The sequence below is a fragment of the Ochotona princeps genome, chromosome 19, assembly GCF_030435755.1.
Source record: "Ochotona princeps isolate mOchPri1 chromosome 19, mOchPri1.hap1, whole genome shotgun sequence".
Classification (NCBI taxonomy): Eukaryota; Metazoa; Chordata; class Mammalia; order Lagomorpha; family Ochotonidae; genus Ochotona; species Ochotona princeps.
The window spans coordinates 43,237,877-43,342,883 of NC_080850.1; the positions used below are offsets into that span (position 1 = coordinate 43,237,877).

Genomic DNA, 105,007 nt, shown 5'->3' on the forward strand with positions numbered 1-105,007 from the left:
GAACAGACCAAATACACCTCTCTTTACCTTCCAAGTAAAGTGAGACTACATAAAAACGTGAAACCATTGTTCAAGATGATAATGGGTAGCTGACAATTCACGTCCCTCAAATTGAGGCCTCAGCCTATGGTGTAGCAGAACTAATGGGGCAGGCCCCAGCCCAGTTACCAAACTCCTGGGAGACTGTGACATTCATCCTGGTTTAGAACTTGAGACTACCAGGGAGATGAGATTCACAACTGCTCTGTGTCCCAATTTCTAGGCTCACCATGGATGGCAACGGGACATGAAGGCGATTAGCCAGCCCTTCTTGCTGCATGCAGAACTCTTACATGCCATTGGGCAACCATCACTGTCTCCCTGCCAGGTCTAGAACGCACTGAGCACCAGCTTCCCTCTGTCCCGGTGCCTGGCAGCTGCAGTGCTCCGTTCTGCCTCTGCCTTCTCTACGTGGCTCATATAGATGGAACCATGCGGTGTTTGCCCCTTAGCAGCGGCTTCTCTCACTGAACGTGACACCTTTGGAGCCCATCCAGGGAGTCACAAATGTCAGGGTTTCTTTCCTTTCATTCCTTCATCCACTGATAAACATGTGGGTTGCTTCTGCTTCTGACTGCTGCCTTCAAGCCTGGAAGTGGAGCTGCACATCACACGATGGGTGCTTGGCTTTTGGAAGACCCCTCACACCATCTCCCTGGTTTTCTGGTATGTTCCAGGTATGACTTAGGGAGTGGCATTCACACTGTGATCCGTGCAATCATTGTGGCTCAGGCCTTGCATGGGACACAGTGCACAAACCTGGACCGGCATGCCCAAACCCAAGGATCAAATCCATAACATAATGCAAGCATCTCTAAATCAAAGTTTTTGCTGTTCTGACTTAACAATTGTTCTATGCAAATTATTGACAAAATAACAGAAAAGTATAAATATATGTATATGCAGGTACTGTCTGTGCCATTTTTTATGATAAAAAAAGATTGCTAAGATACATCATGAAATGCAAACAGGTAGACTCCAATGGGTGTTTACACGCTGCCACTTTGCTACAAGCGGGAGACGCGATGCCTGCACGCCAAGGCACCTACTGTGTTTGCTTGTGTGGGATGAAATCTCCAAGTCACACAAACCAAGCACAGTGCTTGCTTGTGGCAGTGAGCAGGAGCAGAGGATATCAACGGGAGAGGTCACTTACTTGTGTCTCTCTTCCTACTGACGTCCAACCACAGGAATACATCCACTGTCTTTTTGCAGAGACCAGAAGGTAGCAGCTCCACCCTGAATCCCATACGCTGCAGCTGCAGAGAAGGCTCTGCAGATGGGTTGTGTCGTGCCAACAGAGTGCCAGGCCCGTGCGAGGAGACGGCATCTTCCCATCACTATGGGCTGCCGCTGGCAGCCCCCAAGGTCATGGGTGTGGGGGGCAATATGGTGCAGCTGGTGGCAGCTACACTCCTTGTGAATCTGCCGAGTCCCCAGCCTCCCGGGTGCTGCCATGAGCAGTGACTGTCCCAACAAGGACCTTCCCCATCCTAAGGGCTGACCTCTGAGTGGCAGCTCTGCAAACAGCCTCTGACTGCTGGCATTCCTCCTCCAAGCATGGGCGCTGGGCGGGCTGCGGTGGCCTCAGGCCAGTCCTGGACTCAGCAGGAGCCACTCCTCTCGTCTTCCAGGAGACCTGGCTGCTGCTACTATTGTGCTGTCTCCTCACAGACCTACAGTGGCATCTAGTTTCTATCCTGACCTTGATGGACAGAATGACATATTAGAAATTTGAATAAATGTACAAGTGAAGTATGTTAAAAAAAAAACCCTAATTCTGAAAATACTTAAGTAGAATACTACTATGGATTTCTGGTCTTTATTTTTAAAATTACTACTGTCTTGGTAAATCATCCACCGTAACGAGCGACCAGTGGGTTAACAGATGAGGTCATGGAACACTTACCCTTATTCAACAGAAATGATTGTGCCTGAAGAGCTGCGTGAGTATGTATGTGTGTAGAGAGAGAGATGATGTGTTCAACAAAATTCTGAGAAGGCAAATTCACGTATTTCTTGATCCTTTTTTATTGAAGACAGCTAGTAACATAAAACCATTTAGAAACATCTCCAGTGTTGGACTATTCAGTTATTTTTGGTTGATGCACTAAATCGCTCAGGCCTTGTTCCTGACACATAGTAACAGAATGTTGCACAAGACATGGTTAACAGTTTGCAGCAGCCTTTATTCAAATCCTAGTAAAAATACATGATGTGGTTATTAGTTTTGATTTAAATATTAGCCTCCCACACATTTATTAAAACTGATAAGCATCAATAGGCTAGCCATTAATGAGTTGTCAATGAAATGCCCCCCCAGCACACGCTGACAGACTGCGGATCCTCTGTCCTTCAGCTGCACCCAGCGCAGATGTCAGCATCTTGGACAGGTGAGTTGTAGCATCCACACCGTCAGCCCATGTCCACTCCAGCAGGAGATTGGTCAAAGCAGACGAGCGAATGACACCAAGTCCCACAGTGACACTATCCCTTCAATGGCCTGCCACTCTTCCTGGCACAGGTGGCTCCTGAGCACACACCAGCCACCTCACGTTGTCTTCAAACATGGGATCGCTCACTTCTTTCCAGACTGGAGGAGACTCCAGCTGGCGTGGCTGCACCAAATTCCAGTACAGGATCTTTCCAACGGGCAATCCAGGAGCATGCTCATGTCACGTGCCCCCGGAGCACTGACCACTGGGCAGGAGGAAGTCCACCACACGGTGACCTGCAGTGTGGGGACTTTAATCTTCAGCTGGGTTCTGTCCTGGCTTTTCTGAATGCTGCTTTCACATGCTCCTGGGGCTGTACTTCCAAATGGACTTCATGGGCGGACAGAGTCACACGGCGCCAAGAGGCATCACAGGGTCACGGGGTCAGGACAGACTGGGGAGCAGGGCTACCGAGCCTTAGGAAGGTCCACGCTGATGTTCCACGTGTGGCTGCAGCCCAGGTCCACGCTGCGCTGTGAGCCCCACGCCCCCTTTCCCAGGCGTCCACATCGGCCGCTCCAACCCACTTCTCAAACACTTGGCCCGACGCTGACCACAGCCCTGCTTCCACGGCTGGTTTTTCAAAGCACCATTCTAAAGGAAACGGCCCTGCCCTGACTTAAGCTATGACTGGAATCTTACCCCCGACTAACGCTGTCCTGTTGCCGTGCGCAGGTTAGTGTGGTAGGAATCAATTCCTTGACGATAGTGGGAACTCGCTTCAGCTTCTTGTGGTTGCGCGGGATTTCTACCTGGGCTGCAGGTGAGGGTAGAATATCCCATGGAGAACTCCTTCAATGACCACGTTTGGGAAATCTGGAAGACAAAAGGAAACCTGCTTTTCTCTGTGCACCAGGAAGTCATACCTAAGGTCCCCCACCCCTGGAACCTGGGAAGTGACAACAGTCCTTAGGGTGGCCCTGCGTGTTTGGGATGGGCCCCCCAGCAGCCTGCTAAAACCACTGGTACATGCCGCGAGTGGTGGTGGCAGACCAAGCAGCCAGATTTGTAGCGTATTGATCAAAGCAATGTTCTACCGGCCACAGCGGCCCGGCCCCAGCGCCTTATCTGCATGTGTCCTCACAAGGAAGATGGATGGCAGCAGCAATTCAATTTCTAGCAAAATCTCAATACGCTACAAGGAATCCCAAGATTTCTACTGGGAATACGCGGCTGCAGTTTTTCCACCATGGCCCGGGCTCACGGAGGGCGTTGGGCTCTTAGCACCTGGCTCCACGGAGCAGCAGCACACGGCCTGCCTGCATGTGGGGTGTCCAAGGGCTGTTTTCTGATGACAGCTATTCTGCCAAGCTCAGAAAGATCAGATGCATTTCCACAGGAAGCAATCCACACAACCCACAGAGCAGGTGTGTACACAGGGTAAGCCGTGGGGATGGGAACCAGCCAGCTCACGGGTCAGAAGTCTCATTTGGAAATGTCCATCTGTCCATCATTATATTGTGAACTACGCTAACACCGAGCACTCCAAAACGCTAGCTTTATTATTTCAGGAAATTTAAAAAAAAAAAAAAAAAGCGATCCGGGATGTCAAAACGAAAGTCATGGCCTTTTGTGACCCAGTGCTGCCTAGGCGACGCGGCTACGAGGGGATGGAGGTCATGAGCAGGGACGATGGCGCAGACCAGGTAGAGGGAGTGCTTGGTGCCAAGGCCAGGGTCGGGGATGCCTGGCGGAGGGGTGGGAGGTCAGGGGCCCTCACAGGACTGGGAGGGGGCTTACAGGCTGGAGGGCAGGAAGAGTAGAAAGAGCCCTGGCCCTGTGTGAAAAGTGACAAGCAGCAGGTGACAGCAAGCGCGAGGGTGCTGGAAAGCTGGCCTGGCTGCCACAGGGGGTGGAATGACACAAGGACTTGGCCGTTCAAGGGGAATGGCGGCAGCGTGGGTGACCCTGGTGTGAGATGAGCTGGGTGGCCGCTGGAGGAAGGGGTGCCGTGTGATGGAGAGAAGGCAGAAGTCAACGACAGTGCCGTGGACTGCACAGGACTTGGCTCCCCAAACTCAGGCACACACTTCAACCCTGAGGTCTCTCGGGTTAACGGGTGACGGGCCCAGCTGGGGACTTGGCTGACCTGACAGTGCCCGGACAATGTCCAGCTCGTACAGGCCCCTGTTCACAACACTGTCCTGGGTCACATTAGTGGTGAACTGTAACAAGGTAACTTTACCCCAAAACATTAACAGGCCACTCACATCTCTAAACCTGGGAAGGGAATCTTCAGCCTTTGTTCCCCGTCCCCTGGGGAGGAATTTTCTAAGGGAAACTTGTTTTCACAGGGCAGTACTGGGCCCTAGGTCCCCTTCTTAAAGGGCCCACGACCTGAGCTGATGCATCCTTGCTGGAGGGCAGGCCCCCTTCTCCAACTGGTGACAGGCTTTTATTGTCACACAGGGAGACCAGGCTGTCGCAATCTCCCATGGGCGGCTGTGCGGTCTCGTGTGAGCAAAGGCTCCAGTGCCACTGTGTCAGGGCACGGGAAGATGGGGGCATCTGGAACTCCCTCGGTGCCACGGGGACTGAGGCGAGCCAGGGGCCTGCCAGGGCCATGCCAGTGACATTCCCCGCTCTGTGATTATAGCATGATTGCTAAGACAATGCAATAAACCACGTATGGGGGTGTATGTGGGTGCCCGGGGAGCGGCTCCCAGCGGCCTGTATGTCCACGCACGGAGAAGGGCCCCAGGCGACAGCAATGATCCCTGCTGTACCCCTAAAAGCTCACTGCCCTGAACACAGGCAGCTCCTTCAGAAATGCACCCTGGAATGTCAGGACCCCCACCAGCCGGGTAGGGATGGACGTGGCCCTGCAGTGGCTGTGCTGGGCTGTGGGGCAGCAGAATCTATGAAGAGGCCTGGGACCTTGCCTTCAAACCCCAGCGGCCGGATCAAAGCCAGCAGAGGCCCAGACACCACCTCCCAGAAATCACAGACAATGGAAACCCTCCCCTTGCTGTCTCCCCCGTTCCCTCCTTATTCCAAAGAACCTGGTAAGAGAGACAGAAAAAATTACATGTCCTTCTGGAAGGCCGGCCCCAATTAAAATTCTAAATGTCCCTTACACCGAGAGCAGTGGTTTATTGGCAGATTATTAAGCCTGGGACCAATGTCACTCTGTTAGGCCCGTATTAAAAACGTGGTTTGCGTGGCGCGGGGTCAGAGCTGTGAAGAGCAGTGAGCGGATGACAGCTTTGATTACCGCTGGCTGCAGGCAAGACGTATGGGTCCCTGAGGAACAGCAGCACCGGCTGGTGGGACAGTTTGCTGCAAAGGTCAAGAACAGGCATGTCAGCATCAGGGGACGATGGTAAACAGAAAACACTACAAACTAGCTTTGAGGGGATCAGACTGCTGCGCGGGGCCTCTTCCGGGCTCGCTGCGGGACGGCCTGGGTGGCCAACACAGGCAGAGCCAGCGAGGCCCCAGCAGCACGGCCGCATCTCCTTCACGGGAGGCGAAGCACGTGTCGGCCTACACCGTCCACCGACAGACGCCGCAGGACAGAGCATTCGACCCAGCGGCATTGTCCGGCATGCAATCATGCGGGGCTCGCCCTCCTCCTAACCACAGCTGGTTGTCCTGTGAGCCCCCGGCAAACATCTGGGCCACGCACATGCATGGCCTACACAGGTCCCTTTCTCCCCCAGCCCAGCGCGGGGTCCCGGGCCTCTAACAAAGCCCCAGTGGGCCTGGTTCTTACCTCGACTCCTCAGATTCTGTCTCATCGAAGGATCTAAAAGCACAAAAGGCAACAAGAGAAAGACCACGTGAGCTGGGGCCAGCTTCCCGTCACCGAGGCAGAGTGCAGCTGGCATTCTCAGAGCACTGGAGCGGGAGACCCTAACATGAAAAGGCCTACTGGTTCCCACCGCGTCAAGGCAAGGCTGAGAACTCAGCGAGCAACAGTTAAAGACTCGTCCACTCTTGGATTCTGGTTTTCTTGAGGAACACTTACATATCCTAAGGTTATGTTGCCACTCTGGGGTTTGGATGGTGAAGAGACTTCACTCAATGTCACAGCCCACCAGAAACCTAACCCTGCAGTTAACACGTGGAGCCGGCACGCAGCGCAGTGCGACGCTCGATGCGGGTTCTGGGGAAAAGGTGAACCCAGAGGGGCAGGCAGCTTTCATTCGGCAGGAGGGCCCCAACCATCCTGCTGTGAGTGTGCCTCCTGCGGGCAGCTCTGCAAAGAGCGAGAAAATGATGTGCCCTCTCCCCTGGCAGCTGTATAGGACTTGGAGGTGGATTTGTTCTACCAGAGATACTACGGGCAGGGGGCTGCCATGTGCTGGCCCAGTGGCTGGCTCCAGTCACTTCTTCAGGAGAGCTTCCCAGGGAATGGGCACAGCAGAACCCTGCTTCAGGGGGGCACAGCTGGTTAAGCAGTTGCTCCCAACACCCTCTTCATGTATCTGAGTGCAGGTTTGAGTCTGGGCTGTGCAGTTTCCTGCTAACTCGCCCCAGGAGGAAGCAGAGGACAGCTCGAGAGCTGGGGACTCGGCTACCCACAAGGGAGACCCAGCTGGGCTCCCTACCTCCCGGCTTCTACCCGACCCATTGCCGGCTGCTCTGGGCATCTGGAAGAGGGAGCCAGGAGACAGAGATGGATCTATCTACCTATCGTTCAAATAGGTGAAAAGTCAAACAAACTGTAAAAATGTCCTGGTTGCCTAGCAGTTAAGGAGTAGGGTGTGCAGCCGTTAGAGGCTGAAGCAGAGAGGGAGGGCCCACACTGGGAGGTCTGAGTTCCATCAGGCACAAGGCGTGAGGTCCTAGGCGGGGCACTTAACTCCTGCACCTCTGTCTCCTCGACCACAAAGTGAACTGGGCGGCACCGAATCATCCCCAAGGTCTTTTACAGCTTACAAATCTACAAATGGGTATACGTGCCAAGGGGCTAGGGACTTGGTTCAAGAATAGACGGTTAGGGCCTGGCACAGTAGCCTAGTGGCTAAAGTCCTTGCTCTATGTGCCCTGAATTCCCTTATAGCCAACTCATGTCCTGACTGCTCCACTTCCCATCCAGCTCCCTGCTTGTGGTCTGGAAAAGCAGTTGAGGACGACCCAAAGCCTTGGGACCCTGCACCTGCGTGGGAGACCCAGAAGAAGTTCCTGGCTTCTGTTTTCGGATCAGCTCAGTTTCAGCTGTTATAGCCACACTTTGGGAGTGAACCAGTGGATGGGAGATCTTTCTGTTGCTCCTTCTCTCTGTAAAATCTGCCTTTCCAATAAAATGAATAAATGTTTTTAAAAAAAGAATTCATGGGTAAACAAATTGGTCCCTAACAGCCTGTCTCCACATAACTCAGGCCAGGTAACAAATGCAGACCTAAGTAACTGAGGCTGGGCCACTGGGCCATGAGATAGTAGATGGATCTGGGGTAATTCCTTGGACCACAAGCAGGGGGCGATCGAGGGCTGTCCCAAAACAAAAGACTGGGGCGTGGCCAGGCTGCCCTTCCAGGTACCACTCCCAGGTGTGTCAGGCCACCCAGTGACCCAAGAGCAACTTGAAATGACAGCCACTGGGGAAACCAGCTCTTACCCACAACTTTCTGCCTTTGGTAGGGAGGGCAAGTGTCGCACGTTCAGGAAGTCGAGAAACAGTTTGGGGAGCTCTTCATTTTCTAGGATGACAGCCTGCGGAAGCAGAAGTGAGAGTCAGAAACCGAGACGAAGTTGGCTAAGCAGTGAAAGAAGCCATCTCAAGACGCCACGAGCATCCATCAAAGTTCATCCAGCAACAGCATCAGCCCCGGCACGGCCCTCACTTCAGCCACCAGGAACCAAGGGTGTCACGGACGCTGATACTTTCTATGCTGACGGAACCTGCGGGGACCTCGGGCGTCAAGCGGGGCAGGCAGGGGGCCTTTGAGGGCACTTGACGAAGGAAGGAGCTGGCCCCTCAGCACGCGAGGCCTCCGTTTGTGGTGCTGCCATCCCATATGGGTGCCGTCTCAGGTCCTCTGGTTCCTCTTCCAGTCCAGCTCCTTGCTAACAGCTCAGGAAAGCAGAGAGCAACAGCCCATGTCCTTGGCCCCTGCACCCAGGTGGTTGACCAGAAGCCCAGAGTGCTGGCTTCAGGCTGGCCCAGCTCCGTGGTTGTGGACATTTGGGGAGTGAGCCAGTGGATAGAAGATGCCTTTCTCTCCATCTTTCCTTCTTTTTCTCCTTTTGTGTGAATCTGCCTTCCTAGCCAAAATAAGTAAATCTTTTTTAAAAAAAGCTCATCGGGGCCCAGCATAATGGCCTGGTGGCTAAATCCTCCTCTTGCACTTGCCAGTTTGTGTCCAGGCTTCTCACTTCCCATCCAGCTCCCTGCTTGTGGCCTGGGAAAGCAGCAGAGGACGGCCCAAAGCCTTAGGACCCTGCACCCACATGGAAGACCAGGAGGAGGCTCCTGGCTCCTGGCTGTGGACTGGTTCAGCTCCATCCATTGCAGTCACTTGGGAAGATTTCTGTGTCTCCTTCTCTCTAAATCTGCCTTTCCAATAAAAATAAACAAATCTTTTTTAAATTTTCAGAATTTTTCTTGGGAAACTGAGTTCAAAGACAAGCTTATGCTGGAGCAGAAGAAAACCTACTAAAATATGTGTAGCTTTTTGTAATATGAATTCTAATGAACATTTTGAAATCTATGCATCTATGCATTAATTTCAAAATTTTTCACACTAACATAAACTGATGTTCAATTCCATTTTCCATGAGCCTTTTAACATACCTGCATATACACATCATTACAGGAGACACTATAAATGGTTGTGCTACCTGGAAAATTTAGTTGCAATTCCTCAGCTAGCATCTTTTGGCATCAGGCTCAATTGACATTCATTCCCATGTGAACTGGCCCACTTAAAGTGTCCCTGAGAATTTTATTGCTAAATGCAAATTGGTCCACTTACCGAGAAAAAAAAAAAATCTACGAAGCTCTTTCATTTCAAATATTCCTCTTAAAACTATGTTTATTTTCATTTTTTTAATGTGCAAAAAGCAAAAACGGGGAGACAGAGGGAAACCTTCTATCTGTGGGTTCATTCCCCAATGTCCACCAGGGTCAGGGCTGGGCCAGGCTGCAGGCTGCAGGCTGGCTTCCTTAGGCGGGCACAGAGCCACTGCCCGCAGGCTCCCGGGGCATGCAGCAGTGGGAAGCTGGATGAGTCGGTAGCTGAGACCAGAACCCGGCACAGAGGGCTTGGACTTAAAGTCAGATGCTTAACAGCCAACTGGCTACCAGGCATAACTGTGTCCATACTCGGACAGCCAGAGTATGTGATCCCAGGAGAAATTCATGAGCTACGGAGGCACTTCTGTGTCCATGCTTGCGGCCAAAGGGACAGGGAACTGGACAGAGACCGTCCATTCACTGGTTCACTCCCCAGCGCTTGCACTGGCCAGGGCTGGGTCAGGCTGCAAGTAGGAGGCTGGAACTCCTATGTCTCGCATGTGGGTGACAGGGCCCAAGTACTCGGCCTTCCCTGGCACAGGAGCAGGGAGCTGGACCAGAGGCAGAGCAGCCCAGCCAGGACTTGCAATGGCATTCTGATACGAGATGCCAGCACTGCCGAGAGTGGCTTCATCTGCTGCACCAAGACTCCAGCCCCTATAACTTTAAAATTTTATTTATTTATTTGAGAAGCAAAACAATAGAAAAAAGACACAGATGACAAACATATCGAGTTCTCCTTCAGTGATGTGTTGCACCAGTCGGCGACCTGGTCCAAAGCTGGGAATTAGCAGCTGAATCCAGTCTCCCACACGGACAGCTAAAAGCTAATTACAGAGCCATCACCAGCATCCTTAGGGTCTGCAGTAGTGGGCGGCTGGATCCCAAGCCCGGGACGCCACTGAAGGATGGAGACATCCTATCCAGCCGGCCGCACACCCGGCCCTCCGTCCTTGTAAAGAGCCTGCAGGGTGTGTGAGCTGGCTGCACCTTTGCTGCCTGCCATCTCGCTATGTTCTCCAAAGACAGTGGGATAAATGCATCAAAGCCTATACATACAAAAAAATCTGTCTATATCATGTATATATGTATAATGACCCCTAAAACTAATGCACATATGGTAAAGGGTCATTCTAAATCAAGCTAACGTGGATGAGTTTCTTCAATAAGCCTGTGTTTATTTGAAACCGCTCAGAGAGGTGGGTATTTCATTTAAAGTTAAGTTACTGCTTGGGAAGCCAAAAAATTTCACATGTGGGTGCCTGGATTTGATTTCCGACTCAACTCCAACTCCAGCTTCCTGCTGATGCACAGCCTGGAAGCTGGCAGATGATGGCACGGGCAGCTGGGACCCTGCCACTCATGCTGGCCACCTGCTTGAGTTCGCAGTTTCTAGGTGCCACAATCCAGCTATGTGGTCACTCGAGAAACGTGGCAGCACCGGGTGGGAGATCGATTCATCCAGCTAGCTAGTTATCATCTTTTCCTACCTTTCAAATAAATAAAAAAGTACAAGAGAAAATACAAACCTCATAATAAGGACTGATGGTAAAAATAGCACCCACAGCTGACCAGGAGCAGCCACCCGAGCTGATGCGCGAGACACAGAAGAAATGAGCAGAGGAAGGTGGAGTCGCATGTATACGACGTCACCTGACTCTACAGCACATCTTGTTGGAGTCATGATGTACATCTGGAGTTGTCCTACTTTTGCCCACATTTTGAAATACTATTGCTTAGGCCAGGATACGGGTGAGAGACAACACCATCAGCTGGTCTCAGCAGGTCTACACCAGGGCCCTAGCTCTCCCATTGTCAAGTACCCGGGCAGAGGCCAGCTCTGTCTGGGGCTGTGGCTACTCCTCACGCAGCCATTGTACCCACCAAGGCTTAACGAGCCAAGGGGAGGCAGAGACCAGCATCTCCTACATGAGGCACTGGGATTCAGCGGTGGCCACTGTGTGGCCAGTGGAGTGCAGCCGCAAACCCACAGGTGCACAGAACAGCAGCTTCACCTTGAACCTCCCAGGTCCCACGCCTCCAGCCATATCCACGTCTGCCTCTACACATGGTTCCTCGGGGATTATTGACATGGAAACATGAGGAGTTCCAAAAACAAAGAGAAGCCCTCTGCCTGCAGCGTAATTTCACTGGCTGGCTGCCTTCAAGTCATGCGGTCTTCATCTAAATTTTTACCTATGCAAGGGGCTTGTGGGGATGCCCCACACTCTCAAGTTGTAGGATTCAATGCGGATAGGACACACCGAGGGGGTTCTGCCACAGCGAGGGGGTTCTGCCACAGCGTAAGGTGTTACTGTTTCTGGAAATCCATGGAGCTGGGTGGTAGTGGCACCATTCTAACACCAAGACCCACTGGCACACACACTGAGGCGAGCTTTAATCAACTACGTGAGTGGTAGCACTCAGAATGGGGTGGGGGGAAGAAAATGTGGGAGGGAACAGCGTTCTTATCTCTACCCCCACCTTTTAAAAACAAATTAAATCAATAACAAGTGTGGGACACTTTTAATGACCTGAACTACTTAATTTCCAAGACCTGGAGACAAGCCATCCATCACCACACTATGGAGGCAGGCATCTCGTGTTCTTGGGGTTCCTTTAGTTTTATTCATGCAAGATTTAGGGAATTCTAACAAGGTGAATTGTTTGTTTGCCTTGACAGATTGGCTTACAATGCACTGGCCACATCCGAGGATGATCATTAACAACAAAAGACAGGCCAAAGCTGTTGACGCTGCAGCACGGGCCGCATTAATCCTCCTCAGACACCCTCCCAACATGCAGCCATGCCGTCCTACCAGAGGCACTGAGGCAGAAAGGCGCAGAGAAAATTCTAGAAATCTCTGAACATGTATTTTGTTAAATGTTCACTAAGACAGATTTAAGTAGCGCTTTCTGTAAACTGATGACCAATGTGTGTCTCAGGATTGATTACAGAGGGAGGAGTGTGGGGAGGGATTAGCCAAGCACCCTCTGACGTGAGCAGGAAGGTTCCCTGAACTCTGCTGCCACAGCCGGCAGGGACGGAATGAACACTCAAGTCCCAGGCAGCGGACTCCACTGTTTTAGGCAGCTGGATGGGAAACCACCTGTCGCTAATGCGTGCGGAGGTGTAGGGGAGGGGCCATGTGCCTTCAGCCTCGTGTCCGGTTCCCAAAGGCACAAGCTCACGCAGTAGGCTGTGCAGCCACCCACGCGCTGATGGCTCCTTGAGAAGCCTGAGCTCAGGGAATCCTGGCCTGGCCTGAGTTTTAGAAATAACACATTTTCAAATTTCAACCCATGTTTCCCCATTGTTTCAGCTTGTTTATTCTCATTTTTTAAATGAGTTTTCAGTGGAGAGTCATTTCATTATTTTTGTTCAGAAGATTTACTTTTATTGAAAAGGCAGATTTATAGAGAAGGGAGACAGAGAGCGGTCTTCCATCTGTTGGTTCACTCCCCAAACGGCCTCAACAGCCAGAGCTGAGCTGACCCAAAGTCAGGAGCCAAGAGCTTCTTCTGGGTCTCCTCCATGGGGTGAAAGGGTCCATTTCTCACTGCTGTCCCAGGCTAGGAGATGGATAAGGAAGCGGAACAGCCAGCACATGACCCAGTGCTCGTAAAGGATGCCAGTGCTGCACGCGGAGGATTAGTGTGCGAAGCTACTGTGCCAGCCCGTCATTTCAGGGGCCGGAGCTCTGGGGGTTTCCCAGCAAGACCTGGGGTCCAGGTTTTGCCCATCTACCTCCCAGTACTGACAGGAGGGTTCAACGAGCCGTCTCCAAGAGACTTTGACACACACATGGCCTTCAACAGATGTTTCTCCTCTGAGTGTTACATGCATGCAGGTGGATATATATCTACATGCATGGGAACTCACATGTATGTATATATGCAGGTTTGTGCTTTGAGTGGTAGAGCATGAACAATCCCTGACTACTCACCCAACGACACCTTGGGGTACGCCAGCTCTGAGCACCCTCTCATGTGGCCGGGAGCCTGGAGCATCACTCAGCTCTCTGTCAACAAGCGCCTTCCTGGAGTGGCTGCTCGTTGCTTCCAGCAGAATTCGTCACTACTGACAGTGCTGGGTTGTGGCCAGAGATATCTGTCTGGCAATAAGGCTCCCACATGAAGGATCCCTTTCAAACCCCTGCAGCCCCGCTCTAGAAAGTAGTTCATGGCCGTGGCTGCCATGCCTCTGGAACACGCAACAGTTCAGGCACAGAGAGTTCCTGTGTTTGATTCTGAACTATCAGTGTGGGGTCCGCTGCACCTGTTAGGAGAGTAGCATTTTGAACTGCTAGGCCCAGGGCCAGCCACCTGGTCACCCAGGGACTCCTGGGGTACAGCTGTAATACTGTGCACCTCAATCCTGCATGTACGCTGGCATGCATTAGTCAGTAATGAGTTTCACGATAACTGTCACAAGTTGGAGCAAAAGCTAGAAACACACAAGGCTAGGCAGTGAGTGGGACACAGGAGTAACTACCCTTAAGCCAGACACAGAGGGGCTGTTCACGGCAACTGCTGAGAGCCCGAGGCGCAGGTGAGCAGGAATTGTGGCTCCCTCAAGGTGTCGAGGGGCTCACCGCCCACACGCCTCTCCCAGGATAATGCCAGCCAGCCTCCCAAGAAGGCTAGGGGTGAGCCATGCGAAGAGCTGAAAACCCCAGTCTCCCTAACGAGGCCATCCCATGGTGTGGATGTGGCAGTGCAGGAACAGGGGGACAATGACCAGCAGGTGAACTGACCCCTGGGGTGAGGAGGGTGGTCACCTGGGACCCAGGACTTTGGGGGTTGCAGGTACAGGAGGAATTCCCTGAGGCATAGGGAAGAGGTTCAAGCCTAGTCGGGGCCTGTGCTATAAAATGAGCAAAGTGGCACAGCTCTGGGAGGGGGTCTGGCACGGGCAGCATGTGGAGCCACAGGCGCCTCTTTGTGCCCAGGCAGACCAGCAGGAACACTCGCCAAAGAAGCCACTGCCCTGGCCAGCCCCTGGAATACACATGGACTGAAAGGGAGGCGCCCATCTGCACAGACACATGGGCGATGGGGCTCAGGGCCAACCCAGGGGCCAGGTGCGAGCCCCCATGACCAGCTCTGGTGTCCTTGCAGGCATCTTAAATAAACCCCACAAAAAGGCAATCTGGGGCACAGGATAAGAAGCAAAGACACAACTGGTCTTCCTTATGTGATGTTACTCACTCGCAGAACAAACAACTCTTCACAAAACGCACCTAAGATTCCTTCATATCATTCTAAGAGATGAACGGAAAAAAATAAAAAAGCTCACATTCTCCAAAAACACGTACAATGAATCACCTGGATGAGGTCGGAAAACACCAACATTGCGGCCAGCAGCCCCTACTTGTCCACCTTTTCATTGAAAAGGTGCAATTATCATCATGTAACACAAATCACAAAATCCCGGTGTTCCTCCCTTATCAGCTTTCTAAAACCACCTTCCCAAAGGGCGCCAGTGATCAGCGGCACGTGTTCCCTCTGTGACATCCCAAAACACTTAATTGTCAGTTACCGTCTCTTCTTCAGCAAGTAAAATGCAGTCACAAAAATTACAGAGGGGCTTGTTCCGCCGTAACCTGCACAAGATGCCATCATGCGGCGGAAAACACGGGTAAAATATCACAGGACAACACGCCCGGCAAGGGACACGCAGAAACACGGTAATGATTTCCCACGAGTTTCCATTTTAGAAAATTGTCACTGAGGCGCACAGGAACGGTGACACGTCTCCGCCGAGGACACGGTGAAATCGAACGCTGGCATTCTAGTGAGACTGCAGCCAATTAAAACGGGAAGAGAGCATCTTGCTGAAAACTTGGACAAGACCACTTGGCTAACCTTCCAGGATCACGGCCCAAAGCTGCCTTGCTTCTGCTGATTGGACCCCTCCATTCCCCTTTCCAAACGTGACACCCACAAGCCCCTTCCCGCTGTGAGGGAATCCAGGGTGCTGGGCCACATCAGGGGGTTTGCTGGAGCAAACACGGGGCCCTCCCCCTCCACCCAGCATGGTCTGCAATGGCAGACTGCCGGGTGGCAAAGTTCATCAGGATGGTGTTTTCTCTCCATGCCAGGAAGGACACGTCACACCATGCCTCCTTCGGAGGTGCAGCTAAGTGAGGCAGGGGGAAGAGGGTGGAGAAAAAAAAATCAATGCTTTCTCGCTGCAGTAAGTGGGCCGTAGTGCCACTGTCCTCTGGGACCTACGGCTATGAGCCCGTGGAGTCTGTGCTGTCCCCCGTCTCCTGCTGACCCACTTCCCCGCACCTGCTCACCATTTCACAAAATGAGCCGCAGGACGGTTAACGAAGGCTTATGCTTAAAAAAGCCTCTGGTAAGGAATTTCCAGGCACACTTCTGAAGAACCTGCTGTACTGGCAGCCTTCCTTTTGTCAAGTGACAGCAACCTCAGGATGTTCAACCCCGTGCCGTGGCACTCGCACAGTCAGCCAGGGCTGCACAGCGCCCAAAACAGGATGACCTGCACCATAGCCAGATGCTGAAAGGGACCCACTCCAAAAGAAGAGAATCCGTGCCAAGCAGTCATGTGCCGCGGCCAAAGAAGAGTCAACAGTACAGGGATAAAAGAACAAAACCAACCACAGAGCAGTGTGAAACTTCCAGCGCTGTCTACAGAAAGATCTATGTGTGGCAATGCTGGAGGGGGCTACACCGGCTCAAACCCTCCTGGGGCTGGCGACCTGGTGGGGGACTCAGAAGAGCTTACACCACAGTGGTGAGGCCGAGAGTCTTCTGGGTTTTGTAGTTTTGGTCCATGTGCGCACCTGCAGCGGGGCTGCACCTGCGGGAACCCACCGTGGACCGAGGTCCAGCCACGTCCCCCGGGGAGCCCTGTTTCTGCTCCCAGAAAGCCGACCCCTCATTGCAATCCTGAGAACATGGGATCACTTCCAAGCTGAGAGTGTGCAGTTACCCAACACACCTACTCCAAACCCCCAGGAAACAATGGTTGGGAGGCTCAGGGAAGATCTCTGGCCACACATGATGGAGTTTTTCCCCCACAGACCAGTGCTCTTCAAAGTGTATTAGAAACGTGGAGAGCTAATGAACGTCACTAACTGTGACCGAGAACAAAAACATCAGAACCGCTATGCATTTTTAACTAAGAAACGAGTCTCCCAGTCACCCCCCACTGCCATGATGGATTTGCGGGCAAAGCTTCCCAAGGAGATGGACACCTGGCCTGAGACCTGGCGGGTGTATCAGGGTCCACCTGGGGACACGGGGTGGGGCTTGGGGGGTGTCCAGGGGTGATGCTACTGGCTGCAGAGGCCCTGCTCACTGTGGCCATCTCCCTACTGCACTGCGCTGAGCAGCAGAGCCTGCGGGCCTCCACTCACAGTGCCTGCTCATCAGTAAAGAAACGTGAACTTGATGCTTCCGTGTGATGGGTGCCCGGCAAAGACTACAGAGCAACACAACAGAGCTTTTCCAGGGTACTGAACTCAGCTGCTGGGAACAGGCATTGAAGATAAGCTTATTTGAGCACAAAAATTGAATTTTTTTAAAAAAATTATTTATTTTTATTGCAAAGTCAGGTATACAGCAAGAAGGAGAGACAAAGACAAAGATCTTCCATCTGTTGATTCCTCAAATGACTGCAACGGCCGGACCTGTGGCAATCCGAAGCCGGGAGCCTGGAGCCTCTTCCGGGTCTCCCATGCAGGTGCAGGGTCCCCAAAGCCTTGGGCCGTCCTCGATTGCTTTCCTAGGCCACAAGCAGGGAGCTGGATGGGAAGCAGGACTGCCAGGACATGTACCAGCACATATATGGGACTCTGGCACAGGCAAGGTGAGGACTTCAGCTGCTAGGCCACTGCTCCAGGCCCTTAAATTATTTTTATAAGGGGGCCTGCAAAAAGTTCATGGAAACATTTCTGGAAAACTAAGTGAACTGAAAAATAGAACTTTAATTTATTTCAGGGAGTGTTGGGGCGGGGCAGGTAGAGAGAGAGAGGAGGAGGTGGGGCGGTAGGGAGAAGGCACAGGCAAGTATATTCCCACAGCAGCCTGAGCCGAGGCCTAAAGCTGCAGCCAGCAGTACAGTGCTAGCCTCTCAGCTGGCTGTCAGGTACTCGGTTACTGGAGCCGTCCTCACTGCCTCCCAGGAGCTGAGTCAGTAGCAGAGGCTGCTATCAAACTGGGGCACTCCAAGACGGGAGGTGAGCCATAGCCTGCCCTGACACCTGTAATTCCACCTCGGTGTGAAACTTTCAGCTACCCTTACATATTAATTAGGAGAAGGTGGGCTGGGGAGTGGGGAGGGGAAGACTTGTTTCTTGATAAAAGAATAAATAGTGGTTCTAATGCTTTTATTCTCAGTCACAGTTAATGATCCTGCTTAGCTCGGGCAGGGGTTGCCCTTTCTCGGGATGTGAATCATCTTATCTGACATGGTAATGGTAGGTTACCTCTCCCTAACCATCAGTCATCCCGCCTGTTGGAGATGCGACCGTCGCGCAGTCAGAAGCGACAGTCTTGAGTCCTGCACGCTCAGTCTGTGCCAGGCCCTTTTCTCACCGGATTCTCATGAGGCCGGGAGACGCGGTCATCACCCAGAACCCCTGGATGCCCAGTGCGGGCTCAGAGAGGCTGGGGCACCTGTACCACATTGCTAAGACTCTGGTGCAGGTGTCTCGGGGTCAGACCACAGCTCCATCCCTTGTCTGTGGAAGGGGGCACTGAAATCAGCTGTCCTCGAATGCATTCCTCGTTTTTTTCCTTGGATGTTAAATTTATCTTAATATCAACTAACTCTTACAAGTATACAAACACTCCTTCAGGAAAGATGATAAGTAGCACGAATAAACGGAAATAACGCAAACAGAGTCAGGATGATGTGGGGGTCTCCTGACACTTCTCTGGCCCTGCTGGACAACATCTCACCAATGAGCTTTTCACCACATGATTGGATAAAATTACATTAAAGTTCCACATTAAGTACATTTGACCCATTTCAATCACTGGCTTGCTGAATAAAACATACGCCTCAATCACACACGACAGCTGACACCACAGTTTATGGAACATTTTCTTGATGGTCCACGAGAAGAAAAAAAAAGTCCAAGTAAGTTCCAAAAGCAGTTATAAACTCGCCTCTCACCTCTAAGCCAAAGCCGAGACGGGGGACCTCGGTATGTGACTAGAGCGGCCAGCACAAAGCAAGCCCAGGCGGATTCAGTGAGTCCAGCCGTGGAGTGGGGTCCTAATTTAAATACAAATACTGGAATATGCTATGGAAGCTGTAAGATGCAGGGAGGCAGCCTGGGGAGACTGTGTTAATGAAAGATTTATAATTAGCACAGCGACGCCTGCTGAGGAATCAATGTTTTTCAAAGTGCCTGAAAACAAGCGGCTCTCGCCAGTTCGGCCACCGGCCACCAGCCACCGGCCACCAGCCACCAGCCACCAGCTACCAACCACCAGCTACCAGCCACCGGCCACCAGCCACCAGCCACCAGCCATCTCCTTCAGTGCCCTGGCTGAGCCAGCCTCCTCCCCCCTCCTGCTCTCCCCATTCTGTCCAGCACTGTCTGGGGCAACGGGCTTCCAGAGGTGAGCTTTAGATGTAGTGGGTACACACATGCTACTGTGCTCTCACTAAGATACCACGTCCTGGCTGAACTTGATCGCTGGCCAGGGAGGGACAGAGGCATCAAGTTAGAAACAGCTCCAATTGCAAAATGGAAGGCCTTGGAAAGCACATTTCGTATGGGATTGTCCGCATCTCAGAACGAACCACAGGGAAGCATTCAGCTTCGGCTGGTAGAAGAAAAACCTAGTGCTACCTTAAAAGAGCTTTTTAATCACAAATCATATGACCTTTTAACAGCTTTCACTTAAAGGGAGCTAGCAAGGAATTACACCAATATCCTAGCCGATTAAAATGACTGAATGTTCAGGTTGATGTTTTCTGTCTTGATGATTTTAGCAATGTTTTAGGGAAAAATACCAAACTATTAATTTTTACAAAAGTGGCCAGAAGGTCAGTGTGTGGTTGGCTCGGGAGTGACACTGCCACCGCCTATAACTCTGACATCCCAGGTGAGGCCTGGTTGTGTGCCAGTTGCTCTGCTTCCAATCCAGCTCCTGGCTAACTTGCCTGGGAAGGCTGAGGCAGACACCCATGTCAGCTGCCACAGATCTTAAAGCAAGTGAACCAGAGGATGGAAGACATTTCATTCTATCTCTCCCTCTTTGTAGCTCTCTTCTCCTCACCCAAGCTGTCCCTGGGTGCAGAGCCCAGCCAGGAGCCATGCCACCAAGGTGGATGGACACTCAGCAGGCACAGGAGGGGCCAGTGTGCCAGGCACACACCTTAACTGTGCCAGAAGGGCCGACTAACTGTGCCAGGCAGGATCTTCCCAACCACTCATGCCCTGGGCATGTCCCACACACAACTTCACAGAGGTCTGGGAGCTCTGGGGGAGCTCTTCCTCCCTATCAGCTGGCACATTCCTCTCCAGACTCCGGCAGGCTCCAGCAGGGTGAGGTGATGGCCGGGCCGGGGGTGGTCAGCCAAGAGGTCACCTATCAGTCTCTGTCCTGGGGAAGTCAAAGGGAGGGCGCTGAGGCCGCAGGAACCGGGCTTGCTTGGAAGCAAGTGTTCATGGAGGCTGCAGACTCTAAGCTCGGACTGTTCTGCTCCGTCTCCAGCTTCAAGCTGCTCTTCTGTTAGCAGCGTCAGCAAGGGCCCCGGCCTTGGAGGCCGAGCTGTCGGAGAAACGCGACTCCGCATCCATGAAACCATCATGGGGCTTGGACCCTAACCTAGTAAATACGGACCACTGGTAAACTAGCTTAAAAGTGAAAAATACGTTCCGGGCACATCTCATAAACAAATGTGTCCTCAGTAGAACAAAATCTAAAGCACAAGCTGAACGATTCAAACAGCTGGTTTAAAGAAAGGGAACATTCTCTTCCACGGCTCTACACTGAGACCCCAACTATCTCTTGTTTTAAAAGCCTGCAGTGCAGCGTGTTAAACCACTGTTGGTGTGCCCACATCTCCTATCACAGGGCCGAGGATGGAGCTCCGTCCTGTTCATGTGCAACCGGGAGTCAGCAGGTGACGGCCCACGGACTCGGGCTCCTGCCACCCACGTGTTAAGGCAACTGCTTAAGACAAAGGGTGACTAAATAACAGTGCAAGAAAGTTACACCCCCTTTGGCTAATTTACTGAATTTTAAATTCATTTTTATATTTATCTGAGAGAAGAGAGAGAGAGAGAGAATAAGAGATCTCTCACCCACTGGTTCCTTCCTCCAACACCAAGAGAGCAGGAGCTGGGCATGCGAGGCAGGGACTCAGCTATCTGTGCACCCAGGTCGCACGCGAGGAGGGGACCCACGCGAGCAGGGAACCCACGCGAGCAGCGGGCTAGCCTCTGAGCGCAGCCCGGACCTGAACCCAGAATCCCTGGTGCAGGAGGCGAGCTCCCCCCACATCTCCACCTCTTGGCTGCTGCGCCCAACAGTGCCCCTTCTTCAATGTAAGTCCCCGCCTGCAGAAGGAGCTCCCAAACTGAAGAGCCCACCCTGCCCTGGCACTCACACTATAAGGGTGCCAGGGGTACAGTTAACACAGAAAAGGAATCCGTTACCAAACACGCACGCCAAAGCAAGTGACTCGGGGCGAACAGGATCAGACGTAAAAGGTTTCTCCCTTCCTCTCCGCTTCTTGCCTTCCGTGCTTCTCTGGCCTGAGTGTACACTTATATACCTCTGAATCCTAGATTATACCTCAGTAAAGCTGGCCCCCAAAATCCCTCTCAGTTTTTTCATCTTTGTACTGTTTTATACCTGCCATTCAAACGCCTGTCAAGACGATTCTGAACCACACTGACCAAATTTTCCCTGGTTTAGGGAAAACAATTGTTGCAGGCAGCTGACACACAGTGCTAGGCACATCTAAGAGAACGGGGAGGGGTTCTCTATCTCCCTCCAGTAAAACATGAATTAAGCAAACCACTTTCTTCGTTATCTGACAGCATGTCAAGATGGAGAGATGACTTATCTACTAGCAACACACTAACGTGGCACTAAACACACATGAGAGCACTTGAGAAAGCTAATGGAAGTACAATTAAAAAATAAATTTAGTTTGGATATGAGAAATTTTGAAATCTATGCAGATGAGGCAAAGTGTCTTTAAAAAGTTCAAGCAAAATTCATATCTACAAAAACTAGGATTTTTAAATTTCTCATCAAAATGAAATCACCTTCTAAATCTGCTGCGTTTGAATGAAGACAAGTGTGGAGGGTTTGGAGTAGATTACAGTAACATAACCTCCAGCTGCCTGTGGGAACCCTAGGAACCACTCACAATTTTGCTTTGATTTGTTAAAAATCAACACACTGGTATGCACAGAGTGGCTTGGTCCTGTGGTCTGTGCCTTCTGCCCTCCTAGGCACAGCTTCTCGTCGTTGACGGGGCACGGGCACTGCCGCTCTCACGGGCCCTGTCCTCACTCCGTCCTCCCCTCACCCTTCCAGCCCAAGCACAGCGCCCAGGAGAGACTACTGCTCTCTTCTGAGTTTCCCTGGAGTCTGCCAAACCAGATGCCAGCACATCTCATCTTCGAGTCTTGGCAGTGACAGCTTGTCTTTCGTGGAGAACACATCCCATCCGGGCAACATGCTACACCAAGTGGACGCACAGGAAGTAAGTGGAGCCACCCAAACACACCACTCAGGGCTCCCTCACACATGCCAGAGAGGCCACCTCCACCCCGGGAATTTAAACATGCCCCCTGCACCTGCACCCCTTGGATCTCTCTGAGATTGCCCTTGGGGTAAGGTCTGCAAAATAATTTGAGCTTTATAGTGACAGAAGCGAAATAAACATAATGTGCAACTATTTTTGGTACAGAAACAACAAAGCAATTTAATTTACCTCCCTGCCCTAACCTTTCTGTGCTAGGGCAGATGTGGGGGTACAGAAGACAAAGTTAATCTTCACTTAACAACTTCACTCTGCCCCCCCCAGCAACAAGGAAAATGCCACTCCATGGGACACCTCCCTCAGCAGCAGTAACAGCTATAGAAGCGCTACCCTTCGGTACTGCACCTGCTGTCAGGATGCATACAAACCGCTGGCTATCACAGCGCCCTATGAGAAGGAACCCAAAATCCTGCTCCTCCGGGCAAGTGGCTTCACTGCCAACTCTTTGTTAAAAATACTTTCTATTTCAAATCAGAAATTGCAAAAAAGAAACCACTTGAGTCCATTAGCTAAGCATGACTCAGACACATTTCATCATGGGAATACATTGACTATTCATTCCTATTGGTCTTGACAAGGCTTAGTTTTAATGAGTCTGGAAGATAAAGAAGGAAACGTATGCAGGCTAGACTGGCCTGGCTCCCTAACTCTCAAGTCACTGCCCCACACAGCTTCAAGGCAAATGTTTATAACTCCAACATCTCTAAGTGCGTTTCCCAGCCCGACGTGACTCCTGACCTGGGACCCGGGTGCGCGGTCAGCACAGCTTTCAGGCTTGTTACGGTGGAGGGCCAGAGGCTTGGTGGCGGTTCTGACCTGGTGTCTGGCAGCATCACCTCCATTTCACCCCACAGCCAAGGGGGAAGGTTGCCTTTCGTTTCATTTACATCCCACACCCTGAAAATGAGTATTCTAGGATCACGACTCTATTTGTTACCTGCTGGGGCCATCTGTGTAAGTGACCACCACAAAGGTGCTCCTACAAGCACCGGTGCACAGAGCAGCCCCGACACGCGGGATTACAGTCTTTCTGGCTTTAAGCAGACACACATATACCGTTTCCAAATAACATCTCTGTACCCTAGGATTTGTCGGGGAAGACCGGCCAGTCCTGCCTGCCTTCCACCCTGGTCCGACACCCCTTCACAGGACAGTGGGCATGCCGGGCTTCAGGCTGCTCCTTAACTATGGACACCAATCGATAGCAGCTGAATGCCATCTGCTGCGGGCCGCAGAACAGAACCGGAGTGGAAGCCATGCATCTTCCCTTATTGAAAGGTTATTTTATGCAAGTAAACAATTCATCGTCTTCTTGCACGCTTGATGCTCATTTACCACTCTGATCAATAAAATATGCAAAACAACAAAAAAATTGAATCCTAAGAGTAGTTCTGATGCCAGCGTGATGGCTAATCGATACCGGCCTCTGTTCACCAGGGCAGGGGCAGGGGGACCCCTATAGTCACCTGCAGGGTTCAGAGTGTGAGCTGGGGACATCTTTCCAGAATCGGCTGCTTCAGAAGGGAGACACTTGACATTGCGCTGTGTGTTCTGCGGCACGCGCAGACTTCAACCCGCGTGAAAACAGCCACAGACGTGGCCCCCCACAGCTCCCGAAAAGTCATTTTGGTTCAAATGCCCTTTAGGACCCCGCAGATGAACACCGGATGGAATCACTGGGGTGGACCCTGGGCCAGCAGCGCTTTCAGTGCTTTCCAAGCTCGGCCTTATTAAATCTTGCTTTTCAATGTATTCATGTTTCAGGTGAACCCAGTTTTTCTTCTGAAAACAAACTGCTGTGGGAATTTCTGGTGCATGCTGTTTTTTTTAGTCATACCGCAAGCTGCCTTATTATATTAACCCTCCTGACAATTGATTCCAGCAGAATACTTTTCTCCCTGCAAAGAAAACTCTATCATCTCACACAGGCCGCTGCGAGGGAGCCCTGACTCCAGACACCAACGAAACAGGAAACGCTGGAAGCAGTTGGAGATTTCTCCATTTTAACCAGAGCTCTCCCGCTGAACGGTGAATTTCAGAGAAGCGCGGGAATGAAAAATGAGATAAACTAGATGTCTTTCTGGAAATTCTAACAAGCACTTTGAGAAAAAGGAAACTACTGCCCTGTGAATACGAATCGCCCCCCCAGGGAAGGAGGCTCTTCCTCCAGGATCCTCTCATATTCCCCCCCATGCTAGCTCAGAGGCTGCAGTGACCATGAATGTTCCAGCCCACCACCACAGAACAGCCTGAAAGCCCCATCTTCCCAGCCTCCTCTGCTTGGGCCACTGGGCTCATCCTACGTGGAACCACAGACACCGCTCGTGGAATTCAATGAAAGTGCTGTGTGCCTTTTCTCACGTGTATATCAGAGGATCTGAGTGATACTGGGGAACCGAGAGAGATGACTTTTTATGCAGGAAGGAAAGTGAAGGAATGTTTAAATAGCACTCCTTTAACACGCAGGAAAATAAATGGAAATCCTATCATATTCCTTTGAATATATTCTTGTTATTCACGTCAAAGATGATTACAAATATCCTTCTTGACAAAGCATTTAGCCGAGAGTCAAAGGTCCAGCAAAGTTCTCCATGATGACATGAGCTGAGCTTCACCACACTGACTGCAGGAGGTCCTTTCCTTGTAGTACTCCCAGCTTCCCAAGCATTCAAGCAACCGCACTCGGTCCAGCTATCATTTAAAACAACAACAACAATAACAACAAAAAATCTTTCTAAAGAACTGCACCTAAGTCAGATTTCTAAAATACTATGTAGAAGTAACAACTTAAATGTTTACCGAGGTCAAATCATTGTGATGAAATTCACAACAGCCGCATGACACTCCAAGTACAGTGGCTTTGAGTCGATGACCCGGCCAGCAGCAAGGGTGTAATTTAAAAGCAGAAATTTCCAGTGCATGCACCGTTAGCCACAGTGAACCTGTTACTGCTCTAAAGGGAATTGTTTGGCTCTTATTAGATTTTCTACAGCACAGCCATAAGTGATAAATGTACTGCTGTACTCACTGTCAAGTTAATCAATGCTGCCAAAGTTTTGTTGACCTAACAGTAATCCATAAAGGGAGCAGCAGCCTTTTCTCTCTCCCTGTGACACCTCAGCCTGCAGGAGGGCTTCGCATCTGCAAGGAGCTTTGTAAGAGGAATGGCGCGTGCCTGTGTGTGCGTGTGTGCGTGCAATGTGTGTGCGCAGGGTTGACCAGATAGCCACGCTGGGTGATTTCTAGGTTTAGCAGGTGTTATGGGGCTCCTGTCTGATGAAAAAACCTTTGAGACCCCCTGTCACCAAAAATTCACATGTACTATTTAAAACCCTAACCAGTAAATGAATCCCCGAACAAAAGATGCTTCTGTCCACAACCCCGCTTCCTCCCTTCAAAGGAAGACAAGAACCCTGCCCCAAAGCATCAGGAGTCTTGGAGCCAAACTCCATGATGTGCATTTGTTTGTAAGTTCAATGTGCTGACCAAATCCTGTCCAGGGCACCAGGAATTAGAGAGGTGACGTGGACCAGGAAAGAAGCCCAAATTGTGCTTCACTGTACGTTAGAGCATACACATAACATGACTACAACGGCCAAGGGAGCGCTGCCCTGCAAACCACCACAAGCTGACCGGCAATTAGACGTACAAAATACGGGTTGTGATTGGGTTTTTTCTTCTGGGGGTCACATGCCCCACACTTTACACACTCCAGGCACCTATCTGGGAGCACACTGACAGGATTTTGTATCACGACCTGAAGAGTGGACTCTTTGCTCCATCCCAGACACTTCATGGCTGCTTCTCTTCCTTGACACTTGCTCCTGCCCCAAAGCTTCCTCTATAAAGACAGGGAGCAAGGCAATTACAGATGGAAAGGCAGCAGCACCCGGCCAGCATCGGATGCTCAGCAGCCAGCCCTTCATCAGCCAATGAAAGAAACAAACCAAGTGGCATTTCCTGGCCATAGTGACACCCACCCTGGCACTTCTACTACGACTCTCAACTTGGCTGCTGAGGGTGTAGCTGTGGCACTGAACTCACGGGAGAGGTGGTTGCGAGGTGAGCATACAACTTACAGGTCTCTGAGACTAAACGAGGCTTTTATCACTCCAACCACCAAAAACCTGTGGTTGGGGCAGCCACCTGTCCTCTGATTAAGACCCCTGCGTCCCTTACCGGAATGTCTGGCCTTGACACCTGGCTCTGCTCCTGTCGCCAACTTCCTGTTAATACCAAACCTGGGAGACATCAGACATGGCTCAAGTGACGGGGCTCCTGCCAGCCACGTGGCAGACCTGCTCTGAGCTCCAGGCTCCAGCTTCAGCCCCAGCCAGGGACCAGGACAGGAATTTGAGGAGCGGCCTGGAAACAGATCTCTGCCTTTCACATTTTCCCTCTCAGCCTTTCAAATAAATAAATTCAAAAAAATGTAATCAAAAGGTGGAGCCAGAGTTATAGTACAGTGAGTAAACTGCCACCAGTGAGCCCAGCATCCCACAGGGAGCCAGTTCACACCCCAGCATCCCACAGGGAGCCAGTTCACACCCCAGCATCCCACGGGGAGCCAGTTCACATCCCAGCATCCCACGGGGAGCCAGTTCACACCCCAGCATCCCACGGGGAGCCAGTTCACACCCCAGCATCCCACGGGGAGCCAGTTCACACCCCAGCATCCCACGGGGAGCCAGTTCACATCCCAGCATCCCACGGGGAGCCACTTCACACCCCAGCATCCCACGGGGAGCCAGTTCACACCCCAGCATCCCACAGGGGCGCCAGTTCACACCCCAGCATCCCATGGGGCACCAGTTCACATCCCAGCCACTCCACTTCCAGTCCAGCTTCCTGCTCATGCTACAGCAAAGGACAGTCTGAGTGCTTGGGCCCCACACCCATGTAGGGGGATCCAGAACGACCTCCTTGCTACTGGCTCAGGGCTGCCCCAGCCAGAACTATCACATCTATTTGAGGTGTGAACCCCTATGTTTCTTTCTCTATTAACTCCTGAAATAAATAAATAAATATGCAAATAACTAAGGGAGATATTGAGTGAAACACCAGTACCATTTCTTAGAAAACGTGAAGTTTTATGTAGCCAAATTTTAAAAGCTGCATATCCCAAGTCACACAGAAATATCTGTATTAACTCAGAGACTGATTCAATGAATGATCAAATAAGAAAAGCAAGGCGACAGACTCACTTGTATCTAAAATCATACTCTAAGTTACTAGAAATATAAAGACATTTATTTTTGATGGATAAAGCAAAGGGTTAATACCAGATACCACTGCAAACAAATTTGCTATTTGGCAGCCTTGTGACAGCCATCCAGGAGGACTGGATCAGTGGCCTGGGAGCTCTAACTGGAGGGGACACTGACTAACGGCCTAGTGAAGTGCGCGAGGGCATGGGACTATGTCACAGGGGTGTGGGGACCTAGGAATGGTCCTGGGGAAATGGGGTATGGGACCAAGGGGCAAACGGAGATGGGGAATGGTGCGTCCGAGGGGCAGAGAACACAGGGTCCCAGGCAAGGGGATAGATGCAGCTGGTGTGGTGCCAGGACAAGGACAAGGCGGGGACACTGTCCAGCTATCCTAGCAACACCAGGCATGGGGGAGCTCACTGGGAGTCAGAGTGTTTCTGCAGTAGGGATGATGGCCAGATGCGGCACCCTACTGAAGCATCCTACTCCCTTCCCCAAACTTGCTCTTTTCTCAGAGTGGGGAGGGGACAGCAGCTGGGCAGCAGACCCTTGAGCTCAGCACAAGGGCTGTGGGACAGCCATGGTCCACTCCGAGCAGAAAAACATACAGATGGGTCCAGATTTCCAAAAGCAGTACTGGGGGGAGGTCTGAGGAAGTAGAGTGCAGAGGACACAACAGGGAAGGAGCAGGCACAGGTGCAGCATGGGACATGGGCAGTGAAGTGGACCAGGAGCCCAGGCTCGGGTGGGAGGTGGTGGTGGTGAAAGGCCCAGGGACAGCGCCTCTGGGGACCGGTCTCCTACAGGCAGAGACAGACCTCCAGAGTGCCCGTATCACAGCCACTTCCCACCTGGGGCAGTGAGGGACAAGCTGGTGAATCTGTGCACCTGCTAGGCAGATGGCTGTGGGACAGGAGCCAAGGGCACACCATGCGCTGGCCACTGGGGGCAGGGCTGAAAGAAAGAAAACACAGTTCCCTCTGAGGGACCAAGCAGCCTCTGCAACAGAGGGAGTGTAATTCAGAACCGATGCCACTGAGTCAACGGGGCCAAGGTCAGGCAGAGGAGCAGACTCGGGGCCTGTCTCTAAAGCTCCCAGGCTTTCTGGGACCTAGTACCCACTGCCAGAGCTAGAATTCTGTCTTCCTGCACTCAGGCATCTGGAAGTGAGAGTAACTCACCACTCACACCCACAGCACACATGTGCCAAATTCTCACTAGCAAAGGATCCTGAAAAGAAGGAGTTAGAGGGGCAGCCATTTAGCTTGGTGAGGTATATCCAACATCACAGTTCCCAGGTTTGAGCCCAGGGCTCCGCCTCCAGCCTTCAGTTTCTTGCTAACACAGACCCGAAGAGGCAACAGTCAAGGCTTAAGGAACTGGGTTCCTGCCAGCCTCGGGGAAGACTTGGGCAGCATTCCGGCTCCCCTCTGGCCCTGGCCCAACCCCAGCCCAGTGACTGAGGGTACCTGGAGAGCCAATTAGCTGATCAGCACATGCTTTTTCAACCTCATACGTAACTCAAAATTTTTAAAAATTAAAGAAGTAGAGGTTTATGTGAAAACAGCATATTATTTGATAAAATATAAATAAGAACCACAGCAAGAACACATTTTCTAGAATATTCCAACTGCACTTAGAATCACAAGCTCCCATTTGCTCATGGCCCACAGGCCTGGAGGTTCTCCCCAGGACATTGTAGCCTCAGCTCAGAGCGTCACACATTCCTCATCATACACCTCTCCAAGAAAAGAGGGTTGAGCGGCCACTCTCACAGAAGTATATCTCACACAAATGCATGACCATGTGCTATGCCATCTGAAATGCATAAAGAAGAAAATCTAATTTAAAAAATTATTTGAAAGGAACTGACATAGAGAGATAAGAAACATTTCTACCTGCTGCTCCATTCCCCATAGGCCCACAACAGTCAAAGCCAGGAGCCGTGAATGTCATCAGAGTCTCCCCGTGGGGGCAGGAACCCAAGCTCCTCCCTGTGCATCAACAGGAAGCTGGACTGGAAGCCGAGAAGCCAGAACTGGAACCAGGCACACTGAGCCGGGATGTAAGTGCCCAGAGATGTGGCTTAAGTTGCAGTGCCACAAGGTTCAAATGAGAAAATATGCTCAATACTATAAAAAGGAACTCTTAAGACAGGTTTCATTTTATTATACTTAACAATGTTACAAATGATCTTGCTCTTCCTGGTTTAAAATGAAGAGGGTATTTTAGCAGGTGACTCCTGCAGGCTGGAATACGAACCGTCCTTCCCTGTGCTCAAGAGCGACTGAGCGGCTAAGCTGCTGCCTGGGACTTCCAAGCGGGTGTCAGTTCACGTCCTGGCTGCCCCACTGCCAACCCAGCCCTCTGCTAATGACCTGGAAAAGCAGCAGGAGATGGCCCAGGTGCTTGGGGCCCTGACATATCACATGGGTGACACAGATGAAGTTCCTGGTGCCTGGTTTGGACCTGGTCCAGTCTGGGCCACTGTGGCCACCTAAAGAGAGAACCAGCAGATGGAAGGTGCTTTCTCTCTCTAATTTGCATTTCAAATAAATAAGTAAAACTTAAAAGGCACAGTTATACAGGTTACATGCATTCACATTGGCAATAAGATCCTCCATCAGCTTCTCTAATAAACTTCTCTAAACATTCATCTTCAAGGTGTTCACTCCAGGGCTCACACAAGCCCACAGGGGTCCAGGGCCGAGCAGGCACTCACAGGTTCTCCCTCCTGGGTCCTACTGCATTTTGGGACCTGGATGATGCTTCGGGAGGCACAGCTTGTCAGGCATCACTGACGACTCCGGCAGGCACACCTCTCATCCCTCCTCCGCAGAGGGGTGGGCGAGCGCTTAGGGAGGATAAGTAACTGCCAGCTTGCACAGCGGGGCTCAGGCACAGATCTCAAGGCCACCCCGTTCCAGGCCACACTCTTCCTTTCTGGACACATTTTCACCCCATCTGCGAGCAGCATTGAGTCTGAGGCTGGACCACAGAGCACGGGCCACATCAGGCCTGCTGCTGCCTCAGAACAAAGTTTCCGGCACCACACCTCCTCTCCTTCCGGTGCTCTCCTTGGCAGCAGGTTTCACAGGGGGCAGAGGCACAGCCACCTGCTCCGAGAAAGGCTGCAGGACAGCCTACATTTGCATTTCAGAATGGCAAAGGGGGGGACGGAATACATTTATTTAATGTCATATTCCATGAACTTTTTCAAGTACTCTCCCACAGCCCCACCTACTGAGTGACGTTTTACAAACAGCGCTGACCGCTGCTCACACAGGCGCTTCTGTGACAACGTGACTGCCCCACGTGCTCAGAGGACACTACCCGCTGCTCTTCCAACGTCGCCACTTTCTTCCTTCCAAACCCAAGGGTCAACTCTGAGTTAGGAAACGTCCAGTGTCCTGGGGCTCTTGGACAGCAAACGGTGTGGGCACTAACTAATCAGCCAGGGCACAGGTGGCTCGGCTGCCATGCCCAAATCTGCCCGAGTCACTAACAGTGTTGGTTCACGTTCCCTATTATAAGAAATCTGGAACTAATTGCTCTCAATTGATCCGCTCAACTCTTTGATAGCTTATTTATCAGATTGGGAAAGATAGATTTAATAGTGCTTGCTTGAAACAGGTTCTTTAATTGGAAACATCACGCCATTTAGCTCACTTTCTGGTCCAGCAATTAAGAACAATTTGGAAAAGTGTTGTTGATTTTTTGTACACCATTGTCTCCCTGATTAGATTTCCGAAGATCGAGACAAAACAAATGACAACAGCAGCTGGTACAATTGGTACAGAGGCCCGGGTGCAGATTACGTACTGTGAGGGATGGGAGCCGTCCCCATCCACAGCGCTGCCTCCTCTCGTTTGTTTTCCCGTAAGCAGGTCTTTTGCGTGGGGAAGTGGCAATACCTTTCAGAAAAGGCATCCCTGTACTCCCACCTTCACACAATTATCTTTTCTCCAAATAAGCCAAATCAACGCAAGAAATTATTTTTCTTGATTAAGCACCCACATTTCTCTTGGGAGGGAACAAAACAAACAATTAATCTTTCCTGATTTGTGCTCTGAAGTCCCGGCCTCTCTCTGCACAGGCTAGCCAGCTACCTGTGGCAGCCAATCGGCAGCAATTAGGCCTGAGCGGAAAATGAATGGACCCGGGCCGAGGGCCTAATCTGCTGAGAGTGTGGGCGGGAGGGCAAGGTTAGCCCGGGAAAATTCCCCTGCTGTCGGAGCCCTGGGCAGAATTACCACCTGACTTCAGCATAATTAACCAGGCTTGGGAATTTATATGAACTAAGTAATTGGAAAGAATTAGCAAGAGATATGTACATTAATCTTCACCAGTTACACAGTGTTTAATGCAATTAAGGGTCCAGGGCTCCTGCCTGCCTCACTCAGCTTGCCAGCTTTCAGTTCACCTGTAGACCAAGAAGAAGGTGCCACATCAAGATTAAAACAAAAGAAAACAGCAACCCTCCCCCAAAGCAAGACTCCAGGAACTAAAAGCATTCAGCAGTAGGCGCTCAGCCACACAGAAGTGCACTGTACCCCAGGCGGGGATCCGTGGGAGTCCCAGCAGCATCTTCACCTGTTAGAGATGGACACTGAAGGGGTGAGTGTGGGAACAGCTGGGTTTGCAACCGCTCGAGGTGGATTTTGCCATATTAATTTGAAGCACTTTATAGATAAAGAAATTTCATCAGCAGCAAGAAGCTTTTGGCTACGTTGAAGGAATAATTCACCCATGGTAAACATTTGTGATGCACTTCTAAATTGAAAGAGAAATGTGTAACGCATTACAGAAGCATCTAAGAGTGGAACACTGTGAGCCCAAAGGCAAAGACGACACACCCCAGCGAGCAACGCCTAGGCCGCAGCCCTGAACCCCGCCACTCCTGCCACTCCTACCTGGCCACTGCTCCCTGGGGGCATCCTGTGTCCTGCAGGGTCCTGAACAGCCCAACTCCAGCCACATGAGGCCAGCAACAACCCCATCTCCCCATCACAGGCAAGGGTACCTGCAGACATCAGCAATGCAGAACCACTGGCCAGTCTCAATCTCTGAGAAACTGTTTTTGTTATTTTGTTGCTTGAAGCAATGGAATATGCATATATGTACATAGAAGGTCGGAATAAGAACAAAAAAAAAATGTTGTGATTAAAAACATACCCACCTACCAGAAGAGAACCAGGGATGGCTGAGACCCAAGAGCCCACAGCTATCAGAAAATAATTGCCATGAAATGGCTACAATGTCATCAAACTGGAGTCACCAAGCTCAGCAGCAACTCCCCACAGAACTCCTGATCCCATCACATGCAAGCCTGATACAACCCAGGCCTTGAGCACCTCACCAATCCTGTCTGCCCTCATAAACTCTCCAGAGGGAAACTCCAGTGCTGGAGCAGTGCAGGTCCATGACAGACCCTCTAAGGGCGCAGAACACTAGCCAAGGGCAACAAGTGTCGATGGGCCCAAACCACGACTTCGTGAAGTAAGTCGGTCAAGAAAAGGCATGTGTGCTTTCTGTCTCTGTGAACTTAAGGACTGACGTCACCACCCACCTGCCTCGAGAAGGGGCCCTGTGCTGACTCCCCAGGAATGCAGACAGGTGTGCATGTGCACTACGTGTGCCCCCACCCGTCAGCATGACTGGCGCTGTGGGAGCACCAAGCCCGGAACATTCATCTTTTTAACACGGAGCTCTGGGTCGTGACATGAAACGTTAATGAATGACTGCTGAGACTCATTCTTTTCAATCAGCACACGCTGCCAAGCCCTGTGGTTAGTACCTGACAGCTCCTAGATTTAAAACTCCCAGACTCCTTGGCTTCAAGCTCATGCAAACCTCTGGGGTGACAAGGCGCCGAGGTTGGTATTTCCGTTCTGCTGCACTCTCACAGGCCCACTTCTCTCCATGCCACCCCAGAGGCCTCCCCAGAGGGGCTCTAACAGATGCTGGTACTGCTGCACCTGCACTGAGCCACACTGCTGCTGGCGCTCCCGATCCGGGGCGCTGCAGGTCGGCCGGCGCCTGCACATCCACCCGAGGTGAGCGGGGAGGCGGCTTCTGCACTTTGTGTGTGCTGGCTGACTTTGCTTGAAGGGGGTCTTCCTTTACAGAAATGCTGCATAGGACTGATTTCACACATTCAAAAAACCCTCTGCGTTGGGAGCTGTTTTTATTGGAGCATGTGTCTTGTTCGGAAATCAATGGGAAACGCGCAAACGGCTGGGCAAAGCCCGTGATGCGGTCCCCCACAGATCCACCGCAAGTCTGGCGAGCGGGAGCCGAGCAGCAGCATCACGCCTGGTCCAAGAAGCTGTCTGCAGCTTCAGAAAGTGCTCTCAGCTCAGCACAGAATCCCACGGAACTAGCCCGAGACCGTTGCCGGCGCCCATAACACCTGAATTCAGAAAAGAAAGCTTCGGGAAGTTTCGTTTTTCATATTCTGCTGTTTCACATACGAGGTGAAAAAGTTGCTTGGCAAATTCAGGAGCAGTGTTACGGTTTGTTTTTTGGTTTTTTTGCTTCTGTTTTTTGGTTTTGTGTGAGAACCCAGTCCCTGAAAAACAAGGTTGGCGGGTTTCTGCGCATCCACACAACGGAATCTGCAACGCTGGATAGCAATGATGGATTTAAGTTATTAACAGATCAAAAGGAGATGGATGGCGGTTTGCTTTTCTTAATCTACATCATCATCTAGATCTATTTAAAGATACGTGGCGCACTAACAAACTTGGCTACAGTTTCGATAAAATCAGTAAAAATAATCTGGCCCCGTTACATAGAGTCGGTACAGATCAATAAAATCACTTGGACGAGGAAGGCACGGTTAGGTCCTGACAAACCCAGCCATTAATATTATTTAACACACTGTTCACAATCCTTAACAAGAACAAAGAGCAGTTTGGTGCTACAAGCAGGACCTTCGCACATACTGTGACTTCTCAGGCTTCTTCGGCGATGATTTCACCAAGTTCAAGCCCCACAGTCCCTCCTTGCCAACGCCCCGCCCTCATCCCCAATACCCAAGGGTCTTGAAAGGTAAGAACTGGAGCTGCAGTTACAAATGACTGCTTAATCCACGGATTCAATGCCTCGGAATGTGAGTCACGAGGCTCAGGGTGGTGAGCGTGACAACCTGGGGCCTCCCTGCCGCACATGCCGGCATCACACAGCTCCATCAGTCCCGTCACTGCATCGGGGTTGCCCAGAGGGGGAACGGCTAAGGACATGACTGCACGTGTCCGACTTCAAGATGACAGAAAACGGAAGCAGAGAAAAACAGGGAAAGGACAAAAATTTTTCACATAAAAACTTTTGGCATATGGGCCTAGCAGCTAAAGTCCTCAACTAGCATGTGCCAGGATCCCATATGGGCGCTGGTTCTAATCCCAGCGGCCCCGCTTCCCACCCAGCTCCCTGCTTGTAGCCTGGAAAAGCAGTCGGGGACAGCCAAAGGGCTTGGGACCCTGCACCTTTGTGGGAGACCCAGAAGAAGCTCCTGGCTCCTAGCTTCTGATTGGCTCAGCTCTGGCTGTTGCGGCCACTTGGGGAGTGAACCATCAGATGGCAGATCTCACTCTCTGTCTCTCCTCCTCTATATATATCTTTCCAATAAAAATAAAAAAATTGATACACACATATTCACAATTATACTACCAATAGTGAGATATCTGTTGTTAGTAAATCTAACTTGAAAATAATAATTCCAAGACGTTAATGAGAATGCATTTGTGCCTTTGAAAACATTGACGAGTGGAAGCCCAATCTAATTTTGTCATTTTCAGCTTAGTTACACCTTCATAGTAATCCGTACAAAGCAATTCAAGCAAACATGTTGGGGATCTAAGAGAGAGGGACTGAGAGGTGAGAGAGAGGCATCTTGGAGGAACACTTACTGCTGCTACTGAGGAGGCAAACAGGCAGGTATGTATCTTAAACAAAAAGCCATAGCTGTTGGCCATAAAACTAACATTTTAAGTAATCTGCAAAGAGAATGTTTAGTTCCTAAGTGGTTTACAGTTACAAAAAATAAAATAAGAATACGTGAGTGTGGAAACAAAGGAGATTTACCAAACAGCTGAAGATGTGGGACCCTGGCCCCCAGGGGAGGGCTCACACCTCCCAAAGTGGGACCGCGGGGCGCTGACACCTGCGTGACCAAACAGGGCCCTGAGCAGGCACTTTCCTGAAGCAACGGACAGGCAAAGCACCAGAGTGCCTATGGATGCAATAATGTCTTCTTTAAAATGATTTGTTAATTAATTTATTTGAAAGGCAGTGTAACACAGAGGTGGGGAGAAGGAGAGGGAGGGAGGGAGGGAGGAAGAGAAAGAGAAAGAGAGAGAGAGAGAGAGAGAGAGAGAGAAATTTCCAATCATGTGTCTTCTCCCAGCAGGGAGCAGGTATGCCATACGAATGCCTCACGTGGATGACAGGGGACCAAGTAATTAGACCATCTTCCAGACGCTTCTCCAGATGCATTAGCAAAGGACTGGAACAGAAATGGAGCAGCTGGGATCAAAACAGGTGCCAATATGGGATGCCATTATCAGAGGCAGCAGCTTAATCCACTATGCCACAATGCCGACCATAATTCAGCTGAGAGGTGGACACTCACACAGACAGGCAGAGCTCCCCCTACCAGCTCACCTCAGCAGTCAGGTCTGGACCAGGGCCACTACTGGAACCCTGGAACTCATCCTGGGTCCCTGATTGGGTGGCAGGAATCCAATCACCGGAGGCTGCCTTCCTGGGTCTGCACGGACAGAAAGCTGGAGCCTGGAGCCCGGGCTGGTGCTAGAACCCAGGCACTCTGACACGTAATTTGCGTGGCCCACCCGTTGGGCTGAGCATCTGCCACAGTTCAGCAATTCTCCAAATCACACATGAATTCCATCACTTTAGAAGTGTTGCTGCAGAGTGAGGAGGGGACCATGCTACTGCAGCCTCTTTAGGACAACAAAGCAGCATGTGGCAGAGAGACAGCAGGGGGACAGGACCACTCTTTGTAAGCACTGCAGCACTTGGCGTTACCTTGTGACCATTTACAACCTAACAAATGTGGTATCTACCTTGGAAGGCTGAAGGGCTACTCGACACCATGTTACATCTGCCCCACCCACCGCCCTGGGGCTTAAGGAGAATGACACACAACCTCACCCCACAGAGGCAAGCCCTGCCCTCCGACCCAGGCCAGCCCCCGACACCATGCTGGGGATCTTCTGAGAACTGGCAACTACTGAGCAGGAAAACTGAAAGCAAAACCCAAATAACAGGTGCAAGTGAACGCTGACAAGCTGCGAGAGAGCATATCTCTCACGAGAGCTTCTCCATTTGCACTGAAATCTCCACTTCCCCATGCAAATAACCTATTGGAAACAGAATCTAATTAAAGCAGAAACAACTGACCCACAGCAGACTGACCAGTTTAAACTTCCTGATTTTAGTTCAGAATATTTTCCTGTGTTTAAGGCCACAACTACACATACAGGGAAGAAAAGAGCAAGCAAGCCAACAAAAAGCCCAGCACCTATGCAATTACTCAGGCCGTGTTACATCAACCGAGCACCTGACCATCTTACCTGTAAATAGGTTTCCAGACCTTGCCGCCGCTGTTCTAAAACTTTTGGGACCCAGTTCCGGACATGTTTAGAAGGAATTTCTGGAGTTTTGATACATTTCTTTAACTAGAAAAGAAAAAAAGAGAGACAGAGGAAAAAAAAAAGGTCAAATATGAAAGAAAGATGGAAGCTGGGAGAACCCAAGAAATGAATGAAAACCACTGTAGGAGAAAAAGAATTAGACTGAAATCTTATCCCCCACAAATCTTCACTTAGGCGTCCTGAGAATACAGGTTTCAGAATCAGGGTTTTCTATTTTCTGCAGTTATTTCTACTGCTTTTTCAGACTAAAAGTATTTTCCCTGAAATATCTAAGGCTGGTACACCAGTTAAAAAGTTAAAGAGTTGTTAATACAAGATTTAGCTTCAATTCCTTTCTGATAAAAGAAAAGCCTTCCTTGGGGCCAGTGGCTTCACAGCCTACTCCTCCACTGCAGTGCCAGCATCCCATGTGGGCGGTGGTTCTAATCCCGGCTGCTCCACTTTCCATCCAGCTCCCTGCTTGTGGCCTGGGAAAGCAGTCGAAGACAGCCCAAAGCCTTGGGACCCTGCATCCGTGTGAGAGACCTGGAAGAGCTCTGGGATCCTGGCTTCGCATCGGCACAGCACCGGCCGTTGCGGCTCACTTGGGGAGTGAATCATCGGACGGAAGATCTTCCTCTCTGTCTCTCCTCCTCTGTGTATATCTGACTTTCCAATAAAAATAAATAAATCTTTTGAAAAACAGTCATTAAATTGTGCATCAAAAGAAACAGTATGGGGTACAACGAGATAAACCTGTGTCCGTGGTGCAGTCAACATGCCCTCAGGGCTCTGTGTCCTGGCTGCAACACTTCGCATTCAGCTCCCTGCCCGTGGCCTGGAAAAACAGCAGCAGATGGCCAAGGCCTTGTGCCCCTCCACCCATGTGGGGGACCCAGAAGAAACTCCTGGCTCCCAACTTTGAACTGGCCCAGCTCTGGCTGTAGTGGCCATCTGGGGAATGACTTAGAGAGTTTACCATCTCTGTGTATGTGTGTGTGTCTCTGCTTTTCCAATAAACTAAATAGATCTTTTTAAAAAGAAACAATGTAACAAAATATAAAAGCCCTTAGTGAAAAATAATTTCAGCAAGTGACTAATATTGTAACAGCAGGTCCCACAAGCTGACAAATAAATACAGCCAAGTAGCAGATAAATGGGCAGGCGCACCAACAGGCAATTCAGCAAGGACTACAGCTCCTCAGCGGAATGCAGCAAGGCTCATTAAAACAGCCAGGCAATGCATACACTTGCCAAAACAACGTGGCCTTTTAGAGGGGTAATATTCAAAGCTGAAGAGAGCTTTGATCCTTACACACGCACACACGCCGGCTGCGTTACAACTCCGCTCTCACCACTGTGGAAAGTACGTTAGTGATACATGCAAGGCGCTATAAAAACACCCACAAGCTTTGACAGAGCAAGGCCGCATTTCTGCAATCTCACTCAAAGAGAGAGACTTGAATGTGGGGAAAACATTACAGCCCAGGAACACTGTCTGTTACGAAGAGCCCACCACGCAGTGCAGCGTGATGCCAGCTAGTTCGTGACAGTGACACCGTGTGACTCGCCTGTTCTCAGACGCCAAGTGAGGAGCGTGGGGCCAGGGAGAACGCAGACCCGTCTCCCAGGACTGCAAGGGAGGGACAGGGGCAAGCAGTCCGGGGAACAGCCTCTCCCCAACCCTGAGCTCAGAGGCCACTCAACTTCTGGCCTGCAGTGACCGCCACCTCGGGACGTGGTTCACACAGCAGCATTCTTTTTATTCTTTTAAAACGCAAGACAACAGATGAAAGAGAAAGAGCAACAGAGTTGGGGTCATGGGCACAGGGGTGGGTGGCACTGGTGGGTGTAGGGGTGAGGGGCAGTGGTGGGCGGCAAGGGTGGACAGCAGGGGTGCACGTAGGGGTGGGGGGTAGCGGTGGGCACAGCGGTGGGAGCAGGGGTGGGTGCAGGGGTGGGCAGCAGCGGTGGGAGCAGGGGTGGGCACGGGTGAGCAGCAGCGGGCTATTTCTGCTGCCCTCCAACGTTCTACAAGATGAGGCTCTCTCAGGTAAGAGTCACATGCAGAACAAAGCTCCAAGAGCTCCAAGCACCAGAAGGAGGCCCACACACGTGTCGTCACACCTCCACGTCACTCACTGCAGACACTCGGGGAAGTACACAGCCAGGAGAACTGTCACACGGGTAACGCCTCGTTTATGGTGTCCAAACTGTCACGACACCCAGCACCGTGTGTGTACATGTGTACTTGCTAATGGCTCGTTATCTTATTTTGGAGTCAACCTGGGGACACTGCTGAACGTTTCTAATAAATGAGAAATCAATAAACATAAGCAAAAAACCCACCAGAGTGGGCAGGAAAACAAATCACACACCGAACAGAAAGAACTGGATATTTCAAGAAAGTCAAATGACAAGCAATTTAAAGGAAACATTTTATATAAAAATGCAACATTCACAGCACATCACAAAACTCAAATATGGAAACTGAGGAACTCAAACTGTCATCGTAAAATCAGGCTGCAAGGTGGGTGGCAGCCATTAGGGATGACCTAGAACCCCACTTCCTCTCTTTGCCCAGTGCTGTCCCTCTCAGCAGCACCGACAGCCCCAACTCCAGCTGTCCGTGCTGCCACAGCTCACCACCACCCAGGCAGGACGCCTGACCGCTGCCTGGCTGCCACAGGTCGCACATCGGCCGTGGGTCACGCAAGGCAAGAGCACTTCCAGCAGCTTCTCTCTGCTGAGTTAGAGCTAAGACGAGGCTGTGTGCCCCAGCTCAAACTCCACTCTGCAGGCCGAGCTAATCTCTCCAGCCCCGTAAGGGGGTCTCAAATATTTGACCAAGGTGGCTAACAACATGCAAAACTTAGAGATCAGACAATTTCTACTCTAGAATACCACTCTAATATGTCAACTGTATAATTACAGAAATAATACATATACATGCACCTGCATGTATGTATACAGATACATACCAAGTCTCGAACACCAAGACTTTCTCAGACCTGCAGGCACCCCTGGGGAAGCGTGCCCGGGACAACCTAATTGGCAGTGCCCTAGCTGTGCCTGGCAAGAAGTCAGGCCCTGGGTAGCGGGCAGAGGCCAGGGGGACAGGGTGCTGACCTGGGAGGAGACAGAAAGGCTGTGTGCAAGCCAGGTGCCTGGTGCGACTGTGTCACCAGCAGAGCCTGCGCTGTGGGGAGAAAGCTGTGGCTTTACTCTCTGCAGAAACAAATCCATCCCATTGGGTCCCCTGCAGAAGCTGCGCAGTTTGTGTCCTCCAGGAACAAGCAAACAGAGCTGGGATCCCAGAAGGCACGGCCAGGCAGGGCCTAGGTTTCTCTTAGATGACTCTAAGCTGGTGTCGGCACTGCCCGCAATGCCCCCTTTAAATCTGCAGCCACATGTCCTGTTTCTTTTGGAAGTGAACCTGGACCCGACAAAACCCCAGCTCCAGCGTTCATACAAGCTAGCCCTTGCCATGGAACAGGCAAGTACTGGGACAAGGAGAGCTCTCCATCTGAAAGGAAACAGTGCCCCAACAGCTTACTAATATTCTTGTAAGTTGACCCTTTACCTCTCTGAGGAAGGCAGGGCCCATGTCTACACCTGTGCCCCTCTCCTGTCACACGCCTACACAAGAACTTGCCTTTTTCAGGTCCATGGAAGTGTTAGCTGAGGTTAGTAAAATTCTTGCTACAAAATGATCATTTGCTCTCTTTTACATTTTACAAAGAATATTAACTATATTTCAAAGGCAACACAGGATTTTGGCTTTAATCTTTCTGAACCTATGCCAACCAACGGGACATATTGCAAGCTGCTTGCAGTCTCAAATTTTTCCACATAAGTGTTCTTAACCTAAACCCATTTACTCAGAAAACATTCTTTTAGGAGACAGAATCATTTCCTTTCAAGGAAATTAGCTTCATGATAACATATCCCACACACACACACACACAGCCTAGAAATACTAACACTAAGACCCATAGAAGATGCAACTTCATAATACAGAAAGGGAAAAGCTAGAAAACTTTTAGAAGATTACCTTTTTGTGCAAGGCATGAAATTCACTGTATCTTTTCTCAACAAAGTGTTTTCTTCCATTCATTAGAACCTCTATCTTAAACACCTAAGGAAAAAAAAAATGTAAAAGATTAATTCTACTAGTTCCAAGCTCCCAACTGTCGGACACGGTAAGTTTGTGACCATGATGTATTTCATCCCTTTAATTACGGGAGCTGATCCCCCAAAACCAGAAGGCTCAAGAGACCCCGGTCCAACACGCTGATTAATGAGCCCTTGAATCAGAAGCTCTTGACCAGACGACATCAGCCTCCAAAAACGTGCTTAAAAACAAGGAGAATGCCAATGCCTTTAAAAGGCTACCTATTCTTTTTTATTAGAGTACAATCATAGCTTTATTTGACTTCACCACATGAGCACAAGGCTACTCCAACAGCAGCGTCACGGCAGAGCCAGGCTCCAGGCCTGAGTCTGGACAGGCAGCAGCCCGTCCCACGGACGTCGCGGACGGCAGCAGGGTGCCATCTGGAAGCCGATCAAGCAAACAGCAGTGCGTTTCAGGTTAATTTCTGCCTAACCTGCATATTCATCTCTAGTCTCAGCTGGGCTTATTTCTGCTGTTTGCAAAACAGGGGAAATGTTGTTCAAGGCTCATTTTCCCCGCGTGATGCAAGTGACAGCTTGTGCTGCTGCCTCGGGAAGGTTGAAAGGCCAGATGAGAAGGCTCGGGGAGAGCACTAATTAGTAGGCACTAACATGACATTTGCTTGATTCTTGGGTCAGTGGGTCAAGACTGGGAGCAAGAGATGAGAGAGATTGGGAAACGTTCATGGAAATAACAATGTTAAGGTCAGGCGGGGAGGGCTGCTTGGCAGGCGCTAAGAGAAGGGGCTCCCTTAGCTACACTTGGTCTCTGGCCCTCATTTTGCTCCGGCTTAGTAAATAGCAGGACGAAAGACTATTGTTCAAGTGCTTGGTAAATCCAGTTTCCAGTTTTAACTGCCCTTTTCAAAACACAAAACAACACTGCAATCGTGGTCACGTGGTACTAATGGATGCAGAAAGTACACTTAATTCCAGGCTAAAATTAAGAACTGCTTGAACTGAGCCTGTGAGATGGGAGTGCTCCACCTCCACACACAGATCCTCCTGGTCCAGACCTGCACCTTATCCAGGAAGTCAAACCTGCTTGCATGTTCGCGATTCTTTGAATCAGAAACGAAAGTCTTCTGTTGCATGACTCAGTGTAACAAATCTGTTTTTGCTAAGTGGCATTTTTTGATCAACTTCATCAACATTTTATAGTAACATTACACTGTTTCAAGAAGTCCCTTGTTAGAAATACTTGTGCTGAATTAGGAAAAAGCATTTTCTTCTGAGTACCTTTGCATATGTTCCCAACCTTTAGAGGTACACCCATTGTTTAAGAAGAAAACCAAGCCAGTGGTTACTAATCCACCAAAGAAAACGCTGCTGCTTTCAAAGAACCAGCCAGACATACAGGGAATCATGGGAGAAGGCCAAGCCAGCTCCACGCAGCTCTCGCTGGGGGCTTGTTAACAGGCGGCGGAACCCCCTTTCGGGGGTCAGGGCCCAGATTTAAATCACGACAATGCAGCGGCAGTGAAAATAGTTTCCATTTGCTGAGCTGTAGGAAATAAATGAAGTTATGTTCGGTCTAGTTACTCGCAGCGTTATCACCAAAGCTGCCACCTTAACTGGCAACGTCTGCCGGGGAACACAGGACCCGAGAAGGTGAGAATGTGAGGGCGCGGTTAAGGCTGGACAGGCTGGTGGCTCCTGGGCGGGAGGCCCTGGAAAGCCGGGAAACGACACACGGCCGGCACATGGTGCCTGCTGGAACGCCAGCCTCTCCGCTGTCCTGGTGGCTCCAAGTCCCCCACTCACTGTCCCCAAGCGCTCAGTTCACGCAGCGGCCTGGGGAGTGCAGACGTACACACACAAAGGAAAGCTTGCGACAGATCCCACTTGGAAAATTAAATTACGTTGTCCTTGAGAAAACAAACAACATGCCTAATACTGCTAAGACTTTTTTTTCTTCACAAGGCTGGGAAACATTCTGCAAAAAAAGTTGGTTAGACAGAATTTTCTTGACAAAGTGAAGCAGGAAATAGAGCCGATTTAAATATTCCTATTTTTCCGGAATGTGGTACCTGACCTGCTTGGGTCCCCTGTCATTCCACTCGCTCTGACACAAGCTGTCCCTGTGTCGGGAACGGCTGTGCCTTGCCTGCAAAGTCCGCACTGTGTGCCTCACGAGACAGCTGCAGCGTGGCACGGGCCTGGAAGGTGCCCAGCAGTCTCGACAAGGCAGGCGGGCACCTTGCGAGGCTCTGGGGCTCCACCGCAAGCACAGCCATCAGGAGCACAGCTGGTGGAGCCAGCACCCCGGCTGGAAGGAGCCTGCAGGGCGACCCCCAAGGGCTTCTCTGAGCAGAGCTACCTGGGGAGTGGGAGCAGGGAGCTACTGGCCGGGTGCTCCTGAGGGGGCCACAGGCTCCTTTCACTTCTATGGGAACTGTAAGATTTTAAAAATTGTAGCCTAGTCCACATGAATTACTCTTGTGCTCAAGACAGAACAACGGACGACAGATTCACCTGCCGCCCCACGTGCTTGAAAATAACTGGACAAACATCACAGAATGAATCACACGGGGGAAGAGCTCTCAGGACATTGGGCACTGGGGCAAAGTGAAGGACAAAGAGACCCGCTGAGCTCAGTCACCCCAGCTATCTGCAAGGAGGCCTCCACGCAGGGGAACGGTCTGTGGTCTCCACCCAGGGCGAGCCCTGAAGCCTCTCACATTCCAGAAAGGAAGCTGGCAACAGAGAAACCCTGGCTCCTGGCATTCCCAGGGCAGGTGCTGGACAACAGGGGGCTGTATGCAGGGAGATCCCCAGAACTGCAGGAGGTCACCCTCAAGTGCCCAGGGAACTGACCACAAGTCAAATAGGGGAGACCATCCAAGGGTGCTGGGCAGGAAACCATCTCCACCCACAACTACCCTGAGCCCACTCTCCTCCCAGTCCCTGGAGAAGGGCAAGAACCAGGACACCAGTCGGCCTTCCCACAACAGGCATGCGCACTCCAGGACATGCCAGCATGTCTTTCAACATTCCCTTCTCCCGGAGAGTTTGTATCCACTCATCCTGGATCTCAGTTTCAGTCCATAGAGCTCTCACCCTAAAAATATGCCTTCAAACCCAAACTGCACCAAGGGTCTACACTGAAAAGGCGTGTGGCTCTTACCCAGGAGCCTGTGCAGCACCTGCCCACCGGGAGAGTCACACACACCTGCTCCGCCACCAGACACACACAGGGATGCGGCTCCACACGCACACACATCAGCTGCTTTCCTGACACACTAGAGCCACAATACAAGGTGCACCACTTCCTGTTTCCACTCAGCCCTTAGACGCACCAGGATATGCTGTCACCGAGAGGATGGCAAGTACCCGGCGCACTAAGATCCTCACTGACCATTTGCCACCTTGGCTAATCTGACGAGTGAAGTGAGGACTGGGACAGCGCTGACAAGTAAAGGTCACCCCTCAAACGGCAGGGGCTCATCTACCTGTGTCCCTTCACGAGAAAGGTCCATCCCACAGAGACTTCCAGAACCATCACTGTACAAAGCAAGCAGAGCTGCACGCCACTAAACAAACATGATGGAATTTGCATTTTTGTTTGTTTACACAACACAGTCTGTTTTGTTCCCCTGACTCAACTTCAGCCATGGTTGTAGAAACATTAAGTCAACAGAACTCAAGCTGGACGGAAACACCATTACTGCAGAGAGGACTCCAGGTCCCCAGTGTGGTCTCTATGGCATGTCCGAGTCAACTTTTCTTCCTTTCTGATAGCATCTTTGGGATAATGCTGGAAGTCACTGATCAAATACTTCAAAATGTGAGTTTATACGTAATTTGTCAGAAACATATCTAAGAAACAACCTTGAGTGAAGGAAAGGACAGCCATCCCATGTGAAATGTCTTAAAGCAGCTGACACCTGGGCAGTTACTCACTCCCAATCACAGGGAAAAAAAACCGAGAGAGTTTATCCTGTAATTCACTAACAGCATCTAATAAATAAACTCAAGTGTCTCCCAAACACATACGCTGAAGCAACAAAACAAAAGAGCAAAGAAAACCCCTTCCAGTGCTTGCTGGCGAAGAAGGGATATCTTGACACACAGGAAGTCACAGGCCCGGGGAGCCTCATGGGAGACAGAACTTACAAAACGAGGCGATTTCGATACAAAAACAATTCCAAAATCTATGTACAGGTTACTTATAATACACACTTTGCATATTTTATGAAAACTATTTTGGCATCAAAATCAACTCAGATCTTTTCATTTTTCTATGAACTTTCAGAAGTATCCTCACATACGTCAACTAGAACAAAATGCACTAAACATGAACTCTGGCCTGAAATCCACACGCTTTCTTGGGTTGGAATAAGCAAAAGATTATAACAAAAGGTTATTATTCCATTAAAAAGGCTGACCAAGGGAAACGGTCCTGCCCAGTGTGCCTGTTGTGGGACGGGTTCCACAAGGCTAGCAACTCACAATCACACAGTTGTTAAGAGAGAATGAAAGCAAGAAATCCTCCAACTTGAAGGAAATGCCACATTGTCTGATGACTGGGGTCCACGCTGTGGTGTACTGTAAGGGACTGCCTGTGACACGGACAACCACACAGCAGTGCCAGTTCAAGCCCTGGCTTCCGAGCCAGCCACTTGCCGATGCACCCGGGAAGACAGCAGGGGCCAGCCCAAGTGCTTGGGCCCCTGCCGGCCACGGGACAGACCTTGGAAGTTCCTGGATCACACCTTGACCAGATCCTGTCCTGCCTGTTGGAGTGAACCAGCAGATGGAAAATCTCTCTCTCTCTCTCACTAGCTCTCTCAGCTTTTCAAATAAATACCTAAATCTTCAGTCACATAATTCTGAAGTAAATTTATAGTTTAAAAAAACCACTGTAAACAGCTGGAATTTTCCTCTAAGATGCCACATTGATAAAGTGAGACATGTTATTTATAAGTTACACCAGTTGGGTGACAGGGAAGCAGCTATCTTCTTTCATAGTTGCAAAAATATCAAAATTTCATAAAAGATTTTAAAAATACACACTGCAGGGTCTGGCACAATGGCCTAGCAGCTGAAGTCCTCGCCTTGAACGCTCCAGGATCCCATGTGGGCTGCTGGTTCTAATCCCGGCGGCCCTGCTTCCCATCCAGCTCCCTGCTTGTGGCCTGGGAAAGCAGTCGAGGACGGTCCAAGGCCTGGGGACCCTGCACCTGTGTAGGAGTCCCAGAAAAAGGCTCCGGGCTCCTGGCTTAGGATTGGCTCCAGCTCCAGCTGTTGTGGCCACTTGGGGAGTGAACCATCAGATGGCAGATCTTCCTGTCTCTCTCCTCCTCTAGATATCTGTCTTTCCAATAAAAATAGATAAATCTTTTTTAAAAAATGCACACTGCAAAACAGGTGCTGTGGCACAGCAAGTTAAGTCCCTGCCTTACACACCCATGCCCCCTAACACGCCCTGGGGCAGAGGCTGGAGCTATGTCACCCTAACACTGCCTGGGGCTGAGGTCAGGGCGATGGCCCTGCCACTCCTGTGTGTAGACAACACAAGGTAATCTTGGTTTGGGGAAAACCTAGGAAATACAGAACCTACATCCTTTTTTTAAAAATCAGTGGGAAGAATCAATGGAAATCCCAAGGTTGCCAACCACGAAAGGGCAGAGAAGCTGCAGCAGGAGGCACTTGACACCATGGTGAACTGGAGACGCCTTCCCCAAACTGTCCTGCTGTCCTCTTCGCTGCCAAGCAGGGCGCTGTATTTCTGGTTAGATCAACAAGAAGCGAGAAATTCACAGAAAATCTGGCTTAACATGTTAGCTTCAGGGGCTGGTGCGGTGGCTCAGCAGGTTTATTCTCAGCCCTGCAATGCCAGCATCCCATCTAAGCGCTGGTTCAAGTCCCAGGTGCTCCCTTCCAATCCAGATCCCTACAGACAGAACAAGTGCTTGGGCTTCTGCCACCCACGCTGCAGAACCAGATGAAGCTCCTCACTCTGCCGGCCCCACCCTGGCCACGTGGCTTTTCACTGAATCAAGTGTGGAAGCAGCCTTCGCCCTCCTCCAGGCTCTCCTCTCTACGTAATCCTCTTTTCAATAAACAATTTTGTTTTCTAAAAAAAAAATAGAGTATAGACCTAATCCAGAACAACAATAGGTAAAAGCATGATGACTGCGCATCCTGAATTACATTCAAACTGCAAAAAGAAGCCAGCAAGCCCCAAGAGGACAGGTGATGACGCAGCACCTATGATAACTCCTGACTGCACTAAACGCTTGACTTTCCAGCAGGAAAAAACCAAGTGCTTAAAATCCACAAGAGAAATGAGACAACCATAAACAACGTAAACATCTGAACACAAAACAAAACTTAAAATACTTTGGTGTGATTTACTGAACAATAATAAAGAATGCTGATTTGACATCAGGCTTGCAATGATGTTTGCGGAGAAGTACCAATTTGGTAATTTTTAAGGTAACATTTCCTTCACTGCAGTTCTTAGCACACTTCTGGATTACAGGGCAAAAATACAAAAACGTACACACACCCATACAATTCCGACAAGAAAAGCAGTCACTGCTGGGCCTAGCTTTTAGAACCAACTTTTACTGCAGGGGAGACAACCTGGGGTGGAGAACCCATGGCCTGACGCTTGTGTAGGGCCCACAAAGTCATCCGGTCTGGCCCTGCCAAGGTGCGACCACTGGTGGAACCCAAAATTTAAACATCTGTAACAGGTTGATTTTTATGTTGACCAATTTTGTATGGCGCAGAAATGACGTCATAAACTACAAACGGCCCTTGGCAGAAAAAGGTTCACCACCCCTTACACAGGAGCCTGGGTGTGCTTTAGACAGGGCAGCACAGGGCTGGCAATGTGGCTTAGCCGGTTCAGCGGCAGCTGTGACGGCATCCTATGTTGGAGTGCCAGCTCAAGTCCCAACTCCTCCCCTTTTCCAGCTTTCTGCTAATGGCTTGATCACCGCACCTCTTCTGCCAATGTGGGAGCCCCGACGGAGTTCCTGGCTCCAGGCCGCTGTGGACAGTTAGGGAGAGAACAAAGATATGCAAGACACTGTCTCGCCTTTTCCCTGCCACTCTGCATAAATACACCTTCAAAAAGAAAGAAAGAAATTGGCTAACATAAAAATAATGGTACCTGAAGCAGAAGCCAGGAAATGAACAGAGCAGTAACTGATGACAGGGGGGTGACTGGGGTGCAAATATTTCACCTTTCAAAAACCTGAGGACACAGGCTCCTGCCAAAAGTTGACAGGCCAGGTGAAGAAAGAGGTCCAACTTGCAAAGCAGCATACACAAAAAAATACAATGTTAACTTTTACTTAGTGACACTGAGATAATAAACAGTGGAGCTGAGTATGAATGGAGCTGGAAAGACAGGGATGGGGGAGCCAAACCCATCTTTCAAAGAAGACGGATGGTGGACATCTTGGAAGACCCCAGCATTGAGACCCAGAAATACAAATGAGTCATTTAGAGCATCGTGCCTTCAGTAAACCAGAGGCTGTCTAACTTAGGGTTCTGGAGAGTTCTAGACACATCTAATTTTTCTTGTGACATGTTTATATAACGTTGGAAGTTTTCCACCAACCCATTACTTACAAATATCTTGATAATGCTAAATGTTGATGCCAAATGTTTTAAACCTGCCTGGTTATAAAAAGAAGCTTTTCCTCAGTTTGTTAACATAATGTCACAGATACTTGTAGAATTTTAGGCTCTCAGCCTAAATCCTGGTTAATTTCAGCTGCCGATCCCTGAGTCATACTTGGTTATGAAAACTTCTCATTTTTTTTTGTCACTTCTTGAACTGCGTCAATATGACAGCAGAAACAGTCAATCCAGTGTGAGGGGGCAACGCACCCCAGCGCATCCTGTCACACCTGCTGACTGGCTGCACGGCTTTTCCTTACTTTCAATACTGCATCACTCCGGCTTAGATTTTCTATAAGTGTGATTATCACCGGTTCTTTGCCAAGTAATTGTGATAATACATCACATTTATTTGAGCTTTTAAAAAAGATTTATTTATTTTATTTGGAAAGGCAGAGTTATGAGAGCAGGAGACACAGACAGAGTCCACCCACTGGTTCACTCCCCCCAGTGGCCACAATGGCCAGGGCTGGGCCAGTTCGAAGCCAGGAGCTTCTTTCAGGTTGCCCACGTGGGTACAGGGCCCCAAGGCCTTTGCTATCCTCTGCTGCTTCCCCAGGCCATTAGCAAGGAGTTGGATGAAGAAGGGGAACTTAATTTTTTTTAATTATATATGTATACACACACAAAGTGCAACAGTGGAGACAGGAATCAGTGCCCACATGAGATGCAGGCAACAGAAAGAGGATTGGCCTGTTATGCCACCGTGCTGGTCCCAAATAAATCATATTTTGAACACCAGCAGATAATGGTTACATGAGCTTCCTTAGTCCCTTTATAGCCTGCTTTGACAAAATGCACATAGACAAATTTTATCTCTGCTCATCACCAACTTGGGGAACTATCTAAAGAAGCCTGAGTCGCAGCATTGCAGTAATAAAGTAACAGCATAATGCCTTCTGTGTCGGTTGCTGGATGACACGTCTGGGTGGCCGGTGACACCTCTGGAAGGGCACGAAGCCCCACTGCGGGTGAGGAAGAGGCGGGAAGGCGCCAGCAGGGAGCAGGGAGGGGGGCCGGCCCCTGAGGACAGCCCTCCTCAGGGCGGCTTCTGGAGGTCTGTGGTTGGCACTGCCTGGCAGATGGAGGGACCAGAGGACCCACACTTCCTCCTGTCCAGCCACTTAGAGTTTACAATGCTTACCAACAGCCACCTACCTCCCTGGTCCCCCTCTGCCCCCGGCCTTGTCTATAGAACAGGCCAGATCTTCTACCTGCTTCTAGAACCCTCCAGGATGGCCGAGGACCTCACCGGGCCTTCCAGCACCCTCCCCACCCCGCACAGCCCGCACACAGAGTTGTATGCCCCAAGCCCATCCTCCCTCCAGCCTCCAAGTGTGACCATGGTGCCACCCTGCAGCCATGCCCAGCCCCCAGCATCACTGTCCTGCCCTGCCCACCCCCTCAGCTGAGGGCCTCAATAGCACAGCCTGCTCGGGGAGTGCACCCATAGTCTCTCATTTTTGGCATGACCCAATGTCTCCCTGGTAATTAACTCACAGAGATATCACAGCCCCAAATGCACTGTAATTTGCAGAAGAATTTTCTTAGGTAAAAATAGTCATCAAGTGGATTCTGAAATTATGCCTGGAGGAAGTATTTGTGACAGAAAAAAGCAAGCAAGGCCCCTTCTACTCTGCAGACAGACCACAGACAGATGTCAGGGGCCCTGTGGGGTTTTTAAACGCCCACTTAGCACAAGAAGGTAAGTCTGAAAGACCAAGAACACTGAATTGTTCTCTCAAATCTGCGAATTCTAATTCTTGCTGGGAGAAGCGTATTTAGTAGGTTTTTTAACTCTCGTAGGATATGCGTGGTACAAAGGCACTGTAAAACAGTGATGCTCTAGCGTTAATCCCAATGGTGTCTGGAGCTAGGTCTGCATACAGGGGTGAAGTCGAGCCCTGAGGTCAAACACCAAGAGCTCTGCCCTGAGGAGTTGCTACACAAGCAGAGGGGGGCAGAATACAACCAACAAATACAGAAAATAAGTAAAATACAGAGGTGGCCCAAGTTGGGATATGGGGAGGCCAGGCGTGCCGTTATCAGTGGACTGGTCAGAGTGGGCAGGGAGTACACAGCCCACATTCACTGCTCCAGGTCTAGTTAACCTACTTCTTATAAGTTACTATTTAGTTAAAAGACAGCTCATACTCCGGAATGGCCCCAGTGCCCGGGGCTTGGCCAGGATGAAGCTGGTAGAGTTTCCCAGATGGGTGCCACTGGGGGCTACTTTCCCAGGTGCATCCGCAGGGAGCTTGTCCCAAGTTGAGTCGCAGGAACTGAACCCGCCACCAGGAGGGAATACTGGCATTTCAGGAGGCAGCTGTGCCACAACACTGAGCCAAGTTCACTACACTGACACGTGACTTTCAGTACTAAGCTGATCAAATGAAAAGTTACATCTAGATTTTGATATTAAACCAATTACTGGATCTGTGCCTCCAACTTCTCCAGGCGTGCTCAGGACCCCGGAGGCCAGGCTGGGTGGGAACCACCGGCCAGGGCACAGAATCAGGGTCTCCACACCGCCCAGGGCGGATCTGCTGGGCCCGGGAAAGGCCGCTCTGGAGTGGCTGGTATAGATTTCTCATCCCTCAGACAAAGAGATTTTCCCATTACATTACACCACCATCACTTCATCTGTCTGCCAGCTTCCAGGGGAGAACAGTGGAGGTGAGGACAGTTTGACTTGCAGAAACACAATCAGGGGCTGGTGCAGGCCCACCCTTACACCCCACGTGTGGTCTCTGCCAGGAAAGGGAGGCCCACAGCTGGAATCCTGGCCTCTCCTAGCAGGCTGTGGGCCAAGGGTGAAAACACCCCTCCCCCCACCCCTAGCGGCCAGGGAGCAGTGACTCCCACCCCTTCCCCCCACCCCTAGCGGCCAGGGAGCAGTGACTCCCACCCCTCCCCACGTCACCACAGCAGAGCCACTAGTGTTTCCAGCTCGGGTCTGCACCAAGGGACTGCGCACACGCAGAGAAAGGACCCTCGGCGAGCAGTCTTCCCAGGCACGCTGGGAGTCGGGGGAGCTCCTCCGCTAGCCGGAACACAGCTGGCAGCAGGATGGCGGGGCCCATCTGCTCCACTACGCAGCTCTGCCCAGGACCCACCATGAGGACCAGTCAACCTGGAAAGGCACAAATGAGGGACAGAACTGGAACAAAAATAATACGGAAATAGCTTGAAAAAAAGGACACAACAAAACTACAAGAGATCACTTGTCATTAACGAGTGTACAGATGCCTGATGTACTGAAATGGTTTTTTAATTTTATTATTTTACTTATTATTTATTATTATTATATTATTTTATGATACAGTTCCACAGGCCCTGGGATTTGCCTTACCCCCTCCCCGAGTCTCCTCCCCCTCTCACTGAGTTCCCCTATATTATTACTATAGTATAGTTCTTCATAAACAGTCATATGTCCATCATTGTGGGCACAGACAATGGCAGAGTCCAGCATCCAGTTGAAATATGACTGCTAAAATTATTTTTTATTTATTTGAAAGGCAGAGTTTTAAAGACAAAGATATCTACCCCGGGTTCCTGCCCCCAAATGGTCAGAGCGTCCAGGGCTGGACCAGGCTGAAGACAGGAAGCTGACACTACATCCGGGCATTCCACGAGGGTGGCAAATGCTCTAGCACTAAGGCCATCTACTGCTTCTTTCCCAGGTGTATGAGCAGAGTTGCACTGGAAATGGAGCAGCCTGGATTTGAACCAGCATTTATACGGGACGCCAGTGTTACAGGCGGGAGCTTAAGCTACTGCACTATCGTGCTAATCCCCAAAATGACCTGTAAGAATAAACAAAGTAAAAAAAAAAAGTGTATTTATAATCATAAAAAACTATAAAAAGTATATTTAAAAACATAAACGTATTAACAACCTACTATTTTAACGAAAGATTAACAAAAGACAGCATAGTCGTGCCTCAAAAGATGTCACTGTAAATGATGTTAATCTTGTTAAAATGAGAGAAAAATCATGCTGCAGAGAGGGTCATCACCTTTTATTTAGCAAATACGTGTGCAGAAGTGTGCTATTCATGAGTATGCGTGTCTGTGTATACACGTATGCCTTGCACACGTGTGTCTGCATGGGTGGACTGTCACTACACTGCATTGCACATGCCTGTACGTGTGTACTTACGTGCGCGGTGTGCACCTACATTTGCATATGCAGATGCATGCATATACATACTTGGTGTATTGTGACATGCTATGTATATGCATGTGTGTGGCATATATGTGTATGTTGCACATATGTGTTTATATGAGAAGAAAATATGAAGTAAAAATGGTTTGTAGGTATTATGGTTCACTTAATTTCTGTCTTTGTACTTTTCAGGTTTTTCTTCACTCAATATATATATGCCTTACACTGTTCTTGGAAATTTTGAGAGGAAATATTTTATAATGCAAAAAACAAAAAGGGCTGCGTCAGAAATGCTGAGTCTCCCTCTGCAATACTCACTAGCTAGACGACAGACGAACCACTGTCAGTTCTACAGCCCGCAGTCTCAGCACCAAGAGCAGCTAACTGGAAGCCTTCAGCCGTCTGGGTGTTGGACTGCAGCCTAACATTTGTGTTCCTGTGCCCCAGGCAGGCATGTCCGAGTCTGCTCTGAGGCAGAGACTGTGCCATGCCCTACACACCACACAAAGCCAACCACAGCTACCCTGCTCGTGGCCAACCGTGTGGCCTTGCCTTCGGGACCGGCATTTCTGCACGTGCCATCCTAACCTGCATCTTTCCTGGCCCACAGGACAACCCACACACCTGACCTCTTCCTCTGCTGGGCCCACTCTGAAGCCTCCTCAAACAGAAGCCCCAGCCGAACTGGGCCAGATGGCAGCCGCCAAAAAGGGTCCATCACCTCTCCGCCGATGTCCACACCTACAATGTCAGGACACACTTAGATAACAGAATGAACACTTAGGACTGTCTGTGAAGGACTGTACTATAATGACATCGGGGAAGTCAGTGGGAGCGGAGGGAACTTGGGGATGGGAAATCCCAGAGCCTATGTTACTGAATCAAAATAATAATAATAATAATACTTCAAAAAATAGTCCATCACACGCCCTGTGTTCACCTCTCGTCCCAGTGGCCCCCATTTCTCTCCCAAAACCCCATCCCCCTTCTCCTGCTCAGCCTGAAAGGGAAGGCTAGGAGGTGTGCAGGCGGCTTCCCCAGTCCTCTGGATTCCAGATCTTTCTTCTTCCTTCTACCAGCAACATTACCAAACACCTGCAGCCCATCTCAGGCCAACAAGGCACTACAGAGCTCCAGCTCAGAGAATCATGGCATGGGACCTAAGAAACCCAGTTTCCAGAAGGGCATCTTTCTGGGGCTGTCATCACTTTGTAGCATCTGACCACATCTAAGGGTGGGGCCCTGACACTTAGAGTCCCTTTTGCGAAAAGAGCTGATGTGGCCGCGGACACCTGGCCTGGCCCTAGACTGCTGAGCAGGTGCAGGAAGAGCCCCCTGCTCTCTCCACCTTTTGTTTTTCTTAATACCTGAACCACCCTAAGTTAATCTACTACTGGGGATCTCTTTGGTGCACTGTCTGAAATACCCTAAAAACAAAAACCAACACAGCCCCGCATGTTTCTGGCCACAAAGTCACTGCGTTCCTACGGAGGTTCTCTCTCTGCTGGCAGGAGAGGTGCTCCGATGAGATGTGCGCCTTTTTTTTTTTTTTTTTAATTCAAAGATATTCCCACTTCATTAACACAATTCTGTATTTTCTACTCCTTTGTTAGCACCCGAGGAGAAATTCCAGGCCTTAAGAGATTCAAATGACTTGTCTCTGAATCAGAGCTGGCCTCTCTCCTCCCTGGCTGCCGAGGGCTCGCAGGGAACGCCACCGCCCATCAGTCCGCGCTGGGCGCCCTGCACAAACAGTCCAAAGCGGTTTTCCTGATCGGTTGCAACTTGAAGGGTTGTCAATACATGGATTCTCTCGCTTTCTAATTCAGTGAAAAATCTAGTTTTCCATTAGTCTCTGCCTTTCTAATTTTCGATACAGCTTTACTAAATGTAATTATTAAAGGCAGATTCAAGAAAGCAATTACTGAGCTACTGGTTTGTATCTCTGAAGTCTTAATAAGCGGCAAAAAAGTGGCAATTGCACTGGGAGCATAAAATAAATTCTTTTCTATAGATCCCAGAAGTCCTCTGAAGCCGACATCTCTAGGACACTACAGAGGTGTCCCCGCCTAAGTCTCTACCCTCGTGTACACTCCGCTCTGGGGCAGTGCAGTGGGCTGTGGCGGGCAGCGGCCACAGTTCAGGAAGGCCGTGTTGGGGGGTAAAGGCCGCCCCGAGGGCATCTTCCCTTCTTCTGTGATGTCACATGTCATGGGCCACCAGGCCCACCTTCAGACTCCAAAGTCCACAAAACCCTTGGAGATTCCTAACCTGTGCCCGACTCTGCCCACAGCTTCCCAAGCTCATGGAGAAGCAGAAGTGCTGCCTCACCCTGTGGAACAAACCGGAAGAGCAAGTCCTCCACTGCAGGCTGCACCTGCAAAGGGGGTGTGGCTTCCTGGGCACTCACTCAAGCGGGGACACTCTACTTTCCCCGCTGCAGGCAAACATATCAAGAGTGACTGCCCCTGGGCAAACAGCAGCGACAGTGGGGCTCCTGTCCCTTGACCTGCCTTGATGTGCGCATGTACAAACGGAACAAACGCTCAGTGAGGCGGACACACTGAGGCCCCAGCCCAACAGACAGACCCGAAGAGGAAGCCGCCACCCAGATTCTTTTTCCCTCACTCCTTCCTCTCTTGCTCTCCCTGCTTGCACACAGCGAAAGGCCAAGTGAGGACACAGAGGAGCCATCATGTGTAAGTCACAACAGGCCTTCCCAGAAAACAACCTTGAAGGCAACTGTGATCTTGGACTTTCAATTTAAGGTCCTGGTCTGTGGTTTTCTATTACGGTAACCTGGGTTAGTGTGAGGCTAACTCGCAGAAAAATGTAACTAAAAGTTAAGTTGGAGGGACTGGTGCAGTAGCTCAGTAGGACTGTCCTCTGTATGGTGCTGGCATGCTATATGGGTGCTGGTTCGTGTCCGAGCTGCTCCACTTCCGACCCAACGCTCTGCTTATGACCTGGGAAAGCAGCAGAGAACGATTCAAGTTCCTGGGACTCTGCACCCTCGTGGAGACCCAGAAAAGGCTTCTGGCTCCTGGCTCCAGATCAGATCAGCTCTGGCCATTGCAGCCACTTGGGGAGTGAACCAGGGGATAGAAAACCTTCTCTCTTTGTTTCTCCTTCTCTCTGTAAACCTGCTTTTAAATAAAAATAAATAAATCTTAAAAAAAAAGTCGAGTCCCAAACAATCAAAATCCATGCCTACTTCTGTCCTAATACACATGCTGTGAACTTGGTAAAGCCCCTTGCCCAGGCTCCTAACCAACATGCCTGTGGAACACAGCTTTGCGGTCATCACTGAACCAGCCATAAATTAGTTACCTGGCCAGTGCTGCTTCATTATCAGGCTTTCACAGCAGGGAAAACAAAGGGAACGGTGGGAAAGCAAGGAGCCCTCAGGGCAAATCAGTGGCCAGGAGCACAAGCCAGGGCTGGGAGCTGCCTTTTCCAGCCCCTCCTCCTGGGAAAGTGCCCTGACCACGCCCCCACCCCTGCATCTGCAGCTAAAACCCTCCCACGGGTCTGCTCCTTACGGCTCCGATGCTGCATTTTAGGGTGGGCAGCTGGCAGCTGCCCACTGTGAGAACACAGAGTTTTGTTTTGTTTTGTTTCAAATTGGAAAGGCAGATCGGATATACAGAGGAAGGAGAGACAGAAAGATCATCCATCCACTGGTTTCCTCCCCAAGTGGCCACAATGGCCAGAGCTGAGCCAATCTGAAGCCAGGAGCCAGGAAGCTCTTCTGGGTCTCCCATGTAGGCGCAGGGTTCCAAGGTTTGGGCCTCCACTGCTTTTCCAGGCTACAAACAGGGAACTTGATGGAAAGTGGAGTAGCCAGGACACAAACAGGGACCAATATAGGATCCCAGTGCTTGCCAAGTAAGGATTTAGCCACTGAGCCATTGTGCCGGGTCCAGGCAACAGAGATTAAAGACTGTTTTTTTTTTAAAGATGGAGCATGGGGGGCCCAGCGCGGTAGCTTAGTGGCTCAAATCTGCACCTTGCACTAGCCCAGATCCAATGTGGGCACCAGTTCTAATCCCAGCGACTCCGCTTTCCATCCAGTTCCCACCCAGCTCCCTCCTTGTGACCTGGGAAAGGAAACCTCACCTGCTCCCTTAGTCCCAGCCTGGGCCCTGAAGGAGCACCATGGATGGCCCCATCCTCCCTGAATGAGGCCAGCACCAGTGGGCATGGCTGCGTGCAGAGCAGCAGGGAGGGGTCCCCAGCGGCCCACGGTCATGGCAAGGAGAAGCGGAGAGACGGCCGCTCAGAGGACACGTCCCGCTCCCACATTCTCTGGACTCGCCTTCTGGGGCTCTCGGTGGTGATTTTCCCAACTTTCCAATCTCTTTGAACAGCTGTTATCGGGAACAGGAAGGTGCCTTCCCGCTGTTTATAGGACAAAGTGCTATCTTTCTGCCTCAAGACCACACGCTCACAGGCCACATGGGCCTCACAACTGCGTTCCTCGTGGGTGAAAAGTGAGTAGCCGAGAGAGGCTCCATTCAGTCCCAGGGAAGGTGACCCACACACAACCTTGTCCTCCCCTAGGGCCAGCGCAGGCCCAGAGCCACGCCTTTAGGTCACACGCTGAGCATGGCACAGGCAGCAGAAGCTGCACAGCTCTCCCCCAGGAAACGGAACTGGAGGCAACCCAAGGAGCTCAGGATTATGACTGAAATAGGAGCTGGGCACCCCAGAGTGTGGCCAGGCTAAGGCGTCCGTCCTGGGGGTACAGGCTCATTCGGATGCCAGAGGATCCCCGCTCTCCCCACTCTGATGGGCACATCCTGAACCTACCTCTGGGGTCTAGTGCATTCTGTGTGCAACTGGGACAACCCTCCAGGAAGTTACTGGAACTCTGGGCACTTGGTCTGCTCGACAGCGATACTATTACTTTCTTTCAAGTAAGTTACACCCATAAAAAACATAGTGAGATTTGGGTATGGTTGGCAGCAGATACTCCAGGCACTATGCACCTGTGGGCACAGCGTGGCTTCGGAACCCTCCACACGGGCAGCCCACTCACACTGGCCCTCCAAGCCCTCCGCATGGGCAGCCCATTGACGCCGGCCCTCCGAGCCCTCCGCATGGGCAGCCCATTGACGCCGGCCCTCTGAGCCCTCCGCATGGGCAGCCCATTGACGCCGGCCCTCTGAGCCCTCCGCATGGGCAGCCCACTCATCTGGTCTTCAGCGTCTGCACTCCACACACACAGACTCTCCTCTCCTCCTCACTGTCTGAATTCTGCTCTGATGCCTCTAGGCTCACCTCTTTCCAGACTGACACACTTTCCTCATTACAGTTCTTGATAATGGGTGATGTAGACAAAATGGGCAAAAGCAAAATATTCTCATTTGCCTCCATTATGCTTCAACAAAGGATTAACGGGCAGCCGGTTACTCGGGGGTATATATCACTGGGCTGAATTAACTTTTCTTTCCTTCAGATTATCCTGAAACATCTGCTCTGTGGGACGGACGCACCTGCTATAGCATCCAATCCGTGACCCCGAGATGCCAGCTGTCAGCCATGCCGACCACGGCGATTTCCCTCCTCCGTCCCATCCCACTCCAGGGGAGCCGCCAGGTTTCTAGTTTCTGACGTGCATTTACATCACTCAATGACATCTGACAGCAGTGAAAGGCCACAGAAAACTGCTTATTGATCAGAGCGAACCCGGCTGACGGCACAGATGAGGTTGTATCGCACCACGGGGCCCTGTGCAGGTGATGACATTTGGCGCCCGCACACACAGCCTAATGGGATACAACTTCATTACATCACGCCACTTCTGCTCACAGCACCACCCGCCTGCTGACTGGCCTGTGTGGGGAGGGGGACAGGCCTGGCCCATGGCCATCACTGTACCGTGAACCTGATTTGCACACCAACTCTGGCAAACTACCTGGCAATCAAGAGACGCTCAGGTCTCGATCTCACCAACATCTAATCGTGCTGTCCTTTGGGGGAAAAAAAACTGACCACTTAGTGAGCCAACTGCTCTGTGTCAAACTTGAATACCAGCATGCAGAGGCTTAAAGGGGCCTGCCTCGATCCTTGTCAAGAAAACACACAGAGAAACTATCTAACTCGAGATCAGGTCAAAATTCAGTTGTTTCTAAAAACTAAGACAGCAGATGAAGGGCCCCCATATGCAAACTGTGCCTTTCGGTTTCAGAGGGAAGAAGCTCAACCCCTCGCCACTGCCACGGAGGACAAGTGGCCGGCCACTCAGCTAGTGACCAGGGATCCCGAACAGACTCTTCATGTTTTTGCCACACTCGCCTGACACAGAAGGAAAAGGCTGCACACACACACACACACACACACACACACACGAGTTACTGCACCCCCTTTCCTTGCCCCCCTGCCCGAGAGCTGAAGGACTGAGAAGAACCTCCGTGAGGCTTCCACGTCTGTTTCACTGCCATCCTCACCCCACCTGCACACCACGCCACAGCTACATCCTGTGGGACTCACGCTCCAGGTTCAGGAGACTTCTTACTTCCCCAAGACCTAAAGACGGCTTGGTTGCACTTGCTTAGGCAAAGCCTGGCCATTCGCCAGAAGCAGCGGGGGAGCTTACACAGAGACGCTGGTTTTCCACTCTGCTTCCTGCTGAGGCTGAGCTCGCTCCGGCCCTGGCTTCCGCAGACACAGACTCGGGAGGCAGGAACCAGCGAGAACTGCTGGGGAAGTGCTCGGCGTGGGAAGTGATGAAAGTGAAGTGAGGAGGCGTGGCTTTCACGCCTGCTGTGGCCAGGCACCCCGTCAGCTGGCACCTGCAGCAGTGTCTGTGGGCTGTGCCTACATTCAGGGGATGCCTGGGGCTGCATACCACCAGAACTGGGAGGCGGGTGTGCTGCTGGGGTTTGAATCCTGCCCCTGCCACTGACTGCATGACCCCCTCACCCCCGCAAGCTGCTGAACCTCTCTGTGCCTCACTTTTCTCTCATCTGCAGGAGATGACAACAGTGAGGACTGCTCTGAGAGGTAGAGACCCTTTTCAAGTGTCCGGCCTGGTACTGCCTGCTGAGAACACACTGAGCCGATGGGAGCCACCATTACCCAACATTATCATCTTCATTCCTCATTATCTTCCCATCTCCCTTCACACATCCTCTGTCCAAAGAATCAAACAAGAAGGGACAGAAGTAGCTGAGCCCCACTTTGGCAGCCCTGGTTCACACAGCCAAGTTCTGGTCCTCTCGTGCCTCCTCCAGCAACACTTGATTCTAGAACGTTCCTGGATTCCGCATGCACGTTCCCCTTGGATGTGATCCCCCTCACAGACATAGGCCAACTTTGTCTCAGGCACACTCAGGACCCAGCAAGCAAGCAGGGGAGTTAGCTCAGAGAACACAGGGCCCTAGGACCGGAGCACGGGCTGTCCCCAGGGAACCCAGGCCTGACACTGTGGTCTGGGCACCAAGCCGTGTTTCCTTTCAGTGTGGATGGTGATGTGGATAGCCACCCTGAGGATGCAAGCGGACTTGCCGCCGCGTGCACCTCTAGTCTTCACACTGCACTGCCCTGCACCGTCTGTGTAAGCTCACCCTCCCCTTGACTCGGCCACCACTCCAGGCCTGCTGCCGGGGCCTAACCAACCGCTGATCACACAGAAGGCCTCAGGTTAGGGTTGGTTGACCAACCCAAAGACATCCATGGCTCAAAAGACTCCAGTCCTCCGACAGGACAGACCCTCCTGAAAATTACTGAGTAACTTCCCCAAGTGTGGAAAGTCATTCCCAGTAGCCTCCCAGAAACAGTAACCTGAGGATTCCACAGCAGACAGGCAGCCCTCCAGCAAGGCCATCCTGGGACAAGAGTGTGGCTGAGTCACAGACATGCTTGGGTGCAGACAGGCAGCACTGCCCATAGTTCCTGTTCTGATAGAGTGTCACCCCGGGAAGACCCAGAGTTACAGGGTCCTTCTCATGGGTGGGTGGGAACCTCTCAGTGGGCACTGGCTAAACATGCCCGACAGCCAGAAACAGCATGCCATAGACCCCTGCCTTCACTCTCCATTCTTGCTGATAACCTTAGGACATCAGAATCCCAGGGCAGATGTCTGGGTGAGCAGCTGGTTTCCATATCCCACACAGGAGCCCCTGAGTTAGGTGCCCGGCTCCACCTGCTGATTCCAGCTGCATGCCTGTGCAGACCCTGAGAGGCGATGCAGATGGCCCCTGTCTCCCACTTGGGGGACCTGCATAGAGTTCTGGCAATGGCCTTCGGACACAGCAGGTTGTACTGGGGGACTGAACCAGGGAACGGAAGTTCTTTCTGTGTATTCAGTCATTCCCACTATCCCCAAAATAAATAAATTTAAAAACTATTTTACAGAGAGGATCCTTACTATGAACAGAAATACCAGGAGTCCTGAGTCAAATACGCCAGCTAGCCATGCGGACACAGCTGCAGTCAGACTGTAGCCATTCTCTCTCCCGTGGCTTCGCTTCCTGTTGGATTCCACACAGCTTTGTCAAAGCCCAGAACCAAACCAATTTGGCACGCATTATGTCAGACATGATCCTTACGCCACAGAGGTACATTGTATCTGTTCCTTAAAGAACTATTTATTTAAAAGCTTGAATGACAGAGCTCTTCCCTCTGCTGATTCATTCCCTCAATGACTGACATGGCTGGGGCTGGGCCAGGCTGAAGCTAGGAGTCAGAGCCAGGATCCAGGAACTAAACCCAGATCTCCAGCAGAGGCACAGGGACCCAACTTGACCATCAGGGACTGCCTTCCAGGGACAGAGCAGAAAGCTGGGACTCCACTGCAGGCACTCCAGCGTGGGATGTGGGCATCCCAAGTAGCAGCTGAACCTGTTGCACCATGACGCTCTCCCCCACAGAGGTAATTCAAAAAAGCATGTTGGGGCATCCACCTGCAGTGCTGGAATTGCGCATGGACACCAGTTCAAGTCCCAGCTGCTCCACTTCGATCCAGCTCCCTGCTAATGTACGTGGGAAAGCAGTGGAAGGCAGTCCAAGTGCTTGGGCCTCTGCACCCACGTGAGAGACCCAGAAGAAGCTCCTGGCTCCTGCTTTCAGACCAGCCCAGCCCCAGGCTTTGCAGCCAACTGGGGGAGTAACCCAGCAAACAGAAATTCTCTCTCTGCTTCTACCTCTCTCTCTGTAAATCTACTTTCCAGTCTAAGTATATCAATTTCTTCAAACCCATTAACAATTCACTGCTAAAACGAAAGGACAAAAACATCACCAATTCATATTAACCCTGAATGTAAATGGCTTAAACTCATCAGTCAAATGTCATAGATTAAGTAAAGTGGACTAAAAAAAAAAAAAACCTATCTATTTGTTGCCTACAGGCGATATATTTCACCAACAAAGATCAGCAGAAACTATATCTCATGGATTTTGATTTTTTTTAAGTTTCATCTCTTCAAAACACTTTCTTTCTCGTTAAATTCTTCACAGACTCATAGATCAAACAGCAGCATCATTTTCATTTCTTCAGCGATATATTAGTCATTCAGTAGCATGCTATTTAACTTCACAGTGTTTTTAATTTCTTTTTTCTTCCTGTTGTTGATTTTGTTCTGTGGCTTAAATTTAAGGGGATGCACAGTAACTGTGTAATGGAGACTATCATGTCCAGATGTGAGGATACAATGCAGTACGCATTTCTACTTCCAGATCAAAGATGGACTTCCATGAAACTGTTCACTATATCTTGACAATAGGATGCTGGACTCTCTGTCATTGTCCGTGCCCCCAATGATGGACATATGACTGTTTATGAAGAACTATACTATAGTAATAATATAGGGGAACTCAGTGGGGAGGGGGAGAGGACTTGGGGAGGGGGTAAGGCAAATCCCAGGGCCTATGGAACTGTATCATAAAATGATAATAGTAACTTCAAAAAAGAAGAAGAAAAAAGTTAAATTCAATTAAAAAAAAAAGCCATATTGACCAGGATTAAATACATGAGCCAGATAATGCCTCCCACATACCAGCCCGCGGATCAGGCTGGCCGCCCCACGTCCCCACGTGCCAGCCCACGGACCAGGCTGGCAGCCCCACGTCCCCACGTGCCAGCCCGCGGACCAGGCTGGCTGCCACATGTCCCCACATCAGGCTGGCCGCCCCACGTCCCCGCGTGCCAGCCCGTGGACCAGGCTGGCAGCCCCACGTCCCCACGTGCCAGTCCACGGACCAGGCTGGCTGCCACATGTCCCCGCATCAGGCTGGCTGCCCCACGTCCCCGCGTGCCAGCCTGTGGACCAGGCTGGCCGCCCCACGTCCCCACGTGCCAGTCCGCAGACCAGGCTGGCTGCCACATGTCCCCACGTGCTTACTGTCCCTCTGCTTTGTGCTCCTCACTGCAGCCTGTTCGCACAGCCCCTTAATGGTAACTTCATCAAACAACCTGACAGAACATCTTATCATTCTACATCCTTCTTACTGTCCCCCACAGTTCACAGCATAAGGCAGGAGCACTATAAATACTTGCTAAATGAAAAGAAGTGACTTTTTAAAAGCTTATTTATTTATTTATTGGAACCGCAGATTCATAGAGAGAAGCAGAGAGAAGACCTTCCATCTGCTAGTTCACTCTCCAAGTGGCTGAAATGGCTGGAGCTGAGCTGATCCAAAGCCAGGATCCAGGAGCTTCTTCTGGATCTCCCATGTGGGTACAGGGTCCTAAGGCTTTGGACCATCCTCTGATGCCTTCCCAGGTCATAAGCAGGGAGCTGGATGGGAAGTGGGGCAGTCGGGTCACAAAACGGTGCCCATTTGGGATCCCGACACTGGCAAAGGGAGGATCAGCCAATTTAGCCATCACACAGAGCCCACCAAGTAACATTTTAAAAATAACTTTTTTCACTCTGTTTGAAACACAGTGTGGGAAACACAGCACACAAAGAAGTGAGCAAGCACACTTCCATCTTCTGGCTGCCTCCCCAGTCGGCTGCAACAGCCAGCACTGGGCCGGGGCAAAGCCAGAAACCTGGAGCTCAACTCCCTGTGGATAACAGGCAAGCAGGGGCTGGAGCCTTCTTTGGCTGCCTCCCAAGGCACACCTTCGCGGGAAGCTGGAGTGGGAACCCAGGCACAGAGGCTGCACCTGCTCTCCTGAGACACAAGCATCCCAACCACTGCGCTAGCGTCGGCACCAGAAAACACTGCATCTTCAAAGAGCCCACACCCAGGTAGGACGCAATCACTGTTCATACAAAGACAAGCAATGTTCTGTCTTGTCTAAAATACATGAACAATTTTTTTTTCCTCTCACAGAGGGAACATCACTTCCACTGGCAAAGGAATAAAAGCCTGGCGTTGGAGTTCCTCACAAGATTTTGTCCTTCCCAGCAATGTGGCCCACACTGCCAACGCGCATTTTGCCAGTCGCCAGGGCTGACATATGGATATGCAGGCTGTGTACTGCCTGCTCCCTATGCTTCCCCCCACACACACACTGGTGACTGCACCACATGACAGTGGGGTTCACAAGCAAGTACCAAATCATCACACTGCAGAGTCTAGTTTTTTTTATTTACAAATAAATCATCTTTTATTTACAAACTACACCTCAGTGAACTTGGAGATCAAGTTATTGGAGTCAAGAAAAGCACAGCTTCTCCTCAGACCCTGGTCTTGCCCATAAGTCAAGCTGGTTGGACATGGACAGCAACCAGAACTCAGCCAGCTCAGCGTGGCTGCGCCATCCCCTGCACGACCAAACGGAACAGAGCGTCCAGCCCTGCTGCTGGTCCCGACAGCAAAGCCTTGCAAATGAGACCCCCACCCTGCCTTCCAACTTCAAACACCTGCACTTTTCCCGAACGGGTGAACATGACAGGCAGCCCTTAGAGCAGTCCTGGACAGTGACCTGCCAGCAGGCTGTGTCAGGAAGTTCTGCAAGACCGTTTGGGTCTGGCCCTGCCAAGCCAACCACAGGCATGATTTGAAACTCTGCAGGTCTAGAGCAGGCTAATTTTTCCAGTGGGTAATTCTGCATGGTATGTGAATACTGTTATAAGTACCCAAAATGGCCTTTGACTTAAAAAAACAGAAAAAAGACACAGATATTTCAAAAAGTAAGTTCCCCTGCTGGAGGAAGCAGGTCTGGTCCAGGTGACGACTCAGAGCATGGCAGGGGGCACTTGGCGTGGTGTCCCTGGAACAGAAAACCTGAAGAGCAGGGGCCAGCGCCATGGCAAACCGGTGGCACTGCACCCTACATGTCCCAGGTGCTCCACTTGGGATCCTGCTCCTGCTAACGTGCCTGCGGAGAGCAGTGGAGGATGGAACTGCCTAGAAGCACTCCCTGGCTCTTGGCTTCCGGTCCATTTGGGAGTGAACCAGTGGATGCAAGATTCTTCTCTCTCTGGAACTTTGCCTTTCAAATAAAAATTAATCTTTTTTAAAAATATCTGAACAGCACCCCGACTCACCAGCACAGCACCTAAAAGCATCTGTTACCAAATCCTAAGTGGCAAACATGCACGTGCTCACACATGCGCGCTCACTGCGCTCTAAGAAGATACTTGCCAGGTCACCAAACATGCACAGAGGGAACACACCTTCCCCATGTCTGCCTAGAAGGTTCCCTGCAGACAAGTTCTACACTGCAGGGAGATGGCCCACCCTGTTTTCTGAGCCATGGGAGAGCACCCAAACAAATGAGCTCACGCAGTGGACGAAGGTGACAGGGTCAGGCAAGAAAGGAGTATGGTTTGCAAAAGCTGTACTGAAACTGGAATTTGGACGTAGCTTAAGTGACAGCTTCCGTCTCCACTTCATGCACACAGTGACACCTACTGGCACACTGCTGAGGCCACGAGAGTGTGGCCTAAAAATCCCTGAGACACACGTGCTGCTGGTGTCTCCTGCTATGGCACCACACGAGGCACAGATGTGACACGGGACGGGAAGCCTGCACGGCGGCTTCTTGCTGTTGGGTCCCCAGCATGGCACGACCGACTTCGCTTCAGGCCAGCTCACAGCCTCCCAACACCACGGCAGCTGTGCTGGGTGCTGCCCTAAAGCCCAGGGCAGCTGTGTCCTGGGAACAGTTTTTAATAAATTGGAGCTGGTGTTGTGGCACAGTGGGTTACTACACCACTGTAATGCCGACATCCTATATGAGTACCGGTTCAGTCCCAGCTGCTCCACTTCTGATGCAGCTCCCTGCTAACGCACATGGGAAAGCCTTGGAGGACAGCCCAAGTGCTTGGGCTTCTGCCATGCATGTGGGAGACCTCAATGGGGTCCTCTTGGCTTCAGCCTGGCGCAGCCCTGGCCAGGTGAACGTAGTAGCATCCATGGGAAACAGCGGGTACAGTGGTCACATGCCAGCTCAGAGACCCAGCAGAACAGGGTAAGCACACTTCACCCACCTAGTAGCGGGTATAGTCATTAGAAAGATGAACCAACGGAAAAGCAGCAAAGCCACAGCAAGTCAGATGAGCCACACCGAGGCACACAGGACCAGGAGCTGAGCACAAACCCTACAGGAGGACACAGGCATGCCGAGCAGTGCCATGACACCAGAGAGTAGACAAAGCTGAAGACAAGACACGGGGCTGAAGTGGAAGCGCCATGAAACTCGCCCAACCATCGTGCAAGAAACACAAGGTTCCCTTTTCCCCGCAACCTCGCCAACAAGTGTTGTTGGTGCTTTTATTCATGTGGGCCAGTCTTACTGGCGTTAGGTGGTACCTCATTGATGTTTTAATTTGGATTTCCCTTATTGCCAGGGAACTTGAGCATTTTTTCATATGTTTATTTGCCATTTGGGTTTGTTCCTTTGTGAAGTGTTTGCCCATTTCCCGTGCCCATTTCTTGAGTGGCTTGTTTGTGGGGCTGCAGGCTGGTACAGCCTCTATGGAAATCAGTATGGAGAATATTCAAACAACTCAAATTCAACATACCGTATGATCCAGCAATAGCACTCCTAGGAATATATCCAGAACACTTGTTTTATAAGAAACCAACATGCACTCCTATGCTCATAGCAGCACAATCAGTAATTGCAAAAACATGGAAGCAACCAAAATGCCCATCAACAGAGGATTGGATAAGAAAGCTATGGTTCATCTACTCCATGGAATACTATTCAGCTATTAAAAAAAACAAAATGCAGTTCTTTGTGGCCAAATGGGCCAAACTGGAAACCATAATGCTAAGGGAAATGAGCCAATCCCAAAAGGTTAAATACCACATGTTTGCCTTAATTTAAGATGATATGATGTTATGTATAACATGTTATGTTTTGAATGTTATATGTTGTGTATAAACTAAAATTGAAGTGTAGGTGAGGTGGTCACAGAAGGTGGCTGGGAACTTGCATTTACTTTTAACATATTGGTTACTCATTACTATGTCAATTAATTCCATATTGATGTAAATTTTTGCTGATGGTATGTTGGAGCTTTCAATTGACTGGGATGATACTCTGCTAGCTCTGTCTTCAGACCTGAGGAACCGGCACAGAGGCCTGTGTCTACATCTAAAAGCCAACTCGAGAGCCTGCACTGCCCAGGGTCTAACACAGACAGGAGTCTTCACACCCGGAGGGATAGGAAGGATGAATGGGAGCAAATCCCCTCCCGCACATCCCGTAGCAGAAACGCAGGAAACGACAGAAGTCTTGGAAGCTATCAGAGGAAACCACATTTCTGCAAGATTAATGGCACATGCATACTTATGAGGTTATCAGACACCAAACGATGATCAAGATGACAGAACAACTCAGTGGAGGTTAACTATGAACCCGGGGAACAAAATTAAGATGGATCACTTGGAAGGATGGCTCATTTCTTCATTCGTTCATTTTGTCATCTTCTCAATGTTCATCACTCACAGATCCTTGCTTTACCCACAAAATGCAGCAGCTTGCCTGTGAGCCCAGGAGCCCAGCACAGACCCCAGGTCAGGCACTGTCAGGGTCTGGGTTCCATGGCCAGTTCTCAACTCCAGCCTCCTGCTTCTTCCCAGAGCTGGGTTCCTGCTACCTTCCCTGGAGACCCCAACAGAGCCTGCAGGTCCAGGCTCTGGCCCTCTCTGCCTGCCGTGGACATCAGTGGAGTGGACCAGCAGATAGCAGCCCTCTCTGTGTCTGCCTCTCGTCTCACCAAACCGGAAGAGAGAGAGGGAGGGAGGGAAAAAGCAAAGGAGAAATCAGCGGCATTCATTTTTAAAAAGAAATGTGAGTCCAGGGAGCAGCACCACGACACAGCGGTTGAGCCTGTATGTGCGGCCAGCAGCCCATATAAGCACTGTTTAAGTCTCCGGCTGTTCCACTGTCCATCCAGCTCCCTGCTTGTGGCCTGGGAAAGCAGAAGAGGATGGCCCAAAGCCTTGAGACCCTGTACCTACATGGGAGGCCTAGAAGAGCCTCCTGGCTCCTCACTTCTGATCAGCTCAGCTCTGGCCATAGCAGCCATTTGGGGAGTGAACCAGTGGATGGAAGATCTTTCTGTCTCTCCTTCTCTCTATATATCTGCCTTTCCAATAAAAATAAATAAATCTTTTAACAAATGAATAAATGAACAAATTGCTCTGGACCCTCTAGACCAATTCAGGAAAACAGGACGAGGGACTGCAGCTGTTAGGATCTACAAGCATATTTTTAAATGCAATTAGAAATAACCAAAGGATAAGGGCTGACATTGTAATACTAACTCACATGCAATCCAGCAGCTTCCAAGAGGGCTGGTGAGAAGAGAGAGGAGAAAGAAAACCATCACCTGACAAAAGGCAAGAAAGAAGACAAAGACTAAAAATGACAACCAGAAATCACAAATTAAGGTGACAGAAACATATTAAGAATCAAAGTAAAACAATTTCACATTTTCTTTTACAAAGTATTAGCAGTTATCTGCAAAGTCACTACTAAGCTTTCCTACCACCAAAAAGCAACTAAGTATCTTAGTTCTTCATTCTTTTTCTTTAAAAAAAAAGTTTGTTCTTTTTTTATTGCAAAGACAGATTTACAGAAAGAAGAGAGAGTGAAAGATCTTCCATCTGCTGGTTTACTCCCCAAATGGCTGCAATGGCCAGGGCAGAGCTAATTCAAAGCCAGGAGTCAGGAGCCTCTTCCGGGTCTCCCATAAGGGTGCAGAGTGCCAAGGACTCAGACCATCCTCCTTTGTTTCGCAAGAGCATTGCAAGGAGCTGGATGGGAAGTCAAGCAGCTGGGACACAAACCAGTGCCCATCCAGGATGCCAGCGCTTGGTCAGCTGAGTCATCATGCCAGCCCCTGCTCTGACTTTAAATCAAGTCTAAGCTCTCACCGCAAAGCTCAGCCTCCCCGCCCAGCAGGATGCTGCTCAGATGTCGCCAACCCCCGCCTGACCCTCCTCGCAGTGTCCAGTCCACACAACATCTCAGTCTTCAAGTGTTTCAGCATTTTCGCTCAAATTTCCCCCAAACTCATGCTCCTCTAAACCTCCGCTCTTTTCTAAACCTGCTGAGTCCTCAACTTCCTGGCCCTGTCACGCCCTGGGAGTGGGGAGAGGCGGGGATGGGGGAGGCTCAGGGAGAAGCAAGCAGTTTGGGCAGAACTGTAGGTCCCTCCTCCTGCCCTTAGTCCTAGAAATGACACCACACAGCCCGTGTCACCCAGCAGGAAAGGGCTCTCAGTGTCCCAGGAACTGTCAGAGATTCTAAGCCAGGACTGTGGGGAAGTAGCGCAGGATGGGGCCACAGGTCTCAGAGCCACACGGGCAGGGGTGTGAGGGGCCACGGTTCTCAGAGCCACATGGACAGGGGTGCACTGGGGAACAGATCTCAGAGCCACACAGGCAGGGATGCGGCGGGCCACAGGTCTCAGAGCCACACGGGCAGCGGTGTGGGGAACAGGTCTCAGAGCCACACAGGCAGGGGTGAGGGGGATTCTAAATCCAGAGGCAGAAGGCCCAGGAACAGGAGGGGCTGGGGGCTGCGGATGGGGCTTCCCGGCCACTGAGGGCCAGGCTCCCAGCGACAGGTGTCAGAACATCCCGTGGGAGCTGAAGGAGGAAAGGCCGGCAGGTGGCCAGCATGGTGCTCATTGGCCTGTTGACCTCTTTTATTTCAGACGTGTCCCTGGCAAGGAAACCAGGATTTCAGGGCCAACACAGAGGCTGGGCTGGGACTACAAGGACAGCAGCGCTGCCACAAAGGCTGGGTACTCTTAGGATGGATACATTTTTCTGAGAAGCTGTGCCTGAACTTCCAGCTCTCCATACATCTTCAACCAGGAGGGGGACCTGCCTGCACAGACATGCTCACCCTCGGCAAGTGTGTGGTCCAGCAGCTCCTGGACAGCGGCCATAACTGCGGTATGCCCACCCCTCTGTGATAACCATACTCCACCTGCTCGCCAGAAGTGGCACACTCTGCCCTGCTCCTTCTACCATGAGAGTGGACCCGGAGCCTGCGGGCAGCCTGTAACTGCCTAACACCGAGCGGTATGTCCTACAGCTTGTCAGATGCAGAAACCACTATGGGTCTAGAACGGGGGCATGGAGAAGAGGGCAGATGCCCCCCCACAGGAGACCCAGGAGAGCACAGAACCAGCACGCAGCCCAGGCCAAGAGTGCACCAAGTCCACATTCCAACACGCAGCAGGTGCATCCTGCACAGCTCTCCGGAGGGCCAGCAGGGCCCAGGGCTTTGAACCACAGCAGGAGGCTGCTGATAGCCCAGGTTAACAGGACATGGCTGGCCCACGGTCAGCCTGGGTTGGCTAAAACTCCTCTGGGTTGGCCAAACTCATAATCCCAGCCTCCCGGAGATCATTGGAAACTGACTTAGCTCACAACTAGATCAATTTCACAGTCAGTAAGGCAAAGTGCCGGGAGTTTCCAGTATGCAAATCTCTCTATGACCCAGGCTTTCTCTAGGTCAGGCACCAGATCCACAGAGAGAGGTACAGAGGTCCAGAGAAATGGGTACACGTCTGTCTCTATGCACACACAGTCTTACACAATTAGAACAGTCACCCAATTAGAACTCCCCACCCTGTGGAGCGTGAATGTCAAGTTCGATCCAAATGGCCTCAAGGCAAAGTCCATCTCCACAGCCTGTGCTCCCACCACACATTCCTCACTGTCTCCCACTCCGACCTACACAGCCATCTCCGGGGATACAGGCTGCAGCTGGGAGCAGGGCCTGAGTGTGCCCAGGACGGCCACCGCTGCAGGGGCCAGTCCGTGAGGCCCCCGAGGGGCTCAGCAGCCCCTCCTGGCTCCAAGCTCACAGCAGTGGCTTCTCCACGCTGACTCTGAGGTCAGGACTGCATTTCTACGCTTGCAATTCCTTTCAAAATTAAAATACACTTAATTCAAATTAGAGAGTGCAATATATTGATTAAGGAAAAAAAAAGTACAGAAAACTACAGCTTTATGATCTAGCAGGAATACTGGAAGCAAAGCACGGGCAGTCTTCCCGCATGCTCCGTGGCCGTCTGACCAGCAGTCTTGCCCGTGCCCTACGCTCCTGCCAGACGCCTCCCGTGTTCCTGCAGGAAACCGTCAGAATCTATTAAAGCAACCGCACGCGGAGAGCAGCAGGGACATGACAAATCGCAGGCCAAGAGTCAGATACCACAGAATGTGTTTCAGGGCGTCCGGGCCAGGCCCATTTGCAACCAAATGATACTGTGTGAGGCTGGCATGCTCGGTGCATGACAAACTGATGCAATTTCGGCGCTGTCTGTGGCCCAGGGAGATTGCCCTGATGCAGGTGCTGGCCGGTGTGCAGAGCTGCGCGGAGTCCCCAGATTTGGATCGCTTGGGGTCTCAGAGGGCTGCAAGTGACAAGCCACAAATAATCACCCTCCACTCTCTCCATTGAACTCTATTATTCTGCCCCCCATATCTCACGGATCTGAGCTTTGGTGAACGAGCAAGGTCGGCTTCTATTTTGACCGCAACACAACAAAACATTGTTCTTCCCCAAGATGATAAATAAAACGAGGCTTTGCAGACTAAACATTTTTAGCAGGCCCATTTTCCCAGCTTTTTATAAGGCAAAAATCAGCCAAGCTCGGGCTCTGGGTGGGTTGCAGCTGTACCAGGCAGCCAGGCAGGGCCCTGCATCCTCCTTTGAGAATGGCTGCAGCCAGCTGGGTGCTGTAAAAGCCCATGTGAAAACAAGGGCACTCACCACCAGGGGTTGGTGGGCAGCAGCTCTGCCACCCCCTCTAGTGCCCCTGCGCTCCACCTCCAGCTCCTCTCTAACAACCCCTTCAGGTAGACATTCTTCATGAAAAAGTTTCCCCAGCTTGGGATGTGAGCAGGGCAGGGCACACTTGGCAGCGACCCTCGCACTCACCTGCAGAGCTCATCGCCCGCCCAGGGGCCGCGCCCACCAGGCCCACATCGAGTGCCACCCCACATCCTTCATGTAACAACCACACCCGGTGTAACTTGCAGTTTTCCAAGGAAACCCCCAGACCAAAGGGGGAAGATTTTGTTTACACTGATTCTAACGGTTGATATAATACTCATCTCCCATGATTAACCCTGATTCCAATAAAGCAGTCTAAATATTTTCTGTGAAAATTTAATTTAGGGAACTGCTGAAGCACAGCCTCCAGGCAGCGCACCTCCACACGCCTCTGCCAGCGTCCAGGGCGTCCTAAGTCCCCTGGGCTCGGCCGTGTCCATTTCTCCATTCTGTGACCCCGGCCTACTAACCATCTTCGGTGCTATTTCAGGAACAGCCTGTACCGGACCCTGCCTGCCCAGCGCCACCGTGACAGCTAAAGAACCTGCAAGAGACCGTGTTCCCTCATCCCCCATCCCCCCGGCCCTCATCTTCCCCATGCATAGAACAGCTGCTGGGCTCTAGAACCCCACACAGCTGCAACTAAACCATCGTCTGCTGGCCTGCCTGCTGCCTGCCAGGGAAGAAGCTTCCCATTCTGCCGACGAGAAAGGAAGTGGAGCAGACTCCACACCCCGATGTCCCGGGGCCTGCTCCCAGGACCATGCTGTCCCACCACCCAGGGGAACAACCTGCAGCGGAGCAGCTCATGGACCCCAAGGTGCCCCTGCCTGCCCTCCCCTGCTTCCTGGTAAAGCCAGCATTAAGTGGAGTCTCAGGTGAGCTCTGTAAAGGGAAAACGGACAGCCATGTGCACTAACCACTTCCCAGGACAGCGGGGAATCACTTCCTGCGGGTTTCCCGGGAAGAGGGAGTGAACTAAGGAAGTGCTCTGGAGAGGGAACACGGAAGTCAATCAGCAGGGGAAGGGACCCCAAGGTGGCAGGAACGCCTGACCCTCCAGCCACTGGCACGGGGCAGGGAACACAGCTCAGGAAAGCAGTGGGGAGCAGTGAGGAGCAGTGAGGAGGGACGGGAACCCGCTCACTGGACTCCTTCCTTTTCTGCTTCCTGTACTTGCCAAGTCCAGACAGTTCCACGGCCGTCCCAGTCACGGCAGTGAGGCCGCCCAAGACGCCACTGGACCCCGCTGGGCACATCCTACACACCAGGGTGCACTGAACAGCTTTCTCATCACCGGGTGCGGCGTGAGTCGGGAGCTTTCCATGCAGCCTCGCTCACTGCTGCACAAAAGAGCTGCTGGTCCCAGCCAGCCCCGAGGCCCAGCTCCCACAGACCCCCGCGCTGGCCCCACAGGTACTGCTCAAACATGACGAGCTCTGGCAACGCGCCACAGTCCCAGAACACACACAAGCCCAGACCGTTCCCCATTCAATGAGGGACCCTGACACCTGGTGATCCCATGTCACAGCAAGACACGAACTCTGTGAGTCAGGAGTCCAAAGTCCAACTTGCTCTGAGCAGAGCATGAAGAACAGGTCTGAGTAGACACCGGCTCCACCCCACCGCCAGGCTGTGACCACCACACTAAGATCCACGTGCACCGAGCACCGGTTGGCCGTGCGCTTCTAGAAAGACCTTGAGAAAAAGTAAGAAAGCAACCACAAAATACTGTTAGGAGCCTAAGGCTGAGAAAGGCACTGGAATTTCACCTAAGTACGCTGGGATCACTGGACAGCCGCTATCAACTGGCTGTTAAGTCAGAGTCGCTGTTCTTGGTCTGTCCTCACGTGGGAAGTGACCAGAAGGCCTGCGACGCCACTCTCCAGCCCGGAAGCATGACAACAAGCTTGCTGTGCCACTGTTTTCCTCCATTTTCTTTTGAGCAGTGAACTAAGTATGGGATTACCCAAAGGCAAGAAACCAGAGAATTCTATCAGATGGCAGATAACATCTATGACAACCCGGTAACTCCAACTGGCAGACATTGCACCACAAGTTCTGGAAACAACAGCAGGTGCTCACAGTTCTTAGGAGGTGCCTAGTACTCAAGCCTTGGGGGAAAGCAGACACGAGGGACTTAGGGAGATGAGGCTCACTGAAGTTCATGGCTTGCACAGTCCTCACTAGACACAAGGCGATGAGAGAAGCTGCCGAGTTCACCTGCTTCCCAGGCTCACTCATGCCCTCTTCAGAAGCTTCATGAGCTGGCTGAGGTCAGAAAAGGGAAGTTTGGGTCCAGTGCCATAGCCTAGTGGCTGAAGTCCTCACCTTGAACGCACTGGGTTCTGGTTGGGTGCTGGTTCTATTCCTGGCAACCCCACTTCCCATCCAGCTTCCTGCCTGTAGCCTGGGAAAGCAGTTGAGGACAGCCCAAAGCCACGGGACCTTGCACCCATGTGGAAGACCTGGAAGAGGCTCCTGGCTCCTGGCTTCGGCTCAGCTCCAGCCGTTGCAGTCACTTAAGGAATCAATGGACGGAAGATCTTCCTCTCTGTCTCTCCTCCTCTTTCCAATAAAAATAAATAAATCTTAAAAAAAAAAAAAGTGGCCCAACGCAACCTCTCTGTGTAGTGAGTGCAGCTCAGCTGGATGTGCAAGCTGTCTGTGAGCTGTCTGAGTGTGTGCCCTGAGTTAGCCAGTCACAGCAGCTGATACTGGACGCCTGTGAAATCCAGTTATGCCCAAATAAGGCAACCCCTGGAACTGTACCACTGAGACCATCTGTACACCATCTCCTAGTTATAAACTGCAGATCGGGGCCTGGCACAATGACTCAGTGGCTAAATCCTTGCCTCAGGTATGCTGGGATCCTCTATGGGCACTGTTTTGTGTCCCAGCTGCCCCACTTCCCATCCAGCTCCCTGCTTGTGGCCTGGGAAAGCAGTCGAAGACAGCCCAAGCTTTAGGACCCTGCACCCGCGTGGGAGACCTGGAAGAAGCTCCTGGCTCCTGGCTTTGGATCGGCTCAGCTCCAGCCGCTGCTGCCAGCTTGAGGAATGCACCAGTAAATGGCTATTTCTCCCTGTATCTCCTTCTCGCTAAAGATCTGCCCCTCCAGCAGCAACACGATGACCTAGATTTTGTTTATTTACTTGGGCCACTTTTTCAAAAGATGTAGTTATTTGCTTGATTTTAAAAAGCAGAGTTAAGCAAGACAGAGACAGCTCTGATCCCCTGGCTCACTCTCCAGATGGCTGCAATGGCCAGGACAGAGCCCTGCTGGTGGGGGCCCAAGCATGCACCATCCTTCACTGTTTTTCTCTGACCACCTGCAGGGAGCTGGATTAGAGAAGGAGCAGCCAGGACACCAATTGGTGTCTGTATGGGATACTAGCATCACAGGGGGTGGCTTTACCCACAACGCCAGCCCCTTGGTCCAAATTTTATCACTCAATTACTGATACCCACTTTGATCAAAGTCAAGTCTTTCCCCGTACCAGCCATTTGCTCCAGCTCCTGCGCCTAAGCAAGTCCACTGCCGAGAAAGGCCGTGGGAGCCTCACTGCCGCCCAGTGACTCACCCCTGTGCAGGCCCGTCTACCACGTGTCATCCTCTCTCCACTTTCAGCCTTACTCTCTCCACTTCCTTTCTCCGATAACAGCATTCTCAACACTGCCACTTCCTGTGTTCTTGTGGATTCATTCAACCTAGGCACTAAGCTACAAGTGAGCGAACAATGGTGTGGTTGCCACTGAATGGGCAGCATAGGACCCCTGCTGTGTGCTGGGGCAGGCCGAGTGTTCCTCCATCTTGGCCTAGCCTGAGCTGCTGACTGTTGCGGCCCAGCCTGCCCTACACACAGTTTTAGGATGCACATGTGGCTGTTGCAGCCTGGACCTGCCCAGATTACTCCTGGTCCCTGTACCCAACAGTGGTGGCAGGTTCCACGGTCACACCTAGCTCAGCCCATCACCAGCAAGACTCGTATTTCCACAGGGTTTGGCAAACATATCCCCACAGAATCTACCCCCACACCTGGTTTTCTCATGTGCTCGCTCGTGTCCTGGCCCTGCCAAATGTGACCCGTCTCCTGTTCCAATATTCAGTCAGGTACTGGGATCCAGCCCTGCTAGACTGGCCCCCAGCCTTGGCTTTCACGTGGACTGGCGTGTGGCAGTCAGCAATGCTCCATGCTAACAAGCCCAACTCCGGATTCCCACATGGGCTGGTGCATAAGTCTGACCCATACAGATCTTCCAGTCTCTCCCCTCCAAACCACCAGGTCTCAGTCCCTTCATTTACCTGCAAGTACAGTGGGTGGGTGATTGAGTGTCCCTCCGGATTCATTCCTCACCTACAGGTACTGTGGTCTTATCCATGCACGTCCTTAGGAAGTAATTCCAGACCCCCAAGACCCCAGGGCTCGCCGATGAGCAGCCAGCGGGAGAAGCTCAAGTCCGTTGTTGCTCTGGCCGCCCACACGCTCAGGATTCGCCCACTGCTTGGCAGTGATGGCCAGGGAGCTAGGAGCCCCAGCAGGAAGCCTGGCCACAGACACATGGCTGGGAGATCCAACACCCGCAGCCCTGAGCAGACTTCCTTGGACTCCGCCCATGAACATGGCGTGTTCCTTTGTTTTTGGAGAAACTCCTTTGAAGCGAAGTTTTAAAAGACACCACCTCGGGCCCGGCGGCGTGGCCTAGCAGCTAAAGTCCTCGACTTGAACACGCCGGGTTCCCATATGGATGCCGGTTCTAATCCCAGCAGCTCCACTTCCCATCCAGCTCCCTGCTTGTGGCCTGGGAAAGCAGTCGAGGACGGCCCAAAGATTTGGGACCCTGCACCCGCATGCGAGACCCGGAAGAGATTCCTGGTTCCCGGCTTCAGATCGGCGTGCACCGGCTCATTGCGGCTCACTTGGGGAGTGAAACATCGGATGGAAGATCTTCCTCTCTGTCTCTCCTCCTCTCTGTATATCCGGCTTTCCAATAATAATAAATCTTAAAAAAAAAAAAAAAAAAAAAGACACCATCTCCACCATTAACTCAGTGGAGGGCTTTTTTTTCCCTGGAGTTTTCTCCTCTGGACACAAGGAATCCCCTCCTGCCTCCATGGCAGGCGCCCTTTTCCTAAATAAATCCTGCTTTGCACACTAGGTTTTGTCCATATGAAAACTGGTCTTCGTGTGAGACAAGTAACAAGGTTGCTGCCATGTTTTGCGTCAAAACATCCTACAGCACTACTGTGCTGACTGCTAACGAGGGGCTGCCAGAGATGAGGCCACCCGGCTGCACCCTGCAAACACCCTTGCTCCCACCCTCGCAACGCCAGCATCCAGAAGCTCCCAGCACATCTGCCTGGGAAAGAACCTCCTGCAGCCGCTCAGGTTTTCATCCACTCTTTGGCTTTTTTCAGAGCTATCTCAGCCTTTTTTGGAGGGGGCTGTGAAATTATCAATGGAAAAACTACAGACAATGAGTGCAAAGCCTAGGATGGGGAAAAAAACATCTGATTTCCATACGAATGATGAGGTGAAATGTAGCAATAATATACTCCAATAATTTTTATGGGAAAGATCAAGACTATTGACTTTTAAATAAGGTCTCCACTAGTGCCCTAAGTTCATTCCAACCCTGCTCCTAATAATTAGAACCTGAGAAGGATTTTCAGGACAATATTTAAAAGTTAATGAAAGCCAGCGTAAGCATTCATGTCATTCAAACGTGACCTCTGCTCCACGACACATTGAAATGCACATCACCTTGACCTGAAACACGGCAAGGTAAAAAAATTTTGGTCAATATAAATCAAACGTACACTAATTTATTCAGCAGGTTTCCTGGTATCTGAATCAACATCAGAAATCTAACCAGTATTTGTTATTCTGTTATTGACAAAAGGAAGCATATTTAAATGATAACAAGTACTCAAGGGTGTCATTTGGAAGTTAAATTGTTCCCCAAGGACAGCCTTGGTAAACAGCTACATTTAAAGGTCATTTACCACCGAATTATGAACAACTGTTGCATTTATTAGCACAGGCTCAATAGTTTGAAAGCTGCAGTCATCAATTTTTACTGACAACGAGGTCTAATTGTTCAATGAGAGTAAGCAACAAAAACAGAGCTTTTCCACATCAACTTCCCTCCCCTGCGCCACGATCATGTGTTAAAAACTGTGATATGCCAACTTTGTGTAGACATGCATCTGAGAAGGCTTCCACCGACAGGGCGATGAAACAGTCTCAAATATCCCACAACGAAACATGAAGGCCCTTTCCCATGCCACGGCCACCTGAACTTAAACAGGAGACAGGTACCACCAGCTGTGTTCCACTTTTAGCATGGGGGGTAAAGGTTAGCTTCACATGTCAACTTGACAGGAGCCACAGGGTGCCCAGACATCCAGGCACCCATGATTCCGGGCGTTTCTGGAAGGCGTGTCTGGATGAGACATCTGTGGCACCACAGAGAGTGCAAGGCAGACGGCCTTGCACAGCGCTAACAGACTCCAGGGCAACACACTCCTCATCCCATGAAGTGCCCAAGGCTGCTGGTTCAGAGGGGAGTCCAGAGGAAGGGAGGGCTCTGCCACAGGGCAGCACGTCCAGGTGAGCCAACAGCACCTGCAGTGCCAGGGCCAGGCCGGGAGCTGTTCACACTCCTGCAGGTTGCTTTGACAAAGCGCAGTGTGGTCCCTTAGGCTCTGGGCTCTGCCATCATGGGACAGTCTTCTTTAGAGAAGTGATTCGGAGCCCACCATCGGGTCTTAGCAGACACCGACCCATCAAGCCAAGAGCAGAGGACGCACCCCACTCCACCTTCAAATGCAGCTGCAGTGCCTAAGATCGAGCCCCAACAACACCCCATCTGGGTGCCACCTGTAAGGCCCTGTCAGGGGCTCAGTCCGGAGCCAGGAACTCAAGGCTCCTTCCCCATCACACCCCCACACTCCACAGCCCCTATTGTTTGTCTCCAACGCACTTACACTGTCCGTCCACTACAGATAATTCAACTTTCATTGCCCTCTTTCCTGTTCCACCCTCAGCTGGCTCACAAGCTCCCAGAAGTCACAGACTGTGGAAAACACCATCATGTGTCCCCTAAAGACACACTGTCAGCTTCAGCAAGTGCGGGGAAGATCAGCATTTATTACCAGTCTTGCAAAATCAGGTGCTTGACGTGCAGGCACACACAGCAATCTGAGTCTTATCCCAGCTCGCAGGTCCCTCCCCTGGTTCCTCACTGGCTGAGTACCACGGGGTGTACACTCTCCCCAGGACTTCATCGAAGTTACAACTTTACCTTCCTTCTCTCTTCTAGAACTGGTCACCGGAACAGTTTTGCTGTATCTCCCATCCCAGTTGGCTACCAACACTTTTCCAATCTGTGTTCCACACAGGCCACCAGACATTTCCTCCCACAGACTTTCAACGGCAATGTCCCCAGAAGGCTCACTACGGAGAGTCCAGACAAACTGAACTGATTTGTTTCCACTTTGTGCGCAATGCTCAGTGCTGTCAGAACCAGCTGTAGGTTTATGTAGGTGGGCCATGGAGTGGGTGACCCTGTTTACTAAGCACTGCCAAATGACCATAACACGTCTTCCTCCTAGACTTACACACCCGATCCCCACATCCCACATCCTCCTGTAGCGCTGGCTCTCACCTCCTTTTTGCCTATTGCACCTGCTGAATCTACACACACACACACACACACACACACACACTGCATTTTCCTTTGCCTTTCGCTAATTCCCAGTGACATCTGCTATCTTCACAGAAGCTTGCCTATGTTGTGTGTTTCCTTTTTTTAGCCATTTCTTCCTGTGGCTGTCTCTCACCTCTGAGAACTAAAACAAGTAAATACTGCCTCTTTGTAAAGGACAAAGACAGAACAAACAGCACAGAAAAACGATCAACACAATGATTAAACTACATCCAGCATGTTATATCCACAACTGACCGCATGGATTTATATAAACATGGATTATATGTATATATATATATATATATATATATTATATATATATATATATATATTTTTTACAGTGGCTCTTTTTCTATTAATTATTTTGCATTATGTGACAGTTTCATAGGCTCTGGGAATCCCCCCACCCCTCCCCACACCCCTCCCCCCTAGTGGATTCCTCCACCTTGGTGCAGTATTACAGTTCAAATTCAATCAAGATTCTTTCCTTGCAAACGTATACCAAGCATAGAGTCCAGCTACTTATTGTCCAGATGGGTTGAACAGTTTCTTGGGGAGACCATTTCTGGTCCGAAGTTAGAGCTGGTAGAATATCATCCCAGTCAATTAAGAGTCCCAATATAACATCAACAGCAATTTGCAACATTATGGAATTGACATGGTTTTGAGTAACCAGCATGTTAAAAAAAAAAAAAAGCAAGTTCTTAATCACAACCTATGATTAGCTCATTGACATTTCAATTTTAGTTTATATACAGGACCGGCTGCTATATACCTTAAAATGGCTACAAGGTACCATTCAGCTGTCTCGTGTCTATTTCATTTTAGTATTTAGCCATTTGTTGTGTTGAAGTATCATTTTGCTGATCTTGGCAGATTTTAGGGTTTTCTAGACTGGCTTGTAACTCTAACAAGACATTTGTCGACATTTAAGGTGCAGAACATTTTTTTTTGGGGGGGGGTGTGCAGGAAAATCCTCAACACTATGGTGAGGAGTGATTAATCTTTGTGTCCCACCCAGTGAGGCATGAGCCAATCCACGCCAGCTCTTTCCTGTCAGATTCCAAGCTCTACTTTTTGTTGTTTGTCTATTTATTTTAGGTTTTTTTAGTTTGTACGATTGTTTGTTTGCTATGAGGGGTTTTGAAGCAATCCCGATGGTCATTGTGAGGGAGGGCGGGGGTCCAGAGGTGGAGCCAGGCTCGGACCGAGAAAGCTCTCCTCCCTGGTCCCGAAGGACATTTATTGTTCTTCTGTTTCTGCGGGCCGCTCAGGGCTTCTGGTTGTCTTTCCGATGACGTTGGTTTCTGCATGGTAGTGTTTGGACTTCTTCCATCCCCTGCGGAAGCTCCGGTTGGGGGTGGGTGAAACATGGATTATATATTGTGAGACTGATGAATTCCTGCTATTCGTATGCCAATGACATCACGACTGTACTATAAAAGAAAGACATACATCTGAAAACACACAGATAGGTCTGAGACATTCTTCCAATGGCAACAAGTGTGGGGAGGACGCACACGGAGCAGTGGGACAGAGCAGAGTCAAAGGGACCTTGCTTCTCTCCACTGCTGTGTGGACATCTCAGGACCAAGAGTTACCCCGGACAGGGCGGGAGGGGGAAGGCCAAGAAAATGGCACCAAGGATACAAAGCAAATGCCAGGCGAGATCCCAGCAGATCTGTCAGGGGCCTGGCAAATCAGCAGTAGAGAGTACGGCGAGACTCCGGCAGTTCCTGGATGCTGCGGGGCTGGGGTGGGGACACAGATGCACCAGCAAGACAGGAAAGTGACCCCTGCCACATATCCGGATCCCCCACAGCCGTGGTGATCATGGGGACCCACAGCACGCGCAGGCAGAGCAGACAAGGAGCGCTAAGATAGCACGCAGCCTGAAAGCTGCCATAAGAATACCACTTGGCTGTACGTAATTGTTGCTGTTGGAGAACTTCAAAGTATTTGCCAAGAGTTTACTTCTTATAACCTAAACATTTCTCTTGGGCTTTTGTTTACATTATCAAGTTACATTAAAGAGCTAAAAAAAAAAAAGAAACACAAGTTACCCTCAAGGCAAAAATCTATTTGAAATGAAAATAAATCATGAATAAACCAAAGATCCTCCTGCTGGCATTCTGCATCATCTCAATGAAGCCACAAATCAGCACTACAAAGCTGGCAGTGTCAGGAGAGCAGCTTGCCCCAAGTCGAGTACAGCTTTAAAAGGCTGAGATGGGGTCTGAGGGCAGAGCCCACAGCCCACGGCCCTCCCCAGTAAGGCAGTCTCCACCACAAACCCGGGACATTTTACAAACCCGCTCTTGCCAAAGTCCGGAAACACCCAGGAAGCACCTGAACTCACCCACTCTGTGATCAGCACCTTCATCTCCAAGAACACGCCTGCCCCGTTCAGACACCGCGGGCTGCAGCTTGGACTGCGGAAGAGCTGATCAAAGCAGAAAAAAAAAAAAAATGCAAGGTGGTATCCTGGATTGGATCCAGGGACAAAAAAGGGAGGGAAAACACAGAAGTGGAAAAGCTGTTGAAATCCAAATGAAGTCTGGAGTTTAGTTAAAAGTGATGAAGCAAACACTATGCTTCCCCATGGCGACCAAAGACCCACAGTGACAGAATGTGTTAACACTGGGGGAACTGGTAAGAGGACACAGCACTGTCTGTTTTAATCTCAAGTTTCTACAAATCTAAAATGATTTCAAAGCCAAGTTTTTTAAAAACAGTAAATTGGAAAATAAATCCTACCACAAATATGAACACTTAAGTCTAACTCAATGAAGGGAAGCTGGCCTCTGCTCCTGAATGTTTTAAGTACTCTGTTTCCATAGTTCAATCTCCGTTTGCCACAATGTAAAGAACAAGTTCAAAGTGCTCTTTTGTCCTCTGCCATAGAGACCCCCTCTCACACCTTTGATGAAATCCCCTGCCACATAGCTGGCAGGAGGCACCCCCCGGGAGCCAGGGCCTGCTACACAGAGGCCCCCTTCACCACCTGGGCTCCTAATGACGACACAGGGCTGTGGGCACTGCGCCCTCATCAGCATCACCCTCCCACGGAGGCGCCTGTGGGATTGGCTGGGAGGCAGGAATGGAAAGCCCACGCTGCCAGCTCCAGGGCAGTCGCCCATGATTCCAACTCCATCTGGTGACCCCTCCTCAGGTTGCTGTGGGACTGGCAGGTGGACCCTTCCTGGCAGCAGGCCTGTGTGTGAAGCCAGTAGAGCAGTAAGCCAGGAAGGGACACTTAGGGCTCAGGGCTTCTGTGAGGGTGGGAGGGCAGTGCCCTGTGGTCAACAAGCACTCTCCCCCAAGACAGCAGGTAGACTGGGTCAGCCACTTCTCTCATCCCCAAGAGGAAGCTGCTCTGAGAACAAAAGGACACATGGTAAGAGGGCCATTCTCACCCAGCTCTCAGCACCAATGAGGCAAACACAGCCAGCAATAAATACACTGAATTCCACACCGGTATGCACACGCTGCGGGATCTGGGGGACATCAGTTTCCTAATTCTGCAACAACATTCACATTTTTTTGAGCCTTTTATCTATCAGGTGTTCATATGGACAGATTTATAAATGAAATTATGCCTTGGGCCTCAGCTGTAGACAACTACCTAAGTTGCATTGTATCTAGGCAAATGTTAGGGTCGGCCGAAAAACAGCTGGTGGGCATCCTGGGCCTGGTGAATGCCAAATTTGTGCTAACTATACCAGTGTGCCAGTACAGCTGCTTACTGCTTTATTTCAAAGATAAGTGCGGAAGGCGGGGAATGCCAGGCCGGGACATGCCACCCCAGCCCCCAGGGTAGAGGGCTGTAGATTGCCGGGAAAAGGGGGTCTGAGCACATGTTGGAGAGGAAGTGGCTAAGACAGGGGAGGTGAGACTTCTGGGGGCTCCATAGACTGGGTCACTGCACTTGCAAGTAGGCGAAGGAGCTGAGACGGGGTGGTTTAGAGAAGGGAAACTGGAGGGCATGTCTGGGTCAGCCCAAGGCACCTGCCCACATGGGAGACCTGGGCTGGGCTAACTAACATCACCGACAGCCTGTTGGCACACTCAAAAGCTGGGGCTGGGAGCATGCCTGGCTGGGCTAGGCCATGGTGTTGTGGCAGTGCTGTGCCACATCAGACTGGGCTGTAACACACACCAGATTGGTGAAAGAACTGGATCGGGGGCAATTCTGTAGGGGTCTTGTGGGCTCCCCTCTGTGGGACTGCAGCATCTGTTGCTTTACACAGAGGGCTGGGGGTGACAGGCAAACTAAGCTGGACCACAGAACTCAACTGACAGGAACCCACCTGACACCCGCAGGAGCCAGGGCTGGGAGAAGGCCAGACTGCAGCAGCTACTTGCACATGCAAAAGCCAGGATTCAGGGCAGACCACGCCAAGCAGGGCCACTATACCAGACAGCAGACATGGGATCCGGGGCTGGCATTAGGCCTGGTAGGGATACTTTAGGAACTTCGCTGCTAGGCCACAGCTCCCTCTGGGGAGCACAAGAGCTGGAGCTAGGTGCAGGCCAGGCCAGGCAAGGCTATAGCACTCATCAACATTTGTGTGTTGGCTGGGTCTGGGGACCGGCTGGGTTGGGCCAGGTCACAACAGCCGCTGATGTGCAGAAAACCAGGATAGGATGTGGGGCTGTGCCTGACTGGGCTATGCTGTAAAACCCATCAGCCAGAGCTGAGACTATGGGTGGGCCTTGCCAGGCTGTCAAAGCAATTGCCAGCACCTGCAAGACCCAGGACGTGGAATGGGCCTGGCAGGGGACCTCCTGAGACTCCCATGCTGGGCTGCAGCTCCCACTGGTGAGTGTGCGAGCCGGGGCAGTGGGCACGTGTATGGGCTGGGTGTGGGGATGGGTCAAACTATGCTAGGCTCTAGCACCTGCTTGTGCTTGCAATGCCATGATGGGTGTGGGACAGGCTAGGCCATGGCACCTGCCAGGTCACAAGAGAGCTGGGTCTGTGGGTGGGCCAGACTAGGCTAGGCTCTGGTACCCATCAGTGACAGCCAAAACACATGCAGGCCAGTGGGGGTAGGCCAAGGTACCTGCCAGTGAGTGCCAGGACTGGGGGCCGGCCATGTCAGTCTAGGCAGCAGTACCAGTGGGCACACACAAGATCCACTGCCAGGAACAGACCTGATAGGGAAACTTGGGGAACTGCCATGCTAGGTTGCAGCTCCGCTGTTGAATCCAAGAGCCAGGGCTGGGGTTAGGCCAGACCATGCGTAAGTGTGGGCTGGATCTGGGGTAGGGTCGGGCTAGGCCAGTCCACAGCACACACTGGCACAAGAAAGAGCCAAGATGGGGAACAGGTTGGACCTGGTTGAACTGCAACACCTGCCCTTTCACATGAGGGCCAATGCTGGAGTGAGCCAGGTTGGGCCAGACTGCAGCATCTGCTGGCAAACTGGGCTGCGCCAGGTTGTAACACCTACTGCCTAACGTGAAGACGGGGCCAACCATACCATTCTGAGTGCAGCACCCTCTGGCACACGTCCCAGGGCTGGGAGCAGGCCAGGCAGAGGAACTTCTGACACTCCTCTGCTGGACCACTGATACCACTGGTGAGCACAAAACCCGGGTCAGGGGGCAGGCCAGGCTGGGCACACCCTCTGGCGTGCACAAGGATCAGAATGGGTGTAAGCCAGCCAGCTTAGGCTGCACCACCAGTTGATAAGTGCCAGGACTGGGTGCGAGTTATATAAGGCTTCACTGCAATACCCCTGGGATGGGAGAAGGCCTGGCAATGGAATTCCCCTGCCAGGTACCTTCTGCTACTGAGCATGAGAACTGGGGCTGAGGGCAGGACAGACTGAACAAAGTGGTGACATCTGTCAGCACGCATGAAGGCCAGCTCTGCGGGTGGGGCAGCTGAGCTAAGCTACAGGATGGAAAGCAGGACAGGTTGGACAATTCTGGCCAAGTTAGCAGCATGTTCCTTGGTCTATGGATGCAGTAAGGCCGACTTTTTCAACCAATACACCTTGGAAACATTTTCTCAACTCTGGAGCAACAAAACCAACAACTTCTCAGAACTAAAAACCACTCAAATAACATCCTTGGAACACTCTTCCCCACACCAGGGTCTCTGAGGTGTCATCAAATGGCCGCCCCCTTCCCCAGGTGCTGATGTAGTTTGACAGCAAGGAGAAGCTACCTCTTCCTCCTCCCCTGTGGACACAGGAGGAAAAAAAAAATCATGAAACATGTGTCCCACGCACCTTCCTCCATGCCTGATCCTCACCACCCTAATCAGAGGCCCACATGAGCACGCCTCTCTCTCAACTATGTAAACAATATTAAAAGAAAACTTAAAGAAATAGCCTTCAGGAGCTAGCACCATGCTAGTAGCAGGTTAAGCCTCTGTCTGTGGTGCCAGCATCCCGTACAGATACTAATTCAAGTCCCGCCTCTCCATTTCCAATCCAGCTCCCTGCTAATGTGCCTGGAAAAGCAGTGAGGAATGGCCCAAGTGTTGGGATTCCTGCACCCATGTGGGAAACCCAGAAGAAGCTCCAGGGACCTGGCTTTAGTCCAGCCACTGTGGCCATTTAGGGAGTGAACCAGCAGACAGAACATCTGTGTGTTTCCTCTCTCTCTGAGTTCTGAATAAAAAGAAATGATGCTTTGCATTTGTTTTTAAACACCTCTAAATTTTAAAAAGAAGACAGAAATGAGCAAAGCGGAACTAAGGAAGAATTGTAAGGGGAAATGGTCATTCACTGTATCATTCAAATGTTATTTTAATACTTACAAACCTTGAAAAAATGAATCCTGCACATATCAAAACAATATAATCACATATATATGAAGCTACCTGCTATTTGTTTGTTGTTGTTGAGATGCGGAATTTGTCACTGATTGGCTTAGAAATGTGTCGTACTTCTTAGTTCACAAGACCGTGTGTTCCTAACGCACTTCTAAAGTCATTTTTAATTATTTAACGAAGAGAACAAGAAAGAAGGGGATTGAGAGAGATGGGGGGGCGCATGATGGCACAGTGCGTGAAGCTGCTAGTCTGAGGGCAGCCTCCCAGCATTCCGTGCAGCAGGGATGTCCCTTTCCAATGCAGCTCCCTGCCGATGGCCTGGGAAAGCTGCAGGGGACGGCCTAAGTACCTTGGCCATCGCCAGCCAGGTGGCAGACCCCGACAGAGTTGCTGGCTCCTGGTTTTAGCCTAGCCCAAACCCAACTGTTGTGGCAATTCAGAGAGCGGATGAGGAGCTGGAAGAGCTCTTTCTCCGCCCCTCTCCTTGTTGCTGTGTCTTGCAACCAGATACACAAACCTTTAAAAAGAAGGAAAAGTCTTTCACAGTTGAGTCTATTTCTTTATGAAGATTGTTTGCTCACAAGTGTTTTTCCCATGTGACATGCATTAGTGTACCCAATGCTTATGTTGGCAAAGGATCCAATTTTCCTGATTTTGTTTATTTTTACTTCAAAGTTCAAATTATGGAGGAAAAAGAGAGGGGGATACAAAGCTTCAATCCACAGGCTCACTCCCCCAGTAGCCACTATGGTCAGACTAGACAGGTCTGAAGCTGGGAGCTAGGCGCTTCCTCTGGGTCTCGCATGTCAGTGCAGTGGCCCACGGACTTGGGTTATCCTCCGCTGCTTTCCCCGGCCAATAGCAGGGAGTTGGATTGCAAGTGGAGCAGCTGAAACAGGAGCCAGTTTTTATAATGGATGCCAAAGCCACAGGCTGAGGCTCAGCCCACATGCCGCCACTTCAGCACTAAGGCAAACTAGGCATTATCACCATGATAATGTGTAATACAGGCTATGAAATGTTAGCGTGTTTTTATGCTTCTCGAAGAAGTTTCTTTCTAAAGTTAAAAAAAAAAAGGGGGGAGGGCCTGCAGTGTTGCGGCACAGCACATAAAGCCACAGCCTGCACTGGCCATCAGCAAACTCACTGCCCAGCCTGCTGTATATTCTTCTGCTGGCTCTGCACCCACAGACTCCAGCCATCATTTGCAAGAATCTCTGAGATACTGAGTGCCCCAATGGGAATGTCTGAATGTTAGTATTTTCACTCAAACTCCTACCTTGAAATCCTAAACTTAAACAGGCAGGGCCTTCTGGGGAGCAGTTAGGCCAAAGATCTCATACATGGGATTAGTGTCTGGATGAAACTCCCAGAGGGCCGTCTGTCCAGACATCAGGGAGGACACACAAGTGGGGACCACCCATGCTCCAGACCCTGAACCTGTCTGCATCATGAACTTGAACTTTCCAGCCCCAGCACTGTCAGTATGTGCTGACGGATTCCTCAGGTCATGGGACAGTCTCAGTGCAGCCCCAACTGCCTACGAAGGTCAGCTTTCTAACAGCTAAGCATGCCACTTCCTTCCTGGTCGGGGCTGAAGTCCACACTCCCAGCATGGCCCTCTGCCTGGGAACTTTGCATAATCCAGGCTGCTTGCTCAAAACCCCAGTCTGCACTCACCCCTGCCTCGCGCCCCGATCTGTTTCAGGTCTCCAGGCCACGGCTCTGCCAACTGCCTGTCCTACAACATGATCCACTAGCTCCTTGCGGCTTACCGCCAGACAGGGACCGCACTGCCCTGTGCTGGGGCACAGCGGGCGGAGATAGACACACTTTCCTGTCCCAAGGGGTTTACGGCTAAGCAGGGAGGCGCATAATTCAGCCATGGTGGGCGAGAGGGATGGGGACCCTCCCCCAGAGGTCATATTTGTGCCCATCTGCTTCCTGGCACAGGGTCCTTTGCTATTTCTTCATAAAGCAAACTGATTTAAAGCGACCCCCCACTTTCCAGTTGCTGTGGCAGGACACTTCTGCCCAGGGCTTCCCCTTTCTCAAACACACAACGCCAGCAAATTCTGATCAGATCTCAGTGTCAGCACTTCCAACATCTACGGCCACCTGGCCTCCAGCGGGCAGGGCACAGCTGGTCTCGGCCTCTTGCCCCGCCTGGGCACAGGCTCCAGTGGTCACAGGGGCAGCACAGCCCTTGCCAAACTCACTCAGAGGGAGACTGGGGGGGCTGCGGACACCCCGAGCCTGTGACCCCTTCATCCTTTCCAGTCTTCATACAGCACAGCCAAGACCCATAGACAGTGTCTGAAGGGCAAGGACTCACCGGTCACAGGGAAATTATTTTAACACAGTGAGCACAGTTTCTGTCAATTTGATTTTAAAAAGATGTATGTATTTGAAGGACAGTTAGAGAAGCACAGAGCTTCCATCCATTGGTTCATTCCCCCCATACAGCCAGAAGAGCCAAGCATCTGGGACCCCATCTGGGTCTCCCATAGAGACGTGGGGGGGTCCAAGCACTTGGTCATCTTCACCTGCTTTTCCAGGCCAATTAGCAGGCAGTTCGTAAGGAACCCAGAGCAGCGGAGACTTTGCACCAAAACGCTGGCCCTCATAAACTTTTCTGAATAACAATCCAACAATACCCATCACAAACTTGAAAAGGACTGGAAGGAACTCTTGCCTTCAATGTTCTAAAAACATCCTAGTCGTGGACACAGAAAGGCCTGTGTACGTGCCAGGTGTCTGGCACAGTAATTAGGTAGCCAATAAAGACAAGCATGTGACCTGTGAGAGGGCCTGGCTCTGGTCCTGCCTACTGTGCTGCTGATACAGCTTCCTGCCTTCCTGTGCCCCAGGACACAGCACACAATGCTCAAGAATGCGGGCACCTGCCAGCCACGCGGGAGGCCTGGGTGGAGCTCCTGGCTCCTGGCTTCATCCCGTCTCAGGCTGCAGGTGTTTGGGGCGTGAACCCCCCGGATGGAAGACTTCTCCCTCTCCTCCTCTGCTTTTCACCTCAGATGAAAAAATAAGTTTTTAAAGTTTGTTTTTAAAAAGCTTGGTGAGAAGCCAACACTGTGGCATGGAATGTTAAGCCGCTGTTTGCAAGAGCTCCTTCCAGTTTCATCCAAGTCTCCCATATGGAGGGAGAAACAGGGACTCAGACACGTGGGCCATCTTTTGGCTGCTCCTCCCAGACCATCAGCAGGGAGCTGGATCAGAAGTGGAACAGCAGGGGCAGGCACAATGGCTCAACTAGCTTATTTTCCATCTGCAAGTGCTGGCATACCATGGAAGCGCTGATTCATAGCCTGGCTGCTCCATTTCCTGTCCAGCTCCCTGCTTGTGGCCCGGGAGGAAAGTCGAGGAGTGCCCAGAGCCTTGGGACCCTGCACCCGTGTGGGAGACCCAGAAGAAGCTCCTGGTTCCTTGCTTCAGATTGACTCAGCTCTGGCCACTGCAGCCATGTGGAGAGTTGACCACTGGATGGAAGACCTTCTCTCTGTATCTATCTCTCCTTCTCCCTGCAGATCTGCTTTTAAAATAAATAAAAATTAAAAAAATAAGTGGAACAGCAATGTTGTGAAAATGCACTCACATCCTTCACGTCAACTTGTCAAGAGCGCAGCAACTGCCACAGCCAAAGCAGCCTTCTAACCACCTGGGAGGAGATCTCCTTCCAAAGCAGAGCCTGGGGACTAGCAGGTGCACCCCAAATAACAACAAGATGAAGAAAAATGGCAGGGTGGGGGAAGCCCATCAAAAGAAGCAAGCTCACACTGGGCAGTGGTCCACTGGTGTAGCCTTGGACCACTAAGGCCGCCGGGCCCTTGGCTCTCGAGATCTGGGCCCCTACGTGGCAGCCTTCTTCACCTCAGAGCCCACGGAGAAAGCCTCCAAGACAGGAGGGCTCCCCCCAGGACCACGACAGGCTCCCGCCACAGGCTCGCCACCTGGCAGACCCAAAGACAGCCCAGATTTTCCGTTAAGCAGACCTGGATACTGTTCCAGGGAGAAAGCCTTGAACGGGTTCACGTTTAAGTGTTTTAAAGCAAGACACTTAACGACTGCCCAAATGTTAATATACTAGATAGGATTATTTATATAAATAACAACCACCACTGAGCACGGGGTCCGCGACAGCTTCCTCCCGTGCAGAGCACTTCAAGTACTTGTCTGGGGACACGTGGACCCAGCTGTGTATTTAATTTTAAAACCCACACACTCCCTGGATATGTCTTTTTTAATCACTGCTCTTCATTCTAAATCTCCCTTTGAGAGGGTGGCTTAGTTCTTGCTCTGAAGACAAAAGGGTTCATACACACTGTCACCAGATACCAATAATATTTACGGGAGGGGAGAGGGGCTTAAACGAAACGAGCAGTGAGCAACTGAGTGAATCAGAGGTGAATGAAATGCAGACAGCTCCCTGCCATCCTGTCCTAACCCTAAAAGATTCAGCTCTGCTAGATTCCAACAGGCGCTAACGAAATGAGCAGCAGAGCTATGCTTACTAACTCTCAGGCCAAAGCGCGTGAAAGCTCTTTAATAAAGGTTAATCACTACCCTAAGCTGCCCAGCCAATATTTGATTTCGCATCAAATGAGGAAGGGCCGTAGTAGCAGCAGTGACTTTATCACAACATTCTGACAGTCTCTGCCCGAGGCCTTGACGAACCAGTAAGATGAAAGAAGTGGTACAGGCGTTGGAAAAAGAGAAAATGAAGGTTAACAAAATGAGCAGGAACTGGCCCACCTGTTCTCTTTAACGACCGGGCATAAACTGCTGCTTATCAAGAGGCACTGCTCCCCCGAGCAGGGCTGCCGGCCACAGGTGTATAAACCCACCTGGCCCTACGCGCGGCGTCCCTCGCCCCGCACTGCCCGGTAAGCACCGGACTGAACAAACTTGGGGCACCCGCCCCCCAAGTCAACACCTGCGTTTCCAGCGGGGATGACACACACACATTGCTTCCAACGATTGTGAAACAAAGTAACACCTCCCCCGCCTCAAGGAATCCCGTGGAACTTGGAAACCGGCAGGAACCTGTCGCCCAGCCCTCCCGAGTCGGGACGCCGGGGTCGGCTGCGCCAGCCACGCGCGGCGCCGGGCAGGGCGAGCGCCCCGTCCCGCAGCGCTGCGGCCCCGAAGCCCCGCGGCCGGCGGGCCCGCACAGGGCAGGGCAGGGGCTCCGGCGACGGCCCGCGCCCCTCGGCCGCCGCGCACCAGCTCCGGTCTCCTTGACAACCGCGCCAGGGCGCAGCCCTTCCCCAGGGGCCGGGGGAGGGGAGAGGGCAGCCGGGGCGACGCGCGCACGGGCGGCGGCTGCGGGGCGGCCCTGGGCGCGGCGGCCGCAGGGGCCTCGCGGGATCCCGCGTGGGCCGCGTCCGCGCCTACCGTGTATCCGCGCTCCAGGTCGCTCTCCTCGTAGCGAAAGGACGGGATGTAGACCTCCATGGCCGCGCCAGCCAGGCGGCCGGCCGAGCGCGGGGGCGGGCTCCCAGCTGCGGCCGCCGCTCCGCCCCCGGCCCGGCCGCCCCGCCTCTCCCGCGGGCCTGAGGCTGCGCGGCCGCCGCGGGGTCTGCGCGCCGAGCGCGCCGCGCCTGGCGCCGGGGCGTGCCGGGGCTGGAGGGAGGCCGGGGGCCGCAGGCGCTGGAGCCGGCCGGGCAGCCCGGCCCGCCGCGGGAGAGGCAAGCGCGGCCGGCGGGAGAGGCGGGGCCTGCAGCCCTGAGCCTGCGGTGCGCGGCGGCCGCGCCCGGCTCCCGAAGCCCCTGCCTGCAGGACCCCACCGCCTTGGGAAAGACGGAGGCTCGGGGTGGGTCGCCTGCATCCGATCCCACCCTGGCGGGCAGCGGCCGCACTGAGACCCCCAGCCCTGGCCGCAGCGTCCAGTCCCCGGATAGCCCTGGGTGTGTGTGGGGGGGGGGCGGGAAGGGGTGCCTGGGGACGCAGCGTCGCCGGGGCGCAAAGATGCTCAGGCTTCGTTTCGCAAACGCAGCGGATGAATAGATCGGGAAAACAGGGGGCCCGCCGCGGAGTATTACTCAGCCCTCAAGATGAACAGCATTGTGTCATCTGTGGCCAGGCTCATGCAACCGCCGGTGCCTTAGAGAGAAGCAAGTCGGGCCTGCCAAGACCCACACCGCGTGCGGAGCGTGAGGGCTAGCCTATACCTACTGTCCCTTGTTAAAACATTTTACATAAAGCACTGCCTCTAATTGTAAACGGTTTTGTTATTTAAGAAAAAAACCTAGAGAAACACAAGACAAAAAACCAAAACACGTGGGAGACAGAACCCTGCCGCCCAGCCCAAGGCCCTAAAGCCCCAAATACCTGAAAGACCAATTGCCCAGCTGAGGAACTTGATGTCAAGTTACCACCCCCCCCCCAAAAAAAGTACTGCATTTCTTCCTCAGGTTACAGCCGCAAACAGAACAGAAACTAAGAGGTGACCTCTTGCAGCCAGAAGTGGCCAGGCCGCAGGCGAGGCGTGTCCTTGTAACTCTGTTTCTTCTGGAAGATGGGGCGTCTCCACCTGGGAACTGAAGAGCCTCCTGTGGGGAAGCCACCTGAGGGCAGGAGGAGGAAGCCCCCTTTGTGCAGCCCTGCCTGCGCCCTGCCAGGCCTCTCCAGGCACCTCATCTAAAGACAATCTGAAGCTTGCAACTCCAAGCCGTGTCCTGCTCCCCAAAATGAAAAACAACTGACTAAAAAAACCCGAGAAAGTCAAAAGTCCTTTGTGCCGGAGCTGAGCCTTCCTGTTTTCAGCCCTGCGGTGGAGGGCTGTGTGTGATCCTGGCCCAGGCTGCAGTTCACCTACTTTAACTCTCTGGGGACGTAGCCGCTGCCCTGCGGGACTGGCCTACCTGTCTGACTCACCAGGACTTAGCATAAGTACCTGCAAAAATCCTGTTGTCCCCTGCTTGGCAGACAATCTGGCAAGCTCTTTTTTTTCCCCTCTCTCGCTCTCTCTCTCTTTAAATTTTATTTTTATTTGAGAAGGAGAAAGGAGGACAGATAGAGAGGTATTCCATCTGCTGGTTCATCCCCAAATGGCCACAATGGCTGAAGCTGAGCCAATCTGAAGCCAGGAGCCACAAGCCTCTTCTGGGGCTCCCATGTGGGTACGGGGTCGCAAGGCTTTGGAGCATCTCCACTGTTCTCTCCAGCCCAGGGAGCTGCATGGGAAGTGGAGCAGCTGGGACTAGAACCAGCACTTGTGTGGGATGCCAGCACTGCAGGTAGAAGGTTAGCCTGTTGAGAAATCACTTCTCCTGGCATCATGAGATCACCTCCAAGTTTCTGTTCTGTAGATCTGCCTTTACAATAAAAAAATCAATCTTCACCAAAATAAATAAGGAATGTAACCTCCATTTGATATAAAACTAAAACAGATTTTTTTTTTAAAGATCTTACTGAATAAAACCTTCCCAGGCAGCCAGTGTGCGGGCATTGCACATAAAGCCACAGCCTGCAGCCTCAGCATCTTATTGGCCTCGATTCCAGTACAGGTTGCTTCACTTCCAATCCAGCTCCCTGCCTCTGTGCCTGGGAATGCAAGTGCTTGGGCCCCTGCACTCACGGGAGCCCAAAGCAGCTCTTGGCTCCTAGCTTCAGTCTAGCACAGCTCTGGCAGTTTTAGCCATTTGGGGAGTGACCTCGCACGTGCAAGATCTCCACCTCTCTCTCCCTCTTTGTAACTCTGTTTTTCAAATAAATAAATCTTAAAAATAAAACCAAACAAAAAACTCCATTAAAAACAAAGTAACAAATAAGGAAAATACTTTTATGGTCCTAAAGGAGCCAAAGACCTCTTGGTAACTAACATATAAAAGTATTATATTTTAGACTACACAAGAAGTTTAAGTTAATGAGCATAAAGTTTGAAAACCATTCAATAATGAGAAAACATTTGCAACAGGAATAACAAGACATATACATTTTATATTTTTAAAATAAATATTATTGTTTTCTAATATCCCAACAGGAAAATAGACACAATCTGAACATGTAACTGCCTGAAAAATGCAGATAGGAGAAAAAAGTTGGTTTAAGTTATCTATACAGAAGTATCTCAGTACGTAAGAAATGATCCCAAACGCAACTGCTTGAAACACTGAAGACCATCCAGAGAAGCATCTGTGGGTCCCAAGTCCAAGTCTGCTTAGCTGCAGCTAGGCCAGCTCTCCCCTGAGGACAAGGTCCCCTTTCAAGGTGCGTTACTCACAAGGCAAGGGAATGTGGTTACTGGCAGGAGGCTGAACGTGGGGCCCCCTAGATCTCCCCACAAGACTCCTCAGATGTCCTGAGGACAGGGAACCTAGCTTCCCCCCAGAGGGAGAGACCCAACAATGGCTCAGAGCCTGGAGCACCGTGACCCTTATCTGCTGGCCTCAGGAGATTTGGTCCACTTCTGGAATTTCAGGGCTACGAAGCTTAGATCAGGTCAGCAAGCTGCAGGGACCCTCATGACCACAATGGCCTGAGCAGCAGATGTCGAGCAGCAAGGAGGTACAAATGACAACAAGGAGGTTGTCAGATTGGCCAAAAGCTTCCCCCCAATGCTGGTAAGGATGTGGGGAAATGGGTACCAGTGATAGGAAATAGTAGCAATTGTTTTAAGTGCAACAGCTTCATATACACAGGGAAGGAAAGGTATGGACAACAATATTGCATAATTTTTATCGTGAGAAAAATCTGGAAGCAACTTCTCAGTGGTAGTTGGGTAAATTATGTTGGGACACCTGTACAATGCTGCAGGTAAAAATACCTATGGGGAGATTTCTGGGTGAGGACTGTGAACTGGACACATATAACAACTGGACCCTCCATCCAGCCCCAAGGGGACTGCAAGAAATGCTTGTTTCTTAACCCACAATAATAGGAAAGCATTTCTGTGAGCTGGAAAGCACACGGCTGAGAAGGAACAAGAAATCCTCCTTTCCCACCTGCAGCGGGAAAACTGCAAAGTGGCCCAGTGTGCACAATGGAAATGTCAAAAAGTTTCACAGCCCTGACCCACGGGTACTTCCTGAAGGAAGAACGGTTGGCTGAAATAAGGACTGGCTCAAAATTAAGAATCAACAGGATCTCTCATTCCAGTCTCTATTTCTGGAGAAATCTAAAAGATATTCCCTCTGCCTTAGTTAAAAGAGAGTGTTTGCATCAGAAGTTGACTGGCCTGGCTGAAGTCATGAATAATTTTACATAGAAGACATTAGGGTCGGAATGTACAATGAATACAGAAATCCTGTAAAAGCTGTATCACATCCACTGGCTTTACCTGCTAGTGGGAAACAGGAAAATATTCTCTAGAGAAGAGACTATTTTTTCTAGGGAAAACTCTGAGATAGCAACATTCCAAGTTCTCTGCATGTGGCCTGCTCGGTCTCCGTTGAGCACTTGGGGCATCCAACCTGCTTTCAATTTCCACCGTGAATCTTGAGACAGCCAAAAGTTAGCAAATATCTTAGGAAAGCATCTAACATGGAAGAGAGTCCAACAAATTATTTTTTCTTTCAAAAATAATTTGGAAAAAAACAAACAGGTTCTGGGGGGAAAAAAGCAAGTTAAGTTCGTGTTAATACTTTCTCATAGACACAAGAAGACACTGTATCTATGAAACAAAAACAGGAAGTTATCAAGAAAAGGAACAACCGGGAATAGATGTTCAGGTTGGTGGGTAAGACGCCCGACATCCCCATCAGGTGACCTGGGTTCAACTCTTGGCCCGGGGTTCCTGACTTGATTCGCTCTAACGCAGACCCTGGGGCTGCTGAAGGAGTAAGGGAGCTGACCAGGCATGCGGGAGACCCGGAGAGCATCCCACATCCTGGCTTCAGGCCTGACGCAGCCTGGGCCACTGCAGGCACCTGGGGGGTGAACCAGCAGGTGAGATCTGAAATCAACAAAATATTTAAAAATAAATGTAAAAAATAGGAGTAATAAAAAAAAACCACAACAACAAAACCAGAAAAATAACTCCAAGAAAGTAGATCAAAATAATCTAGATGAAGAACAGGCACCAACTATCTGTTCCGAACCTTCAGCATCCGAATAATTTCAATTCCAGAGAGACAGAGGAGGGCTGGTGTGTGGCACCATGGGTTTAGATGCCACCTGTAATGCTGGATGCTCCACTTCTGATGCTGCGCTCTGCTTACGTGCCTGGGAAAGCAGGAATGCAGCTTGGATCCTTGAGCACGGCACCCATGGTGCTTGCAGACTTCCTTGAACTCGTTGTGATAGAATGCCGGCGTGTGGTTTGGAAAATGTTGACAGCCAAGTGTGCTCTGATCTGCCTGAGTCTGTGGGTGGATGAGCGGCTCTGCTGTTTAACCGGGACTTCCCGTTGCTGTGGAACATCTCAAAACAGGGCCTAGCAGGACAATGTCAGCTCCAGGGGTGATCTTCGAGTTCTGAGTTGCACATTCCAGAGTCCTGCTGGGCAGGCCTGACCCTTGCCTTAATTTAGTGAGTTAATCTTCAGGAAGAAGTGCGCTGGCAGTCAGCACAGTGAACACACAGCAACCGCACGGTAAGGGGGAGGGACAGGGGCCCGACGAGTCCTCAGCAAGCGACGTGGGCAGGGAGCTTCCCCAGACCCACCTCCTAGATATCATAATTAGATCCCATCTCTACCCTTAATCCATCAGCACGCACTGTGAGCCATTAGTACAAGACTTTGGGGGCCACACCTCTACTACATGGGACTTGAGGGAGGCACCCAAACCATAATCCAAACCAAAATCCTACCCATTCTCAGGAGCACAGTGTGTACATTCCCCAAACAAAGGACTGAATCAACACAAGTAAACATGGGGTACAGAAAACAGGAGACACAGCCCAGGGAAGAACAAGGGGGATCCTCGGGCTTCTCTGTGGTGGTGCAGGCAGGAGAGGCAATGGCCCCAGTGCATGAGGCTTTCAAGCCACACGACTGGAGATGACATTTCACTCACACCACACACCAGGACAGAAAAAGGCACCAGCCCCAGGACATGCGGTGGCACCCCAGTGGACTAGGACATGCAGTTCCGGAGTTGAGGGCTGGAAGTCACAGGATAACAAGACCCAGGCAGCAGCAGCCCAGAGCACAGGGGACCCAGAGGTGGCTCCAAGGAAGACACCTAGAGTGGCCATGTAATCCATGAGTGTCCTTGTAGGAAAACGTGCTGGGACACACAAACAAGCAGCAGTGTAATGGGGCACCCACTTCATGAAAGGGAAAAAAAATGAAGTCTTATTCTACCTGGGGGAAAAGAGGAAGTTCATGGAGAAGGCGGCAGGGGAGAAATGTCCTTACGGAGAGGATCAGAGGGATACCGATGGGTCCTGGAGGGAGCATCCTGGAGAGGAAAGGACACTGGAGAGAAGCTGAGGGAATCTAACAAAGCACAGAGCACCGTTCATGGTGCTGCGACACAGAATGTTAAAGCGCAGCCTGCGGCACCAGCACCCCACCTGAGGAGGGGCTCAGGCCTGACCACACTGTTAAGGCCACGTGGGGAGTGAATCAGTACACATAACATACCTGCTCATCTCTCCCTCTCTGCCCCTTGCCTTTCAGTTAAGCATATAAATCTTTAACACAGGGCCCGGCGGCGTGGCCTAGCGGTTAAAGTCCTCGCCTTGAACGCACCAGGATCCCATATGGGCACCGGTTCTAATCCCGGCAGCTCCACTTCCCATCCAGCTCCCTGCTTGTGGCCTGGGAAAGCAGTCGAGGACGGCCCAATGCATTGGGACCCTGCACCCGCCTGGGAGACCTGGAGGAAGTTCCTGGTTCCCGGCTTCAGATCGGCGCGCACCGGCCATTGCGGCTCACTTGGGGAGTGAATCATCGGACAGAAGATCTTCCTCTCTGTCTCTCCTCCTCTCTGTATATCTGACTTTGTAACAAAATAAATAAGTCTTTTAAAAAAACAAATCTTTAACATAAATAAAGCACTAAAAACCATGGCTCCACATTGATTCATTCATTGCAAATGTTCTATGCTCAGATGAGATGCTAATAAGTGCGGTCGGACCGACGAAACAAGGGAATTACCTGTTCCTTCACCAGTTTCCTTGTGATTGAAAACTGCTCCATAGGGCCGGCGAGATAGCATGGCAGTTAAAGTCCTCGCCTTGAATGCACCAGGATCCCATATGGGCACCGGTTCTAATCCCGGCAGCTCCACTTCTCATCCAGCTCCTTGCTTGTGGCCTGGGAAAGCAGTCGAAGACAGCCCAATGAATTGGGATCCTGCACCCGCGTGGGAGACCTGAAAGAGCTCCTGGTTCCTGGCTTCACATTGGCACAGCACCGGCCGTTGCGGTCACTTGGGGAGTGAATCATCGGATGGAAGATTTTCCTCTCTGTCTCTCCTCCTCTCTGTATATCTGACTTTGCAATAAATAATAATTTTTTAAAAAGACAGTGACATTGACACCTTCTGCAGCCGCCTTCATGGTGGACTGTCTTAAGACTGGACCAAACGATGAGAACTTAAAAAAAAAAACTGCTCCATAAAAAGAAAATTTAGTTCTTTAAAAGAAAACCATGACTAAGTATACTGCATTTCACAGCTGTAAACAATATTGGTATAGGCATAGGAATGCAAATACTGAATACCGATTTAAACAAAAATTTTAAGATAATTACAGCGGAAGTTTAGACAGATGGCACAATAAAAAAACCTGCTCATTCACTCTGAAATACAAACAAGAAAGGGAAGGAGGAAGAAGAGAGAGAGATTGAGAGGCAGGGACAGACAGAAACAGGTAAGTGAATAAACAGCTCAGAGTGCAGTCTGCCCTGGGCGCTGCTGGGCACAGAAGCACTACACTGGGCTTAGGCTTGACGACCCTGGGTGATCTGCAGACCACGTGCCTACATGCTGGATGAGAGGCCTCATCAGGAGATGCAGATTTGCAGGTTCTGACAGGCAGACACCTCCATGACACAGCAAATCCAAAGCCAATCCCAGGAAGGCACAGAAAGAACTCCAAGGGCATTACCAGAAGGCCTGAGCAGGTGCATGCCACACAGGAGCTATTTTTTTTCTTTTTCTTAAGATTTATTCATTTTTATTGGAAAGTCAGATATACTGAGAGGAGAGAGAGGAAGGTCTTCCGTCCAATGGTTCACTCCCCAAGGGGCTGCTATGGTAGAGCTGTGCCGATCCAAAGTCAGGAGACAGGCGCCTCTTCGGGGTCTCCCATGTGGGTGCGGGGTCCCAAGGCACTGGGCTGTGCTCAACTGCTTTCCCAGGCCATAAGAAGAGAGCTGAATGGGAAGCAGGGTTGCTAGGATTAGAACCGGTGACCATATGGGATCCTGGTGCATGCAAGGAGAGGACCTTAGCTGCTAGGCTACTGCACTGGGAGGTATATATATATAGATAGATCTATATCTAATCTAATCTTGATCATGGTATCTCCCCTGCCAGGTAAGTATATATCTAATCTAATCTAATCTAATCTATCTATATTTTAAGTGCCAACATGCCAAAAAGCAGTGTCATAATTTCAGAAGGTTGGTTCCCTTCCTTGGCCATTTTCATGTTCTGTCCCTTCACCTTACCACTTAAATCCTCCAGTTGACACCTGTCACCTCTCTCTCCATTTCTCTCCAAGTAACCTTAATCTTCTGCCTCTGTAACTCAAAAGCCCCTCTTTCCCATATGCCCCCCACCACCTGCCGCCACCTCCCTGGGGTCTTGCCATGGATGAAGGAAGTTGAGGGTCCTCTTTCTCTGGTCTGCTTCCTTGTAAATCTGTAATTCTAAACTCACGTGAGCACCAGTCCCCGGTAGTAGTCTTAGTCGTCCCTACTAGCTACCAGTCCTGTTCTTTGGTCTCCCCTAATCACTCTTGTTCAGAGAAATGGCCCCACTTCTCTCAGGCCCTTCCATCTCAGTCTCGTAGCCTCGTGCTTCTTGGCCTCCAGATGAATGCATTGAGAATCAAACCTGCACACTAGGGGTCTTTCTCTCTCCTCTCCATCTGCTGCGGTCCAAGGCCTCACATCCTGAGGCTGTGCTCAGGGCCCTCTCACTCTGCACTGCCAACGAGCTCCCTTAGTCTGATTCACGCTCCCTCTGTCTCCATCCCCTGCCACGTACTGACAGCCCTCGCTTAACGACAGCAGGGCATCCCCGAGCCTGGGCATTGCTGCCTGGATGGACACTGATCCAACAGCCAAGACCTCTCCCCCACTTGTGACCGTCGCTCTACAGGCTCCCATGGTACATCTCTGGTGGCAGAATGTTCTGGGAGAGACTTTTTGGGGTAGGTAAGCAGGGAGACTTCAAAGAAGCCATGTAGGATAGATCAAATAGCTGAAATATAAGAGCTTTGCTCTGAGACACTGAAGTATCCAGTAACATTAATCATAGCAAACATTAAGTACCTGCTACTGTTACCAGACTCCTATCGGGGCACTTTCCCTGTTGTAACAAAGGAAACAGCTGTAAAGCAAAGTAACTTACTCAGTCAAGCTGTAGGTTCTTCAGCCAGGATCCAAACCAGTGCGCTGGATGCCCACATTGCTAATCAGCATCAGAAAAATAGCAAAGCTAAGAACTTTCTTCAGGAAACACCCACTGCTGAAGGCCACAAGGTCAGACAAGGATCCAGCAAGACGGACATCCGACAGCACCATCTAGAAGGAGCAAGGAGCAAGGGTCCTCCTTTCTAGAAGGAGCAAGGAGCAAGGGTCCTCCTTTCTAGCTACAGGACTTGAAAGCATGTTCGTGAAAACGTGGACATTACATGTTAACACTGTTAACGATGCCTCAGGGCTGTTCCTAAGAGCACGTGACCAAGGACAGGTCATGCGAGAGCGGCTTCGTTTGAGTAAGAGGTGAGCGAAGGTAGAGGGTGAGACTCCAGATAGGCAAAGCAGTGTGAGAGCAGACTCCAGGGCACCTGCTGTTCCCCAGGGAGCAGACGGGGCAGGGAAGGGGACCTGCAGCTGGGTTTATTCCAAGCTCTTACCAGAGCAGAGAAGACACATGTGCAGGAAGGGGTGATGTATTTATAGATAATACCACACTCAGATGTACAGGCGGGTGACTTCCTCTCATTAAGACAGAGCAGCTGCCCCTGCTGAGGGTGGGGTTGTCCTTTTATAGGGTAGGGAATGGGGCCCTAATCCGGGGATCCCAACAGTGGGGACCTCCACAAGGGGCTGAAGCCCCGTCAATCCGAGGCACAGGCACCTGATGGGGAATGGACACGCAGCGCCGACAGCCACGCTGCACTGGCAGTGGGTGGGGGTCTGTGCGGTGTGGCTGCTATTACCCTGCGTTCCTGCTTGCTTAGTAGCCACCTGGTCACACCGAGAGAGGCTGCTTAAGATTTCTGAGCTGTGTCCCATGGTGTGAGTGCTTTAGGAAGATCAATTTAGCAGCGGAGCAGGACTGCCAAGACAGCAAGTAAAGACTAAAAAAAGAAGAAAAAAAAGAAAAGAAAAAATTTACTGGCGATCTAAGATGGTTCTGGTATATGGTCACATGTTCTTGACCTTGGGACACAGTGGCAATGAGAATGGCAGATAGAGAATCAACTCAAGTTGGCATTGGCAAAATGACCCCTGTACTGTAACTCCAAAGACAGAAACACTTGGGGTTACAGGAGACTGGAAAACATTTTCAGCTGAAATTGAGACTAAGTGTATACACTTCCAGTGAGACATGTGATATTAAGCCCAGGAAACCCAAGACAAGTTGAAATCAAGATAACTCGAGACTTGACTAAGTAGCAGCAAGGCAATTTATTGTTTAAATGGCTTTAAGTTTTGTCTGGCTTTATATATACAATCACATTTATAAATGCAAAATAATACTTTTAAAGGTCTCCCTTAAAATGGCTGTCTCATTAACTGGCCTCAGTAGAAAAATAATGATTTGTGTATTAACAAATGGGTAGCCTCACCGAAATCATCTGAATGTCCATTTCACCCACTTAGGAAAAATACCTAAAAATACTGAGTTTTTAGAGAATTTTAAAAAAGTATGTGACAAGGAACTGGTACAATGGCTCAACTGGCTAATCCTCCACCTGCAAATGCCAGCATCCCATACGGGTGCCAGTTCATCCTGCAGCTGCTCTATTTCCAATCCAGCTCTCTGCTTATGGCCCAGGGCCGTGCTGCCCTGCACCTGCCTGAGAACCCCGAAAGAGGCTCCAGTCTCCTGGTTCCTGGCTTCAGATTGGCTCAGGTTTAGCTGTTGCAGCCACTTGAGTGACCTAGCAGATGGAAGCTTTTTCTCTCTTGTCTCATCTCTCTGTAAATCTTTTTCCAAATAAAAACAAATAAATCTTAAAGAAAAAGTAGGCGACAAGAAAAATGAGTATATCTAATTTCTTAACGTACATTAGATGAAAAGCTACTATTTCTGTTTCCTAGATTTTTCAATATGTCAGCAGCTTCTGAAGCCAGTTTGAAGTTTTTGTGTCCCCAAAGACTTCTGCGAATTCTAGATGCTAATGATGGGAACAGCAATCATGGAAAGCTTGTCACGCATCAAGGAAGAATGGCCACGCAGGTGAGCGCCTGGGAGTCTTCTGCTGCCACACGCGGCCACGTGTACAGAAGGCACCGAGTCGCCGGGGCGGGAGGGGAAGGACCCCACTGTGCAGCTCCGAGTTCCTCACTGTGACCCTGACTATTAAACTCTCACCAACTGCCATATTCACTCTGCTTTGTTTTCCCCCCTCAGGCACAGTCTAAACCCATGCTGTCAGCACAAGAACTAGCCACACTAGGATACACGTGATTCCGAACATTGAAAATGCCATTTCAATCATCTTAATACAGTCAGCAATGTGAAAACGTCTGGGAGCTAGTGCGCTAAATGTTAGTTTTTAGAATATTAACTATCATATATGTGTGGCTCCTGTTACATTTTACTTGTCTTGTTATTAAAAACTACTTAGGAAACAAACTGTACAATGAACTGAGAACACTTTACTAGAATTGGACAATCAAAACAAGAAATCCTGGTTGCAACAGTAAATGAGGGTATCTTGAGATTGTAAACATATATGTATACAATAATACTTGAGAACAGTAAATACAAAAAGCCAAAACTTACTCTTTTAGAAATCAGAATTTTACCCATATTGATAAGTTTTGTCTTGCTTTGCAACACTAACAAAAAGCAGCCTTTGAATAGAACTTGGTTTTCCATGAGAATACTGGTATTTTAAATACAGGTTTTCAAGTAGAAGGGTACTTCTGGAATCCAGTTTACGTACCTGTCTGAGCACTGTCACCATATGCCCCTCAGGTGGGCATTAGGGTGCATGCAGAGTGTTAGGGCTGCTGCCTGGGACACCTGTGTCTTGAATTACAGCAACTGCTTCCAATCCAGCAGCCTGGATGCATCTGGGAGCTACAGAGTGCGCAATGGAACAGCTCAGCACTTACGTGGGCTTCTGGCAACCACATGGGAAACACAAATGAAATTCCTAGCTCCCAGCTTGAAACGGACTGGCTCTGGCTGCTGCAGACACTTGCAGGGTGGACCAGCAAATGGAAGCTCTCTCACAGTCTCTCACTCTGCCTTTCAAATCAATCAAGCTCTTGTGTGCTTTAAGAAAAAAAAGACTGAACACACGTGTATGTTCAGAGTTCACACTGTCCCAGCATATGCTATGATAGTCCTTTACTGTTATCTGATTCAACTAAATATTTAAATGAGACTTATACAACTCAAAAACTATACTTTCAACACTATTAATGCTATCGTGTAACTTACTTGAAATGGGAACACTTTAGAAAAGAATAAGTGGCATGAAGATTGACAAAACAATTAAACTGTTAAAATGTTGCTAGGTATCAGAGGCTCATGCAATTTACTTGAAATTTCCAGCACATTCCTTAGCTTCTAATAAATGCTAGTAAAGGGAGCCCAGAATGGAGTCTGATCCACTATTTTACTTATCTTTATTATTTTACTCAGAGATGCTGAATATTCTAATGACTGGGCCAAAGATGACTGAAGATTCTGGCTTGAATGAGTTACTATTCGACACATAAACTACACCTCTGCAAGTCATTAACAGCAGCACATTTCACTAAAACTGTTCATGGGTAGGCCATGTTTTTGCTAGGCTATGTTAACAGGACATTAGACATACTGCACTGCGAGTTATTCCTTCAAGCTA

At 50.8% G+C, this 105,007-nt stretch overlaps 1 protein-coding gene across 1 annotated transcript; it reads right to left on the reverse strand.

Annotated features, from left to right (window-relative positions):
• Window positions 1-2,394: 2,394 nt before the first annotated feature.
• Window positions 2,395-92,548, reverse strand: SNX24 (sorting nexin 24). Its single transcript, XM_058677502.1, has 7 exons — window positions 92,246-92,548; window positions 41,191-41,274; window positions 37,077-37,181; window positions 8,098-8,192; window positions 6,250-6,282; window positions 5,749-5,813; window positions 2,395-3,350 (listed from the first exon to the last, which is right to left on the reverse strand). Exons 1-7 carry the CDS (start codon window positions 92,303-92,305, stop codon window positions 3,283-3,285), a joined length of 510 nt encoding a protein of 169 aa, XP_058533485.1. The 5' UTR covers window positions 92,306-92,548; the 3' UTR covers window positions 2,395-3,282.
• Between the last annotated feature and the right edge of the window lie 12,459 nt (window positions 92,549-105,007).

What these genes read in the sequence shown, in the direction of transcription:
- SNX24 (XM_058677502.1), bottom strand. Translation starts at nt 92,305, where the DNA reads ATGGAGGTCTACATCCCGTCCTTTCGCTACGAGGAGAGCGACCTGGAG. An exon ending in CCAAAGGCAGAAAGTTGTGG is followed by an intron (nt 6,283 to 8,097) that starts GTAAGAGCTGGT and finishes TTGTGCTTTTAG; the next exon opens with ATCCTTCGATGAGACAGAAT. An exon ending in ACAGAATCTGAGGAGTCGAG is followed by an intron (nt 5,814 to 6,249) that starts GTAAGAACCAGG and finishes TGACCTTTGCAG; the next exon opens with CAAACTGTCCCACCAGCCGG.